The 107,535-nt window shown below is 38.7% G+C and overlaps 2 protein-coding genes across 8 annotated transcripts; both read right to left on the reverse strand.

Annotated features, from left to right (window-relative positions):
- Window positions 1-3,310: 3,310 nt before the first annotated feature.
- On the reverse strand, window positions 3,311-12,722 carry pgd (phosphogluconate dehydrogenase). Its single transcript, XM_053482564.1, has 13 exons — window positions 12,626-12,722; window positions 11,546-11,621; window positions 11,249-11,428; window positions 11,098-11,163; window positions 10,890-11,008; window positions 10,740-10,809; window positions 9,788-9,922; window positions 9,464-9,653; window positions 6,143-6,273; window positions 5,818-5,951; window positions 4,351-4,450; window positions 4,082-4,204; window positions 3,311-3,806 (listed from the first exon to the last, which is right to left on the reverse strand). Exons 1-13 carry the CDS (start codon window positions 12,631-12,633, stop codon window positions 3,687-3,689), a joined length of 1,452 nt encoding a protein of 483 aa, XP_053338539.1. The 5' UTR covers window positions 12,634-12,722; the 3' UTR covers window positions 3,311-3,686.
- Window positions 12,723-16,170: 3,448 nt separating this feature from the next.
- On the reverse strand, window positions 16,171-104,695 carry kif1b (kinesin family member 1B). Of its 7 annotated transcripts, XM_053482555.1 has the most exons (49): window positions 104,419-104,695; window positions 101,569-101,726; window positions 77,337-77,413; window positions 77,045-77,224; window positions 76,748-76,813; window positions 75,874-76,052; window positions 73,922-74,033; window positions 73,136-73,213; window positions 72,748-72,813; window positions 72,568-72,585; window positions 72,310-72,385; window positions 71,797-71,875; window positions 70,767-70,909; window positions 70,611-70,646; window positions 66,197-66,408; window positions 62,981-63,060; window positions 61,286-61,361; window positions 58,962-59,041; window positions 58,447-58,553; window positions 57,496-57,579; window positions 56,927-57,107; window positions 56,681-56,753; window positions 44,468-44,561; window positions 44,191-44,339; window positions 42,947-43,125; window positions 42,552-42,689; window positions 41,616-41,867; window positions 39,660-39,778; window positions 37,992-38,077; window positions 37,516-37,645; window positions 37,209-37,359; window positions 36,998-37,088; window positions 35,272-35,390; window positions 35,004-35,059; window positions 30,907-31,015; window positions 30,751-30,817; window positions 29,461-29,545; window positions 29,261-29,366; window positions 24,320-24,434; window positions 23,957-24,090; window positions 22,508-22,569; window positions 22,253-22,398; window positions 20,820-21,062; window positions 20,641-20,712; window positions 20,434-20,552; window positions 20,159-20,311; window positions 19,576-19,768; window positions 19,364-19,482; window positions 16,171-19,160 (listed from the first exon to the last, which is right to left on the reverse strand). In XM_053482555.1, the coding sequence occupies exons 2-49, from the start codon at window positions 101,672-101,674 to the stop codon at window positions 19,118-19,120; spliced, it is 5,439 nt and encodes a 1,812-aa protein (XP_053338530.1). In that variant the 5' UTR covers window positions 101,675-101,726; window positions 104,419-104,695; the 3' UTR covers window positions 16,171-19,117. The 7 variants fall into 7 exon arrangements, with proteins under 7 accessions (XP_053338530.1, XP_053338531.1, XP_053338537.1 ...); XM_053482556.1 differs by lacking the exon at window positions 70,611-70,646; XM_053482562.1 differs by lacking the exon at window positions 41,616-41,867.
- Between the last annotated feature and the right edge of the window lie 2,840 nt (window positions 104,696-107,535).

Here is a 107,535-nt window from a genome sequence, read left to right on the forward strand (position 1 = left end):
GGATGTGTTGGAAAAACAAGCCAGATCTGCAGATGCCATCCAGTAGCTGGGAATCGAACACAGGCCTTCCTGATGAGATGCAAAACGCTTAGCACTGAGCCACCAGCACCCTGAACTTTCATAATGAGTCATTTGGTTTAATCTATTTTTCCCATTCTTCTGCATATCCTTTTACGGATCACTGATTATTCCTCTTTTCCCAAACTTCTTCCTGTTTGATGCCACTAATATAGTTCAGCAGTTATCAGCTTTTAATAAGAAACAGAGATACACAGCATTACAGATTTGTTTTTCTAAGATCTGGTACATTCAAATCTTCAAATGTGTAACCAAGTAAAGTGGAAGAGTACGTTTTAAAAACTAGAACAAAGGGCATTTTACAACTACACAAAGGCTTTTATTTACAACCTCACACCTGTTCCACCATACATAAGACAGACAAACATTAAATGTTATCTGTTACCCTTCTGTTAACTCTAACAGGTATGTGTTTCGAAAACCAAAGAATTTAGAACGAGATGCAACATCTTTTATTAACCAGACAAAGCAATAATCTGAATTAGAACATGGATTACTTATATTCACTCTGTAGTCAAAGCTTTGTGGACACTTGCTGGCGTATGTGTGTGATGAACATTTTAGCATTAAAGTCTACTCTTCTAGAAAGGCCTTCTTTTAGATTTTGGAGCCTGGATCTGGGAATTTGTCCTCATTCAGGTGCATTAAGTGCATTAGTGAAGTTAGACACTGATGCTGGGTGAGACGATGTGCAGTCTGCTTTTTTTTTAGGTTCATGAAATAAAAGTCATAATTAATGCTTTTTGCGGAATGCCTGTATAGTACCTGTGCAAAAAAAAAAAAAAAAGTGGTAGAAACAGGGGTTTTTACTTTTACCCATTCAGGTCTGGGTGATTAAATATGAAGGGACAAAATACAGGATAATGTTCTTGGATGTGGGAACATAGTGGTCATTTACACACGTGTATTTTTTTGATTTTAGTAAATGCTTTATTAGGGCCCAAGCTCCATGACATCAGCACTATGACGTCATATTGATAGTAATCACTGTATTAGACAGTGTTGATGTCTAATAGTGTGCAAAGGCCCTGTTGTAAGTCTAAGGATTATTATTATTATTATTATTAGGGCCAAAGCCCTATGTCTTCATAGTGGTTAAGGTATTAATAGAGGCCCAGACACTATGGCATTAGCACGAAAACAGTTATTACGTCATTGTCGATGCTCTGAAAGTGCTGATGTCATATAGTTCTGGTTTTTGAAAGTGCTGATGTCATTGTGTGTGAAAGGCCCTCTTGTTTTTCTAAGAATCTTTTTTCCTCCACAATCCAGGGTTTTTTGGGTCATGAAAAAAGGAATCTGCTGTTATTAGAATGCCTGAGAGTCTGGGTCCTGGGAAGAGTACGTTCCCATGGCCCGGGGCACTCACATGAGATTTTGCTTCGTACAGTAATTCATGCACACTTGCAGGTCATTTGCGAAACGCGCCAAATCTAACACTCCTGAAGCAACACACAAATGCCAAAAGTACCTGATTGAATCAGTAATTTTTTTCTTTTCTTTTTTTTGTTGCAAAAATGCAAATTCAATTTGTAAAAAATAATGCATTACTGAAACATCTATTTCCACTTAGTTATTAGTTAGTGAATTACTTTATAATATTACTTTTAAATATTTCATATTTTTTGTGGTATAAGTACTGAACTTTTTGCCAATAAGACATTAGTGCCCTCTGCTGGCAACAACTTCATATTGCATGTAAAGCCTTTTGGGTGGGCAGAAGTGGGATGTACTGTACTGTACACTGTCTGGGCAAAGAAATAGTCACCATTTTAGAAAAGTTAAATGTTTGACCTTTACCAAGTCCTGAGATGTTACAAAAATATCAATAATAGAAATCACATCCATGTAAGCAAGAGAATTTCCATACACACAATGAAATGACTGGGATAGAACAGCTGTGTGGCTATAAGAAAACCAGCCACTTATTAGTGAGACAAAAAAAGGCTTTAATTTTTTAGGGAGGATGAAGATTTGACTTTGGAGAAGTGGAAAAGGGTCATGTTGTCTGATGAGTTTCGATTGACCCTATTCTAGAGCAGTGGGCGTGTCACGGTAAGAAGGGGCATGCATGAAGCGATGCACCTATCATGCCTACTGCACAAGCCTGTTAGGTTAGGTTATTCTTGACATACGATTTCAAAAAACACATTTAAAGCAAAAATAACACTAGCATGATACAAGTGCTCAAGGCTCCACCACTCAGGATCATAAATCAAATAAAAAAAATATAAAACACTTTTCAAATAAATGGATAAATAATTCAATACAGTACATAAATAACTAATATAATAATAATACCCCTAGACATTATTCAAGACACTGGGAATTTTCATACCGCTTTGTTCTGCACCTTGGCAGAGTGAAGAAGCTGGAAGTCACTGTACAAAGGCTGAGAGTCATCACTTAATATAGAAGTAGCCATCCACTGTAACTGTCTGGTGTATAGCGATGCTGAATACAGATGTGACTCAGCAACCATTCGACTAGACCATTGAACTAATTGTTTTGAGGAATTTCGCACTTTTACAGATGCATGGCTAAACCATGGCACCAAAATAAAAGACAGGACTGATTTAATAAAAGCATGATTAAACATGGTCACAGAGGCAGTAATATGTCTGGTGTCGCTTCAGTTGGTCAGCTCTAGGCTCAGCAACATTATGTGGCAATAAAATTAAGTCAGCTGACGACCTAAACGTACTGAATGACCAGGTTATCATGTTAAAGAGTTGGTCATATTCCAGGCCATGTCCCAAACTGTGACACCACATTGTGCACTGTAATAAAAATTTAAAAAAAAAAGGTATATTTTTTTCATCAAGATTGTTTAATATATATGTTATTTAAAAAATTTACTCACTTATTAAGTTTTCACACACACACAACATCTCTCTATGATTATGTGTATGTAAATGACTTATTATACATAAAATGTTCATTATGTATGTGGAAGGCCGGAGTTCCCACCCAATGCCCAAAACGCAGCCACAGCCGGGGCTCAAGACTCCATAAAATGGGAGGATTGTATTTCAGGACGGGAGTCCAGAATAAAGACGGAAAAAGAATTTGAGCATCATCTCTGAGACCTCATGAAAAAAATATTGAAATAAAAATTTTATATAAAAAAAAAAAATAAAAAATTGAAGGCCATTGAACTCCTGTTCTAAAACTTCTAAAATACTAAAACAACAAAAACTAATGTTTTATGGTGAACAATGAGTCAATAAAGAGAACAGATTGATTAAAAAGGGAAGTGAGTCTTTATTTAGCCTAATACAGTACAATGAGAGACTGCAGGTTTAGGTTTAATTCTGAGCTCTACCCACAGTAAAGTGAGGACTCATCAACACCACTCAAGTGTCTCCTACCGCTACCTTACTGAAAGATAGATGGTTAAACAGAGTACACACTAGAATATAGTTTTCCATTACAAATAGAGCTCTATGTTAATTCAATGTGTCGTAAAAACCTATAGTAATCTTGAACTGGGTCGTAGTTCAGGTGAGAAGTGCAGGAAGAAAGTGTCTCAGTTCAAGTGCCATGGTCCCCGGTCCCTGGTCCCGATCTCAGGTGATGGTTTTCTCTGCTGTACAGGGCTTCTGAGTCTAGGCGTTGTAAGATGTCGAGGATACATTCCCACCATGGCCTGTCCAATTGGTATGGACGAACTGGCCAGGATTTGAGAGCAGCTCATATGTGTGGGCCCCAAAGTAATCCCTCTGAGCCTGAAACATACAGTAACAGGTAAAGCTGAGGAGGACCGTATTGGTAACAAGCTGGATGTCCCACCTGTTCTATATATACCTGATCTATACATCTATCTATCTATAACAAAATTATCCAACAAATGACATTATAAACATACTGCATTGGCGTCACATAGGCACTGAATGGTTTACCAACATAGAACGGTTTTATGTTAGTTAAGATTCTTGATTTATCTCTGCGCTGCGGTCTGACTAGCATCTTGAACAGATCTTTGCTGGAGTAAAACCTTTACCTGCAGCAGGTTAGCAGGGAGCATGGCGTGTCTGTAGCCATCGTAGAAGGACAGTGCGGTGGTAAAGGAAGGCATTGGGATCCCCAGCTGAACTCCTGTACTTACAACCCGCCTCCACGACTCCTACAGCACAGGAGAGAAAAACACTCACGTACTGAGGCTGTAGCAGTGCGAGTATTACTATCCAACTCATTATATAAGCTTGAATTAATTAAAATTCTTAATGGATTCCAAGACCTCCCTGTTCAAACTAGTCAGACATTCTGTACCTGACAGTCCTGGACAGCTTTGCTGAAAAAGTTGTCCAATAGCAGATTCTGCAGTTTTGTATCTCGGTCGAAGGCTTCCTTTATTTTTCCCAGGAACACACTGTAGGACATGACAAAAAGATTATAGCATGTGATCATATAATATAAAGTCATCCAAGCTCAGTGGTTAAGGCACTGGACTACGGTTCGGAAGGTCCCAGGTTCAAATCCCACGACTGCCAAGTTGTCCCTGTTGGGCCCTTGTGCAAGAACCTCAACCGCTCACATGTATAACGAAATAGAAATGTAAGTCGCTCTGGATAAGGGTGTCTGCCAAATGCCGTAATGTAGATGGAAATGCATCTCAGTCACCACATCATCCATACCAGTCACTCTGGCCTCTCTTAAATTTTATAGGCTTAATGATAACATACGTAATTCCATACTGATAAAATAACTGTTTTATAGACTATAAGGACTGAGAAAATGTAAAACATGCATCTACTGCAGTTCAATCAGTTCAGGAATTTTATCTCACTACTTTCATATACTATTTATTTCATAAGAAATAAAACAATAAGTCGTACTGTAATAGGAAAACAATCAAAGACTTTATCGTTTGCAACAATTTATCATCCATGGTTCTTATATTACGATTATTAGATTTGTCAAAGTATGATTTTCTGAGACATTGTGGATATTTTATTTTTTTAATACAAGCTGACTAGAAGCAGCTGATTGATGTTAAAACGTTGTTCACAGTATATATGATTTTGCACAAGCATGTTTCCTTTCAGTAGGTTTTCATTAATTCATTGTCTACACCTTTGTCTTAATCCTGTATACAGAGTCACGGAATAATCTTATTTAGGAATAATAAAAACTAGTTTTAGGAATGGTTTAGTTTTTATATATCATTTGTTACCGTATGTACACAGTGCTGTGTTTTGCATAAGACGCATTGCCAGTTATCACAAATGCTTGATTGCAGCTGTTTCAAGCACAACCAGGGGGCAATTACTTTTTCACATAGGGGAAGGTTGTTTTGGACAGCTTTTTTCCTTAATAAATGAAATATCAGGATTAATATACTTGAAATACTTTTTCACAGCACTTTTTCAATGTGTTTCCACATAGACCTCAGATCAGCGTAAGTGTTCATTACAATGCCCCCCCCCCTCTTCTAGGTTTAACTTTTCACACTGTTAAAGACATACTACCAGCATTATGTCTTTCCTGTAACTGTTCATACTGTTCCTGGCACGAACTTGTCTGTTACCTCTACAGTTACATCACTAAACAACACACAATGCGTTTCAGTGAGCTGAAACATTAGCTCCGCTTCCTCATGCGTTCTTTGCAACACTTGCTGGTGACTGCGAGCTCCAGTATCATTTCCCTGCACCGTGTCCCGCTCAGTGTGCTCTTAAGTCTAAGATTACACCCTCTTTATTTACTGACTCTGCGTCTGAGAAAAGCCTAGCTCACCTCCGGATGATGCAGCCACCTCGCCACATCAGTGCGATCCCTCCATAATTGAGAGACCAGCCGAACTCGTTAGCCGCTTGGCGTAGGAGCATGAAGCCCTGAGCGTAGGAAATGATCTTGGAGGCATACAGAGCCTGGAAAGGAAATGATTAGTGTATATTATAAATGATGAATCTCTAGAGCGTCTGAAATCATTAAGTTCTAATACAACGACATTATACAACAAATATGAATAAAAGCCCAGACAAAAAAGTTTAATCTTGTTGCTCAAAAACCATACAATGAATTACCTAGGTAAAGCCAAAGACCTTCGTTTCTTACTGACCTTTCGAATGTCTTCAAGAAACTGTTTCTTGTCGCCAGTAAATTTTGCCCCCTGGGGCCCTGCGAGGCTCTTACTGGCCACGACTCTCTCGTCTTTTAAAGCAGAAAGACATCTGGCAAAGACAGCCTCTCCTGTGAGACAGAAACAAAAGACAAGCACCTTTTAGAGCTCAGACTGCTATGGCTAAAGCTCTCAGTTCTAGACTTATGGCCTGATCAGGAAATACAGTATAATTAAAGCATTAGATCTTTTTCCTCGTTTTACTGAATATTACTAATATTACTACTAATACTGAATATTTATAGTTGGGTCCCCAAGGACCTAAAAAGCAGCAACGCACCGGATCCAGGTTCGAGCCCCACCAGTGAGCTCAAACCCGGATCCTCCGATCAACAACCTAAAGCCTTAGCTGTCTGAACCACCACTGCCCCCTTACTGAATAATGCTTTTCAAATGAAGGTTTCTGCTCCTGAGAAACACCATTGATTTGTACAAATAAATAAATACATCAATAGAAATGGTAGTCAGGCTTAATGGTTAGTATTAATGCTTTGCACCTCCAGGGAAAGAGGGGGAATCTTCCATGTTTCCTGCAATGGCCTGGCACCTAGGAGGGTTTACCCCCTCGATTCCTGCATCAAATGACCTTAGACAGGATAAGCAGTATGGAAGGATAAATGGATTTATCAATAAATTGATGGGGCTCATGGAGAAATAGAAAAAGAGTTTGCTTTACAGGACACAAATGTTAAAACCAAATTTTTGTAAGCTTATTCCAGAAAATAAGGTACATGGGTTTGCAACAAGGGAGAACCACCTGGATGGGAGTGGGGCTGCGCGATTTGAGTATATATATAAAAAAAAAAAAAAAATTAAATTAGAAAATAATTATCTTGAGACCAAGTATTTTAAAATAATGTATAATAATATGGAACCTAATAATATTAGTGGAACCTTGGATTACGAGCATAATTCGTTCCATAAGCGGCTTGTATTTCAAAACACTTGTAAACCAAATCAAATTTTCCCATAAAAAAAATGAAAACTTAAATTATTAATTCCACAACCGACAAAAATAAATACATAAAAATAATTAACACTAAAGGAAAAAAGAAACAAATTAAGCTGCACTTTACCTTTAAAGAAAAAGTAAAAATAAAAAAGTGAGAAATAGAAAAGTGTTTCCGTTTGTGCACGCAGGCGCTTTGTATGTGTGTACTCCATACACAGCGCACAGTAAGGAGCCCCTGCCCTCTCCCCCTTTTGTCTTACACAGTTACCCTTCCTCCACTTTTTTTTTTTTTTTCCCCACAAGCGCACACAACAGAAACACTGTTTTATCTGAAAAATAAACAGAAACGCTCAGATTGAGCGACACACTAACGGAATCACTGCTGTAAAGTAAAAATAATTAACCTGCACTTTCAAAACGATTCGCGACAGAGCAGTGTTTTTGAGTAGAGCAGAGAAAAAGAGTGTGTGTGTGTGTCTGTATGTGTGTGAAGGCGAAAGTAGGAGGGGTCTGTGTCCAAGTGTGTGGCACGGTGTTCAATGACAGGCGCACACAGACACATAGAGCAGGCTGATACAGAGAGAGAAAGGGGATCTTTAACCTCTCTAATGAGACTTGCTTTTGCTTTACACCCGCGCTGTACACACACATACAGACACAAAATTAAATATGTTTTACACACACACACACACGATCACAGTGTTATAGTAAACAGTGCACACATGCACGGATGTTAATTATACCAGTAAGAGACGAGCACTAAGACCCAGCAGGGGAGACGATTACCCACAATTCCACAGCGCAAGAGAGAGAAAAAACGTTGCCTCAGTTGTGATCACGTGAAGCTCGGCGTCAAAACAAGAAGCACTTGCGTGATGCATGATATTTGGTACTCGTAAACCAAGACTTGTTCGTTTTCCACGTCAAAAATCTTTGCTTGTCTTGCAGAACACTCGCAAACCGCGTTACTCGCAATCCGAGGTTTCACTGTATATAAAAATCTATTTTGACGTTTATTTTGATTTCATGATTTAAACTGCAAAATGTAATTATTTAATGTAACATTTGTATTCAATGTGAAAAAGTATTTGCCCCTTCTTGTTTTTTTTTTTTGCATATTTGTCATACTTTAGTACATGATTGAGCTTATCAAACAAATTTGAATTCATCAAAAGATAACCCGAGTAAATACAAAATGCATTTTTTTAACCGATGATTTCATTTATTGAGGACAAATACTTTTTCACAGCAATGTTTTTCTCTAGGCTATCACCAAATAATGGCACTATCGATTACATTAAGATAATGTTTGCCTATATTAATTTAATAAAAATAAATGCATAAATTATTGAAAAAAATCTTCATAAATCCCCTCTGTGTGTATATTACCTGTAATAAATTTCAACCTTTTACAATTAAATACTTGCACATGTCCGTATTGTCATTTTTTGTTTTTGTATGTAATTAATTGGATATGATGCATATTCTTAAGCGCTAAAAACCCATTGTGGACATGGAAAAAAACCTAATCTGATTATAATTATATTATAGGTTATAGATCTTTTTTTTAATCCAATCTTATTGCACATCAGGTTTCTATTAAAAAAAAAAAAAAAGGAAAAAAAATAATAAATAAAAATCAGACCCAGCAAATATTACAACCCAACTGCTTAACAATCGAACGCCACTCCTAAAACTGCAATCGGTGTGTCAATACAGGGTTTGCCACATAAATAAACATTCCCAGGCACAGCAGCACACGGCTAAGCAAGCATGACTCTGTAGGATTAACAAGGTTACACTGATGACACGTTTAAAGCAGGTGGAAGGGAAAGCAAAATCCGCAAGTCATCATGAGCTAAACACTCGGGCTGCTAAAAGATATACCGTGTTGCGCAATAGCTTCTGCATTCACATTTCCCTGCACAATCTCGGAAAGGCCAAAACCGGCTTTTTTTTCCTTCCTTCCCATAATTCCGTATCCAGATACTACTCTTATAGCTGAGCACGTTAAAAACTAAAATTCCAAGCCAATTAAAAAAAAAAAAAAAAAGAAACAGGTTATTCAACCCAGGTATTATCTAGAGTTTATCTTACATAGTCTAGGTGTGTTTACCATGGACTTGAGGAGATAATGGAAAGAATGTGTTCACTCATAATAAAAGTCGTGATGCAGTTGATGGGGGTTATGCAGCAAATTTCAGTTCTTATTACAGAGAAACATGTTGGAATTCTTGTTCATTAACTGCACAGGCATAACATTACAGTCATATTTCGTGACAAAATCTACACCGAACGCCAGCACCTACCGATGAGTGTAACAGGTACACCATACTCCAAAGCAGAGATAGCTGTCCATTTCCCTGTGCCCTTCTGCCCAGCGCTGTCTCTGATTTTGGGCAGCAGGTGAGTGCCATCAGAGTCCTTGTACTTCAGAATGTTTGCAGTGATCTCGATAAGGAAGGAATCCAGCTCTGTTTTATTCCACTGGTCAAAAGCCTGAGGAGAAAGCAGTGCTTAGAGGAGCCTTACAGTAAATCAGGCTATTTAAGATGAAAGAAACTAAAAGACAGAAGAAGAAAATGTAGGATCATATTGTCAACATGTATAAGAGGAAAAGGGTTGGGACTCACCTTTGCCATGTCATCATGATCCATAGCCAACACATCCTTCATCAGGTGGTAGGCTTCACAGATCAGCTGCATGTCACCGTATTCAATGCCATTATGGACCATCTTCACAAAGTGTCCCGCGCCCTCATCGCCAACCTGAGCATCAAATTATAATGAGTATACAGACTCCTCTATATCAGTTTTCACCTCAAATGTCTCTATGCATGCATGTACCATACGTTTGTAGGTTGGTATTACAGGTAGTCCTCGACTTACAAACAAGATCCATTCCAGGAGCACGTTCACAAGTCAGATTTGTTCTTAAATCCGACAGTCTTTAATACGACTGTACAAAGTAAAGCATACCAATCCACTTGACTAAATCTGTCCCCTTTCCACACACTGCCATCACATGGCCAAAAACCGTAACCGCGCCTGAGGTAATGAATCTAACATGTGTCGAATGTAACAGTGTTGTCTTTGTGCCTTTAAATAGTGAGGGGAATCCCGGACACCATTTTGTCTCGGAAGTATTTTCCATTTTATTGGACTGTGAACTGTTAAGGTTTTCCCGAATTTTACAGGTCATCTATTTTCTATCATAGTGATCTCGAACTGACTCACTGAAGCTGGTGAGGCTGAGTTATTTCTGCCATTCCCCCACATGCACACATATACAATATAACAGACTTTCGACATTTTATACATACTTTTACACACTGAAAATATTGTATATAATGGTATCTGGTTCACTGCAGTGTCTTTTATTGTAAAATGCACATGAGCTACTTCCATGATATGTTCGCATCTACGAAAGTTCGTAAAAACGTAATGTTTGTAACTCGAATGTTCGCAACTCAGGGACTTACTGTATAAATAACACAATATCTGATTACGTGCACATAATCTGCCACTGTATACAATCCAATCCTTTATTTGATCCTCAAAGCAAGATGATGATCTTGTCACTCACCCAGTCACAACATGGCTCCCCTGTGCCCACCTTAGCAGCAATGCTCTGAAAGATGTCCTTTATGTGTGGCCTGTTCAAGTGACAAACTGATTAGTGCACACAAAATCATTTGAGGAAGTAGTGTATAACTGAAAGAATAAACGCCCTCACCATGCTTCCTTGTGTCCACCAGGCATCAGCGATGGTCCGTAGCGTGCCCCCTCCTCTCCTCCACTCACTCCGCTTCCCACAAACAACAGACCTTTCTCCTTTAGGCTTTTACACCGACGCTGCACACAGGAGCATGTATACTCTATCTCACTGATGTTCTGAGATGTGTACAAACTTAAAAATGTGTGTGCAACTGTACTGGACTTACTGTTGTATCTCTGTATTCAGAATTGCCCCCATCGATAATGATGTCTCCAGACTCCAGAAGAGGCACCTGTTGATTAGCATGTGTAAGCTGTGGCTATTTTAATATAACATACATAAAGACGAGTCAATACTAAAATAAAGGATGCCATTACCAGCTTGTCTATGAAATCATCGACAGCTTGTCCGGCCTTGACGAGGAGAATGATGCGTCGAGGAGTCTTCAGTTTAGAAACCATTTCCTGCAGAGACTCTGCACCGATCACTTTAGTGCCTTTGGCTTCGTTCTTCAAGAAGTCCTGCACCTTGGACACCGTCCTGTTGTAAGCGCATACCTGAAGGTGGAAAGAAAGTGGATTTTGTCAATCAGTAAGAAACTAATAATAATAAACGAAGAAACAATAATAGATGTAAATAGGAAGCGTGCTGTAATAGAAAGAAGCATCACTTACAACAAAGCCGTGATCGTTCATGTTCAGGATCAGGTTCTGTCCCATCACGGCCAAACCAATCAGAGCAATATCCGCTCTGTACAATCAGGAAACATACATAATTCCATAAATTATGTACAGCAACAGCATTACACTCCTAATGATTCAACAGATGACCTGAAACTTATTCTACACTCTTCTGATGATGATGGTATAATGGGATTAAAGGTCTTACAGGGTTCTGATGGTAATAGACTGTGTTAATGGTGATCTATAATTGATTGATTAATATTCAAATCAAGTCAGGTCAAGTTAAGTTCAGGTTTAATTCATCACACATCCGTTACTGCACAGTGAAATTCTTTAATCTTCGCATATCCCAGCTTCTCGTTACTAGGCTGGGGTCGCCTAGTAACAAGATACGGCACCCCAGGTGTAGACAGGGTTAAAGGCCTTGCTCGGAAGGTCTGGGGGCTTGAGCCCAATCACCGACAAGCCGCCCCTGTTCGGCCCTTGAGCAAGGCCCTTAACCCTGTCTGCTTCAGTGGGCGCTGTATCCAGTCTGACCCTGTGGTCTAAACATGATCCCAACTTTCTAACCAGGATATGCAAAAAAATAAAAACAAAAAATAAAATCATGCCACTGTGCTGTAAGATAATTAAATAATAACTGAATGATAAATAATGCGATTATAATTAATGACAAACTAATTATATCCTGGATGTAACCAAGTCAATAAGGAGCAAATATTAAATTATTATACCTTAATGTACATTAGAAAGTGAACTATGCATTAATGGATTTAAGATAATACTCAAATATTAAGATAAGATTTAATCACTGTCATTCAGTAGAAATAAACAGAACTAGTCAGGTTTTTATATTTGTTTATACTTTATATGATCAGTGATGATCTTACTCTTAACATGACCCTTTATCTGACACGGAGTGAACACTAGATCATCTCAGATCTTACACAATGACAGTTAGGATTTAACTAATGATCTCATCGAATTAAAAACCCGATCGCTTATATTTAATAGATTTCCCCCAAGCCAAAACAAGCGTGTAACTGCGTGTAGCAGAAAGAGAACACTTACTGTGCCATGGTTGAGGAAGATATTCTTCTGTAAAACCGCAGAAGTGTTGTGTGTTAGCAGATCTCGGTTCCACTTGGCCACACTTCCTTCTTCCCTGCTCTTCAATGCCTCTTTGAGACCCCTTAACCAATGGGATCACGCGGTCCATGACGTCATCAGACGCAGTCGCTCGCAGTGATTGGTGGAGAGATTCTGACCTGAGAAACAGAGACCGTTGATTGGATGAAAGCCGCGGTCACGCCCCTCGTGGGTGTAAAAAAAAAAAAAAAGCTAATACTGTACTAGGGATGGTATCGATTTAAAACTTAATGCAAACCATTTAAACAATTTAAAACCTGAATTAAAAATCGCACCAATATCCTAAATATTTCAAAAGATGTATCTAGCTTATCTATTTATGTTTTGACCCACTAAGATCTCCACATAGCCATGAAATAAAACTGAGGGAAGAAACTTTCATTTTTCCTCTTAATTTTATATTTTTAAGTGTTTGAACTATTCCTATCTATTCTTATCTTCTATACCGCTAATTCTATCCCAGGAGACTTAGGGCACGACTGGACAGGGTGCCAATCCATCGCTGTGCACACACACACACACACACACACACACACACAACAGACAATTTGGGAACACCAATGAACCTAATCTGCATAATGTATCTTTAAAGTGTAGGAGGAAACCGGAGTACCAGGAGGAAACCCAACAAGCACGCAAAACTCCTAGCACAGAGACCTGAGGCAGGACTTAAACCATGATTGACCCACAGTGCTCACAAGTATGCCATAGTGATTTTATATAGAAAAAAATTAATAAATACAAAATAAAAATAAATTATATATATATATATATATATATCTTTTTATGCCTAAAATGTGTTCTTAGTGGTGAAATTCTAAGAAAATTGTTAGAATTATGGCTTTTTCTTAGAATGTCCCCTTAAATTTAGGACTAAATTCCAGTAAAGATAAAAATTATTCACAAAATATCTTAGACGTAAAAACAGCTCTTTTAAGAGGCTTAAGAGTTTCTAAAGAAATATTCTCCAAACACTGAATGCAAAGCTAAAAGTAAGCACTGCTCTTCTCTCCAATTTGGTTTTCTTGTTCTTTTACTTTCTTCCATCTCTATTGGATTGTTGGCTACATACAAACTATCTAAAATAGATTACAAGTAATAAAATCAATAAATAAATGTAAGAACTTAAATATAGTAAGTAACACATTTTTAACATTTGGCTGTTTTAATTAACTTTAAGATATTTAGCCTACAACAGAAACTTTGCATAAAGTAGCCTGTAGTCAGGATTATACGATTTCTTTATACAAACATTATGATTTCACTGTCTATTCTATTATCATTTATTCTATTTTACAAAGAGCACATTTTAAGACCTTTACAGAGGTCAGAGTTTTTTTGGGTTTTTTTTATCAATCAATCACAGTCCTTGAATTGCTGCATCATCACTAGTAACGGGGTTAACCACACCTCCTCACTAAGATAAAGGGTTTTGTACTTTCCTTCCTTAGAGTTGCTCTGAGAAGTTTCCTAAATCACTTTTAGCCTAGGACTCCCAGCTAGGACTTTTTAAGGTAAGAAAGGAGCTCTCTGAGAGAATTCTAAGAAGCTTTGTAAATACGGGCCCTGGAGTCTATTATGTGCATGTACATTGTAAATTCTCCCTACAGTTTCGCCATATTGGCAAGTGGTTATAAATTTACCGATGACACCCAAAGGACACAAAACAGGATTATGAACCTGTTCCTAAACAAAACTTAAGTCCTGAACAAAACTCCACACCACAGCGTCTCAAAGGATTCTTTGTTGTTGTTGTTGTTTTTAGCCATTGACTATTAGGAACACATTTGTGTGGAACTTATTACATTTATTTTCTATTTCTTCTATAATACAGTTTTATAAAAAAGCCAATTTTGCCCATTTTTTTTCTTGTCATTTGCAACACTTTAACTATGCACTATCATGAAAGAAATTTTCATATTACACAAAGATAAACTGAGTAAATACAAAATGCAATTTTTAAATAATGAAAAAAAGCTGTCCAAACATACCTGTCCCAATGTGAAAAAGTTATTGCCCCCCCCAGCCCCACCCACGTTTCAAAGACTAGATCGAATTGATAGACCATTCATAATCAAAAACGTTCCAATAAACGTAAATTAAAACAATAAAACAAAGCGATGTGATAGACTCATTGCAAGGGTGGTACAACCAGTTAACAGTTTATGTTTAGGGGGCACTTACTTTTCGGCAAATTCGAACACCTTTTTTCCCTTGATAAATAAAGTCATCTTTTATCTTTGTGCAATATTTAAAATCGTTTGATGACCTGAATCATTTAAATGTGACAAATATGCAGAATATAAGAAAAGTAAGGCGGCAAACACTTTTTCGCAGCACAGTATGTATCTATTTATTAAGAGCCAGAGTTTCTTATGTCTTCTTAGTTACAAGATGACCTTACATGTCTGGGGAGTTGTGCAATCTCCTGAAATTCCGCATGAACAAAATATTTAAAATCATCCTCACAGCACTGTAGCATTGTTTGCACTGCACTGTATGCTTTATTTTGCAATTTGCACTATTTATCCCACATGCAGTTTTAAAAGTGTGTAATACTTTTTTCTTTCCACTCATGTGAACCCGGTTTTTAGTTGCCTTGTACAATATGTCACCTCTGTATGTTAGTTGTATTTAATTATTTATTTACAGTTCATTAAGGATCACATCTGTTATGTAAATAACTGTACATGGCTAATGTGTTTACAGGTAACCTTATTTTTTAAACCACTAAAGTCTAAAACATTACGGTCTACATGGTGTGCATTAATTTATAAGATAATTACTGCAGATTTGTTTTTGTTTTTTTGCAAATAGGTAAAAAATGAAAGATTATGTTTTTGTAAAAAAAGGGCCGATCTACCATGCTGTATGGTTCTTCATTTTTGTCCACTATGGAACAGAGCATTTTCCTGTCCCACATGGTTCCCTGTAGGACCACTTTAAAAAGTAAAAACTGCTAACCAAAAATTTCAGATTTTTGTTCCATATTCTGCTGGATGGAAATAACTCCCAGACACTGCAGTTGACATCACAGCATCCATCCATTGTTACATTATAAAGCTTACATGCTCCACACTCTGAGCCACTAGCTCACCCACATCACTACAAGAGTCAGTACGTTGTGTAAAATGACACACATATTAATACAGGGGGCCCAAAAGTCTGGATCAATAGCTGTTTTTAATATATGAAATTTATTGTATCCCAGTAGAGCATCCCAGTACAGTCCTGACCTCGCTCTAAGGCAGTTTCATATGTTTGGGAAAAAATGGTTTGAGGTGTGAAGTCAGACGTCCGATCATGGTTCGGGGTGCTGAGAAATAGCGGAATTCTGCCACAAGTGTATTTGTGTAACGGGATAATACAGAAAAATGTTTACTCTCAGAATACTACGAGAGTAAATTCTAGTTCTATTATTCTGTAAGATCAGATTCTTTGAAAAAAGAGAGACAGAGACAAAGACGTGATGTTCCTCTGCTAATGCACTGGATGGACTTTATTGTTACCTCATTCACTAAACAGATCAATGGTGCAAGATTACCATACACAGAATTAAGATATCTGCATTACACATCTAAGCTATACAGCGAATGGATTATAAGTATTACAAATACAGGAGACATATTTACATATTAATTCAAGCTCCATACAACATGTAATATTTACAAAATAAGTATGAAAATGAAGCCAATCTGACAAATAATGTACAGTGTTAACGCCTTGGTTTAGCTCGTTGTCTTTCAACGAAACGAGAGGGAGTTTAATAAACGGAGGCCTCTGAGGAGGAGGAGTGTATACCAGAGTGGTTGTGAAGGCAGCATGGGAAAAATGCAATACAATGACTGAGACACGAAGACTAAAATGGTATACGCGTGAGTAATGATTAATTCTGGAATATCTCTAAAAAATATAGTCCCTGATATTAGAAAATAAATCTAAACAGTATCCCTCCCCACATCATCACAACTCTGAAGTACACACCTGAACTCAAACTGGGTTTGTAAAGGAGTGGCGCAACCAAACGAAAGCAACAGGAAGCACTACAGTGAATCAAGCTGGCAGTTTGAAAAAACAAACAAACAAAAAAAAAACATTTCCCTTTTTTTATTCTAACACCAACGCAATTAGTGATCATTTGTTAGTGACATCCCAGAGGTACATTCATAAATCCACTCCCAACTGTAACACACCATCATATACAGTAATAATCTGATCTTGTTCTCATTTAAGTGAACACCAGAAATCCACTTCAGGCTTTATTTGATCTGTTAGTCAGTCATCAGTCATCACCTCCTAAATGTGCAAAGAACTGCAAATTAATATATACACTGCGAACGAAAGAGAAGAACCCTACACGATGCCTGTCTATTTAGGTCTATACAGTTAGAACGTCTCTCTAACTAAAGAAACTCTTTGCTCTGTCAAGACTTGTGCAATTCATTACATCACATTTCTTCTTCTTCAGTACTGAAAGTATGATGAAACAAAGGCATGACAACAGCCATTTCCCTTAAAAATGCCATATGGAATAAATATATGTGCAAAGATAACATTTGAAACCAAAGTATTTGCCTTTGTAATTCCCGTTTCTGAGGTTGGTTGACCTCGGAACTGGATCATCATAGCATAATTTTGCTTTGTTATCTAAACGCTTTCAAGGCTAAACCAGTCTTCATTTTATCATCTTTACTTCATTGGACCGCCAGATCTTATACTAAGCAGGAAATTTGCACTAGCTTTAGAGATTATGTGAAGCACACAGCCTGCTGGTTGGCTGGCCAGTGGCTTTTCAGTGCGCCAAGACACATATAATCTACTTGTCGCAAACTCCAATAATTCGAGGCAAAGACTGAAAGACTTCCAAACTCTAATTGCATCAAACATTAACAGAGGAAACCTCTTTCATAAATGCAAAGGCATGAGCATACAGTATATTCTTTTCACTTTCTACATGTTACGCTGCAAAATAATTAATTCTTCAAACAGTGTTGGACCGAAATCTGCTTCAGTGATCCAGTTGTGTTTGTGTCAATGTGCAAATCTATCAAAAGAAAAAACAACGACAAAAAAAACAAAAAAAAAAAACATCCTGCTTCATTTCCAGGTTAATGTGATATAAAACAAGCAGCATTAGAAATAATAAGTTAACATACGGAGTACAATAATTAGTAGTTTAAATTCATAGCATCAGGTAGGTTCAACATGGTCATGGAACTTTTTGTCCTGATGCAGAGCAATGAGGCAGGTTCATCACCACTGTATCGGTATTCAGCGAAGCTCCAGTATCAGTACCACAGGCCTGTGGATATCAAATCTGCCTGGCGGAAACAACTGCTGCGATCTAGCAATAAATAAAAGATCATGCGGAAAACAGGAAGGAAGAAAGAAAGAAAGAAAGAAAAAAAGAAAGGAATGTCTCTTGTTTCAGAATGACTAGCGTGAAAGTGTGGGAAACCTGAAAATTAGTTACAAATAATAGTTTCTTCTCATTTGTGGCTGTTATTTGGAATGTAAAAGCCGAGCTGTTCTCATTCTTTCATCCTTCTGTAGAGCTACGTAGTAATGCACCTTTACAAATGGGAAATATGTTATCCCTTTACTACACACAAATTTAATTAATCAATTAATTAAAAGTAAACGCACTGTGCTGGAGCACTGCCTGATGGAGCGCAGAAACGAAATCTGTCCACATTCTTCATCCAGCTTACCTGTAATACTCATAATAAACGCTGACTGGTTCCAGGTTTAGTCATAAACCCGATCAAATTCATGCCTTGGCCCCTTACGCGTCTCCTTCCCTTCCAGTGTTGGAACATCTACTCACTAGTGTAAAAACTACTGAGCTATTATTTTCTATGAGAGAAATATTTCTTTTCAGATAGTCATATAAGTGTATTTGATCTATGTTCAGTGGTACTCTGTGAGGCTTTGTGAAGCAAACTGCTCATATCCTGAGGACTGCTGCTGTGGCCATGCGGGAGAAAAAAAACAAAAAAACGTACCTGACTCAACAGATAACACTGATAAAAGACGATCGTTACAGACGAACAATAACTCAAATAGAGAAGAGAAACTGCTCGGAAAAATCGTGCACACACACAAACAGACTATTACGACATGCTACTAGAAGAAGGTTCCGCTTATGGCAGAGAACGAAAAACTTAAAGACGGAAAGGATCCAAACGAACGAAATAGGGAAGGGGTTAGGAAGGAAAGAGAGGAAGAGAGTGAAAAAAAGGGAGGAAAGGGAAAGTTCAGAAACTCAAGAGTTCATTTGCTGGAGAGGAGACTTAAGCCACAGGTCTACATACAAGAGAAAACCATCAAGAATCACAAAGTTTTAATAAGTGTTAACACTCGAAGGCTAGGGAGAAGAAACAGAGCATGATCTCTTCAAACAGAGAAGCTTGTTTAGTCCTTCAGTAAAGCAGAGCGTCTTCTCGCCAGTTTGGACCTGCAAAAACAGAAGATAGGCACAGGGGTTATAAAGAGCAGAACTTCAATTCTATTACACAGATGTGCGTCATTTGCAGAAAGGTATTAGAAGGTACTCTGACTTTAATACAGGGGAAAATTTAAGATTTAATTTATTCACAGTAACATACATTAAACTGGCAGCCTTAAGCTCACAATACTTAACTCGGTGTAATGAGGTACCTTATTGTTCCTGCTAGCAGTGGGTTAAAAGCATACAGCCAGTCGTTCATGTCTTTATCATTGTTGGCCTGGAGCAGAATCCCTCTGTGCTTAGTGCACACACCAAATGTGTTGGGACTCTAAAAATATAACATAATAACACGTGGTTAATCAACTCACAGCTTCCTGTTTTGACCCATTTTTTAAATGTCCTGGCACTGATTAGTGTTTACCTTGAGCATAGCTTGCTGATCCTCACTGTATTCCACTTGAGCGGTGGACAGGTTCAGGACTCCTCGCTCCACTGGGTCCTTGTCACTGTTGTAGATGAACACATATGGGCGACGTACTACCACGAAGTGTTTCACCCAGGAGTTCGAGCGTGGCTCCATGAAGCTCAGGTATCCCTTCTTAGACACCACAGAGCTGCAGATGAGGAAACCATGAACGATCAGGAGCTCACAGAAACCATTATTATATTATATTTTATTAATATTATATTCCTTTGGGGTGGTAGGGTGTGATTATCAAAGACTGTTCCTTTACAAAGAGCTCTGACCTAGGAATTCATAATACCACTGTGCAAATACACTGATTAGCCATAACACTAACATCACCGTCATGTGACTTGACTAACACTGAACATCAATTGTATACCACGGTTGAATTTATTTATTTATGCATAGTAAATCACACATTTGATGCAAAACTACAACATCCCATTGGACTCTTTACCAACATGCGGGTTCAGCAGGATTGATTTGCAGACATTTAATCCAGTTTGCCTTGTCTGTCTAAGAGTGCCACAGTACTTACCCAGGCCTCATCTCCTCAATATCGGGTACCAGGTTGAGGAACTCATGTTTGCCAGCACGAGCCAGGTATGACGTCTCCACGGTTGGCACCATGGGAAAGTTCTCATAGTCTGAGCATGACGGGCTGGTGGCACGGGAGTTGGGCTCAGGAGTCCTGAAAGAAAATTCACAGAAAACTCACAGCTCAATGTTTTCATCAGCACTCATCAGAAAAATAACACGAGAAAAAGTGTCCGACTTAATATTGTTGTGCGCTTCAGAAATTCATTGACTTACTTCTGATCCAAACCACAGCGAGAGTCTGCCAGAGAGGGGCAGGTGGAGGACGGGGTAAGGGTGGCACTGCTGAGACTGGTGACTGATGGATCACGGCCCATGGGTGAAATATCAGACAGCTTATAAAGAGAAAGGCAGAAAATAAGCATCAGGATGGACCTCTCCGAGTCACCTGGTCCAAAAGCATTGCTGATTAATTAGTTGTACCTGGCAGGCGCTTATGCTGTTGCACATCTGGTTATAGTCACTGTTAAACGTGTGAGTCAAGAGGCGCAGGCACTGAAAAGGAAGAGAATATCCGTGTTTATTCAATTTCCGATCTTATGAAATAACAGGAGATACATTGGGATAAATGTCATGTCACTGCTTGGGGTCGTGTTACCTACCTTAGTGGCCAATTCCTTCTCACGGTCCACCAGACTCTCAATGTCGGTTGAGTCATATCCACTGCTCTCGCTGGGTGTGATGGCGCTCTCGAAGGTGGTGGAGGAGATCTGCGAGGAGATGCTGGTCGAAGTACTCAGGGTGCCGCTGCTGTGGCTTGGGGAAAGAGACTCGCTCGGACACTTCTGAGGAACTGACTCTCCGAGTTTCTCCCGCAGCAGCAAGAGGTGACGCGTTTTCTCCACCTGAACACGTGTAACAGAGACATGGTGGTTAGAATATACCCACCGTGGACGGCTTTCCACAATAACATAGAAGCTGATTTGTACACAGGGCCACTTTTTCGGCTCATTTATGGTTAGTCTTTCATTGTTTGTTGGTTTTCCCTTCTAAAACGTGGATCGCTATACACACTAGAGATGGGGGAAGAAATCGATTCGATCCATTTATGTATCACAGTTCTTTTGCAAGGTAATTCCTAGATCGCCACACTGACTCCAAATTATCAAAAAATGTGTACGTCAAAAAGCCTTCAGTCGGCCTTGTTCTCCAAACTCTGCGAGTGAGTTAGTATTAAATCCTACTCTTTACACACACTCAAAACCGCATCAATCTCAAAACACAGCAAGCACAAATTAGTCTTGAGACTTATGCATGTTTTCTGGTCGAGTTTTGAGACTTTGGAGGCATGTGAGACAGTAAACAAATTGCTGTTTCTTTATAATCCTACAGGTGGTGCACTCTAAACTATTTACACATTAGCATCCCATGTGGTAGGACTGAATTATTTGCGAGGTTTGTTTAGAAATGACAATTACGGCAGGGATGACATAATGGAGATACGTGGTGCTCAGTAAATATGTAGCTTTTTTTGTTTAATTTCATTTTAAGTAAAATGTTAAACTTTTGTTTATTGTTGATCCAAGGTCTTTAAATTGTAACAAATTCTAAAGAAAAGTACCGAATCAGGATATTTATAAAATCGCAATATAAATTGAATCGGCACCGATAGTATTGTATCAGGTGGCCACTAAGTGATTAATATCCCTAATGCACACTTTTTTTTTCTTCTTCTAATCAAGGCTTTCAGTCAAAATTTCTTCATGTTATGATTTGTGCACTATGACACAAGATCCCTTTTTCAGCCATTGTGAAACAGGAAGTTTTGTCCACACACTTCTTAGTCAAGTATATTTACATACAGTAGAACCTCAGACCACCATTTAAGTAATCATTTACAATAGATTATTTTCTGGACTGCATGCAGTTTAAAAAACTTTTTTTTAGACCTAACCTAACATACCAACCTTACAGTGACACAGGGTACAGACATGACCTCAAGTCCTCTCTCTTTCTAGTCTTTTCATATAGTCTTTTTGCCTTCCCAGCTGGTTTTAATGATTTTCCCCAATTTAAACACACAGATGTGTCTCACCTCGTGCAGCTGTTCAAGTTTCTCAAGCTCACACTGGTGCTCGAGGATCAGACTGTCTCCTCTGGGCCTCCACCCAGCCAGGTTCTCCTCCCCACGAACATACGCCACTGATGTGTCCAGAACTTTCCTTCTTCGCCTCTGCATGCCTACACACACACACACACAATGTGTAAATTATAGTTGTATTCCAGAATGTATCATTTCCATTCATAACAAAATGGACAAATGATGAGAAGAACAGAACGATTCGATTACCTGGGCTTCCTGTGTCAGCCATCTTGCACAGGCTGAGCTCATAAATCCCGGTCACTCTATTGCTGTATGCAGAATAGTGGAGGAGAGATCTTTAGTTTTGTGTAACATATAGATCTCTTTTTTTTAATCACTGAACACTCACAAAACACAAAAACACATACAGACTCTTTCAGATGACTCATGATTTTTTGACATTTAAATATCTTTTTTTCAATCTTTAATTCAAGAGTTTTTAACTTACCATGGGCTGATCAGGACCGAGCTCAATCGTAACTCAATGAGCACCTTTATACACAATATTTGTTGGTCTAGTTTGATTATCATATCAAATGAATATGAAATATTTTTGAACAACTACACTGGAAAAAAAACAATAGACAAAGACAATTCCTGGAGAAATTGCACCAATTCCGGCACAAACTTCAAAGCCAGTGGCTTTTATTCTCCATGATTCTTTTATTTATATCAAATGTAAAGTAGGTGCTAGAGCTTTTTAAGGCTTTACATTTGTGGGGTGTCAATGTTACATGTTTCATTTTCCAAATTGGTCTAAAAGTGTTTCTTCAATGCATGTTCACTCTACAAAAGCCTTTAAAGTAAATGGAGCAAAAACTGGTCGAGAGCGTTTCATCATGCTCGGCCAAGTATTTTGATACAAAGTTACAAGGGTGCAAAATTCAGATCATCCGGAGATCGCGGGTTCGATTCTCGCGTGATGCTGTTAACCTCTCACAGCCGGAGGCCTAGAGAGAGCTGATTGGCCGAGCTCTCTCAGAGGGGAGGGATGAGAGATACTTTGTGCTCCCACATTAATCACAGCTCTACAGCCCATCAGGGGCGTCTGTGAGCTCACGCACGCGGAAGGAGCGGCTAGCGCTTTCCTCCGAGTGTGTTACTCCGACCCTAACGGTGCGTGAGCGAGCAGTTCGAAAAGATGCGGTCGGCTGACGTCACGTGGTTCAGAGGAAACGCGTGATAGTCTTCGGCCTTCCGAGTGGTAGTAGTAGCCTTAATGTGGGAGCCCCCTAGCCACGGGGAGGAATTGGCCACGACTAAATTAGGGAGAAAATCCCCCCCCCAAAAAAAAGGTCCAAAATTTAGGGCAATATGGCCGCCTAGTCCTGAATTGGAAAAACAGGAATTTTGGGAAAATTAATAACCTGAATTATTTGTGCTTGTAAAAAAACAATAGGAATAGTAAATGTCAATGGATGCCTTCTCTCCACTGTTCACAGTGCCAGAACTTTTGATGTCTGCATCACCACATTTCGTTATCTACTAAGATTTCAAAAACCATTGTTCCTGTTTGGACATGTTATGTTTGAACTGTAAATGCTCAGTGGAAAATGTCTTATAACTTTCCATAATATGTATTAAACATGTGTGTATGTATTTAACCAGTTATCAAAACTGTAGACAATGAAATCTACAAAAAAAGAAGGAGCTCACCAATCAGGGGTTTTAGAATAGCCGCTGCCAAACAGGTTCCTCAGAGAGCGTGGAGGTGAGATCTTAGCATCTCTGGAGTAGAACACCATGCAAATGTCTTTGGTGATGATGGCAGGCTGGATGCAGTGGTCAAGCTGGAAGAAGAAGAAAGTACAAGCACGTTTAGGCCAGGCTCTGTAACTATTACAGATTCAACCAAATCTTCCCGAGACTTGATGATCTAGGTTTATGGTGCTTCATTCATATTTGATCATTAACCTAAAATCTAACATTTACGCAGTGTGCCAGAGGACTATAGCGATACAGCAGAGCTATGGTGAGAGGTAGTGAACAGCATAGCTATGGTGAATGGATTACACTGACCTCCAGGTATGCAGACAGGGTCATATAAATCTTTTCTCCATAGGGAGTGACACGGTTGAGCAGCAGAGAGTTGTGCAGCGAGCTGTCCCACACAGCCTCGAATCGGTAAAATGTTCTGCACAGGAGAGAGGAAAGGGATCAGGATTTCTGCTCTAAAGTGCATGAATTAAATATTACTACTCTGGCTTCAATTTGCAACGTAAATTTAGAGAGGGACACATTAGTAGAAAAAAGGAACAATGTGAAACCCGTGCACCGTGACAATATGTCTTAACTTGTGGTTACTGTTGCTCATAGTGTTCTGCAACCTCTTTAACAAGAGAGGCTGTTTTATTTTGCAGGCTCTACTTGCAGACATAGAACATGGATCAATCCATATAGTATCTACATACTGTAGAAGGATAGAAATCTCTCTTTTTTTTTTAATAATCCAACAAGAAAATGTCTTCATTTAGTGTAAACATACATGGTTAAAATGTTAATGCTATACAAAGGCTTCTTTATAAATTAACTATGGAAACTATCAACATGCATGTGAATAGCATTGTTTATGGCTGTTAGCAGTATACACAGTATACACAGTCACTTATGATCCCAGAGCCACACATCCATGGAGGCCACATCCCACAACTCACAGCACCCAAAGGATCTGCTGCCAAAGTCCTAATGCAAGACACCAGGACACACTTCCAGAGACCCTGCAGAGCCACGCCCCAAGGGGCCAGAACCACCCCGGTAGCACAAGGGGAAACCCAAAAACTAGGTGGTTGTAATGTTAATGCCGTTAATCTAATGGCTGTTTTGTGTAAATGATGATTGAACCAAAACTGTCTCTTGTGTTTGTAATAGGCAACTGCAAAAGTAATCTACATTCCTAAGAACAACACGGTTCCAACAATCGTCTTAAAAGATTCTTTAGTTTCTTCCTCAGTAAATTTTCAAATATTCTACTTTAAAGCACTCTTAATATAACTTATTTACAGAACTAGAACATAATTATATATAATTATAATAATATCATTCAAAGAACACCTTAAACAATAATTATCACAGAGCTCGATGCTCCATTGTTAAAGAACATAAAAATGTCTTCAAAATATAAGGGAGGTTCAGAGCCAATTAACAACCACTCTTGCATTATACTCGTAAATCCAAAATCTTTAAATGTTCCCACAAGAGCAATGCCTTTAAAACAGAGGAGATTTCCCATTACTATAACATTTTTTTTTTTTAAAAGAACCATTGACTATCTTTTTAAAGAAAGGTTCATAAAAAATCTTTTATAACATTTAAGGCTTCAGTTGGTCCCCATAAGGGAACACCACTTAGGGTTTTTTCTTCTAAAATCTACAACAGTAGGTGTCCTTTCTTCCAGAGAGCTCCAAAAACAACTCCTTTATTAAGAAAACAATCCAAAAAACATTTAAGAAACCCCTAGAATTCTCTCTCCATTGTCATATCACATGCATCAAGCGTGTGAGAGCAGGGCAGTGAGCCTCCAGGAATGGCAGTGAGAAACTTTATGCTATATTTTAAGACCTCAATAATTAATACTTATATTTGGTCAAGGATAAATAACTGTTGATCCATAATCTCTGGGTCTGCTGCTATTTGCAGAATATTTCCAGACAACACTACTTGCGATACATGCCAGTGCTCAGGCCTTAGACCGAGGTCTTCTAATACAACAATAAAACATCTGTTAAAACTCTTGAGAGTCGCTCCTGTTAGACCTCAACAAGCCAATATGGTGTTTACACCCGACACCTCCTCTATTACTCCAGAGTGTGAGAAGGGCTCTCCGTGCTTAAACAAGATGCTGATAAGGTGCAGTCTGACAGTCACAACAGTCTGGAGAGTCAGCAGGTGTTACACCATTAGACAGATGGTAATGGGGTAAAAATCCCTGCCTGTCAGAGAGTGAGATGCGGTGTGTGAATGAATTCATGTAATAACTGTCATGAATTCATATGTGGTTGGGATTGACAGCAGAAGCTGACAGACTCTGACTGGGTATGGACATGACGTGCATGCAGCACTCATGCTTATGGCTGTCTGGGGGAATCTGTTGAGAATGCATTATAACAAATGAGTTCATTTAAATTTTACTGTCCCATGTAGAAGGAGAATTTATAGTACGTGTTAATAATTTTACTGACAATCAGCAAAATTTAAGCAATAAATACAATATGGAATAAAACAAAACTGGGTGTGCTATTATAAGAAAATAATTAGTCCGTGACAGGGTGGTGTGTTACGGCCTGACACAAATCTGATTGCTTACGATGTTAATTAATTTTTAATCTGTTTACATGGGGTGTCAGCTATATAGTACAAGTGCCTGTAAGAACTGTTAGTATAGAAATAAACACAAATTAGAACAAGCACATTAGTATACAAGTGTACAGATGAAACTAATTTCAGAGCTGCTAAGTGAAAATTCAACAGTGTAACATAAGAGTTTTTATCCTACACAAAACTCATCCTAGACATCTTTAGATAAATACATTAGTACGGACCATGCTACTTTCGTCTTTTCGGTGCTTTTAGTACGTTTATGTTTTAATATATATTTTAACATATGTATCAGGTAATATGATTTTATATTTACTCTACAGTCTTTTCATCATTTACTTGTTCACCTTACTTATATTTACATGAGCCAGTATAAAGTCATGTTTCCAGACTTTCTTGTATTTTAAAGTAGTCTTAAGGAATAGTTCACCAGGCTTCCAGACAGACTTTTTGCTCTTATTTTTGGCACGTTTTGGCATAAATTGGTGAGAAACAGGTAGAGATGATTACAGATGATCAGGCTAGTGTGATTAGTATACATGTGATGCTTAAGGCATGAGTGGTTGGAACAGACGAGAGGGGAAATGAGGTCGCTGCTGAGGTTGTTACATAAACAATCACTTTTTTGTTGTATATTTAGGCACTTGCCGTAAAACAGTTGTTTTCATTTCTAAAATGTAATCTACATAATTTAATTTTATATAGTATGAAGAAATTAGGGATGGCGCTATACTTTTAGTAACATGAAAGTATGATGAAAGGTATCAGGAAGTATTATAAAAGAACCTGGGTGCAGTTTGATAAATCTCAGTTGCTGTTGCATAACTGTGCTTTATCTACTGTGCGAAGGTCAGCAAAGATTTAAAAAAAACAGGCAGACTGATGATGAGCAGTGACTTTGACACAAGAAATATTGTCAATGTTGTCTGAAAATATGTTTTTAAGCCCCAATTTACATTAGGTGTCTATAGTTCACATGTACAGTAGTTATACAGTAGTGTATATTAACTATACTGTACATACAACTATAATGGAACTTTACTTTCTTAGTTTATTCACTGACTGCTTAAAGAACTTTTAGCTGCATTTTAAATGCATGAAAGATGATGCACATATTATCTTACATTATACACACACTTTTTCCCAGCTTTTTTTCTTTTTTTCGAGGTTGCTACATCAAATCATTCAAAGCACAAAACATTGGCACAATTTCTCTAGGCTTGTTCATAGTGTTAAGGGCCTTGCGATGGTGGGGCCCAAAGCCCCGTCCCACCAATCACTCTCCGATTCACCCAGTGAAATTAGCAGAAAATTCATAGACTTGTGCTCTGCAATTGAAGTCAAGTTTAAAACGCCTGGCCTTTTGATTGAGTTAACCCGTTACCTAAACAGTAGAGCTAACAAAATGTTAAATCAAAGCATAACATTGAGAAATGCTAAATAAATCCTAATGCAATTAATCAGAAAGAGAAGCAGATAATAAACATAATTATAACAAACTATATATGTTAATGTTTCCTATATTAACTAGCAAGTCAAGTCCAAGTCATAAAACATATTTATAAATCATAATCAAGCTTAAACAGGTTACAAATTATTAACATATACATGAATTATCATATACTCTTTTTGACACTGCACACATCCTCAACAGTTACACTATAATATGTGGACACCTGCCCATCACACCCATATTAAGCCGTTAGATTAATGCACAAAGCTTTTGCGCAAGTAGAACTTGTGTTTCCTGACGAGAACCATACTGAACAACACTGGGAAGAAATTTTAAATTGATCCTTAATGAGCAGGTCTGTGGCAGTGGCTCACTGAAGCTGCAAGATGACGAAACCTTGAAAGGAACCAGACGCTCTAACTTACACTGACCGGACTACATCTTGATCTGAGATGTTCAATAAGCACATACTGTACGGGTGTGTTGGGGAAGTGTCCACATACTTTAGGACTTTTTAGTGTATCTAATATAAAGCAGGGACTTTTCTCCCCTCCTTTTCTTTTAACTCTTTCATATTTAACATGATAAAACATTGAGATGACAGCGACACAAACTACACACTACTGATATCTACATGATCACACTTATTATCTAATGGCACTAGTGATATATAATTCATAAAGCCCTTTTCAGGAAAAGGGCTTTATGCTCAAGTGTTAGTGATACCTAGGAACATCGTTATCAATACAAAGCCTGTACACAAGCAAGCATGAGTCCGGCGCGGGCAGCAGCAAGAAAAGAACAGAAAAAGAGACAAGACGATAAGAAACAACAGTGGCGATCAGACAAATGAAACGTTATGCCAACAAGCAACAAAACGCGAAGCTTTAGTCTAATCGGATGTACAAAATATACGTTTATTATCTCATTTTCCATGTTCATTTCATCCACCAGGTGGCTCTGTTGTTCCAAGCCAAGACTATTCGCCATGACTCATTTTAGACAGAAAAGAAAAAGAAATGAAAGCGACTTGTACATCATGTTCCCTGAAATCTATTTTCCAGCACAAATGAACATAGCTCACTGACGACGCTCAAGGCCTGACATTTTAATGGTAACATGGGAACAGAATAAATAAATGAGATTTATTATGTGCATGAAGTGGCACAAAGATATTAGGTTGTGAATCATACCTGTTGGAGTTATGGGAGGACTTCATGTTTTTGGCGGAGATGATGTTAAGAGAGAGCACTGCATCTGCCGCAGTATCGTCTACCTCAGGCTTGTTCCTGATCCGACCTAAAAGCATCACAATAATCACAATAGTGTTTTACAAAAAAATGAAAAAACAACATCAAATTTACCCGTCATGCCAATCTCTAAATAAACTCACCGACCACCAGCTCCCGGACATCCTTCCAGTGGAGTTCACTGCCCTTCTCGTGGATTAGTGTCACTGTGATTCTACGCTGGATACCCTGTGCGGCAAGAACGCAATATCATCACTAAATACGCTGCGTCACACAACACTATATGTAGTCAAGTGCACAGTATTTCATATTCATAAACACTTGGAACAAAAAAGGGTTGGATATTAAAGATTTTCTGAAACTGAGACTATTCTTGTGAACATTTTCAGTAAACATTTTAACATACTATAAGTATTCTTTAATAACTTCTATTCATTTTATATATTTGTAGAGTTTGTGGATTTTCTTTTCAGTTAAAAATTTACGTTTTATTCATCTTGTACACCGCTTATTCTGTATGCGGAGTCGAAGGGACCTAGAGCCTGTACCAGGAGACTTAAAGTAGGGCGGAAAGCAGTGTACACCCGGGAAGAGTGCCAATCCAGTGCAGGGCACGCAAACACACACACACACTCTATGGAAAATTCTGGATCGCTAATTAAACAGCATGTCTTTGGACTGTATGTACACATACAAGGGGCGAGAATCGAACCCTCAGACTCTGAAGGTGTGAGGCCACAGTGCTCTACACTACATGACTGTGCCACATCGTTTCAGTCCTGATAGTTTACATTCTTCTGCTCATTTCACTTTACAGTATATTTTGGATTGCTGTTTTGTTGCAGATTTTTATTTATATATTTTTGTAGATTATTGGTAAAACCATTTATTTTTCACATAAAAAAATAGCATAATAGATGCAAAACATTTTTTCCACTCGATGGTAAATTATGTAACATTTAAGACAATGACGGTGCTACATTTTATAGTATAACCAGCTTTAAAGAGATGAGTAACCTTAAAAATACGACTTTGCGTGTATAAGCCTTGATGAAAGTTTTCCTGGTTTCATCAGTGTAAATGCAGCAGATGTTAAATTTTATTCAAGCAAAAATCTATTGTCACTCAGTCTAAGATTACAATCTTAAAATGTTATTCTATACATTAAATGACAAATTTTGGGAAAATCACTTTTTATACTTTTTTGTTTTAATGTTAGAACTTTAAAGTAAAATAAATATTTGAGTATCAAGATATGATATTTTTAAACTTGAAATAAATTTCAGGGGAATAAAACTTAAAAAATAAGAAATTAGATCAGCTATTCAGCTTAACATTATTTCGTCACTACTATGAGTTCATCAGTAATAATATTATTACTGGAAATCCAAAGAGTTACTGGAAGGACGAAGAGTTGACACCCAGTCTGTTACCTGGTGCAGTAAGTAAGTGCCATGACACGGAAGACCTCCGGTGTGGTCCACTACAGCCGGGATATACCTGATGAAACAAGAAAAAATTATTTCACCTTTGTAAACAAGGATAGTGGAAACGTAGAATGAAGATGCATTAGGATCAGAGATACTCACTCTCCAGTTGGTTCCAGTTCACTGATCTCAAACCAGGCCAGCAGGTCGTACTTGCTTACACACTGGCCCAGGTTCGACTTGCTAATGGTGTTCAGCTTGGTGGCTGGAACTAGACAGAAAAGGTTCGCATTTAACAGTGTAGTAACAGGAATAAAGGGACAATATATTAATGGTGTATATAACAGAGAAGTCTAAAATATAATCCAATGCAAGAGGCACTCATTGCTCTTAGTCAAGAGTTTCTTCCTGAATGGACTCAAGAGAGCATAGGAAGTGAGGTGAGTAAACGATGTTCTGATGGACTTATGTAGATTTATCCGGTTAATGCTTTTATAGAGTGGGGTCCTCTATATGAAAGTTGTGACTGTAAACAGGATAACTTCAAAACAGCTGAAACAAACTGTAATTAACTATTATTGATGGACAGATTTTTATTTTATTTTTACTTGTGATAACATTTGCCAGTGGGGAAAAGGCAGGTTCTTTTTTTTACGTCAGCCATACACTCTGATGAACCAAAACATTTGACCATGCAAAGATAATGGGAATAACTTTGATTATCTCATAACAACAGCACATGTCACGGTATGGAATACATTAAATGGTAAGTAAAACACTGGGTCTCATGGTAAAGCATAGTATGGAAATAAAATTCCTCCGATGATTGTTCAGGATTGTTCACATTGTTTAGGAATTGTTTGAGGAACATAAGGAGTTCAAGGTCTCCAAATTCCATTCGGATTTTGATCTCATTGAGGATCTGATCTGATTAGACATCTTTCAGAGTTTGAAGCAACTGCTGGTAATGTCTTGGTGCTAGATACCACAGGACAGCTTTAGACGATTTGTAGAGTCCATGCCTCAATAGTATGGAGCCATTTTGGCAGCACTTGGAGAACCAATAGCATATTAAGCAAGTGGTAATATAGTTTTGGATCATCTGTCTACGGGTGGACTAAACAAAATATATACTGCAAAATAAAAAGACACAAGATTATGATACAGTACACCGAGATATCATATTTACAGTGCTTTCATAATTATTTATAGGTAAAGCCCAAATGATGCACTGTCCATGTGCTGTCATTGGAGAAAAAACAAACAAGTATCACAGTATCTGTCATCTCACAGCCCGATGTAGGAGAAATCTTTAAAGCAGAACATCTTGAACAGATTTTGAACGATTAAAAGTTAGTAAGCTTAAAGTTTCAACATAAACTGGAACAATCGTGGATGTGTGGGAATGTTATATACAGAAGTGACTAAGTGCTGTTGCATGCATGCACAAACTAAATATGAGCTCAGATCGGATCTTCCCACTTAACAAGATCAATACAGTGCAATAATGTGGTCTAATCAGACCCTGCCAGACGAGATAGGGCACTTGAAACTTCCTGTGCTACTCTCTTCACGGGCCTAGTACATTGATAGTGGAAGCAGTAATGGGTATGGAGCTAAAAGGTAGAGCACAGGCCTGACAGGAAAAAAAAATACTAGTTGGGTCAGGGTAGGGACACCAAGGAAAAAGACGGGGAAACTATTTTAGTGGCCAGCAGACGACAACAAAAGGCAGATGGGGTGAAGCACTAAATTGATTTGCACTGCAGAAACAGCTAGAAGTACTAGGACTCACGGCTATGCAGGAATAACAAAGAAAATCCACTAGAGCTTAAAGAGGAGCTCATATCCAGATATTCAGGATTATATGCACTGGATTTCTCACTCCATAGATACTGTTCCTAATCTGCTAGCCATCCAAGTGAGACAGAGGATAAAGGAGATGCCATTAGGAGGAGCTAGAGGATCAAGCCTACAAAAGTAACTAAACTCGCTAGACGACACTTGGGGCTATTTACAATTCAACTCAATGCACAGTACAGAGCCACAAAACTCCATAAACTATGCGAACCATGTACCGACCGTGGTGTTTGGGCACAGTGAGGACGGGCTCATTAGGCACAGGCAGGAATGGGAAATGGGAGAGCTGATCTGCCCCGTTCTCCAGACCGGCCACGGCCGTAGACGCCAGAGCGTTAGCATGCTCCGACAGTGTGTCCAGCACCTGGCCGTGTACATAGCCACTCACTAAATACCTGATCAGCTCGATCTTACGTGCGTGATCTACCTCAGAGGCAAGGTCAGGGAAAGACAGATTTTGAATGGATTAGAAATAAGAGAGGCAGAGACAAAATATAATGATGAAGCATGCAAGAATAAAAGTATGAAACGAAACACATTAATGGTAAATATAAAAAAATCTAGGATTTTTTAATATTAAAAATAGTGCCTTGTAGGTAGATTTTTCCTTCAGAACAGATGTCTAAATATTTATTGATATTTAGACCAAATGCACTGATTTGATGACATCTATGACATTTATCTATGCATGATATATATATATGGTATATCAATCTATAACTGTGATCAATTCTTATGAGACTACCCTATATAAGTACGTACAGTATGTTTGTCACACTGCTTTCCAAATACACAATAAATTTAATACAAACTGATTGCTGTATAAAAAGTGCTTGATGTACTGTAGAGGTTATGGTCACTTAATCACTGGTAGGTCACAGAAGTAGATTATTCGTAACACAGGTAGGGTTTTTTCTATGTTAAAATCTATATACAGTATATAACACTGAAATTATTCAATTCAATTCAATTCAATTTTATTTGTATAGCGCTTTTAACGATTTACATCATCACAAAGCAGCTTTACACAATCAAAAGAAAGAAATTATGTTTGTTTGTTTGTCTGGGCGGGTGGTGTTGTGGAGATATGGCAGTCGATGATTGTACAGGAAGGCAGTAACCGGCATCATCATCAACTTTTGTGTCATAGCGTGAGCGCGTTACAGGCGTTCCTCACCCACTGTAAAAGTAGATGCTACAGTAGATGCCCGCTGTAACAGGCAGCACCCACCGTGTATCTGCATGCGGGCAGATCCTAAAGTAGCCTCTAGTTTTCTATATTTCATTATTCTGAATCTTAAACTTAGCCAATACTGAGTTTCATTGTAGTTTTGACCGAGGACTTCCTTAAGCATCTTTTTTATTAAAGAAAGGTTCAAAAATGTTCCCCTGTAGAACATAATGAAATTCTTTTATTAAATTTGATATTAAACTAGAGTTCATTTTGGCCATCTTAAAATCCCAGAGACACTCTGGTAATAAAGATATCCTATTTCCCCAGTTCGAATAATGCTTTTCTTACATGTTTTAAATAATAAATAGGAGTTATTTAGTCTCAACTTAAAAACAGTTTTGATGCTTTAGACAGATTTTAAGTCCAGCCCTGATAGGTACTGTATTTTTGCATGTCCAAAATGAGACCACACATTTCATAAACACCATTAATGGAAACACCCATACAAGTGGCCTCTAAAACACATACAACTTTTCATATCATCCATGTCTATAAAGCTAGTCTGTGCAGTAATATATCAAATTCAAATTTTATTTGTCACATACACAGTCATACACAGTACGATATGCAGTGAAATGCTTATACGACCGCCGGTGACCTTAAAAAGAAAATAAAAAAAACTATATATAAGGAATAAATATTAATAAAAGAAATAACATAAAATACAAAGGAAAATAAATGTAACTAGTAAAATTAACAACTGTACAAATAAGGGCATGTAAAATAATAGAATATAGGAATAAGGGGGGGGAAGTGTTTTAAAGTGGCATTGAAATGTCTTAGCTCTACACTTTGATGGTAAATCGCGACTATAGACTTTTTCACTGCACAGAAAGACGACACGTCAAGGCTGCAGCCTCTTATTTTATTTTTGATCACAAAAGAGATATGTTCCTGACAAATGGCAGAAAAAAAGAAAGCTCTTTGTATCCAGATTTACGGGGTTTACGGGTATATTTTAGGTCTGAGTGAAAGGTGATTTAGCAGTGCCTTGTTAATTAATGATCCATAATTAATTATACGGCAATGGCTGTGTTAAAAAAAAAAGCCCTCAAGATAATTATTGAGCTGCTTAATGTTAATTACGCAAATGTTAATCCCATTAACGGTCTGTAACATATCCGTAAGATAAGCTTGATTTCATTACTTAATATGAAAATCTTACCTGGTTTAGACAGAGGCATGGGTGGAGGGTAGTACTTCCTGGAAGGCTGTGCAGGGCTAAAAAACAGAGAATAGAAGTAATCAGATCCCTGCCCTGAAGAGGTAAAAATAATCTTAACTACTAACACTAGTAAAAGAAATCAATTATAAAAAAGATAATAATTCATTACTAGTGTAGTAATTACAATAATCTTAATAATCCTTAATTAGCACTCTGAGCGCTGTAATTCTGATCTGCAGGGAATGAACGGTGAATCCTGATGTCGTACCTGATTGCATCCTGGCCGTGGCGGTGCAGCGAGTGCTGCTGGTAATGTCCGAACACTTCAAACACGATCGGCTTGCTCTTGATGTACTCGATAAAGGACTCTGTGACCTCGACGGAAATCTGCACCAACAAGTCACACAGGGTTACAGTCCAGCAGATTCACTATTGGTTGTAATTAAATAAAGACTCCAGTGTTTTAAACTAAAATAGAACCATTTGTTTAAGCAATAAACATTTTTTAAAAAATATTCTCTATTTACAGAAACATAATACTTAAGAGTGACTCATAATGCAGTTAATGGGATGTAAATAAATGCTTATGCAAAACAATTATATTTCCACAGTATGCACCAAGTTTGTACAATGATTTAAGAGGGCGTACTTTAACTAAAAAAGGATTTCTAATGCAGATGTACAGTTTCAAAAGTTTCTGCTTCATGATTCATGAATACAGTGAACCTTGGATTGCGAGTAACATGGTTTGCTAGTGTTCTGCAAGACGAGCAAAGATTTTTAATACATTTTGACTTACATTTACATTTAGGCATTTGGCAGACGCTCTTATCCAGAGCGACTTACATTTTTACCTCATTATACATCTGAGCAGTTGAGGGTTAAGGGCCTTGCTCAAGGGCCCAACAGTGGCAACTTGGTGGTTGTGGGGTTTGAACCTGGGATCTTCCGAACCATAGTTCAATGCCTTAACCACTTAGCTACCCCTGACTTGGAAAATAGACATGCGCACACGTGCGCACACACGCACAGGCCCCTCCAACTTTGGCCTTCACAGACACACACATTCTCTCTCTTTCCTCTACACAGAAACAATGCTCTGTCGCGATTCGAGGTTAATTTGTTTTATTTTTACTTTACAGCAGTTATTTCGTTAGTGTATCGCTCAATCGAGTGTCATTAGAGAGATTTCTTGTTTATTTTTTCGATAAAACAGTGTTTCCGCGTGTGTGAAAAGAGTGAAGGAAGGGTAACTGTGTAAGACGAGAAGGGGGGAGAGGGGAGCTTACTTTAGATTTACACACACACACACACACACACACACACACACACACACACACACACACACACACACACACACACACATACATACATACAGCGCCTGCATGCATAAACAAACAGACTTATCTGTCGTTTTTTTTTTTTTAAAGGTAAAGTGCAGGTTAATTTGTTTTATTTTTAGTTATTTTTATGTATTTATTTTTTTGTGGCTGTGGAACGAATAATTTGAGTTTCCATTATTTCCCATTATAATTGGGAAAATTGGTTTCTGAGTGTTTTAAAAAAACGAGCCCGCTTCCGGAACAAATTATGCTCGTAATCCAAGGTTTCACTGTACCACAAAAGTGCAATTGGCTCTGTTTTCTTTCTTTTTTTTTATTATTAGAAATAACCCAGCACCCTCATTAGTTATACTATATCTTTAAATTAAATCTGCATGGTTGCAACATTTTTAATAACTGCTTTAAGCTGAAGGTACTTCTGTAGTGAGTAAGAGAACATTTCTGTGTTAAGTGTCTTCCACCTAATACTATAAAACGTGTTAAAAGCTTTTCTCCCCCGCAGAGGCGACTGCATATACAGTACGTCACATGTGCAAGACATTAGAACACTCTTCATATTTAAATGCATGCATCATATCTAGGTATTTTGCACATGAAGTGAATTTACTCAAAGAGCTCTCCGCTTCATTCCTCCACTTAACATTCACTCACATTCTGGACGTGGTAAAAGCCCAGCGGGGAGCCTTTGCCTGAGTTCTTCAGTGGTTCGGTACTGAAAGCCTCATCATGACGATGGAGGAAGCTGTTGATTACAAGATTATAAGATTACAGAGTGAAACACGATGTGTGCGTGCAAGTGTGGTTTATTTAACACTTGAACACTGTGTCAGAGAGAGGTTTCCATGGGGACAGGCTGACTCACTTGAACTGGCAGAAGATGTCTGCGTATTCTGGTGGGATGCCACTGGCCTGCAGAACAGTGACGCGGAAAGTGAAGACACTGCCCACCTCCAGCTGACCAATCACGCCATCTGATTGGCCCAGCTTACCATCTACATTGCCCATTTTCAGATCTGAATCATACAATATACACATGAGTGTATAGACACAGGTATACTATGCAAGTCATAAAAGCTTAAGAGCTATAAACATACAGTCAGAACATCTGCATCCTTTTTCCAAATGTCCTGAGCTGCAAGAAGTCTCAAGTCCCTATATCCTTTTCTTACCCATGTCATTTATTCTGTTCATCTCCTCAGAGGGGCTGATGACCTCCGAACTTTGTCCTTGGCCTTCAACAATACGCAACTCCTCCATAGAAAGGCCAGAATGGGTTAATGCTACGGATGAAAATTCAGTCTGGACAAACGGAGAGAAAAAGCAAGAACAGAACAGAAACTACTTCAACAGGGTTTACAAAAACAACATCCAAATGAAAAATAAGTCCTGAAAATGTCTCACAAACTGACAAAAGCCTGATTTTTCACAGCTAATATAATGCCTTCTGATAAGTGAATTCAGCAGGTCTCTGGGAAAAGGCCAAGGCCCAGAATAGGATTCATGCATATTACACAAGAACAGACTCAGAAATCCATCAGCCTAAAATATTCTCTTAACATTTCCAGGCAAAGCACAGGCAGAACATCAGCCAGAGTACTGTACTAGGAGTAAACTTACAGTCTAGCTCATCATCGGACTGTTTTACCTTTTTGAAATACTCGTCATCGAATGAGATTTTGGCTGTGCCAGACTGACGGACTCCGGAGCCGTAATCAGGAGCCTCCTCGTCAGCTGAATGGAAATAACCAATGAAAAAAAAAGCAGTGAAATATATTAAATATCTCATACAAAATTCAAAAAGAATATAAAAGTAACTACATTTCATTATGTGATGACCTGAACCAAAAAAACAAAAAAGATTAAACCCAAAAGCCACCATTATTCTGATATATAATATATATATATTATTCTGCTAATGAATGGCGAGGCAAGTCCCTTTAGTTATTTGTAATCAGCTTTTTTTTTTAAACTGAACTATCCTTTTAATAATGTGAGCTCCTTTATTATTAAGAACTAGATTAAACTAAATACAAATGAATCACAATCACGGATAAGAAACTGACCAGGAGCAGGAGCTCATGAATAAAACTTAACACCAGTATGCTTTAAATATACTAAATCATAAATAACACAACTGTTGATTAGATGTATGCCTTAATGGCATTATTTCAACATATTAGATGCTTTTAGACTCTTTAAAAAAAACAAACAATGCATTATCACATTGGATGCGATAACTACTGTAGGCTACATAAAGTTATAATCAGACTTTTATGAAGAAAAAAAAACACATACAATAGCTTTAGATCATCCAAGCAAGCGTTAGTGTAATATAACTCATTAAATGACTTTGCTATACTGCCAAGACAATGCTAGCCTACTGCACTTAAAGCAATACTTTATCATACTGAACGTGAGAGCACGACAGTGTCTGCCACATAGTGGAACAAATATGTGTTGAAATTAATAAAAATACCAGGTAAAGCTGCGACCAAGATGATTTATGAACATTATTTAAATATTGAGAATACAAATATTTTTCTGGGATATTAACATGATAAATTCAATAAAAATATCCAACTGTCAAACTGCTTCAAAAACGTATAGCTAAACTCGGATATTTGTAAAGTGTCAAGGAAATTAGGTATCAATTTGTTGATTGGTGCTGCATTTATGTTATTCCACAATAGTACTGAAGGCAGTATTAGCATTAAAGTTGAAATGAAACCTTAAAAGTAAGGTTTAAGGTAGGAGGTGTTAGGATATAAACTGCTAAAAAATGATTAAATAGGTGAAGTTGAATAAAATTTACGTGATATTTTTCACTGAGCTCACCCTTATTTTCATACCAAGTATACAAAGCTCCGCTCATGAGATTTCTGTTAAAGTAAGCAGGCTATCAGGAGTTAATATTAGCCAGGACACGTTTAATGTGTTTAGAGGATATGAAGAGAGCAGTGATATCCCAGGTAGACTATGGGTTGCTCATAGGAGGGTCATGGGGTTTAAACCCTGCAAACACCTGCTCGCCACTGTTAGGCCCTTGGGCCAGGCCCTGAACCACATATACCACATTTTGTACATATTTTTCACATTATTTTCTGGTAATAAATAAATAAATAAATATGAGTATTGTATCATCAGAGTGGCAGATGGTAGGTGGCAGATGTGGAAGCACAGGGAAAACAATAAAAAATGTGCATGGCAGGGGGTCACCAAGTCCAGGATTTAGAAACACTGCACTTAATGAATAACTGCTACAACATTTTTTATTTATTAATTTTTTTAAAGGAAGATTTTCAGAAGGTCTTACCTGCGATGGCCTGGACCCCAACGCGCAGAAACCCGCGCACCTCTCCTTTCTCGGTCACTACGGCCACACGGTGCACCAGGGGCACGGAATACAGCAGATTACTCAAGTACACAAATGCTCTAAGGAGGGAGTAGCAATCATAATTAACGCACTGACACATACATAACTGAAAGGTTCTGATGTATTAGCAAGCTATATACACAAGCTCATTTCTCAGGAGCCAAATGGAGGTGACTCACTCCCTGCAGAAACTGCAGGACTCCAGCAGAGCACTAGACATTATGCATCTGAAGTTACTAAAACAGTTTCAACAGAACACTTTAATGTACAAAGAAAATCTGCTAAAAGTTACTTCACAAAAAAAGTTTAAATGTCAGAATCTCGGTCTCCTGCTTGACTGATCATGTGTAACATTACAATGACAAAAAAAAAAAAAAAATTCATGCTTACAAAAAAAATACACAAGTTTCAGTCTGCTGTACAGAAAAATAATGGCTCCCGTAAAGCTGTGTACGTTGTTTATTTGCAGCACTAGAGCCTTGAGGCTAAATTGTAGAGAAGTTATCACTGCAGAGCAGCGGTGACAATGTAAATGGACCTGCATAATGCTTCTGCCCCTGCGTTGACCCAGACACCCCTCCCTTTCCCTTACACAGCAGACTGAATCAGACAGCCATTAAATTAACAATAATACACAATAAGGAAATGAATCTAAGCAACATAAAATGTGTTTAATACAAACAAAAAGCAAATATCACATGAAACTAAAAGGAGAAAAAGCGACTGAATGAGTGTTTAGTGGCAGGTGTTAATGCAGTCAGCGCTCCGATGATATGAGGAGACACGGGCGGAGCGAGGGAGAGCAGACAGCAGTCTCTACACTCTACTCAAGCTTTGCTCGAGACATTTCCTCTAATCAAAACAATTGTCAAGGATCTACATGACACGCCTGTAAAGCAGTTTGCAAAACTGCAAAAAATAAAATAAAATCAGACTTCTGTAACAATCAACATTAAAGGTGCAATGCATATATTTTAACTGTTTCTAAACCTATAATATAATTTTATTATAGAATTTTTGCAATAATTCAAGCAATTAATTTAACTAAAATCTTTTTTTCCCCCGACCTGTAAACTTGATGTACACCTTGATGGAGTGCCAGTCCATCGTAGGAAACAAGCATGCACGCACACACTCTCACACACCGCAGGCAATTTGGAAACACCAATTAGCCTAATCTGCATGTCTTTGGACTGTGCTAGTGAATCCACCAATCATGGGGTGAATGGACAAACGTCACACAGAGACCAGAAGGCTAGACTCAAAACTTTGACCCAGGAGGTGCAAGGCCTTGGTGCCAACAACTACACCCGCACCTTTAAAGCAATATTGTATTGAAGTACTCTTTTTTTTTTTTTTCCCTAGAGCTTTACAATTGTTTTATGTAAGTGAATAACGGTGGTCAATTATAAGATACAATTTCTCCCACTAATTATTATTATTTTTTTTTTCACAATATTTTATTGTCTAAAGCTTAGTATATAGAGTCGCCCAAAAGTCTGGTTTAATAGGTACAATTTTATTCAAAGTATAAATGATATCAAACGCTCGAATCGACTGCCTCTAACTACACAGCGCGGGTGTATTTTTCGAACACAAAAACTTTGAACACAGACTAAAGTAAAGTGGTGTTGGATCTGATTCAATTTCATCATCTATTGCGAATTTCAAGGATTCGCTTGAGTCTGAAATTAAAATAAATAATTATAGAAGCCTAAATGTTTTTCCTTTACAATTATTAGGCTGGTTTTAAAGCTAACCAACAAAGTAGGTTTTTACTTTGTCCTTCTTCGCTAATATAACATATTCCTTTAAACTGCCATGATGCGTGTTTAATCTGCAGACGCAGAGCCGCATGCTCCCTCCCTCTCTCGTGCTCTCTCTCCTCTCACCAACCTGCCCACGAGAGTGAACCAGGGCGAGCGGTCATAGAACGGGTCGTGGCCATCGCTGAATATGTCTGATCCTTCCTCAGTGCCCGCGTCAGAGCTGGTGTCGTCCACGAAGGCTTCATCGTCCATGAAATCGTCCATCTCACTCTGCCTTTCGTCCGCTAGCTCTGTGATATCCGAGTCGGCCGTGGAGAAGGTGGGCGAGGGCGTGCGGTCAGCCAGGTGCTCGTTCACGCAGCCATGGAAGATTGGTGAGCTAAATACAGTGTAAGTTTTTTTTTTTTTTTTTTTTTTACAACAGAGTGATAACTGAATTACACAAGAGGACTGCAATGACATAATTGGTAAAACAAACAGATACGGTCAGACCGTTTGTCTAAGCTAGGAAAATGATAATGAAATGGAATTCCATTAGTCTATTGTCAGTAAATATTTCAACAAAATGAATGCAGAAGAAAAATAAAAGAACGAAAAAAAATTCAACAACAGATGGTAAATGATTGGCAAATCAAAACAAAGATAAAAAAAAGAATGAAAATGATTGACAAAAAATATGTAAAGAAAAATAGATGATAATACAATGTAAAAAACAAGAAACAATGTGTAATAAATGTAAAATGTTATACCCTTAGGTAATAACAGTGAAAGAAAAATACACAAACCAAGATAACAAATGGATTGAAAACAATGAAATGATTTTCTAATAAAAAGCCATGGGTTTCATTAAATGAGTGTCATTAAATGGCACTTGGGTGTGCAGAGCCTCAGGGTTGTGAACTAAACAAACAAATCATGAATGATTCATGAGGAAAAGAAAATCCTAAAATGTAACTTTTATTATAATGTTTCATTCATAATGACTAATTATTGTATACACATTAAAACAAAAACTGTGTCATCTCACAGTTCTTAGTATGAAATTAAGGCATTAACACCATACCTTCCCACTAGCTTGAACCAGTGGAAGCGATCGTAGAAAGGGTCACTGCCGGTCAGGGGTCCCTCCCCATCCTCCTGATTGGAGGAAGCCATTTCTCCTGCGCGGTCGTACATTTCTCGCATCTGATCAAGCCTCTGCCTGAAAGAGCCAAGAAACACAACTCGATCAGGACAGGAATGATCTCCCAGGGTTTACATTATGTTGCATTCAATTATACAAACAAACTGCATGTTATCTGTATTTAATTCAGAGGAACATTTCTGCTGAAACAAAGCTTCCGTGATTTTCATAGATTCTTGTGTGGTTGTTTTTAAAGGCAAGACGCCATGAGGAAAAGTCCTCCATCAGCAGTCTGCTTCATAAAACAAAAGGCTGGCTGATGGCCTAGGGCTTACTTGAGCTTCTCCAGAGACCAGTAGTGAGTAGCTCCATTCTTCAGGTCCTGGACCTCCACAGCAACCACGGTACGAGGGAAAGTCCTGGAGTCACGCGCCTTCTCTGGCTCGGAAGGCAAAAGCTCAGGGGGAAGTGGAGAGTATAGCGTGTCTGTCAGAAGAACAAACTGGAACTGGACCTTCAGACGCACACACAAAAAAAGAAAAGTTGGCTAGTTATTGTTAGAGAAGAAAAAGCTAAATTTAACAAAACAAACAAAATACTGTGATCCAGTCATTTCAGCCACTGCTGCAGAAGGTTAAAGGATAAACAACAAGTGAAAAAAAAAACCCTGTAAATTAAAGGAAGGGTGAAGTACAAAAAAAGCTGGGAGAAAATGGAGGAGTCTGTCCTTTTTTCCCTGCGCGTTTAAAATCCGCCTGCAGCAACCCGACACTATGAGTAATCAGAGAGTAAATCATTAAAGACCTGACAGCGGAAGGGTCAAACACAAACCCTGTAGACTGCTCTTTTACAGCTCACAACTAAACACTCAGATTTATCACCTAGTCCATATGCTTCCCCACATCGCCCTTTAAATCAAAGCCCAACAGAAATTGGCGAAGCTTAGACCATGCGCTCTGCTCAGCTATTTAGTGTGTTTAAAATGAAAGTATCAGTAAATACTGAAAATGAAGTTCTGGCTTTAGTTCAAGCATTTATCTTGGTAAGAGTATAAATATACTGTTTATTTAAGACTTTATGCTACTTATACATATCTATCTATCTATACTCTCTATATCTATAATAATAATAATAATAATAATAATAATAATAACTGTTTTTTTGTACATAATGTTTAATGAAATAACCTAAATCTTCCGGGATTGTAACTTTAGAGATGGTACTACTCATTCAGCAGAGACATTCTGTAGGACCGAGGACACTGATCAGAACAAAACCTCCTTTGAGTATAATCAGAATTAACTGCATTCCTCCATTGCTTGGAATGCTGGATAAAACCACAAGAGAAAGTCTTGCCAAAGCTGTTCTTATATGTCTGTCTCATCCTAAGCCGTTTGTTGTTGGTGTCATTGTAATAGCTTTGACTTCCACCATAAATGAGTTTTATTTTTTTCACAATACAGAGCTAGGATAGATAATAAGCTGATAAATGATTGTAAACAAGAGCATCATAAGAGAAGCGGTACATCACGACATAAAATTATGTAGACCTGTGTTAAGGACACTTTTACATTTGTACCTTCTTTTTGAGCTCCACACTGATGGCATTGGCTTCCTTTAGGTATACTGCATTTCCCCAGAGCTGGTCTCTCAGTGAGGTAAACTGGTGGTACCTCCACTTTCTGAAGGCCCACTGAGCAAGTTCAAACTCATGCTGTGTCCACGGCACTACAGAGGAAACACCAAGAACAAATAATGTAACTATGCAATGATATATTTTTTTAACAGTATACAGTAACATCTGTGAATGGTTTACTCCAGTTAGTAAGACTAGTGACATTTCCATATTAGCTTACCTTCCTCCTCTTCCTCTTCCTCCTCCTCTTCATCGGGAGTTTCTGCTATTTGCTCCACCTGCTTTTGTAGTTCTTGAAGCTTGCTCTCATAGACCTGCAGGAGAAATTGTGTTTGGAGTAGCAGACAAGGACATGAATAGACTGATGCCGGTGTGAGCAGATGTTCCAACACAACACTATCTCAGCAAGATCTTTATAATCTCTTTTCACCTCTTTCCCTCCGCAAATAAAACTGTGATTCAGCAAAGTCCAGTTCTAATTATACTATTGTCCAATTTAGCTAAACAATTTTTAAAGTAATCAAGACAATTACAGTTGCATGCTTTGAAACAGTGACTTCTGCATTGTTGTTTGGGTTCCAGCACTAATTCTGCACTTTTAATTTCAGCTTTAATTCGTATATCCCTCAACTTGGGTTTTAAATGCAACTCTTTCATTAACTATAATAAATGCTATAATGAGGGGAAAAGGAAAGTATTATTGCAGCATTCATCAGTTTTGTTGAATGTTATGTAAAGCTACTGTAGCCGCAGTAAAAAATATATATAAATTAGATTTGCATGTCATAACAGTTCATGTTAATAGCAATTTCAATTTTCAATCTAGAGGACGGCCATGAGTTATTCGGCTGTATTTGTCGAGGTCCAGAAGAAGGAAGAAAGCCAGATGCCTTGCTTTAGCTGTTTTAACAGCTTTTGTTACAGTAGCACTGTTATGAAATCCCTGCGCTGCTACTGCTGACTGATGACACAGAGGCAAAAATTTGCATGAAATCTGATCTGTTCTTATTTAAGTCACATGACCACATATTGGAGATATCTGAGCTGATCTGAAAAACATTAGATTTGTGCATTCCGAAAGCCCTTTGAAAATAACTATTGTGTCACATTATGGTAAAAAGAAAAAAATACAGGCTGGTAATGCGAATAGAGTCCATCACTTCTCCTTTTACTATTTCCTGCATAGTCATGACACCAAAACACATACTCTCTATAGACCAGAACAAACAGGGCAAAAGGGCACTTTCTGTATTAATAGGAAAAATGACTGACAAGCAAGTAGAGACATTACATTGTCCTATTGGGTCAGATGTTGTTGTTTTTTTCTTCCCCTAGGAATATGTGAAAATGTCTCAATAAAAAAAAAAAAAGTTCCATTTTTACTCACTCTTACATGTAATGGTGCACTGTGATTAACCTTCAGCTCTGACATCAAAAGATATCAAAACATATTTAAATAAAATTAGTATTTTGTGTCATCAAATAACAAAAGTCTCTTATTGCAGACTAGCTTACACCATTATTCCTGATTTGTGCCAAAACAAAGGTGCCTCTTTTCCTGTTCTTCAAAACACACAGTCATCTACAGTATGCAACGGTCATCTCTATAAAGGTTCTGTCTGTTCATTGGTTAGAATTCACTCTTTTAATGACATCTTTATGTTTCATATGTTGGAAGACCCGAAACCAGTCTGTCCAGATTTTATCACAGCATCACGCAAAACTGGCTGGACAGAATTTAATAAAACGTTTTTAGCACTTAGATACCTGCCTAAAGTTAATCTTCAACATACAGGTAAGTGAAATAAAAAATTTAAATAAAAGCGATGTTATCGACAGGTTTGGGACGAATTTAATAATCTATTTTAAAATAAGCTACTAATAAGCTACTTGCTCAATTTAAACAAACACCTGCACCAATAGATATTAATTTATAAAGCTAAACTAAATATTTTAACTGGGATTATTTAGTATTTGCAGAAATAACAGCACTGAATATATATAATTGAATTTTAATGCACTGGACTCATTTCATGTCTTTTTCCATTCTACTTTTTTAATTTCTGTAATTCACTCTCTGATTACAGAATGGGGAATGTATTTGGCTGACGATTAAAGAAATAAAGCTTAGTGTAAACATGGCATGAGACACTCAAACTTACACAATTTTATTTCTTTGTTTTAATAAGTTATACAGACAGTTCTAAAGATGATCAGCTCATTTTTTTTTATCTTTAACCTTAACTATTAACTATTTCTACAAACTCTTTACCCGTCAACAACGGGTACTTTCGCTAGAATGTAATAAGAAAAGATTGGGGAAGGTCTTTAGATCCAAATGTGTCACTGGGATTGTACAGGATATGTTCACATATGTACATTTTTTGTAGATTTTGTTAGGAAAATAAGTGACAGGATTTAAATAAAAAATTTCATTCACAATAAATATTTATATTCTTTCCTAATGCTAGCTTCTTAATGCTTAGTTAACATGTATTAAGGTAGACAAATGTACTAACCTTACAGGGGTTCTGAAAACTGTCACTGCGTTTGTTGTGTTAATCAACAAACAGACAAACATTCAAACTCCTAACTATTCATAATTACTTCAAATGCTAGCAAAAATATAATATATTAACCACACAAGAGAGTCAGGGAGCACATTATGCTAGTAAATAGATAATGTGCTAACTATGCAGGATTTCTGAGGGGATATTAAACTCAAAATATTTATATTAATATAAAGTTACAAGTCAGTGAGCTCACATGCTAACCTTGCAGCATTTCTGAGAGGATTTATATAAAAATTTTTTAATTGTTTATAATTTTAGCTCCTAATATTACTTAACTAGTAATTAATTAGCGTAAACCACTTGCACACATTCTGTAGAATTTTTGAGGGAAGTCATGACTGCTAGCAAGCTAACATGGGGTACAGTAAATTGACAAAATAAAATTATCTACAGTATAATTCATATTGGCAATAGTCACTGCTAACATTAGCCCCCTGTCTAAATGAACTAAACAAATCATTAGTACGTCATAAATGTTTAAAAATGCTCACTTTTAGCGCTAGCTACATGGTTAAAAAGAGCTAATGTGACAGACTACCCATGTCATACTGTATTAATAAATGTTCCTGATTTTCACTTTTAATGCTAGATAACAGAACATATCTGCTAAACTGACAGGATTTTAAAGTCAAAATAAGTGTAAATTATTATATACGTATATTCACTACAAATGCTAACCAGACAGAATTTCAGAGAGATTATTTTTAAATACTTATTCATGTTTATAATAAATGGGAGACGACTAGTTAATGTGCTATTTTTAACCTCACCTCTGCAATTTTTTAAAACTAATAATTTAAAAATCAAATTTGCTTTAAATGCTACCCATAGGTCTAAAATGTTAACCAGACAAGATTGCTTGAAGGAGTTTTAAACCTTTTAGGTCATATCCACAATATTCATTGGACCACAAAATAAATGCAGTAACCAGAATATACTCATAAATGTTTAATTGTAATGCTAGGCTTATGGTAAAAGTTATTCAAAGAATATATTCAATATTCAAATTATTATCAATAAAGCAAGTTAACTACTCAAAAATTGAACTGATCTGCAGGCTCACTCAGTCAGACTCCTAAGAATACTTACCTCAAATGAAAAATTCAAATAAAATTACAATGAGTGGATATATGAAGTTCTTATTACAAACCCAAGAGAACATTGTAATGTAATTTTTCTTGAAAATTAAATTAAAAAACGGAAAATCATGGCTTATGTTGTAGTCACGCTCATAAATCTAACAACAGTCTGTTCACCATTAGAAAACAGTGGATTAGGAAGGAAGGCCATGGCTATGAGCTGGGCTACAGACTGCCTGCTGCTTATGATTCATCGCACATGAGGCTATCGCCAATGAGCTCATTGCATTTGCTACACTGCTCAGAGAACAGAGCAGAGCTTTAATCACACACAGATTCTCTCGCATAAACACAATCCTTCTTTCTTCTAGCACTTCCTCTTATTACTAAAGTAATACTTCATACAAGAAACCCAGATGGACACGTTCCAAGATTTTACACCTTCAAACTGTAAATAGACACTCTAGGTAAAGAAAAGTGCTTAAGGTGCATGAAAACACTTTCTTCACTTTTGAAGCATGAAGATCTAAGTTGTGTAATAGAGGAGATTCCAAAAGCCTATCTATGGCAACGGGATAGCCTGAAAACAAAACACCATTGTTTAGATAATTACCAACTAAAGAGAACTTGATGCAAATCATGTGCAAACTGCAGAGTAATAAACCATCTACGGACAGTATTTTTTTCCATATATGAAAAAATTTCAAATAAAATCTGTTCATCAGCTTGAGTTTTAAAATACGAGAGGTGTTCAAGTCAAATGGAACTTTTGTGAATGAGGGCATAAAACCGACTGACATTTGGAGAAGACTTTATGCACAGTACGGTGAAAACATTGGAGTAGTGTCATTGGTTTGGAGGAGGCCACACGTTGGTAAATGATGATCAAGGCTCAAAGCCACTGCAGTTGTTTCCAGAAACATTCGGTGAGTGGAATTGAGCGGCTGATTGTTGAAAATTGGCATAACTTATCAAGTTGCAGAAGAGACACACCTGTCTGTGAAAACTCTACCCACAATCATTCACCAACACCACTTGCATTTTACAGGGACTTGGCTGGGAGTTAATGCCACATCTCTGTACAGTCTTGACCTCATTCCAAGCCATTTCTATGTTTTATGGCCATGTTTGGGCCATTAAAGGAGTTCTTTGGAGGCCAGGGTTTCTGATGTGAAGCAAGCTTTCTGATCAAAATATAAAAAAAAAATATATATATAAATAAAGGTAGATTTAACTTTCACTGCTTTCTGTTATTCTGCACTGTCATAAGTCCTGGACTGACTTGAGCACCCTCTCGTACATTATGGGTCAGCTACATATTGGAGCAAGTTTAATTAGTTCTAAGTATAATTTAAGGTATCCAATTTAAGTTAAGCTATAACAAGTAATGCTATTGATGGGTACTATTTGTTAATAGATAACCTATATAATTCTTCTACCATTTTAATATTATTTACACAGTAAAAAGCACTTATGTTATTTTTTAAAAAATACATCAAAAGATCCTTTACAGAGTAAAAAAAAATGAAAAACATCAGAAAGTAGGTTAAAGATTTTTCCATAGACCCTGCAGTCAGAACTTTTATTTTATTTTATTTGACATTCAATATCGACTACAAAGTGACACGGCTGTCGTAAATAAACCAGCAAAATCATGTAAACACCAAAGTTGCACAAAATGCTGATTCAAAACAGAAAAGCAACATGTCATGTTACATGGCCGTTTGGAGGCACTTTTATATAACCGTTGCATATAAAGGAACAGGTCAGACAAACTGACAGGTAATTTTTAAAAAGAACAACATACATTGTCCATTTCAATTCATACATTGTCCTCAGTGCTATTTGTGATAGCTAAAGTTGCTGTCAGCACCGTTTATGTTCTCTTTAACATTCCTTATTGGAGATATAGTCATTGATAACCACAATAACGATGTTTTGCTGACAAGTGACGCACCCACTTTAGTGAATTTCAAGCAATCCCTGTTGTGTATTGTGTGCTACACTGGAAGGCAGTTAAGAAAAAATACTTAAATTGCTTTTGCTCTTTTTGTATCTTCACTTGGCTTGACAAAGTCAACAATAAACCTTTATATTGCTCAAACAGACATAAAAATAAGGCCTTTCTCCTGACATGAGGAAACATTCAAGCTGTATAGTGAAATTAGGTGATGCGTGCTTTGTGACTGAAGCAAACACGCCATTACATTAAGGCAAGTAAACACAGTGGCTCGGCAGTTAAAGAAAATAATGGCATTTTCAAAATAAGACTATTCTTGTTAAAGCATTGAGTGAAAGCCTTGCGTCTAAAGTGAGAGGTTTATATTTAAACAGTGTTCCCAATGACAATTCTCAATATGTTTCTGACAAATTTTGTTACAGGAGCTAGATTACAACCATCTCGGACAGAGAAGGTTTAAACTTTGTCAGCTCCGATTTGTCTTTAAAAGATATGCATAGACTTTACTTAACTATTGTTTTTTTTTTCCTTCGGAAGTTTAAACCGAGCCCCAAGAAACCATGGCAACGGCTCCGTAAGACAACCCTGTCTGCAGTTTCATGGTTCAGAGCACACATTCGGCCCACCAGAAAGCAAGTGCAATTCTGACCATGCAGAGTTTGTGGCTTGAGTTGGGCTGAGCTCTTGAAGCAGGTTTCTGTGTTGATGCAAAGAAACGCTCTAGAACAAGATTTCCGTCCCTTTGGGAACATAATGGTTCTCCTAACAAACCCCACCACCCCTGTTGTGCCCCAGCCCACATACCCGCCTTACACTGAAGTTCAGAATACAAAGCACGCAGTCAAAAGGAACAATAGAGGCAAAGTAAAGCAAAGTTTTTTTTTTTCCTGAAAAGACTGCTAAAACTTGCAGAAAACTTTCCCCAAAAACGTGTATTGATTGCTAACATATGCAACTAGAAATCAAAGTCTTGGTAAACAAAATAGGCTCCAACACATGCACATTTTGCGTGTGATCAAAAATCAACCCAGCCACCACTACATCCTAAAAATGGGTTGTTTGTAATAGCTAATAGGCAAGAACAGAAACGAGCATAATGACAATATTGCTGAGGCACTTCTTTTTCCATTTTCTATCACTCTCTAAACCCAACTTCAACCCTTTCTTAAAAAAAAAAAAACATTAGGGCTTTTTAAACTAACAGTACATATAAATTCATTTCTTTTGATTTTTTTTTTAAACTGCATGATGACATTATACATTTCAACTGTAAATTTCCTTGAAATGCAATTAGCTGCAATTCTGGAGTTCTAGTTCATAAACATTCAAACAGTTATTCCAGCATTCCTTAAACATATCAGTTGCATATTTAAAACATAAATATGATGGATGAAGAACAAATGAAGTGCTACTTAAATGGGAAATTCAAGTAATGACCCCATAGGTCTGTTACGATAGCAGGGTAGTGGTTATTCAAGATGTTCTAAAAAGCAGAAGGAGAACTCTACGTTTAAGAACTATTCGGCTAAGTTCACAGAGGTAACCGAGAAACCTTTTTTTTTTTTTTTTTTTTTTTTTAAACTTAAGCAAATATAAATTTCCTGGTGAATTTTTGCCTGATTTTTATTTTATTTTTTTTGGAAAAAACACCTTATCCTTTAATAATTAATGATTATGATGATATTATCATAACAATCAACACTTTGACTGTTTGACTAACTCAAGAAATACTTGGGGAACTACTACATACACTAAAGTGGCTCAAAAGACTTACTGTTAAAACTCGTCTAACGCCTAGAAATACATTTTTGAGGGGATAAAAAAATTATAACCTAAAACACCACTAGTAAATAATTTGGTTAGACAAAAAAATGTAATTTAGAACAACCACTGGATAAAACACTGCTTGAATCCTTAAAAAACGACAACAACCATGACAAAACCAGTTTCCTGGCATTTTGATTCAATGAGGACAAGCTGTCTAATGCTGTGTGTTGTCTCTGGCAAAGATAGTGCTATTTGTTTCAGTACATAAAATGAAGGCTTGCTCCAATTCACACTGTTGTTTCCCGCCCTGCCTTCAAATTAGGGGCTGACAGTTGTCTGCGCATGCGCGGTGGTGTCTGAAAGCTGTTATGGTGCTGCTGATGGTTGTGAGTGTATTGCTGGTGGTAATTGTAGCTGCCATCCATGTTGTAGTGCCAGGGCTGATGGAACTGCTGATGGTGCGGATGAAAGTAAGCATGAGGCTGGCTTTGGCTGTAGCGCGGCTGGTAAAATGCCTGCTGTGGTGCTATTTGCTGTTTTCTGTCCCCGGAGTGCAGGGACTCCATCGAGCCAGAGGACCGCTGGCTATTGTTAAAGGAGTTGCTACGACCTCTTTCAAGGGGCTGCTGGTTCCTGTGGCCTTGGTTATGTCTTTGGCTTATGCCTTGCTCCAAGTCTTTACCTCTGTGCTGCCCTATTGGGCTAGGCAGAGGTGGATATGCATGGATAGGGGCTGCCGGCCTACTGGGTTCCACTTCTTCTTCGGGCCCGTCCTCTTCCTCCACTGCCTCTTTGGGAACCTTTAGCTCAATCACCTGCTCGTCTGTGATGATAATGTGCGTACCAGGGCTCCAAGAGTTACGATGCTTGGGATTGCTTTTGAAAGGAAAACGCAGCTTGCGATCTTCAGGTGGGATGAAACGATGAGGGCCACTCTGCCTGCGAAGCTGCTTGGAGATCTCTTGCTGCTGGAGGTTCTTAAGCCGTGTCTGCTCCTGTCGCATCCAGCGCATGCGGCCACGCCGGAACGACGGATCGTCACCCATTATTTTGTCCGCTTGTTCCTCACCTTGCTCGTTTTCACCAGTGTTTTCAGGCAGAGGCTTGCTGTCGCTAGAACTGCGGGGCCTCATGGCTCCACTGGGTTCAGTCTTCTCTTGGCCCTCACCTGAGATTAAAGGCAGCACCTTCTCCATCTTTAACATCTTGTTCCTGAGGGTTTTGATCTCTTCATCTTTCATATTGTTCTGCTTCTTCACTTCGTGCAGGATATCTTCCAGCTTATCTATATGCACCTTCAGTTCATCCATATCATTCACACCCCGCCCGTTCGTGATGACATCTTCGATTCGCTCATCGCCGACTCCCACCGTGTCCCAGACATCTCGAGCGACTGCTCGCCAGGAGTCTCGTTCGTTCGGGTCTTTCTTGTTGTATGTTGCACACAGCTCTTTCATTTTCACAATGGCTAAAGCCTCGATTTCCTGACGGGAGTGGCGAAAATCGTTCAGCGCAACCTCATAGCAGATTTCCTTGACGGCTTGGATTTTCAAATCCGAGATGGTCACCCACTTGGAATCCTTACTGAGACGACGACGTTGCGGGATCTGGTACATTTTGATAGGCTCCCTTCTTTTGCCACTGCTGGGTAAACCACACTTTTTGACTATGGTTTGGAGTTTGCTGGGAGGCAGCTTCTCCCGCAGAGAGGTGATGAGTCTCCAGCTCTCCTCACATGACCTTTTATCAGAGTCATCGCCACTATCAGAATCTCCGTCCTTTAAAGAACAAAACAGGAAACAAAACCAAAAAAAAAGTGCGGAACAAAATGGAAAAATTAAAATGAGGAATTCAAATTAAAATGAATGTTTCCTGTAAGGAATGGATACGAGTGATGATATGCAAAATGGGAACGTTTGGTGAAATTTAATGAAAGGCTAAATTTAGGTTGGGGATCAGCTAGGTGGGGATGAGGAAATGAATGTGGTAACATAAATATTTAATCTAGTTGTTGCTTTACCGGTTATTTGAGACACCTTTGATTATGACCTGCATCAACAGGTGAATTATCTGATGCGTGTAAAAATGAGTATTCTTAAAATACGTACATAGTTTCACCAAAACGTGATGCACACATGTATTTCATTATTATATGGAGACTTGCCATACTGAAAGATTATGCTCCAGTAAAGTATTTCTTTTTTTTTTTTTTTTTACATTGGACTATAAACAGGGTTCCCAAGTTGCATATCAGAATTAAACGCAATCATGATATGATCAAAATGGCAACAAAAAGGGGACAGATGTTGCTCTGGTTGACTTCTTTATTTCTTTTTTTATTTAATCAGACTGCTCATCTCCTCTTCATTCAGTGCACTTGAAAACTGCACCAGAAACATGCTTCAGAGACATGCAGAAAGAAAAGCCAGTGGAATTTATAATTTTTTTTTTTTTTTTTGGGAGCCTTTCCCTCATTTGAAGTCCTTGATGGAGATTTTGAAGTTGATACAGCTCTAGTAGTGGGTTAGAAGACTCTTGCGTGTTTATTACGGGGTCAGTAAAAAGAGAAAAAGACAGGAAAGACAGGCTGGAAGGAAGTTAAAAGCATCGATTTCATCCACTACAGTTAAGAAGTTAGTCGAGAGAAAATGCAGTTTCTCATTTTTTTTTTCCAAGTATGCAGAGTGCAGGACAAATCATAGCGAGATAGCGAAGGCGTTAACAGGAGACAGATGGTAACTGTGGAACGGCAATAGGGATATGAGTGCAGTGTTGTCGTGTCTAAGTGCAGTGTTGCATTGGTGTGTTTCTTTCTGATGAGATCACCAGAGCATTGGAGAGCTTGTCATCATTGATTAAGACCCCAGCACAAGTAAGTGTGTTCAAGCACATGCCCTTCGTGTTCGATCAGACATGTGTACAACTCAATGAGAAACCACATTGTCACTAGCCTTCATCAACTACAGCAGAAATCTTGGGTTATTATCACAATGCGTTGGCAAAATCAGCAACTGCATTGAAGAACCAGCGAACTCAAAAAAAGAAGAAAAAAAAAACAACAGAAAACTAATTCAGCGAAATCAAAAGCCAACAGAAAGTTGACTAGCTTAACAACGCTGCTTAACAACGACAACTAACGTCAGGCTCTATGCACACCTTGGAAATGAAACTGTACTGTTAAAAGATCATGCTACTAAAAACAGACCATGCAAAGGCAGCAACAGAATTAAAAGCACAAGATATACATCATTTAGACAAAAGTTAAATAAACCAAAGGGCAGCGTTTTGTAATTTGCTTACAAAGCCACTGTGGTCAATATAGGGGCAAATAAACCATGTCTATTTCTATTGAGTAAATTAAAATGTAAATCCTTTTTTCTTCTGCTGATGCTGTTTTGCAAGATTCAGTTCTTCAGATCTATAAAAACTATTCCAGTTAAGAAACCTAGCTAAGAAAAATCTATTATCTTGCTATATTAATTGTCAGAAATAAAGTGGCTAAATGTCATTTCGACCTCTTTATCTCAGTCAGAATGGATTTCATTTCCATGCAAAGAGGTTCAGCCATGCACTGGGAAAAGGGTGTCTCTCTCTCTCTCTCTCTCACACACACACACACACACACACACACATACACATACACACAAAAGTCTCGAGGTGTCAGAGCTTAAGAGTGCAGAATTAGTGCTGGTTGGACTTCATCAGGGCACGAGGGACACCTGGGGCTTTTATTACTTTACTAATATTAACAACATAAGAATAAAAAAAAAAACTCTTGGTGACCAAGACAGAACAGTACATCTCTCCCCTCAAATAAAGCACACTTATTTCTGAGACTTTCCTCAAAATAGGACAAAACATGCAATATTTCAAATAAAAAAATAAAAACAAAACCCTAAAGTAGTTCTAAAAATGAACACTAAAACCAATGTATAAAAAAAGGTGAAAATTGTTTGCACCAACAAAGATGAAAATAAGCAAATTGGGCCGGTCATTAAATTGTTGATCAAACTTTTTATTGCACCACTTAGTTTAATCAATCATTTATATTTACATTTTATGGCATTTGGCAGATATCCTTATCCAGAGCGACTTACATTTATCTCATTATACGTTATACATTATTCAGAGCAGTTGAGGCTTAAGAGTTTTGCTCCATAGCCCAACAGTAGCAGCTTGCTGGTGCTGGGAATTAAACCAGTGTACTTCTGATCAGTAGTCCAAAGTTTTAACCAGGGCATGACCCGTGCCCCTGCATCAGGGGTCAAATCCTTTCTTATCTATTAAAACCCTGACAGTGGATTTCTTCTAATTGTCTACCATAATGGAGTCACAAATAGGGCTTTGCAGTATATAGACTATTTTAATGTACATATAAGGTTACCTTAAATGAGATAGAGGAGGAGAGGAGACAATACAGTTTATATCGATATATTTGATGTTTTGCTATATAACCTGTTTCAGTCTTAAATCCAAGCCAATGTGTGTACCTCTTCTCCCCCACACTCTTATCAAAGCCCCGCCCCATAATGACTCTACATCTCGACTCAGCTCCGCCCCCATTCTCCCGCCTCATTCTGAAATATGCTATCAAATTGATGGGTTCTGTAAGCTGCGATACAAAGAGTGCGTTACACTTTGTGGCATAAAGCCTTCACTGACTGGGGGGAAAAATGCGCTTAATTTTCCTCTTAAATTGAATTAATTTCTCAGTCTGACCACTGGGGGCTCCACAGTCAAAAACTTATTTCTATTCATAAAAAGTAAAATGTAAGCATAAATGACTTCTCTAAAAAGTAATTATCTGCTTTAAAAATTAGCAAATTTCCAATTGAAAAAAAATTTTTTTTTTCTAAAATATGGTGTTTCAGTATTTAAATCAAGATTAAAATTAATTGTAAAGCTAAAACCAAGACAAATTAAAATCCATAGTATTTTAATTGCAACAAAAATTTGGTGCAACAATTTAACAGATTACACCTTTATACAATCCAGGTTAAACCTTGATCTTTCTTGGTGCAACTCAGTCCGAGAGCTTATAGAATCAGTCTTACCAGTCTCTGTTGCTCAAGTAGCTGATCAGCCTCCTCTTTCTCTTTTTTATAGAGGATCTCCATCTCTGTAAGCCTAGACATCATATAATCCAGGACACAGACATGAGTGAGAGGTTCTGTTTAATCTTATATCTCCTATTCATACCAGCCACAGATATTACATAACACTGCTGTGCTAATCACGTTAGCAGGTCTGTGCTACGAGTTCTGTCCTAAAGCCAACATGGCAAGGTGGCACCGTGTTACCTCTTCTCCATCTCCTGCTTCATGTCGATGCCCTGCTTCTCCAGAAGTTCTCTCTGGGCAAAGGTCCAGTCCACAGGCTCCACGGGCGTCTCAGCTGTTGGCGTCTTCTCCCGCTCAGCTCGCGCCTGCTCAGGGTGGTTAAAGCGGAACACATGGTTCTTCCCCATGATGATGCGATTACCTGAGAAACGAGTAGTTGTTAGGTTTAGAAGCCACCATAGCAGCACTTGTTCATGAAATATGTCATCTTGATGAGCCATTATGTCAAAGTGTTCTTAAAACATCAAGACAACTCAAAGGTTTATACCAAATCAGTCATTCTAGTACATTATCATTTCTATAGTAACAACTCAATAAATAATCTTCTTTTTTAGACTTGGTGATGCTTTCTCTAAGACCTTTATGTAACATTCATGAAAAGAGTTAAATGTCAAAAAGTTAAGTACAAAATCACTATTTAATAAATTTTTCTTGAACTACAGTATTTGCCCCATTGTGTTTAACTACTTGCATAATCCATACCCAAGCTTGTAAAGTACAGCTAAACACTAGGAAGCTTTAGGACTCACCTGAGCGCAGTTGCACAGCATCGTTCACACACTTGCCATTCACATACGTCTCCGAGCCTTCACATGGCACCAGCAAAACTATGACTGCAAGGATAAAAAGTTAGTCAGCCTAAACTCAAATAGCTTCCATTAGTTGTAGATGACATTAAGTCTCGACATTATATTCTAACCGAAGAGACATAACTTTTTAAAATGTGAAAGAAACAACATACATTCGAATAATACTAATAGGAACAGAACTAATAGGCTAATCATACAGTACTTTGAAAAAGTCTTGATCTACACTTCGCTTCTTCGCATTTTGCTTCCAATAAGCCAGACTTTCTTGTATTTTTTTATTGATTTTTGAGGAATAGTTCTCTTCAGGTTCCTTAATTACTTCTGCCTCTCATTTTCAGTCAAATCCCTGTTCCTGACCAGTTTCAGATCAGCATGTTGGGTTTGTTAAGCCACACAGTGACCTATGAATCATTCAAGCATAAAAATCATCTAACTTAAGGCATGACCCAGTGAGAAACAGGTGCAGATGATGACGGATGATCAGGCCGGTGATTAGTATACTGCTGATGCTGAATGCTGAGTGGTCGGAACAGACGAGAGGGGAAATGAGGTCGCTGCTCTTACATAACCAATTATTAAACTTTGTAGCCTGTTACAGTAATAATTTTGGCTCCAGACCTTTTTCACGATTCTGTATATTAAACAAATACTCAAGGCATTTATTAATTATTTTTTAGTTATAATAGTTATTAATCTCTTACTTTTATAAATGCCCTTAAACTTTCTTTATATAAGTTTATTTTTTCATTGTAGAAAGAATTATTTGTGATTATTACAGGGAAGATACACGACAGACAGTGTACTGTACAGTACATGGCTTGAAAAATGCTGAGTACTCATCCAAACCCGCCTGCGTAATGAACAGATGGTATGATTTTAGCAAAGCCTCACCGTCTCCGTTGGCGTTCCGCTCGCTGCGGAAGATGCAGTGCTCCTCTCTGATATGCGCTCCGCTCAGAACAATATCTTGCCTTCTCTCTGCATCAGCCTGACCCACCCTGTCAACACACAGACACAATCACTCGCTAGCTGGACTGCAGGGACATACTGTATGGCTGCACCACGGACCTGGAAACAACAGCTCAAGCTCCAGTCTGAACATTTTTTTGAAGGCACTCAATAATGCGATTGAATGTTTATAATCGTTGATATTATTATAAAAGCTCTATATTCATGCCAATTCAATGATTAGCAGCATGGGCTGTAAAACATAATTATAAGCAATCAACTAATTACGTAGAGCTCATCATTAGAGTTTTACAATGCATTTTTACATGAGTATTATAAGCATAGACTGCTGGGGAAAAATTTGCAAAAAACTTGAGAAAAGTACAAATAAAAAGCTGAAAGTGTGTAAATCCTAATAATACTTAGACACCTCAGGGGCAACGGGAGTGCTTTCCTACCTTGTAACGCCGTCTTTGATGTAGTACAGCAGGCATTCTGACATGAGAGGATCCTCGTTCAGGTTAACCAGGTGAGGGGTCTGCGGAGAGAGAAACATAATTTTATGAATATATCCAAGACAAACCTGTCAGGATGCGCACAAGAGAAATATATTTTACTAGTGTTACTTTTACAGACATAGATAAATAAATAAATAAATAAAATAAATTACGATAGTACATATAGCCCTTTTTATTAATCACAAATATAATTTGTATTAAAAAATTATCTATAATCACAAATCTACTTTTTAACCACCAACCTTTTTCGGGGAAAACACCCCATTAAAGTCAGCAAAGAGATCGCAAGGCCTTTCAGCGTAAAGCTGTTTGGCAGGATGAACCCAGTTAAGGGAGGCAGCGGGAAAAATAACAGTGAAAAACCAGAAAGGAAATCAAAATGGAGAAACTCAGTCTGCTTAAGGTCACACATGAATGACAGAGAGGGATAAAAGGGACCATGAGGACACGACACATAGGATGGATAGTAAACTAACTGGGAAAACTGAGTTATTGAATGATGCAAGTGGAGTTACAGACGGCTGCCCTTAGAAACCTAGAATTCTTTTAACTTTTTTTTTCCATCAATATCTCTGTCTCTATTTTCCTGTCCGGTTAAAGAATCTAAGCTGCCAGATCCGCCGGATACACCAGCACTAGACATGAATAGAGCGAGCTAGTGTTCCTGAATGGACTTCGCAGTTCATTGGGAGACGCAATAAAACTCCATTTCCAAATTTCTCCTTGGGGATCAATCCAGACCATGCTTAGATTTTGCTGTACTAGAAAATTATTATGAATGTGTTAACAGACAGTTTCTAACAAATGACCAAATAGCTTTAGTAGACCATATTTCATTCAAAATTCTTTAAGACACAACCACAGAGGGAAAAAAAAGATCTACACCAAAAATTGTCATCTGTAGTATTGTTTTTAACAGAAATCTATGAGGATTGTGCGATATTTCTGCAATATCACATAAGAGGGAGTGCTGTAGTACTGAATATCGGCACGATTTGGATGTGGTCCTAAAAGTCATCCCAGCCATACTGATATTCAGCACAACAGCATGACCTCGAGAGTGATATCGCTTTTATACAACAGTTCCACAAACAGCATTTATTATCGCAGATTATGATTTGTTTCTTTATTTTTAACCAGTTATTTTGCTCCACCAACATAACTTCCCCATCTCACAGAACTAACTATGCACGACTGGTGGAGCTAACAGTAGTGAATGTAGTTTTAAATTCTTATTAAATTAATTAAGTGAGGAGAATAAACCATGGAGATGGTGGACAGTCCTGTAAATCTTCCAGGTTCTGGGTTTGAATCCCAAATAGCGTTTAATGTAAAACTAGTGCCCTAGGGTGTACAGTACAATCCCATATTCAACAAACCAAGTAGTGCCCTTGATCGGGGGTTAGGGAGGGATTTGGGATTTGACCTTTTGTTAGGAGCTAGTTAGCTTTGTAGCTTGTGTTAGTTGAAAATAGAACAACTTGGACGGTTCAGAGGACATTCAACCAGTTTAGAAGCAAGTGTTATGGAGACAAAGTCTTTTTTAAGGATAAGGTTATAATGTTATTCGATGTGTTTTCTTGCTGAAAGGGCTTCCGTGTCTGGTTTTGAATGTGGATATTGCCGGTTCACCTCAGTGCTATGAACCGTACTGACCTACTTTCACCAATGCTGGTGACTGACAGTTAGTGTAATTAATGATTATTAGAACAACTCATTCATATAGTCCCTTTCCCAGTGTTCCAGTTCTGTTAGGCTCTATTATCAACAACAAGCAGCTCCCCACTGCAAAGTTTTTTTATTAGAAATATTATTTCACCCTTTACGAATGCTTGTCATGTCTTTTTTCAGCTACTTCTTCTGAAAAAGTCTCATTTACTGTTTTTGTTTAAGCCTACAACTACTAGGATTTAGGTTGGCTAGACATACTGTATCCACATACTTAGTTTGGCTAGACATACAGTACTGTATCCACATACTTTTCTACTACATAAGGAGGAAACTACTTAATACACCAGTACAAACCTGAGCTGACGAAAAAACACTAAAATCTTCAACTGACAAGGAAGATGGTCTGTCATGACCAAACTAATAAATCCGTAACACAATGAAAACAAAACAAATGAAACATTTTATGACTCGATATATTATCAGTGTAAATATGTACAGCGATTAACACAAGGAAAATCAAAAAGTAATGAAGTCATAGTTATAGGCAGCATCTACAGTACAGCATGAGATAGATCTTAGATAATAAGATGTACCTTTTTAGGAGAGAAGACACCCAGGGTTCCCCCGTCCTCCCGGATCGCAACTCCCATCTCTGCCAATAAAGCCTCTCTGAGGAGACAGGAAGACACTCATTACATTCATGCCAGACAAAACCTTTTACAAATTCATCCTGGGGACACAGAAAAAAAGCATTGTGAACATTTGGGTTTTCACAGACTAATTTTGGATTTTCAGCATCACTGTAATAACTCTGATAAAACACTGGTTAATACAAGTAAGAACAGCTATAATAAATGCCTTATTAATATAATTCTGTATAAGGGAAATAATCAACTACAGGCTGGCGTGATGCTACACTGATTACCGCTGTGAACCTGATTCTTTTCCAACACAAAGTACTCCGTTCATCTTAATACCAGGTTGCCAAAAGACAAATGATAGATGCATCATACTTTTTAGTATGTTAAGATTAAACATTACTAATTGTAATGTAAAACACAAACAGCCGATCTGAAAAATAAACAGCCTAATAATTCCATAAATGGTAAATAAACGACTTATTACAGAAAACGTTGGATTAAGGCCTTGTTCACACAGGCGGTAAAATCGAGCATTTTTCTTGCGTTCGTAGCGTCCGGTTAGCGCGGATCAAGCGGCGAGTGTTTTCTACACGTAGGAGTCAATGAGAGTGTTCACACGGGCTTTGGTGACGTGCGTTTGTCTGGCTGCGCGTTTATACGGCATTAAAAAAACGGTGCATGCAGTTTTTTCTTGCCGTTCAAAACCCAACAAACGCAAGGAAACTGCTTCTAGTGCGTTTTCTTTACGTTTATTTTACGCTTCGGGGGATCGGATATATCCCATGATCCTACATGCTATACATAGGGAAATGCGGAAAAGGGCAAGATAAAAAACATTATTGTTGAAAAATGTATGCGGAAATTTCCGCATTTCTTCATAAACCACAAAAAAAACTCCTTTAATCCGACGTTTTGCAGTCAGAGAGTGAACCCGGTAGCGGCGGGCTTTTATATCCAGTTCCCGACACACTGCCCCCACAGTTTAACACACAAACTACAGTCTGGGCTGCAGGCTGACGTTAGACAGAGACAAACGAACGCCGGTGTAGAAGTCAATCAAGCGCCACTACAAAACGCAACATAAACGTCTAGGACGTTCAGAGCGCGTTCGTTTATCCAAAAATTTTACGCCCATGTGAACACGGCCTAAATGTTAATGGTTTCAAATCTGCCAAATAATTTCCTCTGTAATTTGTTACAATACAAATGATAATGTATTAAAGTTGAGAAAAATGCATGTAATATAAATTGTGATATTCAGCTGGCACAACTATGAAATTATAAAGAAATCAAATATTACATGTTTTATTAGGGATTAAAGAAGACACTGCCTACTGTATGTTTCAACCCCTTAAACTCCTAGGACCAACACACTTAAGACAGTTCTCCCCTTAACCAATGCTAAAATTAGTTATTAATGTTATAAAATTAATACCTAAATAACGAGTTTGTTGTTTATCGAGTCAAAAGATGCATACTTTTAGAAGGATTTTTTCAAAGGTCAATGAACATGGACGAAAAATAGGGAAAATATACATACTGTATATTTAAAAGCATTAAAGATCATGAGGTTAGATACATCTGGGAGATCATATTAGACAATTTCAGACACTAGTGGTATGTCGGTTCAGCTGCATGTTTACAGACCTCTCCATCCGTATAGCCTCGGTCTTCCTCAGCTTCTCCTCCCACGTCTCATTCAGCTCTGCTATGATCTTCTCAGATTCCTGTAGGGGGCGACAGACATGCTCTTGCAGTGTCAGCCATTACAGGCAAGAACAGACAAAACGGCTATGGCTGTAATGTACAGTACCAGTCGAAGGTTTGGACACGCCTTCTAATTCCATGGACTTTCCTGATTTCTCTTTCTTTGTACATCGTAAAACAATGCTAAAGGTGTCCAAAATATACCATACGCTCCTTTGAACAGTTGATATTGAGATGTCTATTCATTTTATTCATTCTATATCTATTCATTGGTGATGTGATTTCTGAGGCTGGTTACTCTAAATGAACTTCTCCACTGCATCAGAGGTAAGTTTTGGTCCTGTTTTCCTGGGAAGGTCTTCATGAGAGCCAGTTAGGGATCTTTCATGGTGCTTGCTGGGTTCGGCAAATGCACTTGACAATACTGTTCATGCAAGAACTATTCCAGAACAGCAGATCCTCGTGTCTTAAAATATCAATTCAAATTCAACCATACACAATGTTATGCAGTAAAATGCTTATACGACTGGCCATGATCTGAAGTGGGAGGATAGAACAGAATAAAATAGATTCCACTACTAAATAAATAAATAGATAAAAGGTAATAAAAGATGTAAACTTGGAAAGTTACAAAATAAAATAGAGCTTAAATTGAAAAAAAAAAAGGTTACACAGAATGTGCAAAGTGTAGTTGTAAAAAAAACATAAAAAAGGGGAAAAACATGGTGTGTGCATGTGACGGGCGGCAGTATGATTGAAACATGAAGTATAAAATACATTGATATGCTGTTGTCCATATGTGTTACTCTATATTTTGGAAATCTGCAGTATTGTTCTAGCATTTCGAAATTAAATCACGTTAAACAATATGATGTGTCCAAAACTTTGACTGGTACTGTATTTGAATGCACAGTATATATACATTACCGAGTGATCTTACACTTCAGACACTGGATAAAGAAGACACCCTGCCGTGTTAAATGTTTAAACACTATTGATTTATAGAGAATCCACTAAACTTGTCGAATCAAAGGACAAAAGGGGCAGTAACACCCAAATTCAGCCAGTCTTATATCATTTGTTTTAAATCAGTATAAGTATGTTTGGTCTGGTATTTATGACCGGTAAACAAGTAGACAGACTTCAAAAGATGACCGCTATACATTTTGAAGGAGGAGAGTACTATAATGTAAACCTTACTCTAATACAAAGTGAAAAACAGAGCTAGACTAAAGAAAGGGCTTATTGTCTGGGATATTTATTATGTCTCTGCTTATTGTCTGGACTTAAAGAGGAAGAGATGACCATCTGGCTTAAAACATAGGAAGTTTACGGTCTAAGCCCCCCCCCTGAAAATCCTTCCTAAAGGGTTAACACCCATACCATCTGTTGTTCCCGAAAAGCCGCGCTTACTTTCCTTCTGACTTTCAGAAGTGCTACAGTATGTGTCAAATTCTGACTGTTTGATTTAATATAAAATAAAATAAAATATAATTTTCAGATCTTAAAAAAAATAGATTAACGCTCCTATGAAAGAGAAATGACTAATAATAGTGACACAAAATGCCCAATTATTGCTGCATATAAGTTTTATTTTTATGCCTCACTGATGCAAATCACTCATATTTATGATCAGCACATGACTCAACACATAATAATAATAATAATAATATTATTATGTCTTGAGTTATTTCTCATCTCCTTTTTAGCACTAATAGTCACAGACTATTTCGGTCTGATTTCTGGTCTGTGTTGGCGGCTGACGTCACTGGATGACACAAAAGTGCAGGCCGCGCCTGTAACCATGGTAACTACAGCTCCAGAAGGCGAGATGCTCCAACCGAGCTCTCAAACAGAGCGTGAGCAAGCGAATAAGAGAAAGAGAACAAGACATAGTCGGAGAGGAGGCACGAGGATGACGCATGTGCATTCGTCGTTAATAGGAGAGATGTGACGCGAGCGGTGAACATCATGCGTGCCTTGCGTTAAAAATAAGTACCGCACCAAAAAAAAAAAAAGAAAGATTCACGTGTGGAAATTCACAAAACAGACCCTGAACAAGAACTTTAAACTCTAACAGTATTGTCAGCTCAGCAGCACGACTGTAAAGATAAAATCCCTCAGCCCTCTCTTCTCATGTTACCACTTATCAGCAGGAGAACATTAGGCCAAGCCGATGAGCTCATGAAGCAGTCAGGTCCGGAAAGGCTGCGAGATCAGGAGACGCCTGGAGCAGAGCTCACTAGCCACGTGTCTTCTATTGAACTGTTCATAACCTCATCCAATGGAAATATTCATCATGGCAACACAGCAAACAAACCTCAGAGCCGAGAGCACTTTCACAATAAGATTAGAGTAAAAAAAAAGGGCTGAACTCTGTGCATGTTTTTTTCCCCAAGAAATCTATTGGAAAAGCAATATTGCTTGTAGCTTTAGGAGAAGAAAGGAATAGAGGAAGCAGAGTGGAGAATGAACAGAGACCTGCCGATACGATGTTATCACGACACCTAGATGCCGATTCAATCTGTATTGCGATTTGGTAAGCATCACAATTGTATAGCTATCCAAATTCTATATTATTATTTTCCAAAAAAAAAAACAGTCAGGAAACTATTTGCTTCAACTATACAGGATGCTGTGCTGCCTGGCAACGTGCGAATAGTTTAGAGCACGCCACCTTCATGATTAAAGAGACACTGCAACATGTTAACATCACAATCGCATACAGCACCAGTCAAAAGTATGGACACAAGTTTGAATTTGTCAGTTGTCTTTTTAAGACATGAAGGTAAGTTGTCCTGGAACAGTTCTTGCAAACAGTATTGTCAAGTGCATTTACAAAACCCATCAAGCACCAGCACCATGATGAACCTGGCTCTAATGAAGACCTTGCCAGGACAGCAAGACCAAAACCAAGTTCATTTAGAGGTACCAGCCTCAAAAATCACCAATTAACAAACAGTAACCCCAGATTAGAGTCGTTATGAAGGCGGTCTAAAGCATAAGTAGCAGTTTTACAAATTTACACATTTTTGGTTCCAAACCTACAGGAGACGCCTTCCAGAAGCATGAATTACAGAAACCATCACCGCTGTCTCCGTTATAAACATTCTCATAAAATCTGTTTATCAGCCGAGAGCACCGGTGATGACTTACCTTCAGCCTCTCGATGGCCTCTTCTCCTCCGGGAGTGGACATGATGCGCTCCTGGATGCTGCAGACGGACTGCAGGCCCGTGGGGCTGCACAGAGACCCGGACGACGGCGAGGCTGTGAGGGAACCCATAGGCGCTGTGGAGAGATGGCCAGGCCGTTGGTTCTCTGAAGCAAGCAAGTATCTATGCTGACTGTTGTGAATATCTTTCAGGTCTGAGCGACAGAGGAGACACGAGAGGAAACGGAGAACCACAGGGGGAAAACAGAGGAGTGGAGAATGGCGGAGAGAGGTGAGAAGAGCAGAGCGAAAGAGAGGAGACAAAGAGGAGGGAAGACTAGTGTAAGACACATGGTACACAGTACAGAATAAAAACAAGCACACAGATCCAAAGATGAGGTAGACAAGGCAGTGGTTTTCACTTCTTTCAAATCTGGAAAAAGTGGTGCTTTATTAGTTGCTCCTCCAGGGCGACGGTCATGATCGTATAATGTTTTTAATTTTGCAACTAGTTTTAATTTAGAAAGTTGCAAGTAAACTGGAAAATGCCTTATAATATCCTAATGTTGAGTTGGTTTGAAAAAAATAATAAAAAATGAAGACGTCTGATTGGCAAGGAAAATGTACTTTTTTCATTCAGTCTTTATATACATTACTGCACATTGAAATTCTTTATTCTTCCAATATTCCACTTTTGTTAGTAGGCTGTGATCAGAGCGCAGGGTCAGCCATGACAAGCAGACAGGGTAAAGGGCCTTGCTCAAGGGCCCAACAGCGGCAACCTGGCGGACCTGGGGCTCGAACCGCCGACCTTCCGATCAGTAATTCAGAGCCTTAGCACACTAAGCCACTGCCACCTCTATACATTTCCACAAGGGGACAGTTGGACTGTGCTGAAGTGTGAGATGTATTAACTTGGTAAAAAGGGAGAGTAATATATGAGCTTTTAATGGATCCTAATGTTTGATCATTAAAAAAAAAACATGCATTAGGTATAAATATGGAAAAACTGATCATTTGGACCTGCGTGAAAACCACTTTTCCCTCATAAGAGGAAAGAGACATGAAGTGAAAAGAGCAAAGAAAATGAAGGGGGACGGGTTCCATAAAAATACATGCTACAGATCCTAACTGTGACGCAGTGGGCATTTTAACTCACATACTGTACATCCACATCCACACACACACACACACACACACACACACACACACACACACACATACACACACACACACACAGTCATTCCAAAAGTCATCAACGCTGGAGAGCAGCGCCGCAGAGCTCCACAATGGTCCTGGGAGCATCTGAGGTGACTGAGAATGGACTGCTGAAACCTCTCCCTGGGGGGCTGGAGAGAGATTTCAGTCGCCTTTTCACTCTATTCAGTGGCTGTGTGATAAATGGATCCCTCCTGAAACCTCCAGGGTGCTCCAGCTGCCGAGCGGCGAGGAGTTACATTTCCGCTGCATGCGCAGGGCTCATGCAATTGAAAACGGCCAGCGCATGCTATTGAGCTTTGAAAAACATTTTTAAAGCTAGAGGAATTGAATGCACACGTTTCTTAGCGAAAGTCAAGAACTCCCAGACAGATAGAGAAAAGAGCATAGGTTTGTTTGCATTTTCTTGCTACTGTAGATTTTTTTTATACTTTTACAAAGAAGAACAAGGTAGAGGGGTGTGTGTGTGTGTGTGTGTGTGTGTGTGTGTGTGTCTAAGTAACAGGATTTGAGATCAGGACAAGGACGGGCAAAGAGAGGAGACGGATCCAGCAGGGGAGTGATGCATGTCTAAATGTCTAAAAAAACTAGAGCAATCTGACACTGCATAGCAACTCACTAAAATCCACCTCTAATTCTCCACACAAAGAAAAAATAATAATAATAATAATGCACCTTTTCTCCTGTAGTGCATAGAGTGAATACTGTCACCTGTAATAGATAGTTACATGACATCAGACAACCTTTACTTAGAAGAAATGAGAAATGCAATGGGGGGGAGGGGTGTGGGGACACACACACATCTTTCCCTTTTGGAACAGGTTGAATTATCCAGGATGTGTCTGGTGTACACCCGTCCGCTGTTTAATTACAACCTGGACATCTATTGGTTCATGCAGATGAAAAACTTAACTTACGTCATACATCAGAATGGGGAAAATATGTGATCTCGGTACCCCTTATGGCGGCACGGTGGGTTAGTGGTTATCTCCTTCTATCTCCAGGGCCCAGGTTTGATTCCCTCGTTCGGTCTGTGTGCATTTAATTGCATGAGCCTTGGTGGGTTTCATCAGGGTACTCCGGTTTCAACCCACAGTCAAAAGACATGCACTTTATTCTAAATTGCCTACAGTGCGTGTTGACCAAAGGTCCAACAATGGTCAAAAAAACTGGAAAGAAATATGGAGACCATGGTCACCACTGGCCTCCATGGTCCCTAGTTGGACTACAGAAGTTCCTGGTGCAAGGAAAGCTGGTTCAGGGCTTTTGCAGATGCTTTCCCGCTCACCACAGTTGTAAAGGGTGGTTATTTGAATTAATGTAGCCTTCATGTCATTACCAGTCATACAACAAGGCTTTACCTACTGGATATAATTACCGCCCGCTGGATGCATTCTGTTTATTATACCTTTCTGTGCATACTCTTAGGAAAATCATGTGTAAAAATTCCAGATCGGTGGTTTCTGAAACACTTTAGAGGAAGTGTGGGAAAATTTTCCTGTCATTCTTGATCGATAAACTCCATAAAAACAACTCTCTCTCACCAGTCTTTACTTCTGCAGACAGCGTGCTTAATTATCCCCATACATCGGCTCCTGGCTCCTAAAACAACTACAGCTAATTTGTCTGGGACTCCTTGTGCCTAAAGCTTTGGCAAAATGAAAAATGCAGACATGCAGAGTTCTGACTCCAGGGAAAGAGAGCTGGAAGCGATGCTCAGCAGCAAGAAGTAACAGAGAGAGAGAAAGAGAGAGAGAGAGAGAGAGAGAGAGAGAGAGAGATAAAGGATGATGCAAGGTCAGACATATACACACATTTGCTTTCACTTCCAAAGCAATCATTCCCCATTGGCTCGACTAAAGGAAAGCAGGAAGAACAGGAATCAGGTGAAAGGTCAGAGTTGAAAGGATGGGTGGAGGAGTGATCGAGGGGGCAGTCCAAAAGTAGTAAAAATGTACATTAAAGACAAAGGTGTCATGGAACAATCTTATGTTATGCTACAGTATAAAAGCCATGCAGAAAATTAAATGACTCTAACAGAACCAAGTTGAATCATTTCAAGAATTACATACTAAAATTTGGGGTATTAATAACCAGTGGAATTAATTGTCTGGAAGAAAAAAAAAATGTTCCTGACAATAAGGTCTTATTCAGACTGCCAGCCCAAATCGAATCCAGATTGGAATCAGTTTGCTTTCAATGCAGTCTGAACACTAAAAAAAACAACAACAAAAAAAAAAAAACACTGATTCTGATTGTTACCGATCCGGTTTAAATCCCATCCAGACGTGGCCTGAAATAAGATTTCAATCGCATTTGCGAAAAAAGTGCCTCAGTCTCAATTCGCATCTAAAACTGTCCGGTACGTCGCTCACAATGTGACACGGAAGTCCAATTCCATATTAAAAACGAGTGGGAGGACGATGGAATTAATGGAGATGGAAATAAAGGACAGTAGTCTCAGTATAGACCAAGCTTGACGGAATGTACAGAAATGACGATGTATGAAGAAATATCATGCTGTATGCGAGAAAGGAGATTCAGATGGACATGGCGTCTTTACCACAGCAACCAATGCAGATAGTTTGGCAACGTGTCGGATTAGGACAGAGCCAAATCCGATCTGAACGCTTTCAAATAACGGCGTGGATTCAGTCCTAAAGATTAATTATTTTAAAAGTTAACTTGCACACCAATACCTAGATTACATGAATTCACAAACCAACGGCTGTTTTGATAAATGAGTAGTATGGACGTCATTTTGACTTTAAGCATCGACGATACAGTAGGGACGGTATGGGTAACCAGGGTAAACACCTTAGGTGCAGAAGTTCAAGAATTTGACCAACGACTCGACAGATTTCAACTGATTGACGCCAAGAAGAACCGCTTGATGCATTCAAAGATAAAAACCACTTAAGAGAAGCTTCTGCTGTCGGAATGTTACTTAAAAAGAAGATGAAATAGGTTTGAAAGGTTAGCCAGCATGCTTGGAAAATCTTCTCGCATTATACTGAAAGAGTAGTTTCCTTATATAGTTCATAAAAGTGCAAACCAAAGTCATCTAAACCTATGCAGGTGCAAACTAGCTCAAACTGGTGGTGGTTTTTGCCATAGCAGAGCAAACAGGCTACAGCGGCAGAAAGCAGCAAGTCAAATTCACACATGCGGCAAATTAGCACCGTTTCTTTCAGCTCACCGTAGCCGTCCCCGCAGCTGTCGATGCCTAAAGTCCCTAATGTAGAGAAAGAAAAGCATTAGGTCAAAGCAGAGAGGGGGAGAGAGATAGAAGAAAGCCTGGCCAGTCTGGCAAGCGAGATGGTCGGCCTGCTGGTGGCGCTGCGTCCTGACTTACTGTCCAGGATGTCTCCGAGACCCTGGGCCCTGAGAAGGTCCTTCAAGCGGGTGACTTCGTCCTTCAGCTCACGCACCAGCTTGGCGTTGGGGTCTTCGTTGATCACGGCATTGCACTTGATCTGCTTGGCTCTGTCGGCGTATCTGTGGGCAGGTGGAAGTGGGCCAGGTGAAGTGCCATACTTCATTTATCACAGATATCATCGAGTGTGTTTTTTATTCCTACTAGATTTATTTGCTTTGTCATTATTTCAGTGAGTTATAAAACAAGTCAAATCTTTCACTATTTACTTCATCATTGTAGTAAATTGGCTACCTCGCAATTTTAGAGCAAGATGGGTGTTCAAGGCAAACTGGGACTTTACCCGAATCTTAAGCGTAAAAACTACCTCTGCTACACTAATGCACTTATCCCAGCGTTTCACTAGTGTGTAGACATCATCATGGTAAAACGTTTTCTCAGTATACTGGAGCCATGATCGGACTGCCTGCTTCACGTCTGAAACACTGGCCTCCCAGGAACTCCTTTGATGGCTCAAACATTTGGAAATGGATTGGAACGAGGTCAGGACTGTACGGTGGTTTGGCAATAAATATAAGCCGAGTTCCTGGAATGTGTAAGTGGTGTGTGTGAACGATTGTGTGTACAGTTCCCACAGGTATATGCGTCTCTGATAAGGATCAGGCGTTCCACTCGCTAAATGTTTATGGAAACGAGTGCTCAGAGCCACCGCGGCCAGGGTCATCATTCATGGACGTTTGTCTCCCACAACACGTTTGCATTTTGCAATTTGAATGTGAATTTGCGTCTCATCACTATACCGTGTTTGAAGTCAATCGCTTTTACGCCTTCGTTCACGAGAAATTTAACCACAAGTCCTGTTTTGACTTGAACGGCCCTCATATGTATTAAGCCTACTTTTTAATGCCTTTAAATTACACAGTACTTAAATATTCTTTCACCACATTCTACACGCGAGGACAGCAGACAAGGTTACAGGTGAAGTGTAGAGTAACGGAGCGTAGTGTACCTCAAGGTGCTTAGGGTTTCATCATAGTTAATGTCAGCAGGGCTCAGAGCAGCCACCATAGCCGTCCTCGAGTTCCCACCTGGAACCAAAAAAGTAATTGGATGTCGAAACAAGTAAAAAAAAAAACGGCTATTTCTTCTAAAGACTAATCTTAAGAGGAAAAAACACAAAATGGAAGAACATTTTGAAGACGTAAGGAGAGACTTTAAAAAAAGAAGTCCCTACGTCTTTGAATAATCAGCTGCTACAGACGTTTAAATGAACTTTAGTGACCTTTTTCTTTTTTATATATAAATTTTATATTGCGTGGTTATATTGTCATGTTACATACAGCATTACCTGCATAATAGTAAATGAACTAACTTAATGAAATATAATTTATACTGATAAAAAAAATAAATATATATATATATAAAACTATTATTGTTATTATTGCATTACATGCATTGTTTGAATGGTATTTGTATATTAATTTATTTTATTCCTCTGAAGTCAGGAGTGGCGCAAGCATACCCAAATTCTCTCTCAGGAGCCACGTGAGAACAGAATCTCGGTAAGGAATGAAATCCGTCTTCTTTTTCTTCTTGCTCTGTTTCATAAAAAGGGCAATTTAATAAAAAAATCCAACTCAACCACGTGTTAAACTGATGAATCAGTTAATTTAAAAAACGAAACAGTCATGAACGGTGGAATATTAATGGTTAGAGGATGATTTGGATGGACAGTTTTTCTTGTCGGACATTAGGAGTTGAACACAGGGGCACGGTTTACCTTGCTGGTACAGTTATCCTGGGTAGGGAAGCATTTGCAGGAGGGAGAGAGAGAGAGACAGACAGCACACAGTGTTACAGCACTGCAGTCAGACAGGCAGGAGAGAGAGACAGACAGACAGAGAGACAGGAAGTCCATGCCAGACTAATAGACTCCATAATAATGCTCGATAACACTCACCACCTCAGCCAAGGCAGAGATGACCTTTCCAAGGGTAGTCAGAGATTTGTTGATGTTTGCACCTTCCTGTGAAGCACAAAAATTGAGGCACTGATGGACTTGATAAATTGTTGATAAATGAAATACTCCTTGACAAGGACACAGCGGCATAATACTTCTGGAAAATTTGATATCTAATGGGGATGTGGGGGGGGGGGAGGGGTGTTAGGTAGGAGATGGCGGGGGGTGTTAGTTAGGAGATGGGGGGGGTGTTAGTTAGGAGATTGGGGCATCATGTCGCAACAGATGCATCAATGTCATTTCACAGTGTCTCTTTCAAGTAGCATCTGTTCTTTAAAAATCCTGTGCCACATGCAAAGGACACGAGCGTCCCAAAACGAGTGTGTACCTTCAGACGCGTGCCTTTGGCCCCAGTCGAGTCAGCGCGCTCACTGCCTGCCAGGTCCACCAGGCTGATCTTGCTGACCTGAAACAAGATATCAGAGGGACATTTATACCTCAGCCACTGGTCAAATCGACTAAATAGACAACGGTGGTCTCCATCCATGCTTTACATCCTTCCTTTACATCACATCATATCACAAAGAGCCTGTAACTTGCTGTGCCTGCTTTTTTTGTCTTCAAGATTCATCTAGCCATCAAGTCATCAAAGTGTACAGTACTGTGCAAAAGTCTTAGGCACCATATCATATGCTGTACCAATTTTGTTATATAAATATTTTGTTTATCATGTCTGCATAAGTTTCTCTTTACAGCCATGCATATATTCTGCGGTCATGTTATTTATTAATGTTTAAGTTACATATGGAAATACTCAATGATGTTGTACATAAATTATGCAGACATGATAAACATGTATAACAACATTGGTACTGTATAACAGATTGTTCCTGTTCTTTTTTCTCTCCTCTATCAAATTCATATTTGGATGGCAATGGAATGGTTAAGTACAAAAAAAGAAAAAGAAAAAATGGTTTAAGTGCAGCCTGTGTAGTAAAAACTAATGCAGTGACCCGTGCACAATGGCTACAGTATGCATCGATGCAACAGAGCTGCTTTTGTGCCTCAACAATAAGCTCTACACATAAGACGAGTAAGACATGTCCTTCCGGCTGGACCCCGCAGCATGGCCGCCATGAACCATGAAACCGTGGGTTGAGGAGATATTTCTGACCTTTTCTGTGGACAGGTCCGTCTCGTTGTCATGCTTCCTTTGTGTGAAGACGATGGTGAAGACGGCATGCGAGCGACTGCTGGTCTCGTTCATGTTAGTGGCAGCCACGGTCCTGGAAAGAAGAGTCGAGGGACAATGACTGTAAAAGTTTACCTGATATATAAGATAACTTAGCTTTAATCTTAAATATAGGCAAATTGAGATTTTTTAAATTTTATTTTGAGATTACAGCGGTACATCAGCATACGAACTGAATCTGATCCGGAGGCGAGTTCTTAAGGCGAAATTTTGTATCGCGAAACGCATTGTCCCATAAGAAATCATGTAAATGCAGATAATCTGTTGTAGCCACCAAAAAAAATATTACCAATATCACCAATTTCCAGCATTATAATCATATTTTTGCTTGGAAAAACTATTTGAAAATTCAGAAAAAAACATGAGAATTTAGTAAAATTAAAAATAAATAGACACTACACCTCACTTAACCTTAATTTATGATTTCTCTTGGCACCGGCTGCTTTAAAAACCAAACTGATGGGCCTCCGAGTGGCGCAGTGGTAAAGTGCTCGCCCTATCATCTGGAGATCGAGAGTCTGATTCCCTGGTGAGATCGCGAGTTCGATTCCCGGGTGATGCCGTAACCTCTCGCAGCCGGAGGTCTAGAGAGAGCTGATTGCGAGCTCTCTCATAGGGGAGGGATGAGTGGTACTTAGTGCTACCACATTAATCACGGCTCTACAGCCAATCAGGGGAGCTCAGCGCTGTCCTCCGAGTGTGTTACGCCGCCCCCAACGGTGCGTGAGCAAGCAGTTCGAAAAGATGCGGTCGGCTCGGAGAAAGCACGTGATGGTCTTCGGCCCTCCCGACTGAGTGGCAGTTGTAGCCTTAATGTGGGAGCCCCCTAGTGACGGGGAGGAATTGGACACAACTAAATTAGGGAGAGAAAAAAACAACTAAGAGTGGCTCAGTTTTCTTCTCGCTAAGGTCCATGCTAACATTCTTGTTAGTTCTTGTCATGGTGCTATGTCTTCACAAAAAAAACAAAAAAAAAAAAAATAAATGCACTTCGCTTGGCTTTCCACTGCAAACGAGTTTTGAACGGACATAATGTATATGTGACAAATAAAGGATTAACATATTTTCTAATAAGACATACTAGAGAAAATTGACCAGATCTCCAGAGCATCCAAAGACTTTTGATTTTTAACAGATTGTTCACTTTACCTACCCTGTCTTGTCTGAATAATAAAATGAAGACATGGATTCTTTCAAGCCGATGATGAAAACCAAAGAGAGAGAAGTATGTGTTTATGTGAAACGCCTAGCTCGTCTTTTGACTCCATGGTGCTGACACAAAGCAGTAATGTTAATCGCCGCTATGAAACAAAACATGACCTTGAAATATTGCCATTTAATACATTTTATCCAACTGGACGGATCATCCCAACATCCACCCCTTTCAAACACTCACATTTATCATTAAGAACCCATCCAGTCACCAAGAGCCACATCTACAGTGGTACAGTATTTCTAGTTAAGCTCGTCTGTGTAGAGTGTATAGTACTTACTTAGCATAATCCTTAAAAGTACTAGAGCATGCAAGAACAACATGCTATAGTGACAGTGCAGTAGTCTATGGTATACTTCAGAGAAATGGGTTTTATGTGACACGTTTCACAAATCCCTCAGAGGACGAGCTGAGGATTAGAGACGCACAGCTCGTCCCTCTAGGCAACACTCGCAATCGGCGTGTCCCACGGAAAGTCACAGGCTTCCGCCCAAGACTCTCTATTCATAGTAAACATCATGCTTTCCTGTGAACCGCCCACACTAACGAGACGCCAGAATCGCCGACATGCTTCCAGGCACCGCCGTCCATCAACCACACAGAATTTTTTGGACATTTACTTCTAGGTCTGCGATTATTCCCATATTTCATATGTTCTCACCTGGCCTTGTTACCAGCATCCATGAGGTCTGCGATGTCTGTATAAGAGGTAACAGCCAGTTTGGACAGGTCTTCGACGTACGGTCCGAGTAGAGGATGCTCCCTTACACGGAGGTTCCCTTTGTTCTTGGGGTTCAGCAGGTCCCTCACTCGTTCACAGTAAATTTCCATGTATGCCACCTAGACAAATGTGTTGGGATTTAGAAGATTTTTACAAAGCAGAAGTGAATCCTATCCAATATGTGTATACCAGGGTCTAACAATATATCGTCATATCAGACGAACTGGTTTTAAACTTCCTGCAGGACGAATAAACAATGATCTGTCCATTCATCTTTGAAGGTTTGGTTTTCATAGTCTACGTTCCTTTTTTTTTTTTTTTTTTTGGAGTGAACCATGCATTATCAGAAAAGCATCGGGTCCGGATAAAACTGTCACTCGACCAGGTGGCGTGCTTTGAACTCTTATATATATATTATATATATATATATTATATATATAATTATTATCATATATTATTTCCACAAAAAAGATTTGATCAATCGCTTGGCTAATCAAACGCTTGATTAAATCATGTTTGTTGAAAATGATTTCATGAAATCAGGGAACAAATGAATGGGACTTACTGCGAGGTCAAATTTGTCTTAAATGAAATAACACTTCTTTCTATACTGTAGCAATATTTTCCATTTCTGATTGATTTCTTTGCTCATTCACTCCTATTGATCATCTGCGATTTCTATGGTTTATTTTAGTGATTTTTCCTAACACGGGACCTTGTTTGTCCGCGGAGAGTCGGGTGAGAACTCCAGATTCCACTAATGCTTCGTACCAGGTGGGTTTGTGAATTTCTGCAGGCAACATGTTCCACTTACCTCCACTGAATAAGAGATATCGTCATTGTTGTTGTCATTGATTTTCTCAAAGAGTTCTTCACAGAGCTGGAAGAAGGAGAGGCAGGGAGGGAGGAAAATGGTGCATTAGGCAGTGTGGACAGACTGATCGATAACGCACACAAATAACTCAAACCACCGCCTGATGCTCGAGACAGAGAGCTTAAGTCCTTAATGTCTTCAGGCTACGCTTGCTGCTCAGATAAACCTGACTCATTCACCTCTGCTGTCCTTTTCCCTTCCTTCGTTACGTCTGGAAAGAATATAATCCCTACGAACCTGAGGGATGATGCCTTCCTGTCCTTCTTCCTGCTTTCCCATCATCGTGTAGGACTTGCCAGCACCGGTCTGGCCGTAAGCAAAGATGCAAACGTTATAGCCTTCGAAGGCGTGCTGCAGCATCTCCTTCCCGATGTCATTGTACACCTGGTTCTGGGACGCAAAGCAGGGGTCGTCCGTCTGTACCGAAAGGGGAAAAGTCGCGTTAGCATACATTTTAAAGTGACGGATGGAGAATAATTGTTGCGCAGGCTATAAAAGCTGGAGAGGAAAGAGATCACAAAAACTTTACCGTGGTGTGCGACCAGTACGAGTGGTCAAAGCTGAAAGACTTTGGTGCTTCTTTGGGGTTTTTGGGATTCAATATAGCTGGAAAAGAGCAGAGAAGAAATGATTAACACAGTGCAAAGAAACATTTATCTTCCTACAGCACGTTGTTCACTGAACCCATTTTCTCTGGTCTATTTTCTCAAAGGTGCGATATAAATAGCACAAAATATTCTCTCGTGATCTTTATACTGTATTATCTATTACACTTACGAATCTGGTAAATAATGTCCTGTATGAACAAGAAACTGGGAAACCAGACTTAAAATAATATTAATACACACGCACACATATATACACTGTAGCAATACATATATTAATTGGGAAAAGCAGAATGAAATCTACTGATTGGATTTTTGATAATATATTATAATATAATATATATAAAAAAAGAAAGACAAAGAAAAAGCATCTAATGTAAAATTACATAATGGTTATTTTAATGCATTAACATAAAACTTAAATGCTTTCGTATTAAACCATTTATAAAGAATAATTATATACAAAGTGGTGGCCAAAAATATTGAGACAAGTGAAACTCATTTATTCATAATCTATACTGCTTATCCTGTGTACAGGGTCTAGAGCTTATCCCAGGAGACTGTGGGCACAAGGTGGGATACACCATGCAGGGCAAAGACTACAGACAGTTTGAGAAAACCAAATTAGTCTAATCTGCAAGTATTTGGACTTTTGAGGGAGGAAATCTGGAGGAAACCCACCAAGCACAAGAAGAACACGCAAACTCCATGCGCACAGACCCGAGCCGGGAATCGAACCCGGACCCTGGAGATGCGAGTCCACAGTGCCAACCACTACGCCACCATGCTTTTTTTTTTTTTTTTTTTTTAAATAAAGACACTTAAGATATTAAGAATAAATTGTTATTTCATGCAATGAAATTGCTATACAACAACCACTGTTATATAAAACCTGCTGGATCCGGCTGGGCATCGAGTCAAAAAGACATCAGCAGTACTCTGGTGTCACTCAATCCATGCCTGATCGCTCGCTTCCTGTATCATGTACTTTTTGTAGAAAAAGAGGAATTTCACAATGCACTTAAGAATTTCCTAGTTTTAGCTGCTTTAAAATTAACTAAACTGGTTGATTCTAATTAGCCCCAATCTTCAGTCAGATAGGCTGTAAGTAAATAGTGACATCACCTGTTTTGTGCACAAACAGAACTATAATACATGGCATATGATGGCTAAATGCTTTTGGCCAGCACCATATAGTCATAAATGACTTTTTTTTTTTTTTTTATGTTTCATGTGGATCTTTGTCTCAACGCCTTTCTTCAAATTGTACTAGAAGACAAGACATAGATTCGTTTGAGGAAAAAAAAAAAGGTAAAAGTCGCTCTTAGTAAAAGTCAGGACGATTACCTTTTTCACAAAAGATACTTTCAATAAGGAATCACGATTCACGCCTCTTTCGTTACGCACTGAAACACTGAGCAGGAATGCCATATGGTGTAAAAACAAGCAAATCTACAGAGGAAGTGAAAGCCAGGGTGACACATGAACACTTTCAGTTTTTGTGCTGTGAAGCTGCATCATTTAAACACTTTCTATCCAGTTTTAACACAAACAAGGGGAGGGAACCTCAGGCAAAACAGCTGATTTTTCAAAACTGGTGTAATTTTCCAAACGAGACTGTAGGAGACCATATGCTCAGCACGTTGATTGTGTTCGTGGCAACAACAGCGTTTTGTATTGAATTTATGTTCCCCTCCTGTTACCTCATTCCCCTCTACCCGACTCCACTCCCGTGATTCCATGCATTCCTTCCTCCCTCCCTGTACACACACCCCATCCTTCTTCTCTTGTTGGATTGTTGTCTTAATAAACAGGAATGTGTAACCATGTCTGGTATTCAGGGAGTTCGGAAAACCGGGCCTGCTCTCTGTCCCTACACGCGGCGCGGTGCAGCGGCGGGATAAGCCTCGCGGCGAGGCCGTGCCGCAGGAATGTACTGTAGGATATTTATAGTCGTAAAGGGGGCCAGCTGCCACTGAAATCCCCTTGACTGACTGCGTCAGAGATTGTCGGCATGTTGCAGCGGAGTGTCCCCTATGCCTGGGGGCGGGGAGGGTAGTTAAGGCTGGGGGGAAAAAAAAAAAAAAGATGGAGAGACTGATGAATTTGAAGAGCATGCTCCTGACCTAGCAACGGCCCAAACACTAGAGCAACACAAGGCCTGAGTTTCAGTTAGGAGTCCGTGCCAGGATCACCACATCATTAGCTTTCAGACAGGGAACATTTATTATAATACAGTGTAGAACTCCATAACGTCGACATGGACTATGGAGTGCACAGGTATGCAAACCAAGAGAGGAACACAGAACAGACTGCATCACGGTTTCATATGGTCTTGACATTTATTTACAGTCAATATATTTAACTCATTTTTAACATGTATTAACCAAACGAACAGGGTGGCACGGTGGCGGAGTGGTTTCAGCATTGTTGACTCACACGTCTAAGGTCGGGGGTTCGATTCCCGCCTCACTTCCTAAGTGAGTGGAATTTGCATGTTCTCTTCCCCTGTGCTTAGTGGGTTTCCTCCAGGTACTCCGGTTTCCTCCCACAGCACAAAGACTTGCAGATTAGGCTAATTGGCGTTCCCAAATTGTCTGTAGTGTGTGAACGAGTGTGTAAGTGTGTGCATGTGCTCCCTGCAATAAATTGGAGCCCTGTCCAGGCTGTACCCTGTCTTTGTCCCCGAAGTGTCCTGGGACAGACCTCAGACTTCCTGCGACGCTGATCAATTATTGCGGACTCCAAATGATCACAGTGCTTGTGCAACATAATCCACAACATTGGCCACTTTATTAGGAACATCCAAATGCTTTTCTGCTTACCACGGATGTAAAGAGTGGCTATTTCAGTTATTGACAGTTTAAGCCAGTCTGGTCATTTTCCTCTGAACTCTCAGCGTGTCCTAAAAGACATTTTTAGCCATTCCATTTTCTTCCTTTTTGTTGTTGACCGTGCCATTCTGTGTAAACGTATGGCAAAAGTTTAAGTTTCTGAAATACTCCAAGCCTGCTTTTTATCAACACCATGGTCATTAGAATTACACTGACCATGTTTTCACATTCTGATGTTTGATATGATGTTTGATCATCAATTTGAGCTGAAGTGCCTGATCTGTATAATGGTGATGTGTACATGTGTTCCTAATAAAATGACCACCAGGTGCATGTCTAAAAAGTCTCACAAAGTGTACATATAAAAATAAAATAAAAAAAACGGTAAAGTAGCATTTAATTAAAGAAAAATCCTGTGGTAGCTGTGTTTCTAATGACTCGGGATGTTATGACAGATGGATGATGTAAACATAAATGAACCATCATTCCAACCAAACCTGCATTATTCATTTCCACAATCAATCATGAAGATTTTTATATGGAAGGACGCTTTCATGGAGGTTGATAATGATCATAAATGATATACAGTACGGGTTGGGCTGTATGAAATTTTAATACTGATCCATGTCTAATAGGTCAACTGTCTAATTAGGCATCAAAGGCGCTGCACTTCAGCTGAGGAGGCTTCACTGCTCGAACCGGCCTAATCTCACTACACACTTAAATAATTCAGCAGAGAGAGAGAGTGTGTGTGTGTGTGTGTGTGTGTGTGTGTGTGTGTGTGTGTGTGTGTGTGTGTGAGAGAGAGAGAGAGACAGAGAGAGTTATGGTGGATTGGTTCCGAGCTCTCTCTCCTCTAACAGGTCACATGACCGTTCGATGAGAAAAGCAAACTGTGGTATCTGTAATCCGAGTGAAGGTTTTTCCTCTGGGAGCGTGACAGCGGCGTGCCGGAGCACTAAGGTGCGAGGGGGTGGGAGATGGTGGGGGTGAACAGGTACGGGTAAAACCAGGCTGAGAGACTACAGGAGATCCTGCAGACATAGGAGGAGGAGGAGGAGGACGCCTTTTAGGGCATCAGGTTATGAAAGGGGGGGGGGAGCTAAATTAGGAGTCGTCTCACCTCTGACCTCTCTCTTCCTGGAACAAAAAGTCAAGAGAGGCTATAAACACCTGCCGTAGTCACACGCTCCAATCAACTAGTGTGTGTGTGTGTGTGTGTGTGTGTGTGTGTGTGTGTGTGTGTGTGTGTGTGTGTGTGTGTGTGTGTGCGCGCATGTTTGTGGTCGGTGGTGTGGGCTTTATATACTAGGGCAGGTCACTGGAGAAAAGCCCAGTCTGTAGGCTGGCCTTCGAGTAGACTTTCCCTTACTGTGCCAGTGCTTGAGCTTGGGTCAGTATCACAGCCACACACACACGTGCACACAAACACGCACCACCTACACCACACACACATAGACCATACATCACACATACACACATAATACATCTCTCACACACACACACACACTTACAATAGATCACACACACACACACACACACACACACACACTTACAATAGATCACACACACACACACACACACACACACACACACTTACAATAGATCACACACACACACACACACACACACACACTTACAATAGATCACACACACACACACACACACACACACACACACACACACACACACACACACACACACACAATACATGTGTCTCTCCTAGCATTTTTACAGAGGATAGAGGAAAGGATGGAAGGTGATTCATGCTCACTCACGACACCTCATTCTCTCTCCATCTGCTTTCAGCCGGTCACAGGGATATGACACACACACACACACACACACACTTATTGAAAATAAGATGCATCAAACAATCCATCATTCCATTTCTATTGAAATCTGTTCTGATCACACGTACTTGTTTTAGTATTTAATCTGTGTCAGTCGTTGCAAACCATGGCAACAGGTAAGGTTGCCAAGACAACCGCCGCACGACACTGTGGGAATCAGCGAATAACATTCACGGATTTGTGCCCTTTTCTGACGCATCAGGCATTACTTCTGTTTTTTGTTTTTTTTTTGGTTGGATATGAAATAAACAATGATACAGCATGTATCTTTCTTTGCAAAAAAATAAAAAAGCTTTTCACTCTACAGTATATTGAAAATTTCCAGAAATTTCCTGGACTCATAATGGAGGGATTTGTGGCTTTGACATTAAGCTGCTTAAAAGTGCAGAGTGTACTAGAACACCATGCCTGAAAGAGCGCAGGCCATCAGTCTTCCTGACACAGTGAAAGGAGCTAAAGGTGATGGCGGTAAAACGAACCGCACCGTTAATGCACTGCGCAGATTGAGCACAAGGTCATTAACTGATATGGAAACGCGACGCCAGCCGCATCCGTGCAGGTCACGACTAGCGCGAAAGCCAACATCTTAGCCACGGTTTTAAAGCACGACACGCAAATGAGGGTTTAAGAGGCGGTTAACCACACCTCGCCTCTCGAAACAGGCCGTTACAGCTGCACAAAACAGTCCAAGCTCATTGTTATGTAAATGTGGCCCTGAGCAGGTCATTTACATTACACTGTCCTCCACCCCAATCCGAGCAAGTGAGGGAGATGTCACAGTCACATGACCATCCAAACTCAAATAACAGTTTCCACTCTTCTTGGAAGGCTGGCCACAAGATTTTGGAGTGGTTCTGTGGGAATTGATGGAGTTGAGGTCAGGGCTCTGTGTTAGGGCCTGTCAAGTTCTTCCACAGCAAACTCTTTTTAAACTATGTCTTTATAGTCCTTGCTTCGCACTGGGGCACAGTGATGATGGGATAGAAAAGGGCCTTTCTCAAACCGTTGCCACAAAGTTGGAACCATAGCATTGTCCAAGATGCTCAGTGTGCTGAAGCATTAAAATTGCCCTTCACTGGGGATAAGGAGCCCGTCAGAAACTGGAAACTTGGCCTATACATAAACCTAAATAAAAGTGTATTATTCTAAAATGCTAAATTGATATTGCAACATGAATTTGACATGGTTACGGACACTACAGATTTTTTAAGGGGGAAAAAAAAAAAGAAACCCTCAAGTTTGAATGGCACGCTTTACATTAAGCAACAATTTTTATGTCATACACTTCTAGAAGCTTACACCAATGTTAGTATCAATACTCAAAGAAATAAGAATAATTCGCATTTAAAATTATTTTTGTTTGAAGCGGGACAGCATATCGCTGGAAAATGGCCATTTTTGGGGGCACATGTAAAAATCATAAATTCAAAACAGCTGATTAGTTAGCAACTTGAAATTTTTCCATATTGCAACTTCAGAAGTAGCTCCTTTGGCACACACATTTTCTTTATTACATGCATAACATAAAACATGAAATAAGCACCAATACTGTGCTTTGGCTGTTTATTCTTCCAATGTGGGCTTGTTTTTGACCACTCCTCAGCACCACATCAGTGCAAGAGCTACCAGAACTTTATAGACAGACACAAACACCTATAGACACCTATAACATGCATTCTGATACAATAAACCCAGCAGCCCCATCCTGTGCTGATGTGACCTGGGGGTGGAGGAAGTGTGGGGGTATAGGGGTTTAGATGCAACAAGGTGCAAGATAATGAGCTCGTCTGCTTTCATCGCAGCATGGAATAAAGGCAGATGGGACTTTTAACCAGAGCTCGTTTTCATCAGCCATCCAAGCATTTATGTGGAAAAGAGAAACAGGAAGTCGACATCATGCTGCTCGGACTGTGTCGCCCAAAATCTCGGCCCTGATAGATACTATAGCATCATCCAACACTAAATCATATTCGAATAACAGCGACGATGGCTGGAAAACCTTTAACAATTCTCACTGCCTCGTTCCCTACAACTCTCTAAAAAGCACCCGGTTTCAAATATAGACTTGTAAATGCAGTGAGCAGATGTTTAACGTGGATCGGAAAACAAATTAACACCGCTCAAGATTTACACATGCGCCGGCATCCACAGGCATCCGTCCAGCACCACGGATCTTAAAGTGGAAAGCTAAATGAGGAAGCTCATTCTTGCCGCACACACAAATACACACATTGAAAAAGGTTCTGCTGGACTCGGTGACCTCAGACTAGATTGAGAGAACACCCCCATCAAACTTTATATGGCCACATAAGCGCAGGTGTTTTCTGATTTAGAGAGGGCAGGCTTGATGACCAGTTTCGGCTTAGCTCAGCTCCAAACTCCAATGACGGAGAACATTTTGAGACGATACCTTTTCAAGGTGAAAAGCTGAGGTGCCAATAAATGTTGTTGTTTTTTTGTCTCACCATTGATGTAGTTACGCTGTGTGACCTTGACTGGGAAGACACCTTTATAACCAGTACAATGAAAGCAGGTCTTGCTATTATTATGTACACCATCATTCACCAACACCACTTGCACATTACAGAAACTCGGCTGGGAGTTACTGCCACATCCTCCATACAGTATTGATCTCGTTCCAAGCCCTTTCCACGTGTTTGGGGTATTAAAGAAGTTCCTGGGAGGCCAGTGTTTAAGATTAATATTAGTCACATATATCTGACAGCCCAGTGAAATGATTTTTTTTCGGGATATCCTGGTTAGGAAGCTGGGGTCAGAGTGCAGGGTCAGCCAGGATACAGTGCCCCTGGAGCAGATAGGAATAGCTCAATGGCTCAAAAATAACAAAGTGGGGTGCTTTGGCTCAAATCCCTGACCTTCCCGATCAGTAACCCACAGCCTTAACCGACTGAGCCACCACTGCCCCAACGATGAACCGGTTCATTTGCATTATTCGTCTACCAACTGCCTAAACGTGCTTATAGAACCAAGCGTCAGCTATGGAATAAGCATTTTTTTCACCGGAACACCCGTCTTTGTTTGGTCTCAACACTATTTTCGACACAGTCCCATCCTTGAGATCCCTGTGGGTTTGGTCTCCAGTTGGGCTTCGGCATACAGCCCACATAGCTTTCACTTTGCTAAGAAAAAGACAAACAGAAACAGGAAAGCTGGCGAACAATACAGTGGGCCAGTCTACAATGAGGCCTGCACAATGCATTAGGTAATCTGTTATGACAAGCCTGTCGGGGGCCCTGCACCCTGATTAAGCCCAAAATGATGCTTCCGGCTCAACATGGTACAGTAGAATAAGCTAGCAAGAATGAAATGTAAATATCTACACAACACTTTAGACTCTTGAAGAAGTACTACCTTTTGTTTATTCCCTCCGTTAAGGCTTTATACGGTTTTTAGAGCACAGGATCTCCTAATAAAGTCGTAAGGTACAAGGTGTGAGAGGTTTAACCTCTCCGTATGGATGAATAGGAGCAAGATCGAGTTTGAAACCTCTGAGAAAGAGGAAGAGGCCCACACTGTATAGGCTATTTATAAAGCAGCAGATGGTGAGTTCCCTGTATGCTGACAGATCCTGAAAGGAAGGAATGAGCACATTTCTGCACTCAAAGCTTGCCAGGTTCACGTGACAAAGATGAGACGACAAAAATGCATTTATTTTAGCCAAATCCTGATTCTAAAAATCAGCCTAAGATCAGAGAAACATCCAATGCCTGGACAACAATATGTAATCCCTTAAGAATGTACATGTTTGTCTTGCATAGCACATTTAGGGGCGTGCATGTGTCACCGCACATCTCTCGGCCTTGTGCCAGCAACAGCTGCAAAAAAACAGTGAACATTTCATCATAATAATGAAGACGTGACAAGCAGTCAACCAACCTCCAGAACCAATCAGCTTCACCATGAACGACTGAGTTCTCATCATTTTAATTGAGGTTGGCCTTAGTTACTAGGGACAGGATTCAGTAAGGATCGCCTGATAATATATTCTCGGGATACCTAGGTGCCGATGCAGTTTGTATTGCGATTCTCCCCTGTCAAGGAGTCACCACAGTCAACCACCCGATCCGCATTCAACTTGGTACAAGTTTTCTGGGCTTGGGTCCAACAGTAAGGATACCCTGCGTCCGGTGGTTGTGTTTAGGTTGGGAATCGAACCCGGGCCGTCCACATTGCAGATAAGAAGCATAAAACTGAGCCACCGCTGCCCTTTTGACTTTTATTATTTTGGATTTTTTATTTGGTATGAAACAACAATCCAACTCAACATGCTTTACACTGGCACAACATCTATGCTGTAGCTTAACTATAGCCTGCACCTTTGAATCTCGATGCCTGCTGCATGCCACGCGTCAATCTGTAATCCTTTTTTCCATGGGGATTCAAACGCTTGCATGGAATTTGACACAATTCCGTCTCATATAACTCTCCTGCTAGCATACCACACATCACTAAGTTAAACACAGAGCAAATTAAAGCTGCTAGCCAGAGTAAGCTTTTTACTTTCGAGAACAGAGCATCAAATCTCATAGCTGAATTGTTGGCTAGAATACAGTAGGTGCAAACACGACGTTGTCCCCGTCAGTCGACATTAATGCCCTTAACTAGCGAACAAACTCTCATTACCACTTTAGAGGTAATGACCGTTTTCAGGCAACCAAATCATGGGACTTGAGCTAGCCAATAAATGCAGGTATAAATCTCAGTCCCTCCAGATGGTTGCTGATGTTTCCAGAAGGCTGCTGACTAGTCAGCACATCCTGCTCCGAAACCCTACAGAAGCTTAAAGTTTGAATATCACATTAGCAGCTTCCACGAATCTTATTACACGGCGAGATATTTCGGTTCTAAAAGCTTCTAAAGCCAAGTCTGTTTTTACACACTTCATCCAAGTGCATCTGAATCCGCTGCGTATCCTATACTTCACACCTTCGTCGAATGAGGCACGAGGAGGATCCCTAGAGGGATGTCAGTGGGTGATGACTGCCGTGCATGCAAGCCCCCCATCATACACACTCAGCATGAAGAGGAAACGGCACTGGAGCAGGTGTCCCAGAAACCTATTTGTTGTGTGTCTACCAAGGGTTTTCTGCTCTTCCTTTGCCAAAGAAGTAGCAAAGCTTTCAAATAATTTGGAAATCGCAAAGCAAATTACTAGTTTTACCTTTCACTTAATGTTCCATAAGTTGACTTGAAGCCTGCACACAGATCACCAATATAATCAAATATAAACATGTTTGACAGCAGCTTTGTTAACAAGCTTTGGGGGATTTCTCACAGCTACTGTAGACACTGTAGGTCTGTAAGCCGTGCCCGCTGGGACAAACCAGTAATGTTCTAGACGGCATTTAATTAGACAAACAGAAATTCAATACAAGATTACTCTTAAAGGGATATTTTTTTTTTAGTCGGTCTTTAATCAAAATTGAGGTGTATATTAGAACAAGTTTTTCACCAGGATTATGAGTACAATGTAAGTAATCAGAGCCCAATTGCTCAACCCTCGTTCCATGCAAAAGGGCATTCCAAAGCTCAGGTAAGACTCATATGAATCTCCCGAAGTTCCATTGAGAGATAGTCGTATGGCTACCCGGAACAGTACAGTTACTTCTAGGTAAAGAAATAGATACATTTGTACTAAATATAATATACCTTCGAAAGATCCCACCTCGATTTAACCCGGTGGCACTGCAGAAGCCGAGTACGAGTCTTAGCTGAACTTTGGGATTTATTTTTACAAGGGAGGACAATTGTGGAATTTACCCTTTTACTCATGTTCCTTTGCGGCCAGGATGTAGAACAGGAAAAATTTATTAAAACAACCAAGACCTACTGTAATGCACTTATATTCAGCTCTACACTGAACTGGATAAAAGAGAATTAAGAGTAGAAATTTTAAGTTTTAGGGGGCAATTACTTTTTCACATAGGGCCAGGTAGATATAGACAGCTTTTTTTTTTTTACCTTAATTAATAAAATCATTTACTTTGGTAACTTAGCATTATGCACTACCATTTTGGCATCCATAACACGTAATAAACAAGTATAAAAGGTAACAGATCCATCAGAGATCATTTTATAACTGCCCTTATCATACCTCTTTAAAATTAAATTGCGTTGAAACACAGTAGACCTAAATATATTTCGTGCACAATATGTGTGTTCATTTACAGTAACACACTGTATTATATCCTGTATAGGGTAGCCTCCAAATGTGGTAATATTTTAATATAAGATTTTAACATGCATTTTCTGATCAATACTGTATAACTGTATGAAGGAAAAAAGGCCATCTGTTTTCATCTTCTCTCATTTGATGCCCTTCCAAATATATTGCATGCCATCATACTCTCTTTAAGTTACACGGAAGGTTAGAGATCCTGAGCCAAAGTGACTGAAATGTGAGAGGGTTAAATCCTAATGCCTGCCACAGGGAGAAGGGGAAAAACTGAGGCAGACATAAAGAGCAGATGAGTTGAAAGGAAAAAAAGATGTGTCTTTGTGCTGGAAAGCCTTTATTCTTTACCCTTTGGGTGAGTTCACAGCTCCTTACCCCTCCCATTTGCTTCACACAAAAGTCAGCAGGGGCTCCGGGGCTGGTACAGCTTTTTCATATCACATAGAAAATGGTACAAATGAATCACAGCATTTAAATAATCCCAGAGATGCAAAAATGTAGGCTTATTTTTATTCACACCGCATCAGATGATCAGCAACACATACCATGCCTGTTACATTGAAAATCTGATATGCTCTTTGACTACGGTATATTTTCCAAAGAATAGTTCTTCTCTTGCTAAATCCTCTACACTGAACTGGATAAAAGAGGATTTCGAGTAGAACTTCAAAGAAGTTCAAAGAACCTTTGAAGTTGAAGATTACAGGAATTCGCCTTAGAGTTATTCTCACAACCCTCGGTACAGTCCAGACCTCACTCCAAAGCCATCCTGGGAGGCCAGCGTTTCACAAGTGAAGAAGGCGGTCTGATCACAACTCCAGCGTACTAAGCAAACTTTCTACCCATCACTATTGAAACACTGGGATAAGGGATTAGTGTAGAGTTTTTACTCTCATAACTGTTGAACAGACATATTTACAGCATAATAAATGTATTAATTATTAAAAGGAAACCTTTGCTGGCGTTTAGTCACTTTTGTAAGCATGAAATTTATATAGCGAAGTCGTTACAAAGGATGAATACCACTGGCGTATGTGATGGACAGTGCTGTGAAAAAGCAGTATTTTTTACTGATTGTTTTATTATTTACTCAAAGTTCAGACTTAAATCCGATTGAGATGCTGTGGCATGGTCTTCACCAGCTTAAACCCTCCAATGTGGCTGAATTAAAACAGTTTCGCAAAGGAGAGTGGACCAAAATTCCTCCACAGCGATGTAAAAGACTCATTGCTAGTTATCGCAAACACTAGATTGTAGTTGTTGCCGCCTGTGGTGGCGAATCCAGTTATCAGATTTAGGGGGCAATTACTTTTTCACATGGTACGTAGGTTTGGACAAGTTTTTTTTTTCCTTAATAGATGAAAAACTGCATTTTGTGTTTATTCTGGTTATCTTTGTGTAATATATTTTTTTAATGATCACAATCATTTAAGTGTAACAAATATGCAAAAAATATATACTTTTTTCAGAGCGCTGCAGATGTGGAGATTATGAAAAAAAAAACCTGAAACCTTAAATGGAAATTCTACAATGTTCCACTAGATGCGTGAGAAGAGGCAAATGCTGAAATAACTTTAAAACAAACTGCGTCACAAGTAGGAAACATTTCATCAAAGCAAAACAGAGGGTGAGAGACTTCATCATTAAAAGTTAATAAACTGAGAATGATGGATGGACAGGATTAACACTTGGGCTTCCATCAAAGTAAGCACACATCAGATGTTGGGGGAAAAAAACCTTTTCTCTCAAACCGCAGCAATGATGGCAGAATTAAAATAAAGAGGTGGTCTTGGTGTGTCCAGTGGGACACTTCATTAAAAGACATTTTAATAGGACAATCAGTTTGTTTTGCTTGCACCCTTTTGTTTCCAGGTTCTGCTTTCTATTTCCAGCAGTACTAGAGTCTCAATAAGAGAAGTGGACGCAACGGACCGTGCCTGGACTACAGAGGACTGCAGATACTGTCCTATTTATTTCCGAGTGCAGAGACACAAAATCAGAGAGGGTGAGAGAGAGAGATTCTCTTTGGTGATCAGCCTCCTTCACACTACAGATCTGAGATCTGAATCTGAAAACACATAGACCATTATGTTTATATACATGTTTAAGCTGCTTGATGATGTAAGTCACACAGGCACATGACATACTGTACATGACATCATTCTGATAAGATCATCAATCAACTGTATGGCCATGTTAAAAAAAAAGAAAGTCAGTGATGTATTGTGATTCGATTGTGCAGCAATTAGCAAATAATATCGTTAAATTGATTCTTTTAAAAAATTTTATTTTTTAAAATTATGTTTGCCCTTAACTATCGACACAGATTATATCCTGTGTGGGCGGAGCAAAATGTTTGCCAAATTTTGTTAAAAATTGTAACGAAAAAAAAAGTCTGTTTTTTTTTTTTTTATCGCATTACAATATTTATACAATCATGATACTTACAAAATTGAAAAACATCGAATCGGTTATACGGCTATAGAGTATGGTTGCCAATCCTCTATAGTCCTGCAGGTGGCGTGCCCTAAACTACTGACACGGCACAGCATGCTGTGTGGTCGGAGCAAAATATTTGCCGATTTTGTCCCTGGTAATTCCTGTTCCTATTAGACACATTTGCTAATACAGTACCATGTGACTGCTGCATGATGCAAAGTTAAAACAAATCAGCTGGAAAGCTGCTGCATTCGTGCCCTACTTTATCCCTGTATAAAGCTGGTATCTGCAGAGAGGGAGAAAAATCCCACAATTCCAAAGCACAAGTACAGGATGTACTCTCTCGCTCACATGCACAAGGTGTGGTGTGTGATGCACTGTTGCTCTCATCCCTCAAATGCCATGGTCTACCTACTGTATGCCTGTAATTAGGCATTAGAGTGCATCATCACATGATCACAGGCTTGGGTCACTTAACTCAGGTATAACCAGATAGAGCCGACTTTGCAGTGGACAAGCAGATTTTTTTCTTAAAACCGTGCATCTGATACTCCTTGATGTTGTAACTATAGCATGAACATTACAATTCACCCCACCTGCTGCACTACACACATCGACCAACGTGGTACATACGACGTGGGTTAATGAAAAGAGTTTGATTACTGGACATTCTGACGGAACAACCGAGTAATATCTTATAAATCATGCTGTAATAGTCCCGATTGAACATGCTTAGAGAAAACCAAGACACTTTCCAGTAGGGTTCTGATTCACCTAAGAACATCTGATAGGATATCATGATACCTAGGTACCGATTCCATTTGTATTGATTCATGACAAAAAGATACTGACAAAAAATATGTTTGCTCCATTATCCAGAATTCCCAGCTATGTCTAGGGAGCAGACTGGTTCTCCTAGCAGGAAAGGGGTGGGACACTTGCATTCTCACGTCAATCACAGGGACTTTAACAATCAGGAGATTCTGTGAGCTTTCCTTCCACCCCCCCTAAGGGTTCACGAGCAGGATGCCGTCACATGTCTCAGGGGATAATTGGTAGCTGTGGTTGTCCCTGGTGATTTCCATCCATAATAATCTTTTCCCCCCCTCCATTAGTCTGTAGTAATGAACATGTCTAGCTATTAGGTCACTATACATTACTACAGTATGTTACATTAAGTATTATTATAGAGCCTAGTCTGTCAGGTTTCCAAGCAACCAAACCAGTTAGACGAAGTAATCGCAAGAACATTAGCTGAGTAATCTAGATTTTTTTTTTATTTGATTATATTTGCCTAATCTTGTTTAGCTCTATTTATCCTATATTGATTTTCTTGTACCGCATATACAACACATACATGTATTTGTCACATGCAATCAGAATTGGGTTTTACAGTATATGCACACAGATGACTAATACGTTGCTGTATGCGTATGATGGAACAAAGCGAGAAACGATCGTAGCGCAAGGATGAGCAACCATACAAAAACAGCTCAACACTGAAAAGTAGATCTCTGCTATAGTTGCATCATAGTACAGGAATAAAACGTTACCCATCTCACAGCAACAAAACAACACGATATGTTTTATGACCGTTTGCCTGTATGCAGGACATGCACTCATCAACATGTATCTTGTATAACCATATATTGTCCTAAAACCTATTAAAAAAAAGTGTGTGTGTGTGTGTGTGTGTCTGGTTAAAATACCAACAAAGAGACTACAGAGATACACACCTCTCTGTAATGGCCTCCAGCAGCCACTGTAAGCCCATTAGTATTGATTGTCATGGACACCATGATGAACCATAGTGCATGATGCAATATGAAATGTTCAGGGAATATTCCTGGAAGGGTTAAAGCACCATACAGTCCAATCACCATACTAGTAATTTTTAAATATTAAATATTATGATTTTATCTCTGTATTAATACCTAAACCTAAAATACCTAAAATTGTTCTTCTTCTGTATTTTTAGGTTTTGGACAATTAAACTGAGCAGGGAAAAATCAATATCGTTCAAGCTCATGTCTATGGTCAAATCTTATGTCTATGGGCAAATCACAGCAATGACTACATTTAGTAGAGATGAGGGGAAAAAACTAACAAATCAATTCAGTTATATATTGTGATTCTATCATGTGACAATCCACATTGACTCCGATTTTTAAAAAATTATTTTTCAATTTAGATACGATTGTACAGTGGAACCTTGGATTGCGAGCATGATTCGTTCAGGATGCAGGCTCGTATATCAAAACACTCGTAATTCAAAGCAAATTTTCCCATAAGAAATAACGGAAACTCAAATTATTTGTTCCACAGCCCCAAAAAATATATACATAAAAATACAAAATATAAAGTAAAAATAAAACAAATAAACCTGCACTTTACCTTTGAAAGGAATCGCAACAGAGCAGTGTGCTTTCCATCCATAATATCCATATAACCAACCTCTTGCTTAGGCAATACTGCTTATATGACCCTCTTCTGTATCCTCATTAGCTGAATACAATATTTCTTTTCAGTTTTTCAATGATTTACACATGAACTACCCATATTTAAGTAAATCTATTAGTCAGGAATTAGTAGCAAAAGCTGATCAGACGTCCCAGCTCGTTTTGCAAAACCTGCTACAAAATGTCTCCCATCAATCCTTTCCTAACTATTAAAATAATATCCAACAGACAATTCATATTTCCAGTGTAACCGTGACCACTGGGAGCAGATTTGGTGGAGCGTGACATTAGCAAGGACTGACATGTCTCCTCAGGATTGTGGGTAATTAGTAGGGCTTATTTAATGATACTTGTCTATCAATTACTTATAATTACAACAAATGGTGCATGTACATGAACCCTAATGTGCCACTACTAATCAGAATAACAGCCCCATTAGAATAAAACTACAATAATTAGTTTTTTTTATCACTTTTATCAGTAAGTGCACTCATTGCACTTGAACCGTAACTCAGTAGTTATAAATCATTCTTTCTGTTTTTGCAGCGTGCGAATCATTGAACCTTTAGTATCACCTCTATTAATGTGCACGGTAATGATAAGAGTGACACATGGATTCATAACCAGAGAAGGTCAGCAGAGGAAATAGAGTGATGACCTCAGGCAAGCACAGGGATTAGGTTCCTAATCAGGTCAATCACTAGGTGCTTAAGCCAGGTCGAATCCCAGCCCCTCTTTACCCTCCCGCACATCACTGCTTCATCTCTCTCTCTCTCACTGTCTATCAATAACAAAGTTTATTATTAAAATAATTCCCTTTCAGTTCTCTAATTACTGGCAGGTAAAAGCAGAACAGAGAAAATAGGCAGCTGGTTAATATTATGACCTTTACTCTGTAAATACATTTACATTTAGGCATTTAGCAGACGCTATTATCCCAAAGTGCTTTGACGTTTCCATTATTGGATAGAATTTACAATATACACTACAATAATTTTTTAATTATTCATAGAATATGATTATTCACAAATATATACTTTGCAAATGTAAAATTCAGATTAAAAACACTGGATCTCCTGTGGATTTGACTAACAAATTTATAGCGAAGGAAAAAAAAAAATCTTTTAAAGCACTGTAGTCCACTTCATATACATTATACACAATCCCTCTACACATAATCCTTCTAATATGTGCAGCTAATCTGGGTTTTCCCTCACTGACATTTAAACATGAATATTCTTATATACACACACACACTATATATATTCTATCATGCATACAAATATATACTAATACTTTATATTTACTATACTAATTACATAAAGGACAGTCAAGTCAAACTGGGACTTGTAATGAAATTCCTCAGGAATGAAGGCATTTGAATGAATGGTGCAATTGTTTTGAAGAAGGTCGTACATCCATGAACCATGATCCCAGCTGAGGTGGCTCGGAGCGTTCCAGTGAACCAGGCCGATCCTTGAAAATCATGAACACCACTTGCACATTATAGGAACTCGGCTGAGAGTTATCGCCACATTCCTCCGTACGGTCCTGACCTCACTCAAAGCCATTTCTACATGTTTGGGATCTTGCAGGAGTTCCTGGGAGGCCAGGCCATGAAGCAGGCGGTATTATCAAAAATCTTTTTATCCTGATGGTACCCAAGCACCAGTGCAAGACTGAGATAAGTGCATTGAGAAACAAAGGTAGTGCAATCATCAAATAATCAAAAATCCCGGTTTGACTTGAACAGCCCTTGAACATTTGTGCTTGGAAACTTCTCGGAAATGAGAAACTCCTCATTTGGATTAGTGAAGATGTTAAGTTAGGCCAATACAGAACCATTTAAGCACATCATTTTACTTTTGTTGCTGTTGATTTTTTTTTTTTTAATTTGATGTAAAGTTTAATCCACAAGCATTACCCCCCATTTTTTTGCTACATCATTTGAGGTGAGAATGCTGTGCTTTTTGTCCATTTCTTAAGGTCACTTTAAGTTAAGTTATTTTTGCAACACATGTTGCAAGTGTGAAGGTGACTCCTTTATTCTGTAACTACATCATACCGTACTACGCTACTCCTGCTTATACCGGTTCAGATATTGTCGCAGGACAAATCGATCTTCAAAATAAACTTAATTCTTTGCCATATGTGCAACTAAGAAAAAGAAAGACGTTTGCAACCACTTTCTTCACGTCTACAGTATGTCGCAACTAACCACTACTACTGCTCCATTTTGTTTGCGCTTTAGAGTATTCTGTACATCCATCAATAGATTGATTAGTCAAGCTGCACTTCAAGAATCCTGATATTTACAATAACATCACTGTTACATCTCACTGGACCAGTCCATCATTCTATTTGTACAGCATGTGTTCGCTAGTATGCGAGTCGTTAGTCCGTCTGTGCACTGTACACTCAAGGCTCTGTTCCAGCATCTTCGCGAACTATTTTGTTGAATGTCAGTGATGTCATAACAATATTTTATTTATAGAACTGCTGTATGAAAAAAAAAAACAGTGCTTTTGTACTGAACATCAGCACAGCTGTAGCTACGTAAAACTGACGCAAAGCTGTAGAGATATTAAGTACAACAGCAGTTTGCAAATTTGCAAAAATCTTCCTTCTTCAGGTAACAAATAATCACGATAATTAAATGAACATACAAATTATCTATAATACTGTATCATCTGGCGAATTTGCACATGAGTTAGCCATGTTCTGCAACACATGTTAACCACCTCTATATACTGTACATGTTAACAACCGAGGTAGAGTTGTAGATGACCGTACGCATAACTGCATATGGACGTTCTATAATTTAGTACCCATTAATTAATGCAGGAGATTAGACACATATGAATGAGAGCCACTGGAAGCAGACGATTCAGTTCTAATTATGAATGAGCAATCAGTTCTGCTCTCAGAGCGTGACAGCGACCAGGATAGATGAATCGTCTCTGCCGAGACCTTCTGGGTAATCGGTAATGTGGTACACGCTTTCCATACCCGTGCCCTCATTTACTAAATCCTCCCTGACAGTCAGGACAAAGTCTCCCCTTTACTCCTCCATGTCCAGTGATTGCATTTCATTCTAGGAAATCCAAATGGCCTGTAATACAGTCAAGGTAACAGAGGAAAGGAGAGAGGATTGACATTTTGCTGTTCTAGCAGAAAAAAAACTCAAACGAACAAACAACCCTATTTTCTATCTGTTTGTTTTTTATCCTGAGTATTAAAATGAGACGTGACAACACAAACAGTACACAGGTAGCGATTTAATGTGTACTGAGACAAGAAGACTAACTTTAGTTTCAAATCAGGCACAAATAACAATAGAAAATTAACTGACGACAAATCACATCAATGCTTTAAATGGTTTGTGCTAAGAACATAAGAACGCATAAGAACGCTCCACCTAAAGAAGTCTCCTCTTACGAACTGAAATGTTGCAAGGAATTTGCTTCAGCATACGAAGCATTTTCGGGATACGAGCGACCGGATCGAGTCAAGCCGAATGCCGGCTAAGTTGCACGTACTTTATGCTTTTTTTTTCTTTTTTTTTGCGTTATGTGCAAGATTTAGTAAAGACGTAGCACCATGGGTCACAAGAAAGTTGAAAAGGATGGTAGCAAGAAGAAAACAGAGCCAAAAGGCATCATAAACTAAAGTTAAATGAGGTTTAATGTCTTATTTATTTAATATTTTATTTGGTTTTCATGTTTATTCTAAATGTTTCATATGCAAAAAATATGATTATAGCGTGGGAAATTGGCAAATATTGGTTAGATTTTGAGCTGGAACAGATTATCATTAGCAGATTCACATTATTCCCTATTGCGTTTCGCAATACAAAATTTCACCTTAAGAACTCGTCTCTGGAACCGATTAAATTTGTATGCCGAGGTGCCACTGTATTATACAACCAAAATGCTTTGTTTTGTTGTTTTTTTTGGGAGAAAGTGGAAAAAAAACGATTTGCAATTTATATGAAGAAATAAAATGAGAAATGTATTTGTTAACTGTAAACAGAGCAGATTTGTGGGTTAAATGTTTTGTTCCAAGATCCAAAAGTGTTAACCTGAAGTTCTGGGATTTTAACTCTTATTCATTTTCTCATTAAAAGAAATGTAAATAAACAAATAAAAGCCCTAGATGTCAAAGTAAACACCCCAATGAAACAGTCAAACAGGTAATGTTTTGACCACAGTAAGGAAAACAAACATTTAAAAGGTAAACAGTACATCATGTGAGCAGTAATATAACAGTTACAGTTACAGTAGCAGTATGATAATAAGTTTGGATTTTTGTTCTCTACATTCTACACCAATACCAGAGATTTCCAAACTATAAAATAAATAAAAAAGGAATTAGGTAATTAAGTAACAGTCAGTTGTTATTTAAGACACGAAGGTCAGCTGTTATACTGCAGATTAACAGTATTTGCAAGTATTAACTCCTGACTATTGTATTGTCAGGAGCATTTCAAAACCCATCATGCACCATGATGAAACTGTCTTTCATGAAAACCTTCCCAGGAAAGCAAGACCAAAACGTACCTCTGCTGCAGAGGAGAAGTTCATTTAGAGTAACCAGCAGAAACATCCAAGTATCAACTGTTCAAAATAGATTATTGCATCTTTTGGATGCCTTCAACATCGTTTTATAATGTAGAAAGAAAGAAATCAGACCATGGAATTAGAAGGTGTTTCCAAACTTTTGACTGGTACCGTACTCTGTATACTGCTCCTTCTACAAGTCATTCACGGATCTTTCACAACCTTCTTATAACGTGTGCACCGTTTAAATCTTCTAAAGAATCTAAGGGTCTCATCATCGTGGTTAAAGTGCTTAAAGTCTGCAGTAAATGTCAATCAGTTTTACACTTTCATTCATGAGAAATTTCATCACAGGTTGTGGTTTATTATACTTTTTAAGCAAAGGTCATGTCAGACAAATCCACTGTTGAGTGTAACCGAGCATTGTGATTACAGCACCATTCATTTTATTCAATTGAATGAAATATTTGTCTTAACTTCCTTTTATCAAAAAGGTAATTTTTTAATTTTTTTCTGTAATGGCTGACTTTAATCAGACATCGCAGACTTCTACTACAAAAAATATATATATATCTATATACTGTGTATATACAGTACGTGGATATATGTATATACTGTAAGTATAGTGTAAGTAAATGTTTTTCAGGACAGGCTTTACTTGAGGGCATCAACATCCTGTCACTGATTCCTTTCCTACCACAGCACAGCCCGTCACGTTTTATTCCTTACTAATAAATTCCTTTTTTATAGCGCGCCTAACATATTTCTTCTCATGTAGCTGCATCATGTTGCACATAGCCCAAAGGTTTCTGTTTACTGTCCCGTAACAGCACAGCTGCCTGCTTGGCCAATGAAATCTCTCCATATAACTGTATACGATTACTCACATCTTACTAATAACTCTGTCACAAGCACAACTCCTGACAATTAACACTGCGTATAGGATACTGACATTACATATCCATATACAGTAGGTGTTTAAAACAGAAACAAAAACCCAACATGGACTAGACCAGAGGTAGAATGACTAACACTAATCTGTTTACATCTGTTACATGATTTCTATGGGAGCAGCAGCTGTAAGATAGAAGATCAGATTTAATTCAAGACTATGACGTATCGTTTGCACATGGTCATGCGCTTGTCGTCTGGATCTGGGTTTCTTCATGAAGATCGCAAAGTTTCACCGCACATCCGATGAGCGTATCGGCCTTACAGAATGGTGGGAAAGTCCCCGCTATTTACACAATGCGTCATACACACCTGTGAGATCATGTAATTCACATGACACCAGGATAATGGGGGGACAATGCATACAGTGTTGTTCCCTAACAAGGAGACTCGAGATGTTCATAATGACCTGATGGCTATATAGTAAAAACAACATTTAAAATATATAACACCAGTCAAAAAAGTTTGGACACATCGAGTAGTTCTATGTTTTTTTTCCCCTACAAACAATACCGGATTTTTTAAAATTATGAAATAACACATTTGGCATGAGATAATTAGGCAACAACAAACAATGGTTATTTTAAGACACGAAGGTCACCTGTTATAGTTCTTCCAAAAACAGTACTGTCAAGTGCATTTGGAAAACCCATCAAATTGTTGTTGTTCCTTTGACTCCTCCCAGCAAGGGGTCGTCACAGTGGACATTTAGTCCACACATACAAGCTGACACAACCCTCCCATTTTATCCGGGCTTGGGACCACTGCATCCAGTGGCTGGGGTTTGGGCACTGGCTGGGAATCGAACCCGGGCCTTTCGCATGGCAGCGAAACACCAACCACTGAGCCCCCTTGCAAAACCCATCAAGTACCATGATGAAACTCATAAAGACCGTGCCAGGATGATTACTACATATTTAATATTCAATAAGGAGATTATTTCATATTCAGCATTGTTTTCCAATGTAGAAAGATATAAAAATTAAGAAAGACCACGGAATTAGAAGGCATGTCCAAACTTTTCAATGGTAGTGTACGAATACAAAAAAAAAAAAAACGATCCAGATTTAGTAGTCATTTGAATGAGGTTTAATATGTTAAACGATGCCACCATCGCCTTGCACCTTCAGGGTCCGGGTCCGATTACCACCACAGGTCTGTGTGCATGGAGATTGCATGTTCTCCTCGTGCTTGTTGGGTTTCCTGCAGGTACTCCGGTTTCCTCCCACAGTCCAAAGCCATACAGATTAAGATAACAGGCGTTCCCAAACTGGTCATAGTGAATGAATGACAATCGGGCATCAAGCTGGCAACCCGATCCCTAAGTAACTGTCACAGAAATGATGGATGTATCCCCAGGGTGGGGAGTATCTGTCGAATCAAAATATCAAAACTAATATGGTAAACAACGGGTTTCTGATTAAGCAGTCATACAGCCATGCCGTTCCAATACTAAACTTAAAGCTATGTTCACATTACAATATTTATTACTCAATTGATTTTGGTTCAAATTTTCCTGCATGACGTCCTCATTTCGGTAAATGATCCGTGTTCATCTTTAATGTGAACAGATCTCTGTCTGTAAATCAACCCACATGTGTGTATCTTTGATCAATAGCATGCAGGATTCATTAAGAGCCCCAAATAACAAAAACATCTCTCCCAAAAAAACCTTTGTTTGATTGCAGAAGCAAAGCCAACAAACTAGCTAGTACCGCTCTTGATTGCATAGATTATTTGCTCAGCTGACACCTCAACAGCCGTCCATGATTAGAACACATAGCTTTTGGTGTGTGTGTGTTTTTTTTTAAAGCCATTCCACTATATCCTGCTCTCTTTTCTTAAATTACCCTGGAGCACAATAACGATATGAACATACAGAACAGTGGATGAAATAGACCATTTTATAACATTCAGATGGCACATCTGCCCAATTTAAAGATTATCCAAGATTCATAAGGTTTCAATCATTACTTTGATCTGGTTTCTGAATAAAAATCAAAGATATTATTTCTGCTGAAAAAGAACAACTATAACAAATCTAGCGTGCCTATAGTAGTGCTGTGCGATTTGATTCATATATAAATTTTTTAAAGAAAAGATATAGATCATATTGGAATTGTTTTGAAACCTACTTTTTTCTGAAAAAATTACAGTATTTTCTTTAAATAAACAAATACTTACATTATTGACAAACTCTACATAAACTCCCGACTGTGTGTATATTACCTGTACTAAATTCCACACTTTTGCAGTTAAATAATTACACAGGTCCATACTGCTGTATCGATTTTTATGCGATTAATTATCCAGCATTAGCCTACGGTTAAAGCTAACTCTAGCCGATTTGACACAATCTGGAACGAAAACCTCTAAAATATCTGACTCATCTCAAAATTCTCTTTTGTGGCTTTTGTAATTCTTCATCCATGTCCTAGTCTTTACCAAGAGACACTGATAACACACTAAAAAGTGATAAGATCAACTCATTTCCGTTTCATATTATGCAACAAACCAAACAATCCAGGAACTTTCATTCTCATTGCAGTCTGTCTCTGCACCCGACCAGCACATCTATCCCAGCTGAGAACTTACTCCGCCCTTGAAAACAGGACTAGAAATCATCAAAGCATTTTCTTTCTAACCGAAATCTTATTCACTGCCGCGTTTTCATTATTACGGTCGTGTTACTGATCAGACTGTCTTTTCACCCTAAAGCCTAGCATAAACCTTTATTCATCTTTCCCAGAGCCAGAGGCATGTGACAAAATGTCATCAGTCACACAAAACATAGTCAGCATACCGCTTCAAGGGCGAGGAACACGATACAGCCAAGGGACCGGAGAAATTTCCAGAGATACTTACTGGTAGAGTTGCCTTGCATCTGAATAATGCATTTGGATTCTTTGCTGGTCTCCCTCGAGTTGAAGGGACGCACCCTGACTGCCACTTTCACCGAGGCCCCAGACATGGTTAGACTCTTCAGGCCTGTGCCTCGTCGCTACGCAACGCTGAATTGATACCTGTACAAAAAAAAAAAAAAGATTTTTTTTTCATTATCTGTGAAATCAAAAAATTGTAACAGTTACCCAATCAAAAAAACATTTCCCATGTATGTGAGCCCTTGAATAGGACCAGGGAAGAAAACAAACATGTAGAAGAATGAAAGATAATAATTTTTCATAAAATGATAGAGGGCATACAGTATCTTGGTCAGTGTAGGAAACATTATTGCAAGACATTTTCTAAAAATAACACATCATTGAAATAGTTCCCCCCCCCAGAAATACTCATCAATTTTGTTTATTGTTTGTAAATAAATAAACAAATACATAAATAATTGTCAAACTGTTAGCAAGCTTGTGTTCGGTTAGATTTGTTATTCAAGATGAGATTCACCATGGACCAGCCCGATATAATATCACGATACTAAATGCCTTTTCATTTTGCATTGCGATTTTGTAAATTTCATGATTTTACAAATGTCCTTAATTTTTGATTTGATAATCAATTTCTTCTCCTCCTGAATCTGTTGCAAACTTTTAAATTATTTGACCCCACCACACGGATGTTGTGCTGCCAGCCAACGTGAATAGTTTAGAGCGCGCCACTTGTAGGATTATAGACGAACTGGAATGTATCACCATTTCAAATGCATGCAATTAAATCAAAATTTCATTAAAAAAATGTTTTTTAAAAATCGATTGCGGAATCAGTGTGGACAGAAACGAATCACAATGCATAACTGACTCATTGCCTTTTTCCTCCCATCTCCATTTGTTATAAAATCCAACAAATCCAATCTTCTGTGTTAGAATTGGCTACAAGAATGTGGTCTTATCTATGATTGGCTAGATCTTCACGGAGTGTGAAGTGCAAACCAATCCTAGAGCACAACACCAGGAACTATTGGTTTTTACTGCAGTTTAGCTAACAACGTACTGGACCGTGAACGTTTATTACTTATTAAATCTAGTCAGCCTAAAAGACATTTACATATTATTTTAAGTTATAAAGTAATGGTATGAGTTTGTTGTTAATAATGAGGAATCCGTTGTCTAGCAACTGAAGAAACACACGGAAGTATATGAGTCACTATTTTTTCTTTAATCTATATTAATATATTTTATCCTTTTGTGTTCCTTTATGGTCTCGCGGTAAAAAACGTACAAAATTTCACCTCAACTTATCATTGTGAAACGGGGGGGGATGTTATGGGATCGCAAACAAGTCAAAGGCCAGGGCCTAGGAAAGATTATGTTATCAATGCACTGTTTCTAGAGAGCCAATCTGGCATTATTGAGCTTGAACTAATATTAAATGGTTAGGTTTAGTGGTTGAACAGCTAAACCACTGCAAAAAAAAAAAACAGTAATAGTGAAAGTAGTTGACTCACTACTGGAACCATTACTGATCATTTCTGATGTTGCTAAGATTAAAACTTAAACTCTCATTAAAAAGTAAAAAAAAAAAGGAAAAGGACAGCAAACAGAACACCAGTCCATTTCATAAAAACCCAATTGTTAGTGAAGTAGTCAGACAGGGGCAGGCTGCATCTCCAACACCTCTCCTCTCCGTCTGCAGGAGCACTACGCAGTGCGTATCTAATAGCGTCTCCTCCGCCATATCTAGTGCACTACATGTTCATTAGGAAGCCATTTGTAATTTAACCACACGGCTGATCTGCGCCGTTAGATGGTTTCCCCTCACAGCCGCCTCAAACATGGCTGCTAGTCAACTGCAGCAGGGATGGGTCATCTTCCCTCAGCTCAGCTCAGTATTTACTACATTATCTGCCTTTACTGTATCTCATATATATAATTTAATATTATATTCAGGATGAATTGTGTGTTAAGACGCATGGAAAGTAGTCCAGTGCTGGAAAACATACATATAATGGGCGACGTCGGTCTAGTGTGACTGTAAAAATAACATTCTCACGTTCTCTGTGATCTCAAGCGTTATGATCTAGTCGAAGTAGATCGACATGGAGATCACAGGAATCCAAAATGTGCACGCTTTTATCCCGTGAATGCCCTTGTAGTCTTTTATTTCTCAGGCATACGCCCATGAAATCCGGCCTCTGGGCCGCAGACAACACAAAGTATCCAGTGTGGCTTACATCACTGGAGGAGTGTTACATTGTAACCACATTAAACACTCCTGTGCAAAAACAAACAAAAAATAAAAGACCATGTAAAACAATTACACAAATAAACATTTTTTTTTTAAACATTAAATAAGACACGGATTAGATATTGACGCAAAGACGTGACGAAAACAAAAAAATATACATTGTATATGAAGTGTCAAGTATGACGCTAATTAATGTGACAACTTTATAGGAGGTTTAACAGTATTTAAAGTTTCAAAGACATGACTGGTGCATTGTTTCTAATGATAAATTCATATGTTATAAAGTGACCTTATTATATATACACACACTGTCTTGGGTGACTTTGCGCATACACCACTGCTTTCAACGCCTGTCTCATTTCTACAGCTTTATTCTAAAGAGTATATAGGAGTATTAACTCATTCATTAAAATGTGCAAATCATTTTCTGTATATTAAAACAGATCAGATGTAAGCAAACTAAGATAGTCAAAACACCTTTAAACAGGCAATAATGTAAACAGTTTCGATCTTTAAAAAAAATATATATGTGTATTGTTGTTGTTATTATTATTACTACTATCATTTCATGCATCTTACCTCGATAATCCCCTCCGAATCTAGAATGACTCCAGAAAAACAAGGCAGATGCGAAAACTGTATTGACGTCTACCAGCGTCAGGGAGCGATGATCAGAGTAAACCGACTGATAACCATTTCATAACTCTATACACATCCATTCTCGCAGTTTCTTCCTCCGCTCGGCTGCGTTAAATGTTATTTAGTTTTCTCTGACGGATGGATGGATGCTGGTGCCGGGAAAAAAAACGCTCCTCTAGCTAATTTGAGATTATGCTCGAATGCCTTGATTTACTAAAACGATGACGTCAACCGCCCCGTCCGTATTTTGAGTGACATCTCGAGCAACGAATAGCATTGGAGTACAGTTGAGGATTCCGCGAGTCAGCCAATGATTAGCGAGAATGTCTGAGAGTGGGTGGGGCGGCTGTGACGCAATACTGCAGGATGGGATGCCTGACTCCGTCCTGCATGGGAAGTGCGCCGCCTAGAGGTGGAAGATAGCGACAATTCAGAGCAAAAGGGAAAAAATTATCCATTTAATTTAAATCTGGTTGTTTTGTTTTTTTTTTAGTTAGAATGAGGTCTGTTCAGAGTCAGCCCCAAAAAAGGTGTATACACACTTCAAGAAAAGAAAAATAGTATGATGACTATTATCATATAATAATATGACATTATTTTGATATAATATTAATAATATCATATTATTATCATAATAGTATTATATAGAGTATATATATATTTTTTTCTCCCTTCTTGAGGGGGGGGGGCAGGGAATGAAAGCTATATATATATATATATATATATATATATATATATATATATATATATATATATATATATATATATATATATATATATATATATATATATATATATATATATATATTTATGTGTGTGTGGTGGCAAAGTGGTTTAATGGTTAGCACTGTCGCCTTGCACCTCCAGGATCTGGGTTCAATTCCCAGCCATGTTCGATCCCCATCTCTGTGAGCATGGCGTTTGCATGTTCTCCCCATGCTTGATGGGTTTCCTCCCACAGTCCAAAGACATGCAGATTATGCTAACTGCTGTTGTACACAGACTCAAGAGGTATAGACAGTAAGTGAGTGAGGATATGGAAAAAGGGTTTAGTCTTTTTGACTTTAACTGTGACATGTTCGTTGGTGCCAGGTGGGCTGGTTTGATCTTTTGGATTTTGACACAAAATGGTGTGAAAATCAAAAAACATCCAGTGTGCAGACTTGATGAGAGATTTTGAGGAGAATAAACACACTCGTTCTAGCTGACCAAGTTTATATTCTTGCAAATAAGCACTCTTTACAACTGTGATGAGCATGAAAAAGCATCTTAGAGTGTGCTCACCTAAACTGGACAACTAAAGATGGGGGAAAAGACCAGGTGATTCTTTCTCCTCTTATGTTCATTTATCCAACTTCCGGTGAACCTGTGGTTTGATCACCTCAGATCCTTGTTCTTGGCAGACATGATACAAACCCGATATGATTTTCTGCTCTTATAGCCATCCACATTAATAAAGTTAAATGTTTTGTCCATGCTGAAACACCCTTCCGCTCACTACTATTGCAAGGAGTGACAACATGATTAAGTACATCATTCCTAGCAAAATGGCTCATACTCTGACTTTTCTTTTAACAGTGGTTTCACCCACAGAACTATCTGTGATTCATTTCCTTCTACCATTCTGTGTAGAAATTGTGTGAGAGAACTTTCCAGGAGATTAGCAGTTCGTAAAACATCTATCCTACAGTTAAAGGCACAGACATAACACTTTTTCCACAATTCTGGTATTTGAGAAGAACATTAACGTAAGTTTTTAACCTGCTTTTTTTTTGCAGTATTGTATGTACTGTGCTGCTGGAACACAATTGGGCTAATTGGAAAAATGTATAAATAAGGGTGTGCAGTGCAGTTCTATCAATTAAAGTGAGTGTAAATTCAATCAAAGGAACACATATCTCATATAGAATATTTTTGCAAAATTACTTTATCAGAAAGATGAAATATACTAGTACACAACATTCTATAAAATAAGCTAACTTTCTCCTTATTACAAAAATACTTACCAACCAGCGATGTTCAAAGTTAACATGCCCTTTCTCAAGGACACTTTTTTTTTTAAAAACTGCTTTTTTTTTTCACACACCGTCTCACAGGGCAGCATAACACACACTAAGGAAAGTGCTATCTGCCACCTACTGCATACATGAGCTTAAAGTTGCCTACAATTGGCTAGTTTTGCTCTGTCAAAGGAGAGAGTAACTTCATTCTTCCTACCTACAAAGTTCAGTCTTACTCTCTTTGACTCTTCTCAAAGTAGGGCCAATAATTCTTTGTTGCACCTCTTATTAACGCCTTTAACTTTGTTCTTCTGCCAAGGTGATCCAGAAATCAGTTGATCCAAAGTATGGGGAGCATTTTTAGTATTTCATTTTGTACTGTTAAACATCGTGAAATCTGACATGCTGGATAAAATTAAGTCCAACATAATACGAAAAAAGTTAAAGTACAGAGGCACCATCAAATTCATGTGAGATAGACATATACAGTTGAAATAGCTATCTTTATTAGTGACAGTAACAGCATTTCCACACACATAATGTGATGAGAACTCTCAGAATTGGGACTAAACTGCTATGTGACCATTAGAAATCCACTTATCAGTAAGGCAGAATAACGACAGGTCTTTGGAGCAATGGAAAAATGTCATGTGTGCTGATGAGTTTAGACTGACCCTATTCCAGAGTAATGGGTGTGTCAGTGTAAGAAGGGATGTGCATTATGTAATGCACCCATCATGTATTGTGCCCATAGTACAAGCCTCTGGAGCCAGTGTTATGATCTGGGGTTTCTTCTGTTGGTTAGGTTTAGTCTTAGTAATGTTGCGTGGCAATAAGTCCGCTGCTGAATTTATTGAATGACCTGTTATTTATACATTCCTTTACTAATGGCATGGGCATTTTCCAGGTCTCAAGTTGTAAAAGGAGCATGAGGAATCATTTTGCAGTAGTAGAGCGACAAGTTAGAGAAGACCATAAAGATCGGAATGATTAACCCATCATCCATACAAGATCTCCGCCAAAAAATAATGCAACGCTGGACAAAATGAAATGTTGT

This window comes from Clarias gariepinus, chromosome 22 (assembly GCF_024256425.1).
Source record: "Clarias gariepinus isolate MV-2021 ecotype Netherlands chromosome 22, CGAR_prim_01v2, whole genome shotgun sequence".
Lineage (NCBI taxonomy): Eukaryota > Metazoa > Chordata > Actinopteri > Siluriformes > Clariidae > Clarias > Clarias gariepinus.

Bases quoted from the DNA above. Each gene is read 5' to 3' on its own strand.
- pgd (XM_053482564.1), bottom strand. The intron at 9,923-10,739 runs GTGAGTGACAAG...TTTGATGCTCAG, and splicing joins GGGAGCCATGTTGTGACTGG to GTTGGCGATGAGGGCGCGGG. The intron at 6,274-9,463 runs GTAGGTGCTGGC...TCTGTCTCACAG, and splicing joins TGTACCTGTTACACTCATCG to GAGAGGCTGTCTTTGCCAGA.
- kif1b (XM_053482555.1), bottom strand. From the start codon at position 101,674: ATGTCTGGGGCCTCGGTGAAAGTGGCAGTCAGGGTGCGTCCCTTCAAC. The intron at 22,399-22,507 runs GTAATCGAATCG...GTGTGTGTGTAG, and splicing joins GGCTGACACAGGAAGCCCAG to GCATGCAGAGGCGAAGAAGG. The intron at 19,161-19,363 runs GTACCTCATTAC...CTGTTTTTGCAG, and splicing joins CTGCTAGCAGGAACAATAAG to GTCCAAACTGGCGAGAAGAC.